The sequence below is a fragment of the Xiphophorus couchianus genome, chromosome 22, assembly GCF_001444195.1.
Source record: "Xiphophorus couchianus chromosome 22, X_couchianus-1.0, whole genome shotgun sequence".
Lineage (NCBI taxonomy): Eukaryota > Metazoa > Chordata > Actinopteri > Cyprinodontiformes > Poeciliidae > Xiphophorus > Xiphophorus couchianus.
Window position 1 is genome coordinate 13,262,194 of NC_040249.1, and position 119,634 is coordinate 13,381,827.

Sequence of the window (119,634 nt, forward strand, 5' to 3'; positions counted from 1 at the left end):
GGGGGAGCTCATAGTAGAGCCGCTGCTTCTCAACATCAAACGGAGTCAGTTGCAGTGGTTCAGCATGTTGCTTGGGCCCCTCCCTTAGGGGGTTTTCCAGGCATGACCCACTTGGAGGAGACCCCAGGGAAGATTCAGAACTCACTGGTGGAAACTCACTGCGATCCCGCAGAATGAGCCAGAGGATGTCACTATAAGGAGAGGGAGTTATTACTGGAGTTCTCTTCTGGACATGGTGCCTCCATCACCTGATCTTGGATAAGCATGGAAGACAATGGATGGATAATCAATATAAACTGAGAAACTTTGATTTTTAATTACAACAAAGTACTGAAGCTATGTTTATTTTCCTGCACAATTCAGTGAAAATGTCTATTAATAAATGGAGCTTTTGTAACACAACTTTTATGAGGTTTTTGGGTCTGTTTTTTTTTTTTGTCACCTTTTTAAGCAGGAATTTACCCATTCACAACCGATTCACAAGTCTTTACTATTTGTTATACTCAGAAGCTATCAAATGATGAGCCGGCCTATGGCATAAGCAAACAGTATTTTATTATCACATTGCTTTGCAGAGCTTGCAATATATCAGTAGATTAGCTAACCATTATGTACACCTTAGTTAAAGAAATTAAATGAAACATGGACTTTCTGCATATGTGCTGTGGCAAAGTAGAAATTCTTTCACCAGACACATTTTTGGGATTTCGATTGTTCTTTTTTTAAAGTTTTTTAACATCTAAGCTCCTACATGCAAACTCAGATATTCCAAGGTTTGTGCTAAATTAGAATTTAAAAAAATAAGCACACACTCCCGTGACTTCTTAGTTAATGCTTCTTGCGGACACACCCGACAGGCTATATGTAAATATTAAAAACCTTTAGTTTAGAAGTGATTTTTTTTCCAGTTTCAGAGTGTAATCACTTTGAAACTTATGACACCTTCTTAGATTAAGAGACATAGTCTTTCCTTCGAGCAAAATTAATTGTTAAAATCAGCCCTTTCCATTGGCCCTGGACTGGCTTTACTTGAGTTAACATTCTAAAACGTAATCGCTGAGACAGATCCATGCTTTATGTTAGCTTACTGCGTGCGCACACAGTCCGGATCGGCGCAGTTAATTAATCAGTTGTTGTTTCCATGCAGTTTCGAGTGAATTTAATAGGCTTTCAACCCATAATTGTTGTATTGGTTTACGTAAACAGCCCGACTTTGGACCCCACGCAGGTCTGACACGCTCACAATTGACTGCCAGAGTAAAGTTAAACATTCTGGCAAATCAAGTTGCGCTGAAAAAAAAAAAAAATCCGTTAAGCTACTCTCTAAAATGTTAAACTCCAGAAACAAATGACTAAGTCAGAGAAATAGTCCTGCCTCCACAATGTCTACTTTTTTTTTTTTACTATAATGCAAACTTTCCTCAAGGAATAGTTGACCAGCAAAAAGTGGAGAAGAATAAAAGTAAGTAAATATTATTTATAAAATCCTTTTCACATAAATAAAATCACAAAGCTCTGTACAACAAAAAATAACGTTAAACTACACAAAGAATAAAAACAAGAATAAGAAGTACAATAAAAACTGCAGGTCTGAGCTGCTTAGGTCTCTAGTAAATCATGGAAAGTTTACATCTGCGCCACGTTCCTTGAATTAGTTATCTGCCATCGCTTACAAGTTTTACAACTGTCAATGCCCACCAACAGCAAACTAACCTCATCATCCATCTGTCCTATCAGAGGGCGCACCAGGAGAGTCACGTGGAAGACTTTTCATGTCTGATTCGCCCGCGGTAAGATGAGAGAGAAACTTCTGGTTCTTCACTGAAGAAAATGCGAGCCTGTGCGTAAAACTCAGCTTACCAGCGGTCGCGCAGCGTCAGCGGAACCACAACGATGACCCTGATCTACAGCAAGTGAACACACGCAAACATTAAAAAAGCAGCGGGGAGAACGGTGGGGGGAAAGTGGTTGCATGGCACCGCAGTCGTGCGTAATGAATCCTGCGCGAGGATCACCCGCCTTGGACACATCGCGTCAGGATAAAGCCGCTGAAGAAACTGGAGCCGAGGAGCTGGACATGGCACCCAGATGGAGCTGTAAAACCAAAGGTTTCGAGCTGCCTTTCAGTGTGGAATCCCTCATATCGGACAGGACCTCTCCGTGCAGCAGCTCCAGCTCCTCTGACCTTAAGTCAGGCTGCGTCCGCACCGAGGAGACCGAGTGTGCGTCACCGAGAGGGATCTGTGGGTCCAAACTGGAGGCGGTGGACCTTAGCGACAAGGAGAGGACCTGGCTCCAGGATCCATACCATGCACACACAAGTAAGTTGGAGATATTATCATTATTGTTACTACTATTAATAATAATTTGTGTTAGTATTATGGTTATAGCCTACCTCAGTTCGGTTAAAAAAAAAAAAGTCTAGAAATGAAACTCTTTAGAGATATTTACGGTCATAAATAGCCTACTTTACGATTTCATCGTAAAGTATGATAAAACTGTATTGATTTGAATGGGTCTCAGAATAGATTTCTTTAAAAACTTTGTTGTATCAAGCAGAAGGTCACTATGTCACGTTTTCTGTCTTCAAGAAAGTTTTGTTTTTCGACGTTTTCTGCTCAATACAAGTAACCATTATATAAAAATAAAAAAAACTAGGGAAAATGAGAAGTAAAATGGTTTGATATTGTGCGCCAAATGTATACTGGACTCATGTTATTTGCATTTTGTGTATTTTTGGTGCAGGACAACTCTTGGCTCAAGTTTTGATAAAAATCAAAACTTTGAGCCAATCATAAATGATTTTATGAAAAATCATAAATGGGGCCCACACTCACATATCGGCTGGCCACTGATAGGCTATAGTTTAAAATCTACAAAATGTGATGGCAGATTTTGCCGTTCGCTCACATTATTATAAAAATCTAAAGGTTGATTAACATTAGTTTTGTTAAGTGACACAGGAAACCAAACCATATCGACATAGAAACCATGATTCATCTTGAACGCAGTTTCTCACTTGATCAATCTGCTTCCAGGAATCCCCAGCCCAACTACGTGCAACCTGCGGAAACACAAGAACAACAGAAAACCCAGGACCCCCTTCACCACATCCCAGCTGCTCTCTCTGGAGAGGAAGTTCCGTCAGAAACAGTACCTGTCCATCGCGGAGAGAGCAGAGTTCTCCAACTCCCTGAACCTCACAGAGACCCAGGTCAAAATCTGGTTTCAGAACCGCCGAGCCAAAGCCAAGAGACTGCAGGAGGCCGAGCTGGAGAAGATAAAGCTGGCCGCAAAGCCGCTGCTGCCGGCGTTCGCCTTCCCCTTCCCGCTGAGCGCAGCGCCTCTGTACGGAGCTCGGCCTGCTTTCCCCTTACCCGGACTACTCAGCAGGCCTTACGGGATGTATTACTTGTCTTAACTAATATCCAGGACGCTGCGTTGGAAAAGCGTCAATCAAATGTTTTTAGAAAGAAAATAACAAATGTCACAAAACATATCCCTCTGTTTTTTTCTCTTTCTTTTTTTTATTTTTACAGTTCTTGTAAGTTCAATGACATTTATATCGTTATAATTGGTGTGAGAAATATTTTTACATATATATATATATATATATATATATATATATATATATATATATTTTACAAGCGTGGTCTACCTTATTTCTTTGGAGACAAATTTGATGGAGTAATAGATTTTAAAGAGGCAGACCAGATGACGTTTATAAAGAGATGAATTATTTTTAGGCCAGCAAACTTGTTTTCCTTAGTGGACTTTTGCGCACATTTTACGCAAAAGATGAAAATTAAATCGCACTCCGCTGTGTTGTAAGCGGTTTAACTTACTAAAGCTTAATTCCATTAGATGCAATTACTTATTTTTTTTATTTTGAAAGGCCAACTTGTTCTGGATTGAGAATATATATATATATAAAGGTATCCAAACTTGCGTGTTTGATGTTGCAAAGCCTTAGAAAATGTTTTTCTAAGGCTGTGACAAAGTACCACGTTTCCTACTTTTTTAAGAACTTTGCTGTCATATTTACCCTCGTTATGATTAACAAATTACATGAAAGTAACCCTAAAACAGAGTGACTAAAACTGACTCCTCAGTGTAGTTGTGCTTTATGGCTCATAAATGATTTAAAGACACCACGACTAATATATTTTAATTTCAAGAATAAGACGAAAAGAAAATTTACAAGTAAGGTCTAAATCATGATTTCCTGTACTGTTCAAAAATATTACTGGACTACAGATTGGAAAAATGTCAGTCTTAAGTATTTCTTTTTAAACCTGTATAAGAAGTGAAGGCCAGAACATCTCTTCCTCCTTTTTCTTAATACAAAGACCCAAAAATTTATGAAAACAAATCTGACACCAAACCTGTTGCAGCCATCAACCAGTTTTTAAAAATAGATTGAACCATTTTAAATTGATATGGACTTTTTTGTGTTTTGAAAGATGATCTACATTTTAAAAACACTGCTGTTAGGCCCAAAATTATTCACACCCTTTGCCAGATTATTTAAAATTATTCTCATTCATCGAAAATGTTTGCTCCTGATTGGAAATGAGACAGGTATCTCTTAAAAGATGATAAAACACAATAAAAGGAGTAACAATTTAACAGATAACCATTATAAAAAATGTCTAATTGAAAATTATTTATAGTCGCTTCAATAATCTGTATGGCATCATAGTGTCAATGATGTCCTTCCTATAGCTGTTGACCAGTTTCTTGGTTGTTTCTATTGATCTTATGAGGATTCATCTTTGGTAAATCCAAGTCTTCTGAGTTTCTCTGTCAGATTCAAACTTCTGGCTCTAAAACATGAATGTTTTGGAGCTTGGCTGTTCCAAAATATAAATATTATAAATATTATTTCCAGGCAGAAGAAATGTGTGCACCAGCGTTATATATATATATATATATATAATTGAGGAACTAATTAACTTAATAAGACACACAAGCATCAAAGCTGAACAGCTGGTATTAGTACATACTATCACAGATGAGTAACTTTTGACAGATTTTACTGAATAATTAAAGTTGCACTTGAGTTGAAAGGGGTTCGACATTAATCTTTTGGGCCCGAGGAAGCACTGCAAGGGGTCTGAACTCAACCTATTAGCTTAAATAAATAACTTTTCTCTTTCTCAATACCAAACGGAAGGGCTGCTTTCTTACTTTTCACTATCTGGGAACAACTTTTGTTTGTTTGTTTTTAAACACACCTTAAACAATCTGCTGCTGCTAAACAGACTACAAGTAAAACCATGCAAAATAAATACAAACACAGACATTTACTCACTTAGAAACTTTCGGATCAGGCGTGTTAATCTTATGTGATGTGTGACAGCTTGTATTTTGGATTTAGATTTTATCCTGACTTAATAACAATTTAGGACAAAATAGCAAAACAAGCTGGAAAAACTGACCGGGATATTGATATCTAAAGGGAGTTTGATCAATTTTCTATAAAGTTTGTTTGTTAGCTTTGACTGTTGTTGTTATGAGTGTTTTACTGGTTTTCACAGCAAAATGTTCCTTAATTAATTGTTGTCATTTCACACAACCACAAGATATTCTGAGGTGAAATTATAACCCATAAAACCCTGTCTGTTTCAGCAATACAAATGAAACCATATATTTTCCTCATGTTTTATTTTTCTAAAAAAAGGGCTGATTTCAGAACTTTCATTTTAGTTTATAAAATATGATTACAAATATTCTGGGTTGTTTTTTTGCATCCATCGATCCCACTGCAGTCATTAATGTACAGTGTATTTTATAAGGCTGAAAACACAATTTGTATTAAAGTCTATTATTAAAAAATGCAAATGTTCTTCTAATTTCCTATCACTTCTGTGAAATCAAATACATCCTTAATATAAAAGTGCTGAGCTTCACTGCATCCTTTTATCACATTTTCCAACAGGAAGCATGTTAATCATCTCGCATCTCATCTGAGAATGCAAAAAGAACTTTAATTGAATGGAATTACTGACAACAAAATGCATCATATTTTAATCCTAAAACACAGAGAACAGAGTGGTCAGATGCTGTGTTTCATTTCCTTCTGCCCCTCTGGCCTCTAAAGCCTCGGACCGAGCCGTGACCAAAACACACAGTTTTAGGCACCCTGTGAAAAACAGAACAAACCCTTTGAATTACAGTCAGTTATTTTTTATAAGACAATCTGCAGAAAATGCTTCACAAAACTTACTTTAATATGACTTAACTACATGCAATCAAATGTTTATCTTTAGCAGACTAAAGGTTCTCTTCGACAAACAAACCTTAACTACATTTTATACAATTTAGTGCTTTAGAAAACACAAACCTGTAGGAGTATTTTGGTTTCAGCTGCTCTGTGTTTGTTTCTGGGGTCTGAGCTGAAGCAGAAAAGTCCTCAAACTGAGCAGCTTCTTCACTGCTTGCATGCGTCTCCATGGACTCCTCCTGCTCAAGCTGGTTGGACTCAACGCTGCACATAACCTCACACACACCCTCCGACCTACAAACATCGTCTGCTGCCTCCATGGTCGTGTTTGTCCTCTGCTCTCTGCTCGCTTCTCTGGTTCTACCAGAAAAACACAATTTCAAAACTAAGGACATTGAATGATTTCAACACAGCTGCAAAAGGAAAAAAATGTGGATCTCATTTTAAATACAGACTGCTGAGTTGAAACAAAATATTTATTTACCCTATATAAGGGGATACCGGAAATTCTTTTGTCACTGATGTAACGTTTCCTGTTTTAAATTAGCTAGGATTTCAAAACTATTTCTATTTGCTAAATGCAAGAGTAAGAAAGAGGATATATATATATGTATATATTTTTAAGATAATTTTATATTACCTAAATGGAGACACACCTCTGGACATATTTAATGGCAACACATCATACAGCTTCCTTTGGATAATGTAATGGAAAAATCTAACAAACTCAGGCAAGATATCAGTGACAGTTTTTTCAGTGCTGCTGTTTTTATGTTCCAATTCTCTGTCTGTGGATGTTTTGGCATCCACAGACGCTTGATGGGTGGGGCTTCAGGACCGCATATCATTTGCATACATTATAGAAACTGACAGTAGTGCTACGGTCATTCTCAGGGTAAAATGTAAGCAATGACTACTTCAAGTTCAGATGGAACCTCTAAAACACAGGAAAGTAACATTGTTATATTTCTTTGGTATTCCACTGGACTGATATAATACATGCAAATGATATACGACTCTGAAGCTCCGCCCCTCAAGCGCCAGCCAGACGCCAAATCAGTGACATATAAGTGAAACTGAAAAGCAGGAGCACTGAAAAACCTGAAATGCCAGTCAGTGTGAAAACTTGTTAGCGTATGAGTTTTCACACGAGTTATTTGTTTCAATTTATTTATTTTAAATACATTAAAATAAATATGCGTTTAAATGAATCTTTGTTCACTATCAATTTATGTTTCACTTCCCATACAAATGAGTTACAAAAAAATTCAGTTAAATTTTTTCAATGTCAATATTTCTCTTTAGGTTCAAGTCAAACTTTTATCGTTTTAGCCCTGTATTCCTACAGTATACAGGGCTGTAGGGTTAGGGTAAGGGGTTAGGAAAGCAGAACTGAACAGGTGTGTGTAAGCAAGTCTTGTAGCATTCCTTACTCGATTACACCAGTTCTATTGGGAGAAATGGGCCAAAGATCCCAGAAATATATTGAAAATCACAGAAAACAATTGAAAGAAGTTTGTGGAAAGATGCAACAAAGTTTTTGACAGTTTAAAGTGTACTTTTACCAAACTCTAAGTATAGTATGAAAACTTCTGAATTTAAAAAAACATAATATGAAACCCTCAAAAAACAATAATCGTACCTGACCTAAAACAGGAACAGTTTAGTTTGATTTGATATTAGACTGTGAGAAAAAAATGGTTACAGTCTTTTACACTGTGTAGAGACCTGGTAAGTGAGCATATGAACATTTTAGCGCCATCTAGTGGACGTGCTATAGGATGTACAGTATTACCCTTTTTCTTTTCTGTTTTTGTCAAATCTGAAGTCCGGTGGATACTTGTGAAGTCTTATCAGGTGGTCCTTCCTTTGCTGACTTGTCCTAAACTTCTGTCCACAGCCTTCCACAAGGCACAGATACTGAAAGGAATCAAAGTCCCAAGAAAAAGTATAATTTAATATTGCTTAAAATAAATCACTTGTTTAATTCTTTGGCCAACAGATTATCCAGGGCTCACCATGTCTTGTTTTTGGGCGAGGATGGTGAAAAGTGAGTCGTGCCACTCCTGAATGTGAATGTCCAGGAGCCGGGCGCTCGGCAGGGAGCGGCGGCAGGAGCAGCACACATGTCGGTGCAGGGAATTGTAGTGGTGCTCGTACTCATCCAGTGTGCTGAAGACGGCTCTACAGCCGGAGATGTGACAGCCAAACTCTGAAACACTGAGGAAGAGATCAGGAGGAAGAGGGGAAATATCACTGACAGTTTGACTAAGAACTACCTGAGCCAACATCAGGGCCGCCTTTTCTTCTCTGTGCTGCTTTTTCTTCCAGATGTAGCATCCCACTCTGAGGGATGCTAAATTCGAGAAAATCTCAGTATGTCTACTGAAGTTGCTCCTTTGTTCCCCTTTTTGAAATCAGGCCAACATGTAAAAGCCTTTGCCTCACTTACTTGCCTACTGCCATTCCCCAGCGAGCTCTGCACCGGTGGCAATTAATTAGTTGATTTTGTATTAGGAGACATTTGTGGCACTTGTTTTAATTTCTTTGGCGCCTTATTTATTATAATATATTTGCCTGTGAAGGGCTGCAAAGCGATGATGACACAACATGTTTCCTTGGAAGTAACCAAAGCTGGCAAAAGAAAAACTATTTCAAGCAGCACTATTTTTCAAAGCAATCATGCTGCTGTCCTGTTTCAATAAGACTGATTATTGATTTCATCTGATCACTATTCACAGTAATCTAGAGTCAACCCAAACTGCTACCAGTTCAGCTGACGGAGTAAAGTTTGTGAAACGCAAGATTTCCATCAGTGTCAGAGGTTTGTCGTCACAGCTGTCCCGTCCAGAGTTTTGTCTGTAACCTACGTGGGCGCTGGCTGCTCCTCTGCCTCTGACATGAACAGGTCCTGCAGATACATGTGTCTGAAAACATCTCCATCCTGTCAACAAAGGTTTATATTACAGATGGTAACTAATGCTGTTTTGTCGTCCGGTGGAGCTCCGTGTGAAGTTGTTACCTCAAACAGCTCATGGTCTCTGTGCAGACGGAGGAGCTGCGGATTAAAAGTGAATGGGTTTCCCTCCTCCTGCTGCTCCGCCGCTTCTCTAAAACCCTCTTCTTCGTCGCCGTTACGAGTTTGACTTCCTCCCATGGCCATAAGCTGGAGCAAGTCTGGTTGCAACATCACGTACAGACGTTTTCATAACTTCTTTGTCGAATCATTGGCAGCCGAACGGTTTCTGCGTTTGTTTTGGTTAGAACTTGGCGCGGGGAGATTACGTCACTCAGGCAGTTTCCGGGTTGACAGGAAAATGATGTTTTAGCTCCACCTGCTGGTCAAACTAACATCGGGACTGGAAACAAAACCGCTTTTCATTCAGTCACATGAATGTTACGTGGAAATGCTGTCTAAATTTCTACAATCTAGAACAGTCAGCTTTTGTTTCTTACCATTTAGAAAGTTATCTGTCTTTTGTAGCACCAGACAAAACGAAAACATGGTAAAATGGAAAACATGGTTTTTGCTGCTTGTCTGAATCCATAATTTAACACAAAGGCACAATTACGAATAGGATACAAACAAAATCTTATTTTGCTTTCTCTATTTACATCTGGTTTGTGGACCTCCTGAAATATCTTGCTTCTTGACCAGTTTATTTATTTATTTATTAGCTTTTTCTTCAAGCCTAATTTTCCTTCATTGCGTCAGTCAGGCGTTTTGATTTTCCACCACAAGATGGCGACAAAATAACAAGGTATTTTAGGAATGTGACTATTAAACAACTGAATGCTATAACCAAGAAACTTTTGTGTTTCAAACTGACCCCGAAAACGAAAAAAATAATGAAATAAAATAAGATAAAAATTCTGAATAATCAAATAATTGAGAGGCCACTTTGACGACCGTATGAATGCTTCGTTTGTTAATGTGACTCTTTTTGTAATGCAACTAAAACATGTTGGTAATTGTGCTTACTTTTTCGCATCAAAATAATAAAAGATACTCGGAAAAAAAAATAAAAATGGCACAGTTCTTTTGGCTGACCTGGGAGGTCAGTTTAAGATGTTAATTTCCAGGATATTACATATCAAATGGGCGGAGAACTGAAGACGTTTCCTCTGAGCTTGGACGCTGACAATGACAGAGTCCGTCCAACAGAGCAACATGACACATTCTGGCTATTTTCTATGGATTTTCATCTCCTCATGTGGTAAGCAAAATTTCTTTCTTTGTTTCTTATATTCTTTCTGTTTTTCTTCTCTCTTTCTTTCTTCCCTTATTTTGTTCTTCCTTCCTTCCTCTTTTCTTCTTTCCTTTCATTCTGTTTTTCGTTATTTCCTTTCTTCCACTATAAATCTGTAAAAACCATCTCTGATACTCATAGGTATAATTGCCGGTAATGTGAAGAATCTGCCTCATGTGATAAAGTACCAAACAGCGACACCTCAGAGGTTGCAGGGCATGCCTCTTCCAAACGATGTTGCTGCTGCACACAAGGTAACAAACTTTACATCCTACCCAACAAGTACCTTTTAAAAAGTTCCCATCTTGAGCTAAACACACTGTTTCTTCACTTTGTGTGATTTTATGAAGAAATACCCAGATGTAGTTCAGTACTCTGTTAGTATTGCTGGGAAAAACCACACTCTGCACCTGGAGAAGAACAAGTAAGAATACTTTAAATCTCTCTAAGTTTATTCTTGTTTATTTATTTGTTCTTCTTCTTCTTAAATCTATTACTATTAATAATTTTTATATTGTCACCTTTTCAGAGGTTTTATTGGGAAAAGTTTTGCTGTGACCTACAATTCTGATCAGGGTACCCAAGTTTCAACTTCCTCCAACCATGAGGTATGTCCATTTCCTGTTTGCTGTTGGCATTTTATTTGGTAAACTTGAATTATAGGACAAAGTACTTATTTTGGCTTGGCTTAATAAGCAGCAGAAAATTATGCAACACTTTACAGAGAGCAAGAGAGAGAGGGAGAGACAGTTTGGCCTGGCACTGAATTCTGTCACAGCTTGTCTCTGCTAAATATAAGAGAAAGCCTTTTTATCAAAGGCAGATCCTTGACTGTTCTTACAATTCTAGGCCACACTGGTCTGTACATCCCAAACCTTCTATCACAATCATCTTTATTATTACAAAGAAATCAGATGACGTATATATTTCTCATCATCAAAGTTCCGCATTGTGAGGAAGGGAATTTTTTTTCAGAAAAGGAACTGACATATTTGTACATTTCCTGTCTTACCTCATTCACATGAAATAACATCACATTTTCTAGCAGAGTTTATTTTTTAGAAAATTTCATAATTCTTCAACATTAATAGGAACTCAATTAATTTTTAGGTCCACTGCTACTACCACGGACATGTTGTAGGAGTGGAGGACTCCTCTGCCAGCATTGGGTTGTGCTCAGGAATGAAGTAAGTAAAATGTTGTTCTTAGATCTTAGCAACACCAGATGTCTGCTTAAGGAGGGGCAGATTTCACTGTACAGCTGTGGCACATTGGTCAGTGTGTCCAATTCAACGTGAAGAATGGACTCTCAAGACATGTCTCCATATGAGATTAATTAATTAGTTTGTTTAAGTATTTATGTTCTCCCCCCTACGCCCATTTTCTTGTTTATTTTATGCAAATGAAAACTAGATATGGGCACACAATAACAAAAAAAAATAGAGATAAAATATAAACTTTTTTATTTTAGTTTTTGTTTAAAAGGTTGAAAAAAACAGCTTCTAATGTTTTTTCTTTTGTCATAAATACTTTAATAAATATGATGAGTGGGATTCCTTCAGTTTCTGCACTTTAACTCTTATAACCAGAATTATTTGCAAACAACTGAGTTGGTCTTTTCTGAATGGAGGAGAAAAAGTAATAGTCTTCTATTAGCTAGCTAATCAGCAGCACACAGCAACAGGGGGGGAGAAGCAAGTCTGCAGCACTCTGTGCTCTGTAAACACAGATAGAGTACTTTTTCTGGGATCTCATTAGGCCCAGGCCTATAGAAAAGTAAAAATCTAAGCAATGGCTGTCACATTGCGTTATTTTAGTCATGACAAGTTAGATTTACAGTACTTCATCCTTCTTGCTCTCATCTACAGAGGGTTCATTGCTCTCCAAGACCAGATTTACCTCATTGAACCCCTGCCTGGTGAGACGACGGGACAGCAGGATGGAGCTCACAGTGACGACGATCTGCATGCCGTTTACAACTACAAACACCTGAGGAGGAAGAGGAGCTCATGTTCCCATGGAAACACAACCACTTTCTATGACCATGGAGCTCGTCCGTCTGGACTATTCCAGCTTGGCAGTCTGGTGAGGACGCCGCACGGACACATTCACAGATTATGTGGATTTACACAGCTAATAATTCATGGTGCAGACAGTTTCAGACATTGTGCATCTTTCAAGCGCATAAAAAAAAATATTACAAGTAACATTCAATAAAAGACATGCAGATAAAATGATCTGAAACCAGAAAATTATCCTACATTTTACGAAGATCACAGAAATCTGACAAAAAAAAAAACAACTTTTGGCCTTTTCTGCATTTGCACCAAGAGTCTGTTGTTTCATTAACTATAAATCTGGGGGAAAAAAAGAAAAAATAAGTAACTTGCGCAATTAAATACAAAAATTATTACAATTATCATTGTTTTGTTCATGTCTTCTATGTTTTATGTCACTTAGAAAAGCAGAGCCCAGACCAAAGACCATAAAGGCAAACCAAGGACTGTGGAACTGGCAGTAGTGGTGGACAATACAGAGGTTTGACTAATTTTATTCTTTGACTCAATATTACAGATTTCTATTAGAGAAAATATGGAAGGAGATAGTTGATGCAAAACGTGTTTGAATTCTTCTTCTAGTACAAGAAGTTTGGTAGCACGAAGGCAGTGGAGGCCAGAGTGCTTGAAGTAACAAACCATGTGGACAAGGTATGTTTGTTTCAGTGTAGCTTCAAACAGAAAGATAACAATTTTTGGTCTTTTACATATATCTACTTTTAGTTTGGGAAAACATGCAGGAAACTGTTCTCATATTTTATTAATTAATAACTAAAATATAACTAGAAGTAAAAGTTCTCTCACTACCATTAACTGCGAGTCTTCACACCCAAGTTGAAAATATTCACACATATCCCCTCAGCAGCGACTTTCTGTTACTTCTGCAACTCGTTGCATTAAGTGTTTGGACACACGTTCACATTTAGTAAAACTCCCGATGATTTGCGGACCACTGCAGATTCTACTCTGTTGTTGCAGTTGTATCACTCCGTGGGTGTTCGGGTGATGTTGGTCGGCCTGCATGTGTGGTCATACAAAGATGAGATCGAGGTCAGCACCAACCCCGAGGTCACTCTTGGTCGATTTCTGGAGTGGCGTCAGCGGCACCTCCTGCCAAGGACCAAACACGACAACGCACAGTTCATCACGTAAGATGCTATGAATTTAAAATTCCAGTAAAAAGAACTGATGTTCGCACTGCTAGACTGTTTACCTAAATGTACTCCCTCCCCTCTTCTTCGATCAGGGGTGTGGACTTTGAGGGCTCCACTGTCGGATTAGCTAACACTAATGCAATGTGCACCTCGAACTCTGGAGCTGTCAATGAGGTAATAAATTATAATGTGCTGAAAAATAATTCATTTTGTGAAAATGTAGAAAATTAAGTGATTAAAGAATTCTATGGTATCAGTGCTACATACCAAAATGTATTTATCTTCACAGGATCATAACACCAATTCAATTGGAGTGGCCTCCACCATAGCACATGAGATGGGTCACAATCTAGGTTTGTCCCATGATACAGAGAACTGTGTCTGCGGCTCTCAGGTATCCAAGAAAGGCTGCATCATGGCTGAAAGTGTTGGGTAAGCTCAAACAAACCTAGCAAAAATAATTCATGTCCCCTTAACTTTTTCAAATGGGATTTTATGTGATAATTCAAGTCAACATAGTTAATTTTTTGAAGTAAATGAAAAGTTAAGCAGGTAAAGCTAGTTTCACTTTACACCCTATATCTTCAATACTTTAGTGTGGAAATAAAGTTTTTCTATTGATTTTTAGATTTAATTTCTCTTTCCATAGCCTTGTGTATCCCAAGCAGTTCAGCAGCTGCAGTCAACAGCAGCTCAGCAGGTTCCTGGAGGAGATCAATCCTGCTTGTCTGCTTAATATTCCTTCCACCGATCGCATCTATGGAGGCCCAGTATGTGGAAATGCCTTCTTAGAGCCTGGAGAGGAGTGTGACTGTGGCACTGTGGAGGTTTGTTCACGCTCAAAAGGTAGACGTTAGCGTTTTGCATGAAAGCACACACAGGAAGCTGATTTGCAATTTTTGTCTTGACAGGAATGCAAGAATCCCTGCTGCAACGCAACAGCCTGCAAGCTGAATGTAGGAGCTCAGTGTGCAGAAGGACAGTGCTGCCACAAATGCCAAGTAAGTACTACTCACTGAGCCTACTACTCGCTAGATGAGGAGTCAGACTGATGCTAATTATGTAACTGTATATCTAGACACAGAATGACTATTCTGTCTGGCAGGTTTTGTGTGAGTGGATGTATTTGACTAGTCAGTGTATCACCATCTGTGTTTCTGTCCGCACTACAGCTGAAGCCGACAGGCAGCATCTGCCGCCCAAAAGCTGGGGACTGTGACCTGGCAGAATACTGCACGGGCCTTTCTGCTGCCTGTCCCACTGATGCGTTCACCCAAAACGGCCAGCAGTGCAACCGTGGAAGAGGATACTGCTACAACGGGCAGTGTCCATCTCGGCAAGATCACTGCAAGAGACTTTGGGGACCAGGTGAAATACTTCTAACTATTAGTTTGTTTTATGAGTTCTTTCATCTCAATATTTTAACACTTCCCTTACTGTCTGCATTTTCATGGATCTGTTTAGATGCTGAAGTTGCCGTAGATGCTTGCTTCTATCAGTATGGAACCTGCAGAAGGACACTGTTCAATCAAAAATGTTCCAGTCGGTATGTAACTAAAAGCCACATTGAAGTAAATGTTTTTATGCAATCTTTTTTTGAGTATTTATTGTGGTTTCAGAGATCAATCTTGTGGGAAGCTTTTCTGTTCTGGAGGATGGGGCTTTCCCATAACATCCAGGAAGTCCCTTTACACAGTAGGAAACGGAATAAATTGCAATGAGGCAACCATGAACCCTGAAGACAACTACCCCTCCGATCTGGGCATGGTACCCACTGGTACCAAGTGTGGCAACAATATGGTGAGATAATAGTTTTTACGGTTAAAATAACCAAAATCCCTGGCATTACAAACCCATGGGACCTAATGTCTTTGTAATGTTTCTATCAGGTATGCTACAATCAAAAATGTGAAGATATCAAAAGCATTAAAGCATATGGAAAAAATGACTGCTCGTCCAAATGTAACAACCATGGGGTGAGTGCCTATGTAAAACTGTCAAGATCATAAACCACAGTGCTACGCCATCTGTCATTTTCCCAGGCTTTCCTTTGTAACTTGGGTGTCAGTGCACAGCGCAGTGGCCACGCTTACAAACAAAGTGAAAGCAAAGCCTGCAGATTCAATCCTGCTCTTTACGGTTTATGTAGCGATTATTTCAGGGAAGGGGAGTGGGCACTGTTTTTTGATTGCAGTAGTTGGGATATTTAACAAAGTGGCACCCTACGTAGGAATTTAAAAGCAATGCATGGTAAAACCTTCTGGCAGCAGTTATATTAGTCGTTGCAATTTGAATTACAATTCTGACCAGCATTGTCTCTCTGTTGCACATGAATGCCAGCCATTTCTCGTAAAAACTTAATATTATGGCGCCTTGGAGTTATTATGAAAGTCTCAGTTTTCTCCACAGAACCAGTCAGTATTTACTTCCTGAGGGTTTAACTGCACTACAGCGATCTAACTGGTGTTCCCGAGACACAACCCTCAAACTCTTTGGATCTGCATATAAATAGACATCTTATAATAAGACTTATGTCGTTTGCATTTCATAAATGAAAAGATTCTCTGCTGGTGAACTTTCCTTTAAATCTAAGATTCAGATCTGCCTGTGTGTCTTTCCACGAAGCTTACCCATGTTTCTTGGATAGTTGATCTTTGTTGTAAAAATATAAAGCTATGCATGTTAAAAATGCCTTTTGGCTCCTGCCTTAATACATCGACGAGGTATTACTCCCTCTAAAGTCCTGTGAGAGCATAGTTATGCAGCTAACAGTGGGATCTCTGATAGGTATGCAACCATGAGAGTAAATGTCACTGCGATCCAGGCTGGGCTCCGCCTTTCTGTGCTGTACAGCAGTCAGAGCTGACTGAAGGTATTGTTATTATGTTTTTCTATCCCATGTGAATTTGCCTCTTTAAATGCTTGACCTTTTTAGGACTCTGATTTATACATGACTGTTTCTTACATGATTTAATATTCATAGACTCTAAAACAGTTTGTCTGTCCTCATGAGCAAAAACAAACGGTGAATTAATTCAATTTCCCCCATTAGTCCACACAAATGACATTACTTTGAATTTTTGTCTCCAGGACAGATGATGTATGTTGTTTCTCATACGCCATCATAACCGGTTGTGTATATGTGTGTGTGTGTGGGTGTGTGTGTGCATGTGTCTAGAGTCAAGCCTGGCTATTGTCATTGTATCAGTGATCGTTGGCTTAATTCTCCTGCTGGTCATTCTTATTGGGAGTCTGACGTGCTTCATCAGAAAAAGGACACCGACAAAAAGGTGAGACAGCAGTTTACCTCTTTAAGTTAGCTTTACTTAACACTTATGTCTTTAATTTGATCTCATTTGTGTTTTTTTATAGGTTTCTTCCTGTGACCTCAGGACAATCCAACCCAGTGTTTCAGTCAAGCACCAGGAGAGGCAGCTCTCGCCTCGGGTCCACTCACATCAGCCAGCCTACATTTGTGGAGTCGTCTGTTTCTCAGCCCTGTAAACCTCTGTTCTCCGCTGCTGTCAAACCACAGACTGGAGCTCTGAAGCCCTGTAGGGCAGCACCAGCGGTAAGCCCAAAGCCTCAACACCCAGCTGCAGTTACACCCCGAGACTGCATGTGTTTTAACTTACATCGTCTATGATACATCACACTGAATATTACCATTAGTGGTTATGGGTACAAATTTAAGGTTGCCAACTGAGGCCAAAGGGAAACATAATAATGGTTTTACTTCTTTTTCTTCTCTAATTTTCTTCAATTTTCAGCCTCCAGAGAAGGAACCAGTTGCATCTCATTTATCAAAGGTTCATCAGGTAATCGAGTTTCTCTTTTTGCTCTTTTGTATTTTGTCAATTATAGTCATGGGCCAGGTTTCTGCACCAAGATACGCCAAATGGCTAAAATTATATGTCATTCCTGCTGCTTAAAGCCCTTTAATTGAGATGGTGAGCATGTTGCAGAAACTAAAATAACAGCATTATGTTTCATTCTTTTTAAAGTAACTCTGATTTTAAGAAGTTGGAAAATTATAAGAAACGTGTGTTAATCTGCACACCACCTAGACAAATAACCCAACTAATTTGCGAGCTCATTTTAGCCCCTTATTCACTTTTAGTGTTAATTTACAGAGAGCAGAATAACAAAACAGGAAGAAAAGTTTCACACTATGTATATTTAATTCATATTTAGTACAAGCCAGGTTGCTTAACTTGCACCAATTAAGAATAAAAGTCATATTCAGCCACGTCACATGAAAATTACCCTAGTTAATCTCTATTCATAGAGAAATATATACGAAAATCAATCTGATAAAATGCAATTATGTTCTGCAACCTAACAAATCAAAATAGTAAACAAATATTGTATATATCGTTATTGCTACTGAAACTATTAGAATGTTAGATTTTTGCTAATATTTAATGCTTTTCTGTTTTAAATAAAATGAACTAGATAATGATAGACACTTGTTTAATTTTTTTATTTAAATACCTTAAAAACTGTAAAGCCATGATTGTGCTGGTGCTTTAACTTTTCTCTCATATCTTGACTTTCTAGTGAGTTTTTTGGTCAATTTTAGTTTTACCAAGTTTGGTGCAAGTTAAAACTGTAAAGCCATGATTGTTGTGATGTATGACAATTTATATTTTCTGCCCCTTTGGTGTTGCAAGAGTTAAATGAATGTTTATTTTATAGGTTGCAAGGACATTTATGCAGCCACCAAATGTTTCAAACTTGCCAATTTATTCTGAGGTGAATCAACACAACAACATTTCGAAGTATTAATTGCCAAATATAAGTGATTGCCCACAAAAATTAGTGTGACAATAGTTTCAGTTTCCTGAGGTTGTCTTTTGTTGTTGTTTTTGACAGAATAAGCCCCTGCCACCTTCTAGACCACTACCCCCGCTTGCATCAAAACCAGTAAGTGATGTTGCAAGTCCTCTTATTTACATTCATGAATTTCATTGTTGTATTTTGTTTTAATAATTAATATTCTGCCGCTAAGAACATGAAGCCAAAACCTCCAATGCCTCCGCTGAAGCCGAAGCCCTCTCCAGTCCAGTCTGCCCTGCCACATTCTCAGCTGGTATGTAATCACAAAGCAGACGGAGTGATTAAGACTTTCCAACCTCTGACATAGCTGCTTTTGCCATCCAGACATCCCTACATGTTATAAAAGGCATTCACGTTTATATAGAGATCTGTGGCTTTTGGCATTGCCCCAGCATAGCAGTGTAATGAATAAGCAGCAGCTCACTGTTGGAGTCGTCCCGGGGCTTAATAACTGGGACTGCTGCTCTGTGAATTAAACGGGAGGACATGTTTGGATAAAGAAGACTGAAGGCCGTTTATCTAAACTGAGTGTATTAACTGTTTATTCATGTTTTTTTTTTTTTTTCCAGCTTGGTAGGAGAGCTCCGTTGATGCCCCCTAGCAGGCCGAGATGACAGTGGGAATAATTCACACTGTTGTAAATACTGACATTCTCTGGCAGAGATGCTGAGATCCTCTTTGGAGACGTTCATCTGTTTTACATGTGGGAAAAAGACCCACAGGGAGATCTGTAATGAAACCAGGAATGTTACAGTCACCCCGTTGATGACCTGTTATCTGCGTCCTGCTCATGCCAGTCTTCAACTGGTGTACCCGGAGCAATGTTTGACAAAACTTATCTTAAGTGCTTAATGGATGACAAATGGCGCTGCTGCTATGATGATGACAGATTTTGTATTATAGGGAAATTATTCACTCTGTTGGGTTTTTCCCAGCTTTTGTAAGTCGCCTGCACTATCAATGTCTTTGTTTACACATACCTTGGATGAGACTAGATTTCCTAAGCATGGTTGCACATATTCTGTTTTCAGAAGCTTGGATAAGATGTTAATCTGCATAGTTAGGTAACAAAAAAATCTAAATACTGTTGCAACTATCTCTGGAGATGGTTGCATGTTTTTTTTTTTTTTAAAGATAAAAAAAAAACATGTATGTACAGGGAAATAAATGATCAGATTCCTCATGTTTCATGTACATGACTGCATTTCTGGTACATGATCTAAACTGAGAGGAAATGTTACAAAGGATGTAAACACTCTCTGGAGTACTAAATTGGTAGTTATTTCTAATTTGGTTCTGGTACTTTTATATTTTATTTAAATAATAATATAAATCACAGAGACACGCTGGCTAAAGAGAACAATAAAACCTGTCAAAACTCCTCTGGAAGATTTTACATCAAGCAGAAGTTTACATCATTTTGTGTTTAATTTTTACATATCTTTTTTCTTCTTTTTTTCTTTTTTATGTTTTATATTTTTAAGGAATGGTTTGATTTGGCCCACTGTTAACCAATTTATTGGTCATTTATGTAATTTTTTTGTACTTTTGATTCTGTTTGTGGACTTTTATGGTTGTTTTATATTTCAAATGGTCACTTTAATGTCTATTTATGTTTTTATTACTGAGTGGTTGTCATGTGGCTACCCAATGAATGCTAAGTGTTTTTTGTGCATTGCTTTAAATTGTTTTTCCCTTTTGTTTTATTTTTACTTGTGTTTTATAATCTTCTTTTGATATTTCATCCTGGTATTTGTGTCTATCATGTGGGTTTTATATTACAGCATCAGTAGCAGAGCTGTTATAGCTCCACAAGCTGCTCTGTAATGCACCATTCAGCACTATGATAGGCTCTTTATCCATTGTGTAGCTTTTCATTATAATTCCAGGTTCTTTTTATTTATTTTTAATCAAAATTAACAGATGTATCTTGCGTCATGATTGTAATTCTTAAATATATCTCGCAAATATCTGCAACCACAGTGATGGAAAGATTGTGCCTTCATTTGTATTCCGTTTAAATAAATCACTCAAACTATTTATTCTTTCGTGTTTTCATTCAGAAGCCTTTTGTTTGGGTTCAAAAGTGGTTACCTAGCAACCTCTAAAACAAACACGATAGCAGACAGCTAACGAGCTAATTGTTTTACGCTCAGAGATGTGTATGGTTCTGGGAATGGATCGTTTACTTAGTGAGAAGGAAGAGCGGGATACGCTTACCTGGATAGATAAAATACCTTTCTCCAGGCCAAAAAAAAACATCAGCAGGGACTTCAGTGATGGAGGTAGATCTTGTCTTGTGTCTGTAACTGCTAGTCGATTGTTTATTCAGTTTGTATGTGTCAGTTTGTGTTTTTATTGACTTGGGTACTCTGTGTATCTACATGCTGGACCCTCCTGCAGTGATGGTTGCGGAGATTGTTAAGCATTATTTCCCAAGGATTGTTGACATTCACAACTATATTACTTCCTGCAATACGCAGCAGAAACTCAGCAACTGGAACCTTCTCAACAAGTAAGACGATCCGCAGCTTTGTATTTTATTACATGTGATTCCTGGGAATTATTTCTGGTATTCTTCTGTCAGGGTCCTGGTGAAGGTATGACTAACATAAAATATGTAAAAAAAAAAAAATATATATATATATATATATAATAATAATAATAATAATCTTGGATCATTATATTGTAAAAATACCCAATAATAGCAAGTTTTAGTTTATTAGTAATGACCTCAAGATTAGTATTAAAAACTGATGTTTCCATGTTTATGGTTCTATTCATGGTGACAAGGTTCACAGAACAATTGGCCCTCAGCACCATAGATTACCCATCATTTATACTTGTTATGTTGAAACATTTATGGTGTGTTTGATGCTGAAAAGCAAAATCTTCCCATACTAACCAAAGCAAACAGTTATAGTGTCCCATTAGTTTTTAGAAAATCCAGCAGCTTCAGGCTTGTCATTGCAGGACAAAAAAGATTTTCCCAAACAACTGGTAATTTAAAACAAAACAAACAAAAAAAAAACCAAGTCAACCACCTTTGTTTTTATTTATTTATTTATTTTTTAAATCCTTTACTTTATTCTCACTGTGCATAGTAGAAATGTGAAGTTGTCTCCTTGTTAAGCCAGTAGCCAGTGGCTAAAACAAATGGGCTTTGTCATGTATATGAAGCCGGAATTTATTGATCATAGATTAAATTGTTCATTGCTCCTCTGATCAAATCCAAAACATTAAGCATGAATATAAAATTTTAAAAATGTTTTATAAGAGCTGATAGAAATGTCTTCAAAAGTGAAAAAACAAGTTTTACCTCCATCTATCCATCCATTTTCTTACACCCTTTTACCTGGTGGGGTCGGGAGATGCTGGTGCCAATCTCCAGATAACGTTCAGGGCAAGAGGCGGGGTTCACCCTGGACAGGTCGCCAGTCTGTCGCAGACAAGTTTTACTTATTTTTACAAATTATAAAAAAGACAGAAAGACTGGTCTTCAGTTACTGGACTGGTTTTCTATGCAATGCAAATGTTAAGCTAAATCTTTTTTCTGGGCTTTTTCATCAAGTCATCAGAAAACACCAACATGCACTCCCTCACCCACATCCTGGTAACTGGAGTTACACACAGCCAAGAACAAATTTATGAGCCACTACTGTAAACATAGCTGTCCATGTGGGCTCATTAGTAAATTGCATGCCGTTTGCTTTCGACTTATTTTTTCTGTAGTAGAAACATATGTTTCTCTGTATGGTCAGGAGGGTGTTTTCCAAGCTGGACTTTTATGTCTCAGAGGACATGGTGGAGAAGATTGTTTCAAGCACTCCTAGTGTGATACTGCCAGTGCTGTTTTTCCTCAAGGAGAAGTTAGAGAAGAAACTGGCACAAGCAACAAGGACACAGGTTTGTATTTGCACAAAAAAACTTTAAGTCACATTTTGTCAAAAACTTTAATGTGGAAGCGAATATAAATTTTTGTGGTCTATTTTTTTTTATCTCCGTCCTACGTAGCATTACTCTCGGAGACAGGAGAATCTGTTTTCAGGTACTATCCTAAATCTTCTATTGCATCATTAATGTGGTTTTCAAGGTAGCAATTCATCACAAGACAGTGATGAAGAAAAATTACAAAACTATCATTAGGTTGATAACAAAAATGTAATTACACAAGCTAAAGTGCTGATTTCAAGCAAAGTGTGATGACTCTGCTGACTTCCTGAATGCCATATATGCAGGATTTAAAACTTTAATGGGGTATGTTGTGGGAAATGTTAGATGACAATGCCCAAAATGTTTCTATTTTTGTCTTTTTGGTCTGAAAAGTGTAATTTTAGACTTTCTAATGTGGTGCTATACTCAGCTTAACTCAAAGTTTATTTATAGAGCTCTTGTAAAAACAATGGAAGTTGACCAAACGGCTGAACAAGTCAATAAATGCAAACTTTACAACTGCAAACAAAGCTATGATCGTTGCGAACAGTGTTTACTCTTTACAAATGATGTGGATAAATGAATTTGAAAATAAGCAAATTATCTTTTAAAAATATATCAAGTAAAGAATAATATTATTTGGAGTCCAAATCAGGCTTAAAATCTTGTTTTACAGGTGTTAAACTAACAAGACATTTTTTAAATATAAATATTCAGAATAATATATATTTTATCTGTTCCTTTTGCTAAAATTGTTAGAATGTTATTTTATAAACTCAAGTGGAAATAAAATATGTAAAAAAGACCATATTATGACCCACTGGGTCATAAAAAGGTAAACTCCCAGTATAAAAACTAAACACACTGTGGATTTCTAGTGTCTTTATTTTACATGACAATTCAAATAAAACCACTCAGCTTAATATTCTGATAAAACAAACAGGTCCCCACTAGTCTGTTGTCACTAGTGATCACATACCACCCTGTGAAATAAAGTAAGAAAAAGTTTTGAAACAAGAAAACATTTACTAGAAAAAAATCTGGGATTAATGAAAAATATGGAAAGAAAAGGGAAACATGATTTAAAAATAATAGATATGAAAACAAAAAATCAAGATTAAGAAAAATATAAATTTTAAGAGGTTTTTATGTTGAGCTGACCAATCAGTACAATCCGTTTTTCAAATGGCCTTTCTGTGTTTCTACAAACTCTTTACCAACTTCCATCACTGCTGTTTCTAGCTCTATCGTGATTTTTAAATCTATTGTCTTGCCAATCCTGAGATCACTGGTCGTCCTGACAACGCCCCTCATATAGCAGCTGCCTCCTTTGAAGACACCAGACCAAAGTCTGATTAGAAAACGCCACAGCACGATGGTGTGAATTGGGGATATGCGTCTCTTCCGTTTCCTACACATCGTTTGCCCCAGTAAGCTCACTCTGTGAAGCTGACCTCAGACCACTGCCCCCTCCCTTTAATACTCTCTCGTTTTCCACTTTCATCTGCAACCATCCTCTATCTGCAAGGGGGGCTCGGGTCTCTTTATCAGCTCCTATCATCCAGATGGTCCTTATCAAGCAGTGAGAGCTCAGCACTGTTGACTGAAAGACAGATTTTCTCTCTCTGTCCTCTTATCTGACATTGTCTGTTTCCTTTTGTATTCCTCATTTATTTGCTAACCTCTTTACTTTCAGTTATTATGCTCACCAGATTTGTTAGATTGAGTCTCTTAAGATTTCTTTGCTTTTGTTGTGTGTTTATTTTGTTAGATGTAGAAATTCAAAGGGCCGAAGCAGGAATTATGGCTCAACTGGCAGAGATGAAGATTACTGAGCCAACACAGTATGGGAAAACACTTTGAATTGAACCTAAAAGTTTTTGTTTTTAAAAAATGAGTTGCTCCACTTATGATGATAATTAGGATAAAGCACCGTTTGACTTGCTCATTTTTATATCACAAAGGAAACCGCAGCAACAGATGTTTTTCCCAGAGATGAGCCTTTTAACTTTGCGGCAAGTCATACTGGAAAAAGAACTTCAGATTGAGGAACTTCAGGATATTCTGAAGGTACACTCATGCAAGTTCACTTCAATTCAAACTGCTGACTGGTGAAACATCTGCAAAAACATCCATCTTCTTTTATAATGCTCTTTGTGAGGGGAAGCTTGCTCATGTTGCTGCACAAGTGGGTGTGTGTGTGTGTGTGTGATGTGTCACACCCTGTGTCAGCAGCAGTCCATGAGTCACCACCGGCTCAGCGGATATAAACCTTTTTTTTTCCTTTGCCACATCTGTTTATAAAGGAAAAAAAACAAGCAGAATGATGACCTACATTTCCAATTTCTCCTTCTGGTTCATGCCTCTTTAGCTAAATTACCTCCACATTGACATTTTTTCTCTCTCTCTGTTTTCTTGTATTTAGATCCTTCAGGTGAAAGTGAGCAAGTTGGAGGAGCTCGTTCAATTGAAGGACAAGCGCATTGAACATCTGACAAGTCTTCCAGAGGTGTACAAAACTAAACTATTGCTACCTGGTTAAAAAGGAACTCCCAGTCACTAAATTTTATTTTTTCTGGAATATATACTAAAGATACTGAAGATGAGGGAGTATCAATACGTTATTAATTTGTTTTAAAATGTAATTAATAAAGAACAACTGCATGACCATCCTTTGTTTTATTCTATATTATTTTAAACACCTTTGGCTCTAAATTTTGATAAACTATATTTTGAAAATATACAAGTTAATAGATATATGCAAAAATCATTTGCCCTAATATAAATTTCTTTATTTTCATTCCTTTTCTTCCCATTACCATTTAAAAAAACATTCAGTATGAGACAACCACAACCTTAGGAAATCCAAAATGAAGTTTCCAAATAATTATGTAATTTCTTAAAGAAAAAAATATCCAAATAATCTGACTAGTTGTCCTAAAATTAAAATACAAAAACGTTTTATGTAATTGGCAATTAGTCATATTATGTTGCTGCAGTCCCATTAATTCTGCATTATTGGGAGCTTTGGACATGAAAGCTCAATTCAAGGTCAGTTAGAATAACTATTTTCTCTGAAAGGTCCAATTTCCAAAAGGTCTTGCCACAGCATCTCCACCAGATTTAAGTCTGAACTTTGACTAGGCAACTTCAAATCCTACATTTTGATTTTGTCTGAATGTTTTTGTGCCATTCAAACTAAGACTTTCTGATCAGCTTTGGACCATTGTGCATACCACTGATTTGCTTAAGCTAAAGGTCACAAACTGATGGCTGGACATTCTCCCTCAAGATTTTCTGATTGAAAGTATCATCTGTTCTTTTTCATGGAAATGTAGATGTCTTTTGAGAAACTGAGTCAGGCCTTCCTGTTCTTCTTGGTCAGCAGTGGTTTTGGCCTTGGGAATCTCCCATAAAAGCCATTTTTTCAGTTTTTATCTTATCGTTAAATTAGCACACAGTTGAAATTCAGGTGTAGCAATTTATAACAGAAATATTGTGCAGTTATTAGAAAAAGGCAAATCAGACTCACAATCTAAGGGATGTGCAACTGAGTCGGATCACTTTTTCAAAACTGTACATTTTTATGCATGTTCAACAATGCAATTAAAAAAATATCTTCATATTACAGGTCTTGCAGTAATCTGTTTCTATGTAATTTCCCCCTGGATGTGTGAGCAAGCGGCTCTTGAACCTTTGACAGGAAAACAAACTATTTGCAGCTGTAGGTTTGTACGAGTCATTTTCTAATTAAACTGACATTTTCAAGAAAACAGTATCTAAGTGTGAAAATGATCCAAAGATAGAACACAATTCTTATTGACGTCCTTTTTACACTTCAGTGATGAACTTTCAGAATGAATCAGTTCAATGACCAAATATGGTCAAGTGTTTCTCACCCTGCAGTCTAAAAACAAACGGTTCTTTCAATTAAAAAAATATGGTTTATCTTTTTTTCTGATGGATTTTATCCAATTAACATTATACTGGAAAGTCCTGTTAGCTTCTGAGCTTCACTGTGGAATATGAAATATCATACCATGATAAACCATTGAACTATTTATGTAAGATAGTTAGTTAAATATATAACTATTAGTTCTGATTTGTGTGTGTTTGAATCAGTGTCATTACAGAAAGCTTATAATAATCAGTCTGATTTGCTAGTATTAATAAACACCACACGAGGGTCCGCTGGAGATTCTCCTACGTTCTGAAATAAAAACAAAAAATAAATAGCAATTTTTTGTATGCTAGCTATACAAAAGTTTAAAATATAAAGAAAATCATGATAGAAGTGCTTTTATTTGCAACAGAAACAGAAGAAATATTCCCACTACTGATAAAATTATATAACATATATACACCATTGAAGTTTTTGATACAGACTCAAGAAAAGAGAATAAACACCCTCAACTTGATACACCTTAGTGTATCAAGGAACACCTTGATACAGGGGTAATATTGTTACCCCTGTAAGGAACACCAGAATCACAAGCTGATAATATCTGGTTGAATAGTATTGCTGGCTTTGTGATTCACAATCGTGCAGGTGGCTGCTTATACAGCCACTCATGTGGCTCGGTAATTGCAATTTTAAAATGATATTTTCATAAAAGTGATCAGTTGTGCTCCTCTAGTTTCCACAATATAATTGTTTCATGACTAGAAATATTTTAAGTCAGCTTTTTCTTAGAAGTGAAGAAAAGTGCAATAGTTTTGTTAGCAGCCAGCTGACAATCGGTGAGCAGAAACGAGTGAGGGAAGGGTAATGTTACGCTTTTCTATGCAAATATTATGAGAATTTAAGCAGTTTTGAAGTTGCAGTACATACAAATATATACCGATAAATACATGATACGTATTAATACATATCATGATAAATACATAAATACATAATATGTATTTATCATCTGCCAAATGTTCTAAAAGAATCCATTAAGTATTTTCACATATTACTAAGGTGTTGCTGCAACTGTACAGAAAGCAAGTAAACACGTCTGAGCAGAGAATTTGATTCAAAACATGCCCCCCCAAAAAACTAACAAACAAACAAAACAAAAAAAACTTGAAAAATACAAATGTACAAATGGATATTCACAGAAGATCTCTGATCTGATGTCACCAGAGACACATGTACTTAGAGTTTTGTATTTTTTTGGGAGGATGGATTTGATCTTGATTAAATAACATTTCAAAACAAAATAATCTTACCAGGTCATATTCTAAATCTGACAAATTTAGATTGTAGCTACAGTTAGTTTGACTGGTTGAGAAAAGGTGAACTAGTAGCTTTAATCAGGTTTTCCAGGTTTCAATACTTGGTTTTTATGAATTGATATCATTTTCCCAAAAGAAGGCATACGCATTTTCACAGTGGTTTAGAGTAAGGAGGGGGCTTAGATAAGAATCAGCCACACACACAAAAGTAAATTATAGAGCAGTCTTGAGTAATGTTTTGATAATTATCACAGAAACAGAAAAGGAGCTCGATCAGTGAGGGATCCTGGGAAAAAGCAACAACACACACAGGAGAAGAATGTGAGAAAAATCAGCAGAACAGAGCAACCATTGAAAGTGCAGTTTACTGCGGATGATTCACACTGGTATCACACTGCTTTCTCAGGGCCGGATTTGGTCTGAGATGAGGGGCCCCACCCTCATGTAACTGGGGATGGGCATGCTGGAAAGTGCCAAGGTTTGTTGTATCTTATAGGATATGACTTGGGTAGAACTGGGACAAAAGGAAGGAAAGAAAAGTGACAGGTCAGACAGGAAGCTGAAACAAGCCCTCACAGCCCTGAGAGAAAAACACAGATATCAAATAAGTAGACCACCCAAATGAATTAGCACAGCCTGCCGGATAAACAAACAAACCTTCAGTGGAGCAATGAACCAAAAAGGAAGTTTATTCATATTTACTCCACTTACAGACTGGATTTCTCTCAGGAAAAAAATAAATATGGGTCAAACAAGAGTTAACCACAATCCCTGAGGAAGCAAGAACTCATGATTTGGTTGTTAAAGGATGCCAGAGACCTCCAGAGGGCCCGAGAGGAAGCCATCACTCATCAAGCTGTTCAAAATACTTATGTCTGTTTTATGAAATATATCTATACATGATGAGTCACAGTAAAGTGTACAGTGTGACAGTTAAATTTCAGTGGATATAAAACATTGTACACCAAGATGCAAGATTTTGATAACATTTCATCTTTTAAGCTTTTATGTGACTTCCATACACGTGACCATATATTTATATGTGGTCACGTGTGTATGTTAGTCGTATGTGACTATTTCTGTCTACAATGTGGGGTTGTGAGGACCACTGCTCCTTGTGGCGACATTTTCTTGGTCCCCATGGGGGGAAATGGTTTTGGACTAGGGTTTATGAGTCTGTGATGGTTAGGTTGAGGGTTAAGGTAAGTGTTAGGCTGTAGAAAATGAATGGAAGTCAATGTATCGTCCCCACAATGTAAACACAACTATGTATGTGTGTGAAGTTAAATCAAAGGATGATTCAATGCAGCATTTAAGGATGCATATGCAACCAGATCATTGCAGCCTTTTTACATTTTTCTCCTGAGACCCAGCAATACATTTTTGTCCTCTGTGGAGGACATAGGTTTTTTTGTTCATAACTCTGAAACCATACATGCCACTGTGTTAAATCCTGTTGGTCCTTAGAGAGGACATCCTGGGCCTCAAAATGTGTTCATATTTGCCACAAGAGAGTCCTGATGTCCTCTCCAAAGGACAAACTGTAATAAATAAATAATAACATGTTTTGAAACTTTTTCAATTGTAGTGATGTTTTTTCACTCCAAAGAGTCATGTAGTGAAAAAAAAAAAAATTCAAAAACTTTTTTTTTTCTGGGTCTCAGGAGGACATCAGTTTTCTATATCTGTTTTTCAGATAACTTGCGCAGGGTGTATGTCACATTCAGAGTAAGGAAAAGTCCTAAAATAGTTATTCTGGTGTCATTTGTTACATTACATAAGCGTCCCATTTTGACAGAGGTGTGTAAGCCGTTTATGTACATTTAAACCTTTTTGCGGTTTATATGTGCATAAACTGCATAAGGTCATAGTTTTTTTCTAGATAATGCAGCAGCAATCAATAACACCTAGGGATATTTTATCTTTGTGTTTTATTGTAGATGAGTCAGAGATTTGTCCCATTTAGTCTTTGTGAAAATTATTTATGGCTAAGCTGTTTTTCTCCCCTGATGCATCTCAAATGTACAGATGCTTAAAAAATAAAACAAACGCCACACTTTAAAGGATAAGTCAGTTTTTATTTACAGCTCCTTAAAACGTGACTGTCAGACACTGTTAATACTCATGTTCTTCGCTTTTTGTCCTCCACTAATTCGTGGGGACACATTGCTCACCAAGCTGTTATTTGACAGCTTTTTAAAGAATTGTGATGTAAGATGCTAATTTATGATCAAACTTTCATCTCTGGTATTTTACAGGTTTAGTTAAAGTAATAGGAATGCACTGTACCTCTGTGAAAGCTTTGAAATGAACTATTTAAAACCAATAACTAGATTCCAAAGAAGCTGATGTAGGAAAATGAAACAGGATCAAAAAGGAGCTAAGAATCTGCAAACATTTAAAATGCTTGAATATCTACTAAAGATCTCAAAATAAAGACTTTTTAGTGTTTTAAACAGGATTTCCTGGCCAATGACACAAATTGAAGTCAACTAATGTTACAGGCTTGGTCACTTATTTTACCATAAAGTCCATCTAGACAACATGCAGAACTGAGAGAAATTGGACAAAAAAATTACAGAATAAATCATGGTTTTGTCCATGTGTGCTTCTGATCTTAAATAGGTTATGAAGTTTCAGTGTTTATTTCTCAATCATATTCAACTTCTGCATCCTTTCATTAATTGCATATTTTTCATACAGCAAACCCGAAGTTGGACTGTTTCTCACCAACTTCCTCTATTTGCTAAATATTTCCTTTTTTAAGCAACATGTTTAAGGCAGCCAGCCTTTGTTCAGCACACTGTAAACTCGCCATCTGCTGGCACTGAGGAGTACTACACCCTGACCACCCACCCATCAACCAACCCACACACACTCACACATCAAACCAGACAGGAGAGGTACCAAAATAGGTTTTATTATTATTATTTTTTTACATAAGAACATTGTCAAAACTGAAAAACATTTTTGCATAAAAATGCAAAACAAGACAATGTTTCAATTTCACAGATTGTACAAAATATTAACAAAAAAATTAAATTTCATAAGTGAATCATACCCCTCCTTTTGCATCAACATTTGAACCCATCACCAAAGCAATGCAGAGCGTAGAGGTCAGGTAAACGAGCATTAGTAGTGTCCACTGCGAGCTGCTTTCAAAGGAACCAAAAGTAGACGCCATGCTACAGATGTGAAGCACTTAGGAACAGTGATGAACAACTAAATATTATTCCAGCGAGAACAAAAATAATAATTCCGATGAATGGAAAGCAAAGTTAAGGTTAAAAACGTTCCGTTTTAAACCCACTGCTTATATTTTGAGCACAACTGTATGTTTAACAGCTTATTACTAATCAGGAGCTGTGTGTTGCCATTAGACCCTGAAAAACCATCAATATTACAATCATCAGCAAATTATCAGAAGTTTCCAGTCAAGTTTTAAGAGCAGAGAAAGTAAACAATGACAAAATTGGAAGATTTACACAATTAATTCAACCTCAACAAAACCTTATCCTCACAATATAGACAGCTACTGTGAGTTGACTGCATACAAAAAGGTGTTAGGTGCAATCAAACATTCACCATCAGTCGTTCAGTTTAGGCTTGAATACAATTTTTTGTTTTACTTTTTCTTTTTTACGTAAAAGCAAAGCGTTGCTCAATAATAAATCAAACAATGATTAGAATAAAATAAAACGTCCTGAGAATTTACATTTAATTATATCTGAACAAGCTGTATAAGGAGAAAATAATGGGTTATATTTATCTGAATTAAAAAAACAACAAAAGAAAATAAAACATGCATAGCCCTGTTAATCAAACCCAAACAAGCATGCCGACATCCTGACAAAACAAAATCCCACACCTCTACTGATTTACTCCCTGTTAAGCATCTTAATTTAGTTTCATAAGACAAAAAATATGAGTTATGTCCCTTTTCCTTCACAGTAAGTGTCACAGAAAGTCAGCAAACCAACAGATTAAAAAAAAAAATCATCCATAAAAATAAAGCAAACAGCCAACAATCTGATTTATCCACTACTCTCCTCCACGAAGCTTCAAGATCTCTGAGTCAAAGGAAGATTAACAGCTGGGATTATTTTTATTGTATCTTTAATGTTGAAACATCTGTATTCAACCAGACTAAGTGTCAAAACTTCACCATGAGCAGCATGGGACATGAGGTGTTAATCAATTGGTTCTCAGGTATGGATTAAGAGAGCACAGCCAACCACTAACTTGTTAAAAGAAAACAAATGGCACAGATGATTTTAATTACTTAGAAACCGTCTCCATCAACTTAATTAGTGTCACCAGTTAAGTTTCAATGTAGCTAAACCAGAGGTTGGAAAACCAGTAACTCATGGCGATCACAAATCACAGCTGCTGCACATATGTAATGAAAATGGCTCCAAAAGCAAAGTTAAACGCTGCACTGATTTAAAAAAAATAAAAAATTAAAATAGGAAAAAATAAGCAGGTGTAAGTACTTTCTGTCACCTTCCCAGACATAAAGACAGCATCGTTCTCTTTCCTAGTAAGACTCACACTGTGTCCCAAACTTTTACTTTTCGCTTTCTGTCTCTTTGCCATGTAGATTTAAGACTGAAGTGTGCTGTTCACCAAACTAGCGGCAAAGCAACACATGTTCAGTGACAAGACCGCTTTGCATCAGGTCGTCCTGCCCTGTGCAGAGGCTCAGCTGTGGACTCACTGGGACTTTTACTTGGCTTTAGGCAGTTCTGGTTCAGCGTTGTGTAAAATAGGCGAGGGCACGGGTTTAGTGGCGCCGTTCGTCCCCTCCACAAACATGTTAGGAATGTCCTGGCCAAAGTAGATCTTACTGTTGGCCGCTATGGCCTGGTACTTCATGAGCTCCAGGTATTTCGGTGTCAATTTCAGCTGCAAAGATTTAGAAGAAAAACAGCTTATTATTAATGCATATCATCTCATGAAAATACTAGCGTGTCTCTTAGCACGACATGGCTGAAAATAAACCCAATACAGGTGTTGGAACAACTTGAGAGGGTGGGAGGAGTTAATAACAGGTTCAGGATCTGACTCAGCTGAGGAGGATAATTTTATGGGTAATCAAAACGTTACATTTCTAGAGGATAAAAAAGGTAGGAGGAGGATGTGAAGGTTTTTTTCTATAAATTGCCATCTGGCCTCATTTATCAAATATAATATTCAGTCTTTAAATATTCTGTCAGTCAGATGGTATAAAATGAATCCTGTCCGCACAGCAGCTTTGTGCTTATTGACAAGTCAAATAAGTCTTTCATTAATTGATTTAATTAAAAATTAAACTTAATTTGATAAAAAGAAATAGAAAATATACATTTTCTTCACACATAATGATATATTTAAAGCATATATTATTTTTTATGATTATGGCTCACGACTAATAAAAATGCAAAATTCAGTCTCAGTAGAAAAGTACTTGAGATCAATAAAAAATTATTATTGTTATTATTTTTTAACAGGAATGTTAAGGCCTAACCCTGACTGTATGCAGGCATGTGACAGGAGAGTTGAGTGGAAGGAAAAAGTAGAAAAAGGTGCATAAGCATCAGAGATAATCAGTTTTAAGATGATTGTGAAGCAAAGCACATCAATTAGATATATCCATGATTGAATCAGTTTTTTTTGAAGTGTCTAAAACAGAGAAACGGTTTTTAAACCATCACAGACGTCACAGAAACTTCTGAGAATCTCATCACGCGATGCTAACCTTCTATTTCAGAAATCTTCTTCTCCGTCTCTTTCTCCATGACTTTCTGCTTGTACTGGATCTCTGCTACTTGAGCAACCTTTTGAGCTTCTGTTGGGTAAAACAGGGAAGAAAACAGTTAACTGTGCACCAAGACATTAGCAGATTCATCTACAGTAAAACAACAGATTTACCAATAATGGCTTTCTTCCTTTCGGTCTCTGCTTCTTTTTCTACCACTTTCTGAGTCTGTGCCGTTATTAACAGGCGGGTCTTTTCAGCCTCCCTGTACATGCACACACATAAAAACGTTTTGGAAAGTGTTTTGCCATCATTCATCTGAGAGGATGAGTTAAAAATAAATAACAGTATTTACTAGAAAATGTGCACTAAAGGATTATAAACTCACATGAGTTCAAAGTTTCTCCTGATAGATTCTGGGATCTTTGGCTTGGTAACACGGACTGCCTTTAACCAACAAGTGAACGTAAAGAGGAAAGAAAAACAATATGCGTTGATAGAAAATTGATTATTTTTATAGTACTGTCAAAGTTCAATGATTAATCATTTACCAACTTTGTGTCATGAAGTAGAGAAATGAAGAAATCACAGTTCAAGTAAAGCGTTTTTTGTTTTAAATACCTGAATTGTTAGTCCAGGTGCCATCGCATTAAGATCTTTCTGTAATGCAGTCTTCAGATTCTCATCTATAATATCTGTGAGACACAAAAAGGCAAATTGTGTCAACATGCAATCAATACCACATGAAGGAGTTAGGAAGAAAAAAAAAACAACTAAAAACTGCATTAAAGCAAAGCCAATTTCTTACCAAACAACTCAATGTAGACCTCCTGCAGAGTGTGCACGCTGCAGAACTGGTTCAGTTCATGGTGAATCTTGTTGAAAATTAAAGTTTTGTCATAATCAGCTGTGTAGTTCCTAACAATATCCACCACTGAAAACACAGATTCGCACCGTTAAAGATGGTCAAATTAATATCAGACCTGGGAACAAAACTGCTTTTCATTCAGTCACATGAATGTTACGTGGAAATGCTGTCTAAATTTCTACAATCTAGAACAGTCAGCTTTTGTTTCTTACCATTTAGAAAGTTATCTGTCTTTTGTAACACCAGACAAAACAAAAACATGGTACAATGGAAAACATGGTTTTTGCTGCTTGTCTGAATCCATAATTTAACACAAATTCACAATTATAAATAGGATACAAACAAAATCTTATTTTGCTTTCTCTATTTACATCTGGTTTGTGGACCTCCTGAAATATCTTGTTTCATGACCAGTTTATTTATTTATTTATTAACTTTTTCTTCAATCATGATTTTCCTTCATTGCGTCAGACAGGCGTTTTGATTTTCCACCACAAGATGGCGACAAAATAACAAGGTATTTCAGGAATGTGACTGTATTAAACAACTGAATGCTATAACCAAGAATCTTTTGTGTTCACACTGGCCCCGAAAACGAAAAAAATAATGAAATAAAATAAGATAAAAATTCTGAATAATCAAATAATTGAGAGGCCACTTTGACGACCGTATGAATGCTTCGTTTGTTAATGTGACTCTTTTTGTAATGCAACTAAAACATGTTGGTAATTGTGCTTACTTTTTCGCATCAAAATAATAGAAGATACTCGGAATAAAAATAAAAATGGCACAGTTCTTTTGGCTGACCTGGGAGGTCAGTTTAAGATGTTAATTTCCAGGATATTACATATCAAATGGGCGGAGAACTGAAGACGTTTCCTCTGAGCTTGGACGCTGACAATGACAGAGTCCGTCCAACAGAGCAACATGACACATTCTGGCTATTTTCTATGGATTTTCATCTCCTCATGTGGTAAGCAAAATTTCTTTCTTTGTTTCTTATATTCTTTCTGTTTTTCTTCTCTCTTTCTTTCTTCCCTTATTTTGTTCTTCCTTCCTTCCTCTTTTCTTCTTTCCTTTCATTCTGTTTTTCGTTATTTCCTTTCTTCCACTATAAATCTGTAAAAACCATCTCTGATACTCATAGGTATAATTGCCGGTAATGTGAAGAATCTGCCTCATGTGATAAAGTACCAAACAGCGACACCTCAGAGGTTGCAGGGCATGCCTCTTCCAAACGATGTTGCTGCTGCACACAAGGTAACAAACTTTACATCCTACCCAACAAGTACCTTTTAAAAAGTTCCCATCTTGAGCTAAACACACTGTTTCTTCACTTTGTGTGATTTTATGAAGAAAAACCCAGATGTAGTTCAGTACTCTGTTAGTATTGCTGGGAAAAACCACACTCTGCACCTGGAGAAGAACAAGTAAGAATACTTTAAATCTCTTTAAGTCTATTCTTGTTTATTTATTTGTTCTTCTTCTTCTTCTTAAATCTATTACTATTAATAATTTTTATATTGTCACCTTTTCAGAGGTTTTATTGGGAAAAGTTTTGCTGTGACCTACAATTCTGATCAGGGTACCCAAGTTTCAACTTCCTCCAACCATGAGGTATGTCCATTTCCTGTTTGCTGTTGGCATTTTATTTGGTAAACTTGAATTATAGGACAAAGTACTTATTTTGGCTTGGCTTAATAAGCAGCAGAAAATTATGCAACACTTTACAGAGAGCAAGAGAGAGAGAGAGAGAGAGAGTTTGGCCTGGCACTGAATGCTGTCACAGCTTGTCTCTGCTAAATGAAAGTGACAGGGGGTCAAATTTCACTGAGCAGCTGTGGCACATTGGTCAGTGTGTCCAATTCAAAGTGAAGAATGGACTCTCAGGACATCCTGCAACATGAAAATACTTAATTTTACATGTCTCCTTATGAGATTAATTAATTAGTTTGTTTGTTTATACATTTATGTTTTCCCCACATTTTCTTATGGTAATTAAAACTAGCTAACTAACTATAAGATGTTAATCTGGATAGTTAGAGAACAAAAGATCAAAATACTGTTGAAACCATCTCTGGAGATAATGAGGGATGTTATAGGATTAAAAAAACATGTATGTACAGGGAAATAAATGATCAGATTCCTCATGTTTCATGTACATGACTGCATTTCTGGTAGATGATCTAACCTGACCTAAACTGAGAGGAAATGTTACAAAGAACTGTTTGTGGGCTTTTATGGTTGTTTTATATTTCAAATGGTCACTTTAATGTCTATTTATGTTTTTATTACTGAGTGGTTGTCGTGTGGCAACCCAATGAATGCTAAGTGTTTTTTGTGCATTACTTTAAACTGTTTTTCCCTTTTGTTTTATTTTTACTTGTGTTTTATGATCTTCTTTTGATATTTCATCCTGGTATTTGTGTCTATCATGTGGGTTTTATATTACAGCATCAGTAGCAGAGCTGTTATAGCTCCACAAGCTGCTCTGTAATGCACCATTCAGCACTATGATAGGCTCTTTATCCATTGTGTAGCTTTTCATTATAATTCCAGGTTCTTTTTATTTATTTTTAATCAAAATTAACAGATGTATCTTGCGTCATGATTGTAATTCTTAAATATATCTCGCAAATATCTGCAACCACAGTGATGGAAAGATTGTGCCTTCATTTGTATTCCGTTTAAATAAATCACTCAAACTATTTATTCTTTCGTGTTTTCATTCAGAAGCCATTTGTTTGGGTTCAAAAGTGGTTACTTAGCAACCTATGAAACAAACACATTACCAGACAGAGATAATTGTTTTACGCTCAGAGATGTGTATGGTTCTGGGAATGGATCGTTTACTTAGTGAGAAGGAAGAGCGGGATACGCTTACCTGGATATATAAAATACCTTTCTCCAGGCCAAAAAAAAACATCAGCAGGGACTTCAGTGATGGAGGTAGATCTTGTCTTGTGTCTGTAACTGCTAGTCGATTGTTTATTCAGTTTGTATGTGTCAGTTTGTGTTTTTATTGACTTGGGTACTCTGTGTATCTACATGCTGGACCCTCCTGCAGTGATGGTTGCGGAGATTGTTGAGCATTATTTCCCAAGGATTGTTGACATTCACAACTATATTACTTCCTGCAATACGCAACAGAAACTCAACAACTGGAACCTTCTCAACAAGTAAGACGATCCGCAGCTTTGTATTTTATTACATCTGATTCCTGGGAATTATTTCTGGTATTCTTCTGTCAGGGTCCTGGTGAAGGTATGACTAACATAAAATATGTAAAAAAAAAAAAATATATATATATATAAATAATAATAATAATAATAATAATAATAATAATAATAATCTTGTATCATTATATTGTAAAAATACCCAATAATAGCGAGTTTAAGTTTATTAGTAATGACCTCAAGATTAGTATTAAAAACTGATGTTTCCATGTTTATGGTTCTATTCATGGTGACAAGGTTCACAGAACAATTGGCCCTCAGCACCATAGATTACCCATCATTTATACTTGTTATGTTGAAACATTTATGGTGTGTTTGATACTGAAAAGCAAAATCTTCCCATACTAACCAAAGCAAACAGTTATAGTGTCCCATTAGTTTTTAGAAAATCCAGCAGCTTCAGGCTTGTCATTGCAGGACAAAAAAGATTTTCCCAAACAACTGGTAATTTAAAAAAAAACAAACAAAAAAAAAACCAAGTCAACCACCTTTGTTTTTATTTATTTATTTATTTTTTAAATCCTTTACTTTATTCTCACTGTGCATAGTAGAAATGTGAAGTTGTCTCCTTGTTAAGCCAGTAGCCAGTGGCTAAAACAAATGGGGCTTTGTCATGTATATGAAGCCGGAATTTATTGATCATAGATTAAATTGTTCATTGCTCCTCTGATCAAATCCAAAACATTAAGCATGAATATAAAATGTTTTATAAGAGCTGATAGAAATGTCTTCAAAAGTGAAAAAACAAGTTTTACCTCCATCTATCCATCCATTTTCTTACACCCTTTTACCTGGTGGGGTCGGGAGATGCTGGTGCCAATCTCCAGATAACGTTCAGGGCAAGAGGCGGGGTTCACCCTGGACAGGTCGCCAGTCTGTCGCAGACAAGTTTTACTTATTTTTACAAATTATAAAAAAGACAGAAAGACTGGTCTTCAGTTACTGGACTGGTTTTCTATGCAATGCAAATGTTAAGCTAAATCTTTTTTCTGGGCTTTTTCATCAGGTCATCAGAAAACACCAACATGCACTCCCTCACCCACATCCTGGTAACTGGAGTTACACACAGCCAAGAACAAATTTATGAGCCACTACTGTAAACATAGCTGTCCATGTGGGCTCATTAGTAAATTGCATGCCGTTTGCTTTCGACTTATTTTTTCTGTAGTAGAAACATATGTTTCTCTGTATGGTCAGGAAGGTGTTTTCCAAGCTGGACTTTTATGTCTCAGAGGACATGGTGGAGAAGATTGTTTCAAGCACTCCTAGTGTGATACTGCCAGTGCTGTTTTTCCTCAAGGAGAAGATAGAGAATAAACTGGCACAAGCAACAAGGACACAGGTTTGTATTTGCACATAAAAACTTTAAGTCACATTTTGTCAAAAACTTTAATGTGGAAGCGAATATAAATTTTTGTGGTCTATTTTTTTTATCTCCGTCCTACGTAGCATTACTCTCGGAGACAGGAGAATCTGTTTTCAGGTACTATCCTAAATCTTCTATTGCATCATTAATGTGGTTTTCAAGGTAGCAATTCATCACAAGACAGTGATGAAGAAAAATTACAAAACTATCATTAGGTTGATGACAAAAATTTAATTACACAAGCTAAAGTGCTGATTTCAAGTAAAGTGTGATGACTCTGCTGACGTCCTGCCATATATGCAGGATTTAAAACTTTAATGGAGTATGTTGTGGGAAATGTTAGATGACAATGCCCAAAATGTTTCTATTTTTGTCTTTTTGGTCTGAAAAGTGTAATTTTAGACTTTCTAATGTGGTGCTATACTCAGCTTAACTCAAAGTTTATTTATAGAGCTCTTGTAAAAACAATGGAAGTTGACCAAACGGCTGAACAAGTCAATAAATGCAAACTTTACAACTGCAAACAAAGCTATGATCGTTGCGAACAGTGTTTACTCTTCACAAATGATGTGGATAAATGAATTTGAAAATAAGCAAATTTACTTTTAAAAATATATCAAGTAAAGAATAATATTATTTGGAGTCCAAATCAGGCTTGAAATCTTGTTTTACAGGTGTTAAACTAACAAGACATTTTTTAAATATAAATATTCAGAATAATATATATTTTATCTGTTCCTTTTGCTAAAATTGTTAGAATGTTATTTTATAAACTCAAGTGGAAATAAAATATGTAAAAAAGACCATATTATGACCCACTGGGTCATAAAAAGGAAAACTCCCAGTATAAAAACTAAACACACTGTGGATTTCTAGTGTCTTTATTTTACATGACAATTCAAATAAAACCACTCAGCTTAATATTCTGATAAAACAAACAGGTCCCCACTAGTCTGTTGTCACTAGTGATCACATACCACCCTGTGAAATAAAGTAAGAAAAAGTTTTGAAACAAGAAAACATTTACTAGAAAAAAATCTGGGATTAATGAAAAATATGGAAAGAAAAGGGAAACATGATTTAAAAATAATAGATATGAAAACAAAAAATCAAGATTAAGAAAAATATAAATTTTAAGAGGTTTTTATGTTGAGCTGACCAATCAGTACAATCTGTTTTTCAAATGGCCTTTCTGTGTTTCTACAAACTCTTTACCAACTTCCATCACTGCTGTTTCTAGCTCTATCGTGATTTTTAAATCTATTGTCTTGCCAATCCTGAGATCACTGGTCGTCCTGACAACGCCCCTCATATAGCAGCTGCCTCCTTTGAAGACACCAGACCAAAGTCTGATTAGAAAACGCCACAGCACGATGGTGTGAATTGGGGATATGCGTCTCTTCCGTTTCCTACACATCGTTTGCCCCAGTAAGCTCACTCTGTGAAGCTGACCTCAGACCACTGCCCCCTACCTTTAATACTCTCTCGTTTTCCACTTTCATCTGCAACCATCCTCTATCTGCAAGGGGAGCTCGGGTCTCTTTATCAGCTCCTATCATCCAGATGGTCCTTATCAAGCAGTGAGAGCTCAGCACTGTTGACTGAAAGACAGATTTTCTCTCTCTGTCCTCTTATCTGACATTGTCTGTTTCCTTTTGTATTCCTCATTTATTTGCTAACCTCTTTACTTTCAGTTATTATGCTCACCAGATTTGTTAGATTGAATCTCTTAAGATTTTTTTTGCTATTGTTGTGTGTTTATTTTGTTAGATGTAGAAATTCAACAGGCCGAAGCAGGAATTATGGCTCAACTGGCAGAGATGAAGATTACTGAGCCAACACAGTATGGGAAAACACTTTGAATTGAACCTAAAAGTTTTTGTTTTTAAAAAATCAGTTGCTCCACTTGTGATGACAATTAGGATAAAGCACCGTTTGACTTGCTCATTTTTATATCACAAAGGAAACCGCAGCAACAGATGTTTTTCCCAGAGATCAGCCGTTTAACTTTGCGGCAAGTCATGCTGGAAAAAGAACTTCTGGTCCAGGAACTTCAGGATAATGTGAAGGTACACTCATGCAAGTTCACTTCAATTCAAACTGCTGACTGGTGAAACATCTGCAAAAACATCCATCTTCTTTTATAATGCTCTTTGTGAGGGGAAGCTTGCTCATGTTGCTGCACAAGTGGGTGTGTGTGTGTGTGTGTGATGTGTCACACCCTGTGTCAGCAGCAGTCCATGAGTCACCACCGGCTCAGCGGATATAAACCTTTTTTTTTCCTTTGCCACATCTGTTTATAAAGGAAAAAAAACAAGCAGAATGATGACCTACATTTCCAATTTCTCCTTCTGGTTCATGCCTCTTTAGCTAAATTACCTCCACATTGACATTTTTTCTCTCTCTCTGTTTTCTTGTATTTAGATCCTTCAGGTGAAAGTGAGCAAGTTGGAGGAGCTCGTTCAATTGAAGGACAAGCGCATTGAACATCTGACAAGTCTTCCAGAGGTGTACAAAACTAAACTATTGCTACCTGGTTAAAAAGGAACTCCCAGTCACTAAATTTTATTTTTTCTGGAATATATACTAAAGATACTGAAGATGAGGGAGTATCAATACGTTATTAATTTGTTTTAAAATGTAATTAATAAAGAACAACTGCATGACCATCCTTTGTTTTATTCTATATTATTTTAAACACCTTTGGCTCTAAATTTTGATAAACTATATTTTGAAAATATACAAGTTAATAGATATATGCAAAAATCATTTGCCCTAATATAAATTTCTTTATTTTCATTCCTTTTCTTCCCATTACCATTTAAAAAAACATTCAGTATGAGACAACCACAACCTTAGGAAATCCAAAATGAAGTTTCCAAATAATTATGTAATTTCTTAAAGAAAAAAATATCCAAATAATCTGACTAGTTGTCCTAAAATTAAAATACAAAAACGTTTTATGTAATTGGCAATTAGTCATATTATGTTGCTGCAGTCCCATTAATTCTGCATTATTGGGAGCTTTGGACATGAAAGCTCAATTCAAGGTCAGTTAGAATAACTATTTTCTCTGAAAGGTCCAATTTCCAAAAGGTCTTGCCACAGCATCTCCACCAGATTTAAGTCTGAACTTTGACTAGGCAACTTCAAATCCTACATTTTGATTTTGTCTGAATGTTTTTGTGCCATTCACACTAAGACTTTCTGATCAGCTTTGGACCATTGTGCATACCACTGATTTGCTTAAGCTAAAGGTCACAAACTGATGGCTGGACATTCTCCCTCAAGATTTTCTGATTGAAAGTATCATCTGTTCTTTTTCATGGAAATGTAGATGTCTTTTGAGAAACTGAGTCAGGCCTTCCTGTTCTTCTTGGTCAGCAGTGGTTTTGGCCTTGGGAATCTCCCATAAAAGCCATTTTTTCAGTTTTTATCTTATCGTTAAATTAGCACACAGTTGGAAATCAGGTGTAGCAATTTATAGCAGAAATATTGTGCAGTTATTAGAAAAAGGCAAATCAGACTCACAATCTAAGGGATGTGCAACTGAGTCGGATCACTTTTTCAAAACTGTACATTTTTATGCATGTTCAACAATGCAATTAAAAAAATATCTTCATATTACAGGTCTTGCAGTAATCTGTTTCTATGTAATTTCCCCTGGATGTGTGAGCAAGCGGCTCTTGAACCTTTGACAGGAAAACAAACTATTTGCAGCTGTAGGTTTGTACGAGTCATTTTCTAATTAAACTGACATTTTCAAGAAAACAGTATCTAAGTGTGAAAATGATCCAAAGATAGAACACAATTCTTATTGACGTCCTTTTTACACTTCAGTGATGAACTTTCAGAATGAATCAGTTCAATGACCAAATATGGTCAAGTGTTTCTCACCCTGCAGTCTAAAAACAAACGGTTCTTTCAATTAAAAAAATATGGTTTATCTTTTTTTCTGATGGATTTTATCCAATTAACATTATACTGGAAAGTCCTGTTAGCTTCTGAGCTTCACTGTGGAATATGAAATATCATACCATGATAAACCATTGAACTATTTATGTAAGATAGTTAGTTAAATACATAACTATTAGTTCTGATTTGTGTGTGTTTGAATCAGTGTCATTACAGAAAGCTTATAATAATCAGTCTGATTTGCTAGTATTAATAAACACCACACGAGGGTCCGCTGGAGATTCTCCTACGTTCTGAAATAAAAACAAAAAATAAATAGCAATTTTTTGTATGCTAGCTATACAAAAGTTTAAAATATAAAGAAAATCATGATAGAAGTGCTTTTATTTGCAACAGAAACAGAAGAAATATTCCCACTACTGATAAAATTATATAACATATATACACCATTGAAGTTTTTGATACAGACTCAAGAAAAGAGAATAAACACCCTCAACTTGATACACCTTAGTGTATCAAGGAACACCTTGATACAGGGGTAATATTGTTACCCCTGTAAGGAACACCAGAATCACAAGCTGATAATATCTGGTTGAATAGTATTGCTGGCTTTGTGATTCACAATCGTGCAGGTGGCTGCTTATACAGCCACTCATGTGGCTCGGTAATTGCAATTTTAAAATGATATTTTCATAAAAGTGATCAGTTGTGCTCCTTTAGTTTCCACAATATAATTGTTTCATGACTAGAAATATTTTGAAACATCTGTATTCAACCAGACTAAGTGTCAAAACTTCACCATGAGCAGCATGGGACATGAGGTGTTAATCAATTGGTTCTCAGGTATGGATTAAGAGAGCACAGCCAACCACTAACTTGTTAAAAGAAAGCAAATGGCACAGATGATTTTAATTACTTAGAAACCGTCTCCATCAACTTAATTAGTGTCACCAGTTAAGTTTCAATGTAGCTAAACCAGAGGTTGGAAAACCAGTAACTCATGGCGATCACAAATCACAGCTGCTGCACATATGTAATGAAAATGGCTCCAAAAGCAAAGTTAAACGCTGCACTGATTTAAAAAAAATAAAAAATTAAAATAGGAAAAAATAAGCAGGTGTAAGTACTTTCTGTCACCTTCCCAGACATAAAGACAGCATCGTTCTCTTTCCTAGTAAGACTCACACTGTGTCCCAAACTTTTACTTTTCGCTTTCTGTCTCTTTGCCATGTAGATTTAAGACTGAAGTGTGCTGTTCACCAAACTAGCGGCAAAGCAACACATGTTCAGTGACAAGACCGCTTTGCATCAGGTCGTCCTGCCCTGTGCAGAGGCTCAGCTGTGGACTCACTGGGACTTTTACTTGGCTTTAGGCAGTTCTGGTTCAGCGTTGTGTAAAATAGGCGAGGGCACGGGTTTAGTGGCGCCGTTCGTCCCCTCCACAAACATGTTAGGAATGTCCTGGCCAAAGTAGATCTTACTGTTGGCCGCTATGGCCTGGTACTTCATGAGCTCCAGGTATTTCGGTGTCAATTTCAGCTGCAAAGATTTAGAAGAAAAACAGCTTATTATTAATGCATATCATCTCATGAAAATACTAGCGTGTCTCTTAGCACGACATGGCTGAAAATAAACCCAATACAGGTGTTGGAACAACTTGAGAGGGTGGGAGGAGTTAATAACAGGTTCAGGATCTGACTCAGCTGAGGAGGATAATTTTATGGGTAATCAAAACGTTACATTTCTAGAGGATAAAAAAGGTAGGAGGAGGATGTGAAGGTTTTTTTCTATAAATTGCCATCTGGCCTCATTTATCAAATATAATATTCAGTCTTTAAATATTCTGTCAGTCAGATGGTATAAAATGAATCCTGTCCGCACAGCAGCTTTGTGCTTATTGACAAGTCAAATAAGTCTTTCGTTAATTTATTTAATTAAAAATTAAACTTAATTTGATAAAAAGAAATAGAAAATATACATTTTCTTCACACATAATGATATATTTAAAGCATATATTATTTTTTATGATTATGGCTCACGACTAATAAAAAAGCAAAATTCAGTCTCAGTAGAAAAGTAATTGAGATCAATAAAAAATTATTATTGTTATTATTTTTTAACAGGAATGTTAAGGCCTAACCCTGACTGTATGCAGGCATGTGACTGGAGAGTTGAGTGGAAGGAAAAAGTAGAAAAAGGTGCATAAGCATCAGAGATAATCAGTTTTAAGATGATTGTGAAGCAAAGCACATCAATTAGATATATCCATGATTGAATCAGTTTTTTTTGAAGTGTCTAAAACAGAGAAACGGTTTTTAAACCATCGCAGACGTCACAGAAACTTCTGAGAATCTCATCACGCGATGCTAACCTTCTATTTCAGAAATCTTCTTCTCCGTCTCTTTCTCCATGACTTTCTGCTTGTACTGGATCTCTGCTACTTGAGCAACCTTTTGAGCTTCTGTTGGGTAAAACAGGGAAGAAAACAGTTGACTGTGCACCAAGACATTAGCAGATTCATCTACAGTAAAACAACAGATTTACCAATAATGGCTTTCTTCCTTTCGGTCTCTGCTTCTTTTTCTACCACTTTCTGAGTCTGTGCCGTTATTAACAGGCGGGTCTTTTCAGCCTCCCTGTACATGCACACACATAAAAAAGTTTTGGAAAGTGTTTTGCCATCATTCATCTGAGAGGATGAGTTAAAAATAAATAACAGTATTTACTAGAAAATGTGCACTAAAGGATTATAAACTCACATGAGTTCAAAGTTTCTCCTGATAGATTCTGGGATCTTTGGCTTGGTAACACGGACTGCCTTTAACCAACAAGTGAACGTAAAGCGGAAAGAAAAACAATATGCGTTGATAGAAAATTGATTATTTTTATAGTATAGTCAAAGTTCAATGATAAATCATTTACCAACTTTGTGTCATGAAGTAGAGAAATGAAGAAATCACAGTTCAAGTAAAGCGTTTTTTGTTTTAAATACCTGAATTGTTAGTCCAGGTGCCATCGCATTAAGATCTTTCTGTAATGCAGTCTTCAGATTCTCATCTATAATATCTGTGAGACACAAAAAGGCAAATTGTGTCAACATGCAATCAATACCACATGAAGGAGTTAGGAAGAAAAAAAAAAAACAACAACTAAAAACTACATTAAAGCAAAGCCAATTTCTTACCAAACAACTCAATGTAGACCTCCTGCAGAGTGTGCACGCTGCAGAACTGGTTCAGTTCATGGTGAATCTTGTTGAAAATTAAAGTTTTGTCATAATCAGCTGTGTAGTTCCTAACAATATCCACCACTGAAAACACAGATTCGCACCGTTAAAGATGGTCAAATTAATATCAGACCTGGGAACAAAACTGCTTTTCATTCAGTCACATGAATGTTACGTGGAAATGCTGTCTAAATTTCTACAATCTAGAACAGTCAGCTTTTGTTTCTTACCATTTAGAAAGTTATCTGTCTTTTGTAACACCAGACAAAACGAAAACATGGTACAATGGAAAACATGGTTTTTGCTGCTTGTCTGAATCCATAATTTAACACAAATTCACAATTATAAATAGGATACAAACAAAATCTTATTTTGCTTTCTCTATTTACATCTGGTTTGTGGACCTCCTGAAATATCTTGTTTCATGACCAGTTTATTTATTTATTTATTAGCTTTTTCTTCAATCATGATTTTCCTTCATTGCGTCAGACAGGCGTTTTGATTTTCCACCACAAGATGGCGACAAAATAACAAGGTATTTCAGGAATGTGACTGTATTAAACAACTGAATGCTATAACCAAGAATCTTTTGTGTTCAAACTGGCCCCGAAAATAAAAAAAATAAAAATAAAATAAAATAAAAATTCTGAATAATCAAATAATTGAGAGGCCACTTTGACGACCGTATGAATGCTTCGTTTGTTAATGTGACTGTTTTTGTAATGCAACTAAAACATGTTGGTAATTGTGCTTACTTTTTCGCATCAAAATAATAGAAGATACTCGGAATAAAAATAAAAATGGCACAGTTCTTTTGGCTGACCTGGGAGGTCAGTTTAAGATGTTAATTTCCAGGATATTACATATCAAATGGGCGGAGAACTGAAGACGTTTCCTCTGAGCTTGGACGCTGACAATGACAGAGTCCGTCCAACAGAGCAACATGACACATTCTGGCTATTTTATATGGATTTTCATCTCCTCATGTGGTAAGCAAAATTTCTTTCTTTGTTTCTTATATTCTTTCTGTTTTTCTTCTCTCTTTCTTTCTTCCCTTATTTTGTTCTTCCTTCCTTCCTCTTTTCTTCTTTCCTTTCATTCTGTTTTTCGTTATTTCCTTTCTTCCACTATAAATCTGTAAAAACCATCTCTGATACTCATAGGTATAATTGCCGGTAATGTGAAGAATCTGCCTCATGTGATAAAGTACCAAACAGCGACACCTCAGAGGTTGCAGGGCATGCCTCTTCCAAACGATGTTGCTGCTGCACACAAGGTAACAAACTTTACATCCTACCCAACAAGTACCTTTTAAAAAGTTCCCATCTTGAGCTAAACACACTGTTTCTTCACTTTGTGTGATTTTATGAAGAAAAACCCAGATGTAGTTCAGTACTCTGTTAGTATTGCTGGGAAAAACCACACTCTGCACCTGGAGAAGAACAAGTAAGAATACTTTAAATCTCTTTAAGTCTATTCTTGTTTATTTATTTGTTCTTCTTCTTCTTCTTAAATCTATTACTATTAATAATTTTTATATTGTCACCTTTTCAGAGGTTTTATTGGGAAAAGTTTTGCTGTGACCTACAATTCTGATCAGGGTACCCAAGTTTCAACTTCCTCCAACCATGAGGTATGTCCATTTCCTGTTTGCTGTTGGCATTTTATTTGGTAAACTTGAATTATAGGACAAAGTACTTATTTTGGCTTGGCTTAATAAGCAGCAGAAAATTACGCAACACTTTACAGAGAGCAAGAGAGAGAGAGAGAGAGAGAGTTTGACCTGGCACTGAATGCTGTCACAGCTTGTCTCTGCTAAATGAAAGTGACAGGGGGTCAAATTTCACTGAGCAGCTGTGGCACATTGGTCAGTGTGTCCAATTCAAAGTGAAGAATGGACTCTCAGGACATCCTGCAACATGAAAATACTTAATTTTACATGTCTCCTTATGAGATTAATTAATTAGTTTGTTTGTTTATACATTTATGTTTTCCCCACATTTTCTTATGGTAATTAAAACTAGCTAACTAACTATAAGATGTTAATCTGGATAGTTAGAGAACAAAAGATCAAAATACTGTTGAAACCATCTCTGGAGATAATGAGGGATGTTATAGGATTAAAAAAACATGTATGTACAGGGAAATAAATGATCAGATTCCTCATGTTTCATGTACATGACTGCATTTCTGGTAGATGATCTAACCTGACCTAAACTGAGAGGAAATGTTACAAAGAACTGTTTGTGGGCTTTTATGGTTGTTTTATATTTCAAATGGTCACTTTAATGTCTATTTATGTTTTTATTACTGAGTGGTTGTCGTGTGGCAACCCAATGAATGCTAAGTGTTTTTTGTGCATTACTTTAAACTGTTTTTCCCTTTTGTTTTATTTTTACTTGTGTTTTATGATCTTCTTTTGATATTTCATCCTGGTATTTGTGTCTATCATGTGGGTTTTATATTACAGCATCAGTAGCAGAGCTGTTATAGCTCCACAAGCTGCTCTGTAATGCACCATTCAGCACTATGATAGGCTCTTTATCCATTGTGTAGCTTTTCATTATAATTTCAGTTTCTATTTATTTTTAATCAAAATAATCAGATATTTCTTGTGTCATGATTGTAATTCTTAAATATATCTCGCAAATATCTGCAACCACAGTGATGGAAAGATTGTGCCTTCATTTGTATTCCGTTTAAATAAATCACTCAAACTATTTATTCTTTCGTGTTTTCATTCAGAAGCCATTTGTTTGGGTTCAAAAGTGGTTACCTAGCAACCTCTAAAACAAACACGATAGCAGACAGAGATAATTGTTTTACGCTCAGAGATGTGTATGGTTCTGGGAATGGATCGTTTACTTAGTGAGAAGGAAGAGCGGGATACGCTTACCTGGATAGATAAAATACCTTTCTCCAGGCCAAAAAAAAACATCAGCAGGGACTTCAGTGATGGAGGTAGATCTTGTCTTGTGTCTGTAACTGCTAGTCGATTGTTTATTCAGTTTGTATGTGTCAGTTTGTGTTTTTATTGACTTGGGTACTCTGTGTATCTACATGCTGGACCCTCCTGCAGTGATGGTTGCGGAGATTGTTAAGCATTACTTCCCAAGGATTGTTGACATTCACAACTATATTACTTCCTGCAATACGCAGCAGAAACTCAGCAACTGGAACCTTCTCAACAAGTAAGACGATCCGCAGCTTTGTATTTTATTACATCTGATTCCTGGGAATTATTTCTGGTATTCTTCTATCAGGGCCCCGATGAAGGTATGACTAAAATAAAATTTGTACTAGTAGTAGTAGTAGTAATAATCTTGTATCATTATATTGTAAAAATACCCAATAATAGCGAGTTTAAGTTTATTAGTAATGACCTCAAGATTAGTATTAAAAATTGATGTTTCCATGTTTATGGTTCTATTCATGGTGACAAGGTTCACAGAACAATTGGCCCTCAGCACCATAGATTACCCATCATTTATACTTGTTATGTTGAAACATTTATGGTGTGTTTGATGCTGAAAAGCAAAATCTTCCCATACTAACCAAAGCAAACAGTTATAGTGTCCCATTAGTTTTTAGAAAATCCAGCAGCTTCAGGCTTGTCATTGCAGGACAAAAAAGATTTTCCCAAACAACTGGTAATTTAAAAAAAAACAAACAAAAAAAAAACCAAGTCAACCACCTTTGTTTTTATTTATTTATTTATTTTTTAAATCCTTTACTTTATTCTCACTGTGCATAGTAGAAATGTGAAGTTGTCTCCTTGTTAAGCCAGTAGCCAGTGGCTAAAACAAATGGGGCTTTGTCATGTATATGAAGCCGGAATTTATTGATCATAGATTAAATTGTTCATTGCTCCTCTGATCAAATCCAAAACATTAAGCATGAATATAAAATGTTTTATAAGAGCTGATAGAAATGTCTTCAAAAGTGAAAAAACAAGTTTTACCTCCATCTATCCATCCATTTTCTTACACCCTTTTACCTGGTGGGGTCGGGAGATGCTGGTGCCAATCTCCAGATAACGTTCAGGGCAAGAGGCGGGGTTCACCCTGGACAGGTCGCCAGTCTGTCACAGACAAGTTTTACTTATTTTTACAAATTATAAAAAAGACAGAAAGACTGGTCTTCAGTTACTGGACTGGTTTTCTATGCAATGCAAATGTTAAGCTAAATCTTTTTTCTGGGCTTTTTCATCAGGTCATCAGAAAACACCAACATGCACTCCCTCACCCACATCCTGGTAACTGGAGTTACACACAGCCAAGAACAAATTTATGAGCCACTACTGTAAACATAGCTGTCCATGTGGGCTCATTAGTAAATTGCATGCCGTTTGCTTTCGACTTATTTTTTCTGTAGTAGAAACATATGTTTCTCTGTATGGTCAGGAAGGTGTTTTCCAAGCTGGACTTTTATGTCTCAGAGGACATGGTGGAGAAGATTGTTTCAAGCACTCCTAGTGTGATACTGCCAGTGCTGTTTTTCCTCAAGGAGAAGATAGAGAATAAACTGGCACAAGCAACAAGGACACAGGTTTGTATTTGCACATAAAAACTTTAAGTCACATTTTGTCAAAAACTTTAATGTGGAAGCGAATATAAATTTTTGTGGTCTATTTTTTTTATCTCCGTCCTACGTAGCATTACTCTCGGAGACAGGAGAATCTGTTTTCAGGTACTATCCTAAATCTTCTATTGCATCATTAATGTGGTTTTCAAGGTAGCAATTCATCACAAGACAGTGATGAAGAAAAATTACAAAACTATCATTAGGTTGATGACAAAAATTTAATTACACAAGCTAAAGTGCTGATTTCAAGTAAAGTGTGATGACTCTGCTGACGTCCTGCCATATATGCAGGATTTAAAACTTTAATGGAGTATGTTGTGGGAAATGTTAGATGACAATGCCCAAAATGTTTCTATTTTTGTCTTTTTGGTCTGAAAAGTGTAATTTTAGACTTTCTAATGTGGTGCTATACTCAGCTTAACTCAAAGTTTATTTATAGAGCTCTTGTAAAAACAATGGAAGTTGACCAAACGGCTGAACAAGTCAATAAATGCAAACTTTACAACTGCAAACAAAGCTATGATCGTTGCAAGCAGTGTTTACTCTTTACAAATGATGTGGATAAATGAATTTGAAAATAAGCAAATTATCTTTTAAAAATATATCAAGTAAAGAATAATATTATTTGGAGTCCAAATCAGGCTTGAAATCTTGTTTTACAGGTGTTAAACTAACAAGACATTTTTTAAATATAAATATTCAGAATAATATATATTTTATCTGTTCCTTTTGCTAAAATTGTTAGAATGTTATTTTATAAACTCAAGTGGAAATAAAATATGTAAAAAAGACCATATTATGACCCACTGGGTCATAAAAAGGAAAACTCCCAGTATAAAAACTAAACACACTGTGGATTTCTAGTGTCTTTATTTTACATGACAATTCAAATAAAACCACTCAGCTTAATATTCTGATAAAACAAACAGGTCCCCACTAGTCTGTTGTCACTAGTGATCACATACCACCCTGTGAAATAAAGTAAGAAAAAGTTTTGAAACAAGAAAACATTTACTAGAAAAAAATCTGGGATTAATGAAAAATATGGAAAGAGAAGGGAACCATGATTTAAAAATAACAGATATGAAAACAAAAAATCAAGATTAAGAAAAATATAAATTTTAAGAGGTTTTTATGTTGAGCTGACCAATCAGTACAATCTGTTTTTCAAATGGCCTTTCTGTGTTTCTACAAACTCTTTACCAACTTCCATCACTGCTGTTTCTAGCTCTATCGTGATTTTTAAATCTATTGTCTTGCCAATCCTGAGATCACTGGTCGTCCTGACAACGCCCCTCATATAGCAGCTGCCTCCTTTGAAGACACCAGACCAAAGTCTGATTAGAAAACGCCACAGCACGATGGTGTGAATTGGGGATATGCGTCTCTTCCGTTTCCTACACATCGTTTGCCCCAGTAAGCTCACTCTGTGAAGCTGACCTCAGACCACTGCCCCCTACCTTTAATACTCTCTCGTTTTCCACTTTCATCTGCAACCATCCTCTATCTGCAAGGGGGGCTCGGGTCTCTTTATCAGCTCCTATCATCCAGATGGTCCTTATCAAGCAGTGAGAGCTCAGCACTGTTGACTGAAAGACAGATTTTCTCTCTCTGTCCTCTTATCTGACATTGTCTGTTTCCTTTTATATTCCTCATTTATTTGCTAACCTCTTTACTTTCAGTTATTATGCTCACCAGATTTGTTAGATTGAATCTCTTAAGATTTTTTTTGCTATTGTTGTGTGTTTATTTTGTTAGATGTAGAAATTCAACAGGCCGAAGCAGGAATTATGGCTCAACTGGCAGAGATGAAGATTACTGAGCCAACACAGTATGGGAAAACACTTTGAATTGAACCTAAAAGTTTTTGTTTTTAAAAAATCAGTTGCTCCACTTGTGATGACAATTAGGATAAAGCACCGTTTGACTTGCTCATTTTTATATCACAAAGGAAACCGCAGCAACAGATGTTTTTCCCAGAGATCAGCCGTTTAACTTTGCGGCAAGTCATGCTGGAAAAAGAACTTCTGGTCCAGGAACTTCAGGATAATGTGAAGGTACACTCATGCAAGTTCACTTCAATTCAAACTGCTGACTGGTGAAACATCTGCAAAAACATCCATCTTCTTTTATAATGCTCTTTGTGAGGGGAAGCTTGCTCATGTTGCTGCACAAGTGGGTGTGTGTGTGTGTGTGTGATGTGTCACACCCTGTGTCAGCAGCAGTCCATGAGTCACCACCGGCTCAGCGGATATAAACCTTTTTTTTTCCTTTGCCACATCTGTTTATAAAGGAAAAAAAACAAGCAGAATGATGACCTACATTTCCAATTTCTCCTTCTGGTTCATGCCTCTTTAGCTAAATTACCTCCACATTGACATTTTTTCTCTCTCTCTGTTTTCTTGTATTTAGATCCTTCAGGTGAAAGTGAGCAAGTTGGAGGAGCTCGTTCAATTGAAGGACAAGCGCATTGAACATCTGACAAGTCTTCCAGAGGTGTACAAAACTAAACTATTGCTACCTGGTTAAAAAGGAACTCCCAGTCACTAAATTTTATTTTTTCTGGAATATATACTAAAGATACTGAAGATGAGGGAGTATCAATACGTTATTAATTTGTTTTAAAATGTAATTAATAAAGAACAACTGCATGACCATCCTTTGTTTTATTCTATATTATTTTAAACACCTTTGGCTCTAAATTTTGATAAACTATATTTTGAAAATATACAAGTTAATAGATATATGCAAAAATCATTTGCCCTAATATAAATTTCTTTATTTTCATTCCTTTTCTTCCCATTACCATTTAAAAAAACATTCAGTATGAGACAACCACAACCTTAGGAAATCCAAAATGAAGTTTCCAAATAATTATGTAATTTCTTAAAGAAAAAAATATCCAAATAATCTGACTAGTTGTCCTAAAATTAAAATACAAAAACGTTTTATGTAATTGGCAATTAGTCATATTATGTTGCTGCAGTCCCATTAATTCTGCATTATTGGGAGCTTTGGACATGAAAGCTCAATTCAAGGTCAGTTAGAATAACTATTTTCTCTGAAAGGTCCAATTTCCAAAAGGTCTTGCCACAGCATCTCCACCAGATTTAAGTCTGAACTTTGACTAGGCAACTTCAAATCCTACATTTTGATTTTGTCTGAATGTTTTTGTGCCATTCACACTAAGACTTTCTGATCAGCTTTGGACCATTGTGCATACCACTGATTTGCTTAAGCTAAAGGTCACAAACTGATGGCTGGACATTCTCCCTCAAGATTTTCTGATTGAAAGTATCATCTGTTCTTTTTCATGGAAATGTAGATGTCTTTTGAGAAACTGAGTCAGGCCTTCCTGTTCTTCTTGGCCAGCAGTGGTTTTGGCCTTGGGAATCTCCCATAAAAGCCATTTTTTCCAGTTTTTATCTTATCGTTAAATTATGCACACTGAGCTTGAGTCAGGCAAATAAGGCCTTCAGTGCTTTAGATGTAATTATGTGTTGTTTCGTGAGCTCCTGATCAGTCTTCAGAAAGTTCACTACTCTCTATGTTTTCTCCATTTGTTTATGGCGGTCCTTATTATGAAGACTCAAAGCAATCTTTTCCAGATTGATAGATGTGAATGATGTTGTGTCTCATTTGATCTTGAATATCTTTATGACACAGTTGGAAATCAGGTGTAGCAATTTATAACAGAAATATTGTGCAGTTATTAGAAAAAGGCAAATCAGACTCACAATCTAAGGGATGTGCAACTGAGTCGGATCACTTTTTCAAAACTGTACATTTTTATGCATGTTCAACAATGCAATTAAAAAAATATCTTCATATTACAGGTCTTGCAGTAATCTGTTTCTATGTAATTTCCCCCTGGATGTGTGAGCAAGCGGCTCTTGAACCTTTGACAGGAAAACAAACTATTTGCAGCTGTAGGTTTGTACGAGTCATTTTCTAATTAAACTGACATTTTCAAGAAAACAGTATCTAAGTGTGAAAATGATCCAAAGATAGAACACAATTCTTATTGACGTCCTTTTTACACTTCAGTGATGAACTTTCAGAATGAATCAGTTCAATGACCAAATATGGTCAAGTGTTTCTCACCCTGCAGTCTAAAAACAAACGGTTCTTTCAATTAAAAAAATATGGTTTATCTTTTTTTCTGATGGATTTTATCCAATTAACATTATACTGGAAAGTCCTGTTAGCTTCTGAGCTTCACTGTGGAATATGAAATATCATACCATGATAAACCATTGAACTATTTATGTAAGATAGTTAGTTAAATATATAACTATTAGTTCTGATTTGTGTGTGTTTGAATCAGTGTCATTACAGAAAGCTTATAATAATCAGTCTGATTTGCTAGTATTAATAAACACCACACGAGGGTCCGCTGGAGATTCTCCTACGTTCTGAAATAAAAACAAAAAATAAATAGCAATTTTTTGTATGCTAGCTATACAAAAGTTTAAAATATAAAGAAAATCATGATAGAAGTGCTTTTATTTGCAACAGAAACAGAAGAAATATTCCCACTACTGATAAAATTATATAACATATATACACCATTGAAGTTTTTGATACAGACTCAAGAAAAGAGAATAAACACCCTCAACTTGATACACCTTAGTGTATCAAGGAACACCTTGATACAGGGGTAATATTGTTACCCCTGTAAGGAACACCAGAATCACAAGCTGATAATATCTGGTTGAATAGTATTGCTGGCTTTGTGATTCACAATCGTGCAGGTGGCTGCTTATACAGCCACTCATGTGGCTCGGTAATTGCAATTTTAAAATGATATTTTCATAAAAGTGATCAGTTGTGCTCCTTTAGTTTCCACAATATAATTGTTTCATGACTAGAAATATTTTGAAACATCTGCATTCAACCAGACTAAGTGTCAAAACTTCACCATGAGCAGCATGGGACATGAGGTGTTAATCAATTGGTTCTCAGGTATGGATTAAGAGAGCACAGCCAACCACTAACTTGTTAAAAGAAAGCAAATGGCACAGATGATTTTAATTACTTAGAAACCGTCTCCATCAACTTAATTAGTGTCACCAGTTAAGTTTCAATGTAGCTAAACCAGAGGTTGGAAAACCAGTAACTCATGGCGATCACAAATCACAGCTGCTGCACATATGTAATGAAAATGGCTCCAAAAGCAAAGTTAAACGCTGCACTGATTTAAAAAAAATAAAAAATTAAAATAGGAAAAAATAAGCAGGTGTAAGTACTTTCTGTCACCTTCCCAGACATAAAGACAGCATCGTTCTCTTTCCTAGTAAGACTCACACTGTGTCCCAAACTTTTACTTTTCGCTTTCTGTCTCTTTGCCATGTAGATTTAAGACTGAAGTGTGCTGTTCACCAAACTAGCGGCAAAGCAACACATGTTCAGTGACAAGACCGCTTTGCATCAGGTCGTCCTGCCCTGTGCAGAGGCTCAGCTGTGGACTCACTGGGACTTTTACTTGGCTTTAGGCAGTTCTGGTTCAGCGTTGTGTAAAATAGGCAAGGGCACGGGTTTAGTGGCGCCGTTCGTCCCCTCCACAAACATGTTAGGAATGTCCTGGCCAAAGTAGATCTTACTGTTGGCCGCTATGGCCTGGTACTTCATGAGCTCCAGGTATTTCGGTGTCAATTTCAGCTGCAAAGATTTAGAAGAAAAACAGCTTATTATTAATGCATATCATCTCATGAAAATACTAGCGTGTCTCTTAGCACGACATGGCTGAAAATAAACCCAATACAGGTGTTGGAACAACTTGAGAGGGTGGGAGGAGTTAATAACAGGTTCAGGATCTGACTCAGCTGAGGAGGATAATTTTATGGGTAATCAAAACGTTACATTTCTAGAGGATAAAAAAGGTAGGAGGAGGATGTGAAGGTTTTTTTCAATAAATTGCCATCTGGCCTCATTTATCAAATATAATATTCAGTCTTTAAATATTCTGTCAGTCAGATGGTATAAAATGAATCCTGTCCGCACAGCAGCTTTGTGCTTATTGACAAGTCAAATAAGTCTTTCGTTAATTTATTTAATTAAAAATTAAACTTAATTTGATAAAAAGAAATAGAAAATATACATTTTCTTCACACATAATGATATATTTAAAGCATATATTATTTTTTATGATTATGGCTCACGACTAATAAAAAAGCAAAATTCAGTCTCAGTAGAAAAGTAATTGAGATCAATAAAAAATTATTATTGTTATTATTTTTTAACAGGAATGTTAAGGCCTAACCCTGACTGTATGCAGGCATGTGACTGGAGAGTTGAGTGGAAGGAAAAAGTAGAAAAAGGTGCATAAGCATCAGAGATAATCAGTTTTAAGATGATTGTGAAGCAAAGCACATCAATTAGATATATCCATGATTGAATCAGTTTTTTTTGAAGTGTCTAAAACAGAGAAACGGTTTTTAAACCATCGCAGACGTCACAGAAACTTCTGAGAATCTCATCACGCGATGCTAACCTTCTATTTCAGAAATCTTCTTCTCCGTCTCTTTCTCCATGACTTTCTGCTTGTACTGGATCTCTGCTACTTGAGCAACCTTTTGAGCCTCTGTTGGGTAAAACAGGGAAGAAAACAGTTAACTGTGCACCAAGACATTAGCAGATTCATCTACAGTAAAACAACAGATTTACCAATAATGGCTTTCTTCCTTTCGGTCTCTGCTTCTTTTTCTACCACTTTCTGAGTCTGTGCCGTTATTAACAGGCGGGTCTTTTCAGCCTCCCTGTACATGCACACACATAAAAAAGTTTTGGAAAGTGTTTTGCCATCATTCATCTGAGAGGATGAGTTAAAAATAAATAACAGTATTTACTAGAAAATGTGCACTAAAGGATTATAAACTCACATGAGTTCAAAGTTTCTCCTGATAGATTCTGGGATCTTTGGCTTGGTAACACGGACTGCCTTTAACCAACAAGTGAACGTAAAGCGGAAAGAAAAACAATATGCGTTGATAGAAAATTGATTATTTTTATAGTATAGTCAAAGTTCAATGATAAATCATTTACCAACTTTGTGTCATGAAGTAGAGAAATGAAGAAATCACAGTTCAAGTAAAGCGTTTTTTGTTTTAAATACCTGAATTGTTAGTCCAGGTGCCATCGCATTAAGATCTTTCTGTAATGCAGTCTTCAGATTCTCATCTATAATATCTGTGAGACACAAAAAGGCAAATTGTGTCAACATGCAATCAATACCACATGAAGGAGTTAGGAAGAAAAAAAAAACAACTAAAAACTGCATTAAAGCAAAGCCAATTTCTTACCAAACAACTCAATGTAGACCTCCTGCAGAGTGTGCACGCTGCAGAACTGGTTCAGTTCATGGTGAATCTTGTTGAAAATTAAAGTTTTGTCATAATCAGCTGTGTAGTTCCTAACAATATCCACCACTGAAAACACAGATTCGCACCGTTAAAGATGGTCAAATTAATATCAGACCTGGGAACAAAACTGCTTTTCATTCAGTCACATGAATGTTACGTGGAAATGCTGTCTAAATTTCTACAATCTAGAACAGTCAGCTTTTGTTTCTTACCATTTAGAAAGTTATCTGTCTTTTGTAACACCAGACAAAACGAAAACATGGTACAATGGAAAACATGGTTTTTGCTGCTTGTCTGAATCCATAATTTAACACAAATTCACAATTATAAATAGGATACAAACAAAATCTTATTTTGCTTTCTCTATTTACATCTGGTTTGTGGACCTCCTGAAATATCTTGTTTCATGACCAGTTTATTTATTTATTTATTAGCTTTTTCTTCAATCATGATTTTCCTTCATTGCGTCAGACAGGCGTTTTGATTTTCCACCACAAGATGGCGACAAAATAACAAGGTATTTCAGGAATGTGACTGTATTAAACAACTGAATGCTATAACCAAGAATCTTTTGTGTTCACACTGGCCCCGAAAACGAAAAAAATAATGAAATAAAATAAGATAAAAATTCTGAATAATCAAATAATTGAGAGGCCACTTTGACGACCGTATGAATGCTTCGTTTGTTAATGTGACTCTTTTTGTAATGCAACTAAAACATGTTGGTAATTGTGCTTACTTTTTCGCATCAAAATAATAGAAGATACTCGGAATAAAAATAAAAATGGCACAGTTCTTTTGGCTGACCTGGGAGGTCAGTTTAAGATGTTAATTTCCAGGATATTACATATCAAATGGGCGGAGAACTGAAGACGTTTCCTCTGAGCTTGGACGCTGACAATGACAGAGTCCGTCCAACAGAGCAACATGACACATTCTGGCTATTTTCTATGGATTTTCATCTCCTCATGTGGTAAGCAAAATTTCTTTCTTTGTTTCTTATATTCTTTCTGTTTTTCTTCTCTCTTTCTTTCTTCCCTTATTTTGTTCTTCCTTCCTTCCTCTTTTCTTCTTTCCTTTCATTCTGTTTTTCGTTATTTCCTTTCTTCCACTATAAATCTGTAAAAACCATCTCTGATACTCATAGGTATAATTGCCGGTAATGTGAAGAATCTGCCTCATGTGATAAAGTACCAAACAGCGACACCTCAGAGGTTGCAGGGCATGCCTCTTCCAAACGATGTTGCTGCTGCACACAAGGTAACAAACTTTACATCCTACCCAACAAGTACCTTTTAAAAAGTTCCCATCTTGAGCTAAACACACTGTTTCTTCACTTTGTGTGATTTTATGAAGAAAAACCCAGATGTAGTTCAGTACTCTGTTAGTATTGCTGGGAAAAACCACACTCTGCACCTGGAGAAGAACAAGTAAGAATACTTTAAATCTCTTTAAGTCTATTCTTGTTTATTTATTTGTTCTTCTTCTTCTTCTTAAATCTATTACTATTAATAATTTTTATATTGTCACCTTTTCAGAGGTTTTATTGGGAAAAGTTTTGCTGTGACCTACAATTCTGATCAGGGTACCCAAGTTTCAACTTCCTCCAACCATGAGGTATGTCCATTTCCTGTTTGCTGTTGGCATTTTATTTGGTAAACTTGAATTATAGGACAAAGTACTTATTTTGGCTTGGCTTAATAAGCAGCAGAAAATTATGCAACACTTTACAGAGAGCAAGAGAGAGAGAGAGAGAGAGAGTTTGGCCTGGCACTGAATGCTGTCACAGCTTGTCTCTGCTAAATGAAAGTGACAGGGGGTCAAATTTCACTGAGCAGCTGTGGCACATTGGTCAGTGTGTCCAATTCAAAGTGAAGAATGGACTCTCAGGACATCCTGCAACATGAAAATACTTAATTTTACATGTCTCCTTATGAGATTAATTAATTAGTTTGTTTGTTTATACATTTATGTTTTCCCCACATTTTCTTATGGTAATTAAAACTAGCTAACTAACTATAAGATGTTAATCTGGATAGTTAGAGAACAAAAGATCAAAATACTGTTGAAACCATCTCTGGAGATAATGAGGGATGTTATAGGATTAAAAAAACATGTATGTACAGGGAAATAAATGATCAGATTCCTCATGTTTCATGTACATGACTGCATTTCTGGTAGATGATCTAACCTGACCTAAACTGAGAGGAAATGTTACAAAGAACTGTTTGTGGGCTTTTATGGTTGTTTTATATTTCAAATGGTCACTTTAATGTCTATTTATGTTTTTATTACTGAGTGGTTGTCGTGTGGCAACCCAATGAATGCTAAGTGTTTTTTGTGCATTACTTTAAACTGTTTTTCCCTTTTGTTTTATTTTTACTTGTGTTTTATGATCTTCTTTTGATATTTCATCCTGGTATTTGTGTCTATCATGTGGGTTTTATATTACAGCATCAGTAGCAGAGCTGTTATAGCTCCACAAGCTGCTCTGTAATGCACCATTCAGCACTATGATAGGCTCTTTATCCATTGTGTAGCTTTTCATTATAATTCCAGGTTCTTTTTATTTATTTTTAATCAAAATTAACAGATGTATCTTGCGTCATGATTGTAATTCTTAAATATATCTCGCAAATATCTGCAACCACAGTGATGGAAAGATTGTGCCTTCATTTGTATTCCGTTTAAATAAATCACTCAAACTATTTATTCTTTCGTGTTTTCATTCAGAAGCCTTTTGTTTGGGTTCAAAAGTGGTTACCTAGCAACCTCTAAAACAAACACGATAGCAGACAGCTAACGAGCTAATTGTTTTACGCTCAGAGATGTGTATGGTTCTGGGAATGGATCGTTTACTTAGTGAGAAGGAAGAGCGGGATACGCTTACCTGGATAGATAAAATACCTTTCTCCAGGCCAAAAAAAAACATCAGCAGGGACTTCAGTGATGGAGGTAGATCTTGTCTTGTGTCTGTAACTGCTAGTCGATTGTTTATTCAGTTTGTATGTGTCAGTTTGTGTTTTTATTGACTTGGGTACTCTGTGTATCTACATGCTGGACCCTCCTGCAGTGATGGTTGCGGAGATTGTTGAGCATTATTTCCCAAAGATTGTTGAGATTCACAACTATATTACTTCCTGCAAGACGCAGCAGAAACGCAACAACTGGAACCTTCTCAAAAAGTAAGACGATCCGCAGCTTTGTATTTTATTACATCTGATTCCTGGGAATTATTTCTGGTATTCTTCTGTCAGGGTCCTGGTGAAGGTATGACTAACATAAAATATGTAAAAAAAAAAATATATATATATATATATAAATAATAATAATAATAATAATAATAATCTTGGATCATTATATTGTAAAAATTCCCAATAATAGCAAATTTAAGTTTATTAGTAATGACCTCAAGATTAGTATTAAAAACTGATGTTTCCATGTTTATGGTTCTATTCATGGTGACAAGGTTCACAGAACAATTGGCCCTCAGCACCATAGATTACCCATCATTTATACTTGTTATGTTGAAACATATATGGTGTGTTTGATACTGAAAAGCAAAATCTTCCCATACTAACCAAAGCACACAGTTATAGTGTCCCATTAGTTTTTAGAAAATCCAGCAGCATCAGGCTTGTCATTGCAGGACAAAAAAGATTTTTCCAAACAACTGGTAATTTTAAAAAAAAAAAACAGCCTGGGGACCAGTGGCTAAAACAAATAGGGCTTTGTCTTTTATATGAAGCCGGAATTTATTGTCATGTTCCATGTTTTTCTGTGTGTTTATTTTGAGTTTCCTGTGTCTCTGAGTCTCGGTGTTGTCCTGTCTTCCCCTTGATTGCTCCCAGGTGTTTCTCGTTCCCCAATTACCTCCTGTGTATTTAGTCTCACCTGTGTCTCTGTGTGTTGTCGGGTCCTTGTCTATGTGTCCTGTCCATGCATGTAGCCTGTTGCTACCAGTGCTGAGCACTAGCATTCCGCTCAACTGTGCTGCCAGGTTTTGTAGACTTTGGATATTGTTTGAGCCTATTTTCACCATTAAATCACCATAATCATCTCATCCTGGGTCTACTGCGTCCACCCTTCACCACACCAGTTCATGACATTTATTGATCATAGATTAATTTGTTCATTGCTCCACTTTAGGCATGAATATAAAATTTTAAATATGTTTCATAAGAACTGATAGAAATGTCTTCAAAATTGAAAAAGCGCCAGTCTGTCGCAGACAAGTTTCACCTATTTTTACAAATTGTAAAAAAGACAGAAAGACTGGTCTTCAGGTAGTGGACTGGTTTTCTATGCAATGCAAATATTAAGTTACATTTTTTTTCTAGGCCTTTTCATCAAGTCATCAGAAAACACCAACATGCACTCCCTCACCCACATCCTGGTAACTGGAGTTACACACAGCCAAGAACAAATTTATGAGCCACTACTGTAAACATAGCTGTCCATGTGGGCTCATTAGTAAATTGCATGCCGTTTGCTTTCGACTTACTTTTTCTGTAGTAGAAACATATGTTTCTCTGTATGGTCAGGAAGGTGTTTTCCAAGCTGGACTTTTATGTCTCAGAGGACATGGTGGAGAAGATTGTTTCAAGCACTCCTAGTGTGATACTGCCAGTGCTGTTTTTCCTCAAGGAGAAGATAGAGAAGAAACTGACATTTTCAGGTACTATCTTAAATCTTCTATTGCATCATTAATGTGGTTTTCAAGGTAGCAATTCATCACAAGACAGTGATGAAGAAAAATTACAAAACTATCATAAGGTTGATGACAAAAATGTAATTACACAAGCTAAAGTGCTGATTTCAAGTAAAGTGTGATGACTCTGCTGACTTCCTGAATGCCATATATGTAGGATTTAAAACTTTAATTGGGTATGTTGTGGGAAATGTTAGATGACAATGCCCAAAATGTTTCTATTTTTGTCTTTTTGGTCTGAAAAGTGTAATTTTAGACTTTCTAATGTGGTGCTATACTCAGCTTAACTCAAAGTTTATTTATAGAGCTCTTGTAAAAACAATGGAAGTTGACCAAACGGCTGAACAAGTCAATAAATGCAAACTTTACAACTGCAAACAAAGCTATGATCGTTGCAAGCAGTGTTTACTCTTTACAAATGATGTGGATAAATGAATTTGAAAATAAGCAAATTTACTTTTAAAAATATATCAAGTAAAGAATAATATTATTTGGAGTCCAAATCAGGCTTAAAATCTTGTTTTACAGGTGTTAAACTAACAAGACATTTTTTAAATATAAATATTCAGAATAATATATATTTTATCTGTTCCTTTTGCTAAAATTGTTAGAATGTTATTTTATAAACTCAAGTGGAAATAAAATATGTAAAAAAGACCATATTATGACCCACTGGGTCATAAAAAGGAAAACTCCCAGTATAAAAACTAAACACACTGTGGATTTCTAGTGTCTTTATTTTACATGACAATTCAAATAAAACCACTCAGCTTAATATTCTGATAAAACAAACAGGTCCCCACTAGTCTGTTGTCACTAGTGATCACATACCACCCTGTGAAATAAAGTAAGAAAAAGTTTTGAAACAAGAAAACATTTACTAGAAAAAAAATCTGGGATTAATGAAAAATATGGAAAGAGAAGGGAACCATGATTTAAAAATAACAGATATGAAAACAAAAAATCAAGATTAAGAAAAATATAAATTTTAAGAGGTTTTTATGTTGAGCTGACCAATCAGTACAATCTGTTTTTCAAATGGCCTTTCTGTGTTTCTACAAACTCTTTACCAACTTCCATCACTGCTGTTTCTAGCTCTATCGTGATTTTTAAACTATTGTCTTGCCAATCCTGAGATCACTGGTCGTCCTGACAACGCCCCTCATATAGCAGCTGCCTCCTTTGAAGACACCAGACCAAAGTCTGATTAGAAAACGCCACAGCACGATGGTGTGAATTGGGGATATGCGTCTCTTCCGTTTCCTACACATCGTTTGCCCCAGTAAGCTCACTCTGTGAAGCTGACCTCAGACCACTGCCCCCTACCTTTAATACTCTCTCGTTTTCCACTTTCATCTGCAACCATCCTCTATCTGCAAGGGGGGCTCGGGTCTCTTTATCAGCTCCTATCATCCAGATGGTCCTTATCAAGCAGTGAGAGCTCAGCACTGTTGACTGAAAGACAGATTTTCTCTCTCTGTCCTCTTATCTGACATTGTCTGTTTCCTTTTGTATTCCTCATTTATTTGCTAACCTCTTTACTTTCAGTTATTATGCTCACCAGATTTGTCAGATTGAATCTCTTTAAGATTTCTTTGCTTTTGTTGTGTGCTTATTTTTTGTTAGATGTAGAAATTCAAAAGGCCGAAGCAGAAATTGTGGCTCAACTGGAAAAGATGAAGATTACAGAGCCAACAGTGTATGGGAAAACTGTTACTTTGAATTGAACCTAAAAGTTTTTGTTTTTAAAAAAATCAGTTGCTCTATTTGTGATGATGATTAGAATAAACCAACATTTGACTTGTTCATTTTTGTATCACAAAGGGTACCGCATCAAGTGATATATTTCACAGAGATGAGCCTTTCAGCAACCCGGCAAGTCATACTGGAAAAAGAACTTCAGATTGAGGAACTTCAGGATATTCTGAAGGTACACTCATGCAAGCTCATTTCAATTCAAACTTCTGACTGGTGAAATATCTGCAAAAACATCCATCTTCCTTTATAATGCTCTGTGTGAGGGGAAGCTTGCTCATGTTGCTGCACAAGTGTGTGTGTGTGTGATGTGTCACACCCTGTGTCAGCAGCAGTCTGAGTCGCCACTGGCTCAGCGGATATAAACCTTTTTGTTGATCTTTTTCCACATCTGTTTAAAATGAACATAGAAAGCAGAATGGTGACCTACATTTCCAATTTCGCCTTCTAGTTCATTTTTCCTTAGGTAACCTACCTCCAGACTGACATTTTTTCTCTCTCTCTGTTTTCATGTACTTAGAACCTCTGGGTGAAAATGAGCAAGTTGGAGGAGCTCATTCAATTGAAGGACAAGCGCATTGAACATCTGACAAGTCTTTCAGAGATGTATTAAACTAAATTAATGCTTGCCAGTCCGTGAGTCACCTCCGGCTATTTTTTTTTTCTTTTGCCACATCGGTATTTGTTTTAAGATGTAATTATTAAAGAACAACTACCGTACATGTCCGTCCTTCCTTTTATTCTATGTTCTAAACATATTTGGATATAAAACATTGTACACCAAGATGCAAGTTTTTGATAACATTTCATCTTTTAAGCTTTTATGTGACTTCCATACACGTGACCATATATTTATATGTGGTCACGTGTGTATGTTAGTCGTATGTGACTATTTCTGTCTACAATGTGGGGTTGTGAGGACCACTGGTCCTTGTGGCGACATTTTCTTGGTCCCCATGAGGGGAAATGGTTTTGGACTAGGGTTTATGAGTCTGTGATGGTTAGGTTGAGGGTTAAGGTAAGTGTTAGGCTGTAGAAAATGAATGGAAGTCAATGTATCGTCCCCACAATGAAAACACAACTATGTGTGTGTGAAGTTAAATCAAAGGATGATTCAATGCAGCATTTAAGGATGCATATGCAACCAGATCACTGCAGGCTTTTTACATTTTTCTCTAAATCAGTTTTCTATATCTGTTTTTCAGATAAGTTGTGCAAAAGTCCTAAAATAATTATTCTGGTGTCATTTGTTACATTACATAAACATCCCATTTTATACTTCGCAATTGTCTGCAACCACGGTGATGGAAAGATTGTGCCTTCATTTGTATTCCATTTAAATAAATCACCCAAACTATTTATTTTTTCCTGTTTTCATTCAGAAGCAATTTGTTTTGGTTCAGAAGTGGTTACCTAGCAACCTATGAAACAAACACATTACCAGACAGAGATAATTGTTTTACGCTCAGAGATGTGTATGGTTCTGGGAATGGATCGTTTACTTAGTGAGAAGGAAGAGCGGGATACGCTTACCTGGATAGATAAAATACCTTTCTCCAGGTCCATAAAAAACATCAGCAGGGACTTCAGTGATGGAGGTAGATCTTGTCTTGTGTCTGTAACTGCTAGTCGATTGTTTATTCAGTTTGTATGTGTCAGTTTGTGTTTTTATTGACTTGGGTACTCTGTGTATCTACATGCTGGACCCTCCTGCAGTTAAGGTTGCGGAGATTGTTGAGCATTATTTCCCAAGGATTGTTGACATTCACAACTATATTACTTCCTGCAATACGCAACAGAAACGCAACAACTGGAACCTTCTCAACAAGTAAGACGATCGGCAGCTTTGTATTTTATTACATCTGATTCATGGGAATTATTTCTGGTATTCTTCTGTCAGGGTCCTGGTGAAGGTATGACTAACATAAAATATGTAAAAAATAAATAAATAAATAAATAAAAATAATCTTGTATCATTATATTGTAAAAATACCCAATAATAGCAAATTTAAGTTTATTAGTAATGACCTCAAGATTAGTATTAAAAACTGATGTTTCCATGTTTATGGTTCTATTCATGGTGACAAGGTTCACAGAACAATTGGCCCTCAGCACCATAGATTACCCATCATTTATACTTGTTATGTTGAAACATTTATGGTGTGTTTGATGCTGAAAAGCAAAATCTTCCCATACTAACCAAAGCACACAGTTATAGTGTCCCATTAGTTTTTAGAAAATCCAGCAGCTTCAGGCTTGTCATTGCAGGACAAAAAAGATTTTTCCAAACAACTGGTAATTTAAAAAAAAACAAAAAAGCAAAACAATACAAAACAAAAAAAAAGTCAACCATGTTTTTTTTTGTTTGTTTGTTTTTGGTTTTGTTTTAAATCCTTTCCATTTTTCTCACTGTCCATAGTAGAAATGTAGAAATAGTAGAAATTAAGTTTGCCTTAACAAACTTAACGTTTGTTAAGGCATTTGTTTTAGCCAGTAGCCAGTGGCTAAAACAAATGGGCTTTGTTATGTAAATGAAGCCGGAATTTATTGATCATAGATTAAATTGTTCATTGCCACTCTGATCAAATCCAAAACATTACTCATGAATATAAAATTTTAAAAATGTTTTATAAGAGCTGATAGAAATGTCTTCAAAATTGAAAAAGCGCCAGTCTGTCGCAGACAAGTTTTAAAAAACAAGTTTTACCTCCATCTATCCATCTATTTTCTTACACCCTTTTACCTGGTGGGGTCGGGAGATGCTGGTGCCAATCTCCAGATAACGTTCAGGGCAAGAGGCGGGGTTCACCCTGGACAGGTCGCCAGTCTGTCGCAGACAAGTTTAACCCATTTTTACAAATTGTAAAAAAGACAGAAAGACTGGTCTTCAGTTACTGGACTGGTTTTCTATGCAATGCAAATGTTAAGCTAAATCTTTTTTCTGGGCCTTTTCATCAGGTCATCAGAAAACACCAACATGCACTCCCTCACCCACATCCTGGTAACTGGAGTTACACACAGCCAAGAACAAATTTATGAGCCACTACTGTAAACATAGCTGTCCATGTGGGCTCATTAGTAAATTGCATGCTGTTTGCTTTCGACTTATTTTTTCTGTAGTAGAAACATATGTTTCTCTGTATGGTCAGGAGGGTGTTTTACAAGCTGGACTTTTATGTCTCAGAGGACATGGTGGAGAAGATTGTTTCAAGCACTCCTTGTGTGATACTGCCAGTGCTGTTTTTCCTCAAGCAGAAGTTAGGGAAACTGGCGTTTTCAGGTACTATCTTAAATCTTCTATTGCATCATTAATGTGGTTTTCAAGGTAGCAATTCATCACAAGACAGTGATGAAGAAAAATTACAAAACTATCATTAGGTTGATAACAAAAATGTAATTACACAAGCTAAAGTGCTGATTTCAAGTAAAGTGTGATGACTCTGCTGACTTCCTGAATGCCATATATGCAGGATTTAAAACTTTAATGGAGTATGTTGTGGGAAATGTTAGATGACAATGCCCAAAATGTTTCTATTTTTGTCTTTTTGGTCTGAAAAGCGTAATTTTAGACTTTCTAATGTGGTGCTATACTCAGCTTGACTCAAAGTTTATTTATAGAGCTCTTGTAAAAACAATGGAAGTTGACCAAACGGCTGAACAAGTCAATAAATGCAAACTTTACAACTGCAAACAAAGCTATGATCGTTGCGAACAGTGTTTACTCTTCACAAATGATGTGGATAAATGAATTTGAAAATAAGCAAATTATCTTTTAAAAATATATCAAGTAGAGAATAATATTATTTGGAGTCCAAATCAGGCTTAAAATCTTGTTTTACAGGTGTTAAACTAACAAGACATTTTTTAAATATAAATATTCAGAATAATATATATTTTATCTGTTCCTTTTGCTAAAATTGTTAGAATGTTATTTTATAAACTCAAGTGGAAATAAAATATGTAAAAAAGACCATATTATGACCCACTGGGTCATAAACAGGAAAACTCCCAGTATAAAAACTAAACACACTGTGGATTTCTAGTGTCTTTATTTTACATGACAATTCAAATAAAACCACTCAGCTTAATATTCTGATAAAACAAACAGGTCCCCACTAGTCTGTTGTCACTAGTGATCACATACCACCCTGTGAAATAAAGTAAGAAAAAGTTTTGAAACAAGAAAACATTTACTAGAAAAAAATCTGGGATTAATGAAAAATATGGAAAGAGAAGGGAACCATGATTTAAAAATAACAGATATGAAAACAAAAAATCAAGATTAAGAAAAATATAAATTTTAAGAGGTTTTTAAAGCAGCTGCCTCCTTTGAAGACACCAGACCAAAGTCTGATTAGAAAACGCCACAGCACGATGGTGTGAATTGGGGATATGCGTCTCTTCCGTTTCCTACACATCGTTTGCCCCAGTAAGCTCACTCTGTGAAGCTGACCTCAGACCACTGCCCCCTACCTTTAATACTCTCTCGTTTTCCACTTTCATCTGCAACCATCCTCTATCTGCAAGGGGAGCTCGGGTCTCTTTATCAGCTCCTATCATCCAGATGGTCCTTATCAAGCAGTGAGAGCTCAGCACTGTTGACTGAAAGACAGATTTTCTCTCTCTGTCCTCTTATCTGACATTGTCTGTTTCCTTTTGTATTCCTCATTTATTTGCTAACCTCTTTACTTTCAGTTATTATGCTCACCAGATTTGTTAGATTGAATCTCTTAAGATTTCTTTGCTTTTGTTGTGTGTTTATTTTGTTAGATGTAGAAATTCAAAGGGCCGAACCAGGAATTATGGCTCAACTGGCAGAGATGAGGAGTACAGAGCCAACAAAGTATGGGAAAACACTTTGAATTGAACCTAAATGTTTTTGTTTTTTTAAAAATCAGCTGCTCTACTTGTGATGACGATTAGAATAAACCAACATTTGATTTGTTCACTTTTAAATCACAAAGGAAACCGCATAAAGGGAAATTTACCCCAGAGACGAGCCTTTTAGAAAGCCGGAAAGTCATGGTGGAAAAAGAACTTCAGGTCCTGGAACTTCAGGATATTCTGAGGGTACAATCATGCAAGCTCACTTCTATTCAAACTGCTGACTGGTGAAACATCTGCAAAAACATCCATCCTCCTTTATAATGCTGTGTGTGAGGGGAAGCTTGCTCATGTTGTTGTGCAAGTGCGTGGGTGTGTGTGTGTGTGTGTGTGTGTGTGATGTGTCACACCCTGTATCAGCAGCAGTCCATGAGTCGCCATCGGCTCAGTGGATATACTTTTTTTTTTTTCTTTTTCCACATTGGTTTAAAAAGGACAAAAAAAAAAAACAGAATGGTGACCTACATTTCCAATTTCTCCTTCTGGTTCATGTCTCCTTAGGTAAACTACCTCCAGACTGACATTGTCTCTCTGTTTTCTGTTTCGTTTTGTACTTAGGACGTTCAGGTAAAAGTGAGGAAGTTAGAGAAGGTGATTCAATTGAAGGACAAGCGCATTGAACATCTGACAAGTCTTCTACCAAAGTAAAATACAGCTAACCTGTCTGTGAGTCACTACGGGCTCAGCAGACAAAAACCTTGGTGTTTTTATTTTTGTCTTTTGCCACATCGGTATTTGTTTTAAGATGTAATTATTAAAGAATAACTGCATGATCATTCTTCCTTTTATTCTATATCATTTCAAACACATTTGGCTCTAAATTATGATAAATTATTTTTTTTTAATATATAAGTTATTAGATACAGTATATGCAAAACTTATTTGCAATATTATAAATGTTTTATTTTAGCTCCTTTCTTCCCATTACCATTTAAAAAAACCATTCAGTATGAGACAACCACAACCTTAGGAAATCCAAAATGAAGTTTCCAAATAATGATTTAGTTTCTTAAGGGAAAAAAAATATCCAAATAATCTGACTGGTTGACCCAAAATTAAAATACTAAAGATTTTTATGTAACTGGCAATTAGTCATATTATGTTGCTGCAGTCCCATTAATTTTGCATTATTGAGAGCTTTGGACATAAAAGAAGAGTCAAAGCAATCTTTTCCAGATTGATAGATGTGAATGATGTGTCTCATTTGATCTTGAATATCTTTAGGACACAGTTGAAATTCAGGTGTAGCAATTTATAACAGAAATATTGTGCAGTTATTAGAAAAAGGCAAATCAGACTCACAATCTAAGGGATGTGCAACTGAGTCGGATCACTTTTTCAAAACTGTACATTTTTATGCATGTTCAACAATGCAATTAAAAAAATATCTTCATATTACAGGTCTTGCAGTAATCTGTTTCTATGTAATTTCCCCTGGATGTGTGAGCAAGCGGCTCTTGAACCTTTGACAGGAAAACAAACTATTTGCAGCTGTAGGTTTGTACGAGTCATTTTCTAATTAAACTGACATTTTCAAGAAAACAGTATCTAAGTGTGAAAATGATCCAAAGATAGAACACAATTCTTATTGACGTCCTTTTTACACTTCAGTGATGAACTTTCAGAATAAATCAGTTCATTGATCAGAGATGACCAAATATAGTCAAGTGTTTCTCACCCTGCAGTCTAAAAACAAACGGTTCTTTCAATTGAAAAATATGGTTTATCTTTTTTTCTGATGGATTTTATCCAATTAACATTATACTGGAAAGTCAGGTTAGCTTCTGAGCTTCACTGTGGAATATGAAATTGTGACCAGCAGGGTGGGGATTTTTTTAAAAGTCATGTACAAGATGCACCAGAACACAGACTGAGTAGTACACAATAGTTTAACAATTTCCTTAAAACATTTCTCTTTTAAAAACATGGCTTCAGGCCAACTACTCGGTCCATAGAAAGAAAAGGTGACATGTGAGGTAAGGACAACTCAATTATTCCAAAGAAAAACGAAAACATGCAATGCAAAAGAAAACAAATTAGTAAATCAAACAAACAAAAAATAGTAATTTCAATAATACACAACAAAGACAAAATGTTAAAGAAAACACTTCAAGCAATGGAACAAATAGTTGTTGTCCAATTTCAGAGTCCTTTCAACAGGGCCAGAGGAGTCATGCCCAAACAACCACCGGCAAGACAAGACAGATTCCTAGATTCTCAACTAGATTAAAAAGAAGCTGATGTAGGAAAATGAAATGGGATCAAAAAGGAGCTAAGAATCTGCAAACATTTAAAATGCTTGAAGAACTACTGAAGATCTAAAAATAAAGACTTTTTAGTGTTTTAAACAGGATTTACTGGCCAATGACACAAATTGAAGTCAACTAATGTTACAGGCTTGGTCACTTATTTTACCATAAAGTCCATCTAGACAACATGCAGAACTGAGAGAAATTGGACATATTCAACTTCAGCATCCTTTCAAAACCTGCATATCTTTCATACACAGTAACCCCAAAGTTTGACTATTTCTCACCAACTTCCTCTATTTGCTAAATATTTCCTTTTTTAAGCAACATGTATAAGGCTGGCTGTCTTTGTTCAGCACACTGTAAACTCACCATCTGCTGGCACTGAGGAGTACTACACCCTGACCACCCACCCATCACCCAACCCACACACACTCACACATCAAACCAGACAGGAGAGGTACCAAAATAGGTTTTATTATTATTATTATTTATTTTTTTTTTTTTTACATAACAATGTCAAAACTGGAAAACATGTTTGCATAAAAACCTTTTAAAACAAGAAGACAATGTTTCAATTTCACAGATTGTACAAAATATTAACAAAAAAAAATAAATTTCATAAGTGAATCATACCCCTCCTTTTGCATCAACATTTGAACCCGTCACCAAAGCAATGCAGAGCGTAGAGGTCAGGTAAACGAGCATTAGTAGTGTCCACTGCGAGCTGCGTTTTCAGTCAACTAGAATCCAGGTGGTGCCATTTTTTAGTTTATAGGACTAACTAAATGTTTCAGTCTGTGAGTGTATCTCTGGGAGTGACCCCATTTAATAATTAAGGCTTGAATTCTGTATAGCAAAAGATGATTAAAGTTAAAGAAGCCTAAAGTGAAAGAAAAGAATAACAAACCCAAAAACCCATTAAATTCTAGCACCAACTTGCAATTTCAGCCGTTATCTTGAAATGAAGCTGCTCGTTCCTGGGACTAGATTAAAATTAAATTACAATCAAACTGAACAAACACAGTTGTGTTGAAAATAATAGCAGTGCAACATCACTAACTAGATCAATCACTGTTCTGGGTGAAAGCTAATAATTTGCTGGCAGGTGTAGTGGAGTAATAGAAAACCAACAGAGACAACAGCCATGAGTGTTCATGTTACTGAGTCATTAATTATTAATTAAGAGAGCAGCCCTTGTTTAAGGGCAGAAGTTGCGGGCTTTCAGTTTGCAGGTATGAAATATTGGTCAATGAGTACAACAGAAATATTTTCATAGTAATTTGATTAAAAAGTTGACTTGGAAAAAAGGAAACAGTGTGTTAAATGGTGGCTGCTTTGCTAAAATGATCTTAAATGCTTTATAATTGAACCCAAAACCAGAAAGATGTGGATAAAGAGACAAAACAGTTAACCACCAAACACTTTCCTAAGCTGAGGAAGCTGGAATACGTGACCACAGGAACCAAAAGTAGACTCCATGCTACAGATGTGAAGCACTTAGGAACAATGATGAACAACTAAATATTATTCCAGCGAGTCAAAGAGACCGCAAGAATTTTCTTCAATTTTTGCATTAAATGTTTGAGTTTGAAGATTCTAATATTCCCTTAGCCTCGCTTTCTGTAGAGTTATAGCAAGTTCGATTATTTTTGTTCTCAATAGTAATTGAGAACAAAAATAATAATTCCGATGAATGGAAAGCAAAGTTAAGGTTAAAAACGTTCCGTTTTAAACCCACTGCTTATATTTTGAGCACAACTGTATGTTTAACAGCTTATTACTAATCAGGAGCTGTGTGTTGCCATTAGACCCTGAAAAACCATCAATATTACAATCATCAGCAAATTATCAGAAGTTTCCAGTCAAGTTTTAAGAGCAGAGAAAGTAAACAATGACAAAATTGGAAGATTTACACAATTAATTCAACCTCAACAAAACCTTATCCTCACAATATAGACAGCTACTGTGAGTTGACTGCATACAAAAAGGTGTTAGGTGCAATCAAACATTCACCATCAGTCGTTCAGTTTAGGCTTGAATACAATTTTTTGTTTTACTTTTTCTTTTTTACGTAAAAGCAAAGCGTTGCTCAATAATAAATCAAACAATGATTAGAATAAAATAAAACGTCCTGAGAATTTACATTTAATTATATCTGAACAAGCTGTATAAGGAGAAAATAATGGGTTATATTTATCTGAATTAAAAAAACAACAAAAGAAAATAAAACATGCATAGCCCTGTTAATCAAAACCAAACAAGCATGCCGACATCCTGACAAAACAAAATCCCACACCTCTACTGATTTACTCCCTGTTAAGCATCTTAATTTAGTTTCATAAGACAAAAAATATGAGTTATGTCCCTTTTCCTTCACAGTAAGTGTCACAGAAAGTCAGCAAACCAACAGATTAAAAAAAAAATCATCCATAAAAATAAAGCAAACAGCCAACAATCTGATTTATCCACTACTCTCCTCCACGAAGCTTCAAGATCTCTGAGTCAAAGGAAGATTAACAGCTGGGATTATTTTTATTGTATCTTTAATGTTGAAACATCTGTATTCAACCAGACTAAGTGTCAAAACTTCACCATGAGCAGCATGGGACATGAGGTGTTAATCAATTGGTTCTCAGGTATGGATTAAGAGAGCACAGCCAACCACTAACTTGTTAAAAGAAAACAAATGGCACAGATGATTTTAATTACTTAGAAACCGTCTCCATCAACTTAATTAGTGTCACCAGTTAAGTTTCAATGTAGCTAAACCAGAGGTTGGAAAACCAGTAACTCATGGCGATCACAAATCACAGCTGCTGCACATATGTAATGAAAATGGCTCCAAAAGCAAAGTTAAACGCTGCACTGATTTAAAAAAAATAAAAAATTAAAATAGGAAAAAATAAGCAGGTGTAAGTACTTTCTGTCACCTTCCCAGACATAAAGACAGCATCGTTCTCTTTCCTAGTAAGACTCACACTGTGTCCCAAACTTTTACTTTTCGCTTTCTGTCTCTTTGCCATGTAGATTTAAGACTGAAGTGTGCTGTTCACCAAACTAGCGGCAAAGCAACACATGTTCAGTGACAAGACCGCTTTGCATCAGGTCGTCCTGCCCTGTGCAGAGGCTCAGCTGTGGACTCACTGGGACTTTTACTTGGCTTTAGGCAGTTCTGGTTCAGCGTTGTGTAAAATAGGCGAGGGCACGGGTTTAGTGGCGCCGTTCGTCCCCTCCACAAACATGTTAGGAATGTCCTGGCCAAAGTAGATCTTACTGTTGGCCGCTATGGCCTGGTACTTCATGAGCTCCAGGTATTTCGGTGTCAATTTCAGCTGCAAAGATTTAGAAGAAAAACAGCTTATTATTAATGCATATCATCTCATGAAAATACTAGCGTTGTCTCTTAGCACGACATGGCTGAAAATAAACCCAATACAGGTGTTGGAACAACTTGAGAGGGTGGGAGGAGTTAATAACAGGTTCAGGATCTGACTCAGCTGAGGAGGATAATTTTATGGGTAATCAAAACGTTACATTTCTAGAGGATAAAAAAGGTAGGAGGAGGATGTGAAGGTTTTTTTCTATAAATTGCCATCTGGCCTCATTTATCAAATATAATATTCAGTCTTTAAATATTCTGTCAGTCAGATGGTATAAACTGAATCCTGTCCGCACAGCAGCTTTGTGCTTATTGACAAGTCAAATAAGTCTTTCATTAATTGATTTAATTAAAAATTAAACTTAATTTGATAAAAAGAAATAGAAAACATAAATTTTCTTCACACATAATGATATATTTAAAGCATATATTATTTTTTATGATTATGGCTCATGACTAATAAAAATGCAAAATTCAGTCTCAGGAGAATAATACTTGAGATCAATAAAAAAATTATTTTTTTTTAACAGGAATGTTAAGGCCTAACCCTGACTGTTTGCAGGCATGTGACTGGAGAGTTGAGTGGAAGGAAAAAGTAGAAAAAGGTGGAGAAGCATCAGGGATAAACAGTCTTAAGATGATTGTGAAGCAAAGCCCATCAATTGGAATATATGCATGATTAAATCAGTTTTTGTAAAGTTTATTTACACAAAAATTAACTGAATTGAGTCAAAGAGTTTTAGGGAGGCTCCCAAGTTGTGGGCGGGAGCTGGAGACGTTACCTCAAGTGTTATCACACAGACATGAGGAAATGAACTAACGCCATCACACTTCTGCATTCCTGAACCCAAGACAACGTCACAAGCATCTAAACTGAAATTCAAGTAAATTTTGTACTTTATTTAGAAATCAAGGTCCCAGAATTTAGATGAGGAGCGAAGAGGAACAGAATCCAAGTTACATGAAGCCCGATGTGAAGTTTTCAGTCAGTGAAGAAAAACAAATCTGTTTTATTAGTTTTATGTTTAATTCTGAGAAACTGAATTTTGGGATTTCATTAGTTGCAACCCATACTCATCAAAACAAGAAATAACCGTAAAAAATATTTCACTGAATCTATATTATCCATAGTTTTCCTTTTTTTTAGTTTTATTAGACACAAAAATGAGCTATTCAATGATATTGTACTCCATTGGGATCCCACTGTTCATCTTCTTACCCTGTTTGCTTCTGCAGATTTGGCAGCAGTGTAGTATTCTGCATCAGCCTTCGCCTTCTCCCTTGCCAGGAAAGCAGCGTCTAAAACAGAGAAACGGTTTTTAAACCATCACAGACGTCACAGAAACTTCTGAGAATCTCATCACGCGATGCTAACCTTCTATTTCAGAAATCTTCTTCTCCGTCTCTTTCTCCATGACTTTCTGCTTGTACTGGATCTCTGCTACTTGAGCAACCTTTTGAGCTTCTGTTGGGTAAAACAGGGAAGAAAACAGTTAACTGTGCACCAAGACATTAGCAGATTCATCTACAGTAAAACAACAGATTTACCAATAATGGCTTTCTTCCTTTCGGTCTCTGCTTCTTTTTCTACCACTTTCTGAGTCTGTGCCGTTATTAACAGGCGGGTCTTTTCAGCCTCCCTGTACATGCACACACACAAAAACGTTTTGGAAAGTGTTTTGCCATCATTCATCTGAGAGGATGAGTTAAAAATAAATAACAGTATTTACTAGAAAATGTGCACTAAAGGATTATAAACTCACATGAGTTCAAAGTTTCTCCTGATAGATTCTGGGATCTTTGGCTTGGTAACACGGACTGCCTTTAACCAACAAGTGAACGTAAAGCGGAAAGAAAAACAATATGCGTTGATAGAAAATTGATTATTTTTATAGTATAGTCAAAGTTCAATGATTAATCATTTACCAACTTTGTGTCATGAAGTAGAGAAATGAAGAAATCACAGTTCAAGTAAAGCGTTTTTTGTTTTAAATACCTGAATTGTTAGTCCAGGTGCCATCGCATTAAGATCTTTCTGTAATGCAGTCTTCAGATTCTCATCTATAATATCTGTGAGACACAAAAAGGCAAATTGTGTCAACATGCAATCAATACCACATGAAGGAGTTAGGAAGAAAAAAAAAAAACAACAACTAAAAACTGCATTAAAGCAAAGCCAATTTCTTACCAAACAACTCAATGTAGACCTCCTGCAGAGTGTGCACGCTGCAGAACTGGTTCAGTTCATGGTGAATCTTGTTGAAAATTAGAGTTTTGTCATAATCAGCTGTGTAGTTCCTAACAATATCCACCACTGAAAACACAGATTCGCACCGTTAAAGCAAAAACTATGCGGACTAAGGATAGTCAAGTGAATGTCCATGTTAAAAACTTTTCTTAACATGTTTTACCTGCTGTAGGGACCAACATGTTAACCACTTCTATCCTGTCAAAATAAATCATAACGCCGCCACTGTGTAGAGAAAGAGAACATAAAAATATATATATACATTTTTAATAAAATAATTTTCTGGATGTGGGTTTGTTTCCAAAAAGATATTGCATCATTAAGTGTGGGCGTACCTTGTTCCACAAGGCACATTCTTGATCTCATCGGTCTGAAGCGTAGTCTGAAACAGAGACCCAATAATACACATTTTTATAATATCTTATTTAAAGCCCAAATTATTGTAAAGTAACACTAGTGTTGAAACATGTTAACAAAAACAACAATATAATGTTGTCAAATATGTAAACTGCATGATTAATGTTCTTGGAATTATAATTTGTCAGAAATTAAATTTTTTATCTTGTGGCTCTGTGATGACAATGTAAATCATAATCATCACTGAAGGACGCAAGACCTTTTCAACCCCTCTACTAAAAATAAAAAAGCAGAAATTACCTGCACTGATCTGTATGTGGTGATGAAAGGCAGCATAATGTGATATCCTGGGCCATTGGGAGAGGTCAGCAATGCGCCACCTCTGAAACAAATATAAACAAATGCTTTGGTCAGAATTGACCACATACGTGGACATGACTTGCAATCATCAGGAAATCTCTTAATTACAGTAAAGATCAACAGGGAACAGACACAGATATTGGTGAATGGCACCAATCACTAGCAGAAGATGTTAACACTAATTAATCAGTTCTGAAATAACAGTTAAATCCTGATCAACAGTTGTGTACGAACTGTTCTCCCTCCCCCACACACACACACAGTGACATCGCATATTCTCGAAAAACAAATGATTGTAAATGACTGAAAAAGTAGTATTTTTATAGTTACACACAATTGCTGATTTAACAATCTAACTTAACAGCAAATCAAAGCTTTTTCCCTTTTAAATATGACAACTTATTTATTCTGACTGATCTTGTAGAAAGAAAAATGCAAAGTCTTGTGATATTATATACTTTAACATTTTAAGGTGTCAAATAAAGCCATATTATTTACACACAACAATACCTGTAGTAAACAGCAAGGTGTCCTTCCTCTATCTTGTGAATAGAGGAGTGCAAAAGGATGGCCATCATCCCTGCCATTGCTGAAAATACTGCCCCTACATGCGGCATCGTCATCCTCACTTGCTGTCACCTTCAGGAAAAGAAAGAAGCATAAACAGTTAACCGTTTGTGTATCACTTAACAATCAAACCATAAATAACAGATGCGTTCAGATACACAGAAACTGTCTGCAGACAAGCTTCCAGCCACTTGCCATTTCTTGGTCAACTATTGCTGAAAGTAATACCAAAAGTCTGATTTTGATGCAGCTTATGACCTGTAAGTAACACGTTGTCCTGTCCAACCTGTTCAATACACAAGGCAACAAAAAGCTGCAGAAGAAATATTTGAGCCATGAGACATTGATGATAAAGAGAAAGATAAAAACATGGATGTTATTTGTAGATGAAGCCCACAGTTTTAACTTAAACAGACGTAAAAACGGGTCTACAATATCGTTCATTTGCAATTTGGAAATCCCCACTGCACAATTGTTCACCCAGCAAGTATAATGTACCCTATCGTTAAATCAGGTGAGTTCAAGTAAGGCTAGGCTAACGCTAACAAGAAATGATTAGCTTGCAGAATGAGTATAATACTGAAATTGTTAAATATAATTTGAAATAACAGGATAGCACATTTTTACTACAGCCATGCATTAGTCAGAGTAGTCTCCACAGCAGACAGGAGACGCTGACTGAGCATTAGTTTGATCAGGCTAGCCTGGTAGGCAGACTTAGCTAGCTAGCTCTCATTATCTCTTCGGAAGTCAGCAACTGTCAGCATATTGAGCTTAACGGTAACTTTAGCAGAAAGCTAACAAACTACCTCACCTTCTACATTGCTGAAGCATAAACATAATCATGTAAGCGATAAAGTAAACGACTGGCTATTGACATAAATTTACCACAATATCGAACCGTCTCCACCTCTGGTTTTATCTTTCAGCGACCCATCCCCCTCACACCGCCTCCTCCTCCCGCAGCTTTCTGTCAGCGCTACTGGGCTGGGCTGGAACTTCCGAATCCTTTCTGAGATCCGGATCTTTGGGCGCAGCTCACCTTAAAGAACCGGGTCTTTCGGCTCCTGAGCGGTTCTTTCTTCTGTACGACACTTGATGCTTAAAGTGAAAGCGTAAGTAGGCAGGTTGAAGTTTGTTTTTCTAAGATGAGAATATTTTTGCGATTGGGTAAGTCTAAACGTTAATAGTTAACCTTTTAACTCCTGAAAGAGTGTTATTGTTTTCATCCTCGGAAATGTTCTCCTTTTTGTTTTTCAGTGGAGATCAGAGATCACTGATGATGCATTGAAGATATATAGTTATCAGAACCAGCCAATTTTCTTTCGCTTGGCTTTGAATGCTAATCAGCAAGTCAAACAGTAAAAATCTTCCTTCCCCCCTGCCTTTTCATTAATTGCATCAAAACTAAGAACTGCCACCATTTGGGCTATAAACAAATCATTCAATAGCACATATTGTTCAATGCACTTTTTTCAGTTTAATAAAAATCAGGAATCGTTAGTGACAATTTAAAGAATTAATGAGGATAATCTTTTCCTGCCTTTAATTTCTGCCTGATTCAAAACTACTAATTGAATAAACTAACATGTAGCACTTTTTTAAAATTATTTTTATGCATAATAATCAGCTGGCTACCCTATTTACTTTTTGTACATGGTTCATTCTTTAAATTACTCTACTCATTTGCACATTTCTTTTAATCAGACTATGTTGTTTTTAATAATTGCAGTATAATTGGGGCCTGCCGTGCAAAGCAATGGCAGGAACCTATTACTCTACACCCAACAAGGGTCTCTTTAATCTTTATTTTTCTTCCGTAACCGTTAATGCGGCTCATACCGCTGCGTGCACACCTACAAATTAGGTATCAAAACGTGCCGAAAATTCACGCCATTGGAGCTATTACTTTTGGTGGGATTTGGGGTTAACGTGGCGACATAATTCGCAAAAAACTACGAAAAAACCCCATTATAAGTCAATGGGAAAAATCCTAAAAATACCCTATTTTTGAGGATTTTCTGTGTCGTCACGAATTCACGTAGAAATGCCATTCAAATTTCATTTTGTAGATATGTCCGTGATTTCTTCGAAAGTGAAGACGGCTCGTCCATACCAATTACGGTTTGTCCACAATTTGTCTCTAAGCGACCCAAAGTTTCTCATTTTTCCTAAAATTAGAGTGTGAGAAATGAAGAGAATTTTTGACCCCAAAATAATTTTGAAATCGCCATCACGCCCACAAATATCGCACGATTGGTATCAAAATCGGTCCTGACATTGATATGCATGCCTGCTCCGGTAAAATGTTTTCGAAATTTATCTAGACCGTACGGTTTTCTGTCACGGTGCTTCAGAGCAAAGTCATGCGACAGGATTTTCTGAGGCTCTCTGAGGCTGTCTCCCATGTATTTGACTAAAATTTCAGATCTGGGCTTACAGTACGCCATGGTTGTTGCTTTTCTTCCTGCTTACACGTATCAGGACGCAGAATAGTGACGTTTGTCGAGTATCAATGACATTCAGGTTGGATGAATCCCACCAGGACGTTAGATCACCTTTGAATCGGATACGCATCCGATCGGTCTGTGTCTTTCTAAGCAGTCATTCCTCCTGTTGCTTCTTATCATTAATGGGTGTTTATGTGTTCAGTTTTAAATTTTTCTTATATATTGTGAATTTCTTTCAATAATCAATTGACATTACAACGACTTAATAGCCTTATAATTATAATGGATGAATAAATGTTTGTTTTTAGTTTCACCAAGGGATTGTGCCTCTTCCTGAAAACCAACAAAGGCAGCAGAAAGTTTTCTGTGCATGGAGATTCAAATTAAAGTGGGCTTCATGCATAACACTCAGGGTGGCCATGGTGACAGGACGTCAGGCTCTTCAGGAGTTGAACCCCTCTGAGATCAAAAATCACAGGAAGGCTGAAGCGAACCGCTTTGGCTGTTTTTGTTTGAGCCACGATGTGACTGTTTGGAAGTTTACGCTTTCTTTAAAACTCTTTGACACTTGATGATAGACTTGATGTACTTTGATATTTAAATATTGATGTGAAAGCAGGTGAATGCTCGTGTTCTTGTTGGAGCTCTTTAACAAATTCTATTAAATCTAGCCATGAATGCTTATATGATTGCTTTTTCTCTAATAGATTGATTACAATAGCCTGTCATCAGCAATAGTTGATTCTGACTATCTGTAGTTTTATTGTCTTATTTGCCCAGTTTTCTCTGTCTTACTTTTCAGATACAAGATTGTTTTATTTCGGAGCTTACTCATTTTCTTTTCTTTCCTTTGCCATCCTCTTACGGTGTCTCTCAGTTTCAACCTCCACACTTGACTTATTCTTGTTTTTCTAACAGACTCTTAATCGGCAATTACTACAGCAACAAAAAAGGTTATGCACAGGAGTTGACAGAATTGTGTTGTCATGGGATGTGCTAAAGGCAAAACGCAGCATCCACTGAGTTTAATGATCCTGAGTGCCTCTGTTTAAAATCTGTCTCTAAATCACACATGTACATGACACAGTTGGTTAAAGAGCTGCGAGTGTGATTTTGCCTACATGGATGCACACAAGCAGGCCGTCGATGATGGATGACCTCAAGTTTTGGATAAACCATATTTGTATCAGTCTGCTTTCCTAAAACGGCAACGTTTCGTAGTCAAATTACTGAGTTTATTTATACAGAGCTGGTTTACAACAAGACATATCAAAACAAACATTTCTATTTCATATAGAAACAATTTTTTCAAATCAATCTAGCTGTAAAGACAGGTTATATACATTCCAATTCAATCCCAGTTGTATTACAATTAAGTTAGTTTGTAATGCCAGCTGGCTCAAATTTAATTGGTCAAGCAACAATTAAGTATGTCATAAGAAAAAAAAAAGATGGCATCACACTGTCAATTGTACATCATTCATTCTAAGGCACGTGCAAAGTATGTAACAGGATGTATTGCAAATGAGAAATAGCCTACATATAGATTTGACGGAAGTTGATGTTTCAGAAAACTTTTAACTTCACATTTGAATCTACCTTTAATGGGGCGTCAGATAAACCAACATGAGTAAAAGATAGGAAAAAGCAGGCAGCTCTTGGCTCATATGGCTCACAAAAAACATTGTACGTTAACATTATTGCTCTCTTAGTGAATGATGCAAATTTTATTAATTTACTTATTCATGTATTTATCTACTTATTATGTAGAAGACAGGAAGCAGAGTCACGATAAAACTTAAAGCAACAACTGTGAAACACTATGGGAAAAAAACTGTCAAACAGAAGAAGTTTTTGCCTGAATAGTCTGCATCTGTGTGTTTTATTTAGAAAACGTTTCAGCATAGGTAATACAACTTGGTATAAGTTGGTATGGGTATAGAACTTGCTGCTGGTCCTCTCTGAAGTCTCAGCCCTCTTTGTTTGCTGGGATCAGAAGCTTTTTTCTGCTGTAGCTTCCTAATTCCTCAAAAAGCATGTGGTGATACATATATATGTTTTGCCTTCTTTGATTTTTGTTTCCATTCAATTTAAATAAAATGTCTCAAGATAATTGGGGCCTGCCCATAGCAATGCATAAGGAGAGCAGTGACTGACTTGCGAAGGGACAAGGGAGCACTGGGACCACCAGGGGGCGATGAGGGAGGACTGGGAGACACGACATAAAAATGAATGACAGGAGTTTGAACCTCCCGTAGTTCTAAGAGAGCATTTGTTTGGATCCTGGCAGAGCTTTTTACCGTGTGCGGTTCTGGTGGGTCGTCGGTTTATGAGCTTCTTTGATGTTTGCCGAACTGGTCCATAAATTTATGCAAAACTGTAAGCTTGAATACAATAACTTAAACTTACTACCTGTCTCTTGGTGTTTTATTCACACTCGGCTCCTCAGCCGAACCTTTCTGACTGCCTATTACCATATTTGTAGTCAGGCGCCTAGCCTTAGTTAGCAATACATGTGACTTTATCCACAACAACATAGAAGCACAATTTATGCTGTTATGGGAAGATTCTTACTTGGCCTCACTAGAAGCTCAACAATTCAGAGTTTCTGATAAATCCTTTATTGTCACTAGCTAAATATCATATTCACTGTTCCAGGTAGGGGAAGCCATGCCTTGCTGCATTTTACCATGAAGTTAAGTTTTATATCCCGACCATCAAAGACAAAAAATAGATATTAAAACAATTGAAATCTGTATTGCTTTGAATGTACAGTTGGGAACCGAAGCCCCTTAGCTTTTTCTTTTTCTTGAACATGTTTATCTGTATTTGTTTTTTCTTGAGGCAGAACAAATGTTTCTCTCTGTCGTTATACAGTGTTAATAAAGTTTTTTTTTTTTAAAAAAACATCCCCCTTTCCCCCCCACACCCAACAGACTTCTTGTGGCTATGATGTTGAACTGTGATGTCACACATCCTGTTTGTGACATCACTGGTGACTGTCTTTGTATTCCCAGATTCCACAGAGAAATTCATTTGCAGTTTAAGGTTCGAACGAGAAAGAAACAATGGCGGAGAAAGATTTCACGTTACAAAAGTTAGAGATTCTCCAGAAGAACCAGATGAAGCTGAACAGTGAAAATGAGCAGCTTCAGAAAACAGTGGAGAGTCTGAAGAGGAAACTAGAGAGACTGAACAGGACCGATGACTCAACAAATTGGCATGTAGAGAATTGCAAACTCATAAGTTCGAATGGGTATTATAAAAAACAAATGATTAAAGTTAATTTGGAATTGGAGGAAGCGAGAACAACAATTGAAAGAATGCAAAATGATTATTGCAACATGCAACAATTAACAATTAAACTAGAACGGAAGCGGGCCATGGCAAAAAATGACGCGGAAAAATCTTTAAAAGAAAAGTCAGAAAAACTGCTGTGCCTTACTAGGGAGAACGAGGAATTGAATAAGCAGATCGTGACTTTAAAAATCAAGATAGACAGAATGGAATCCAGGGTGGAAAAAACCAAGATTGAGCCACAAATTGATCAAACACAGGAGGAAGAAACACCAAAACCAAATATATTCCGGAGAGTTGGGCGCATTTTTGTTGACATGTATAATTCGGGAACGCTGAGGTACTGGGTGCCACCCTGGATTTTTTAATAACTGAAAAAAATTTCAGGTAACTGGACGTAAGTATTGGGGGGTCACTGTGTTGTGAAAACTGGTATGAGGAGGTGGGATCATTCCAGACTAATGCAGACAACAGATCATGAAGGCCTGAGCAAGTGAATCTTGCATTTTGATTTTTTGATGATTATAGGACAAGATATTTTGAATTTACTTATGATGATCATACACCATATATAAAACTGTAATTGAAGTAATAATCAAATAATGTGTTAGATACAGAGGCAAGGGAAAAAGGCAAGTCCGAACATGTCTGGACTTGCCCCAGAGCTGTGTCCCAATTAAGGATCTGAAACTAAGATGGTCACGAGGAAAGTAAGGGAGGGAAGCAGGGTATATGTGGGAATGGCTGGGACTTTCCGATGAGGTAGTTGCATGCTCGAGAGGTCACGTACGCCTTATAGAGGCATGGGTTGAAAGGGTATATAAGGCCAAGGGGACCAAGAAGAGAGGTCTGGCACCCTGGAGCCATGGGGAAGTTGAGACTTCGCACCGCCAGAAGGGACAAGACCCCTTGACCCTCAGCCCTGGTTCCTGATTTGGCTGCCTTACTCTGCCTCAACCCTAGGATCTCAAAGTTGCAGCAACAGACTTGGAGAAAAGACAAAGGTGACTGAGTGATGAAGATTTGAAGTGTTCGAAGGACAACAGCCAGGTCTGCTTTGCTTCTATTTCAAAGAGGATTTTGACTAGTCTGTAACAAGCGCACGTTGTACTTAGAGGGGGCGCTACCGTTAATAGGAGTGGTTATTGAGGTTGTGCAGGTGTGAGGGCTACTCAGCTGATTGCTTCTTAACTGGAAAAGGCCATAACTCTTGGACTGTAGGTAGTTAAAGGCTAGTTGAGTCTCCTTCGACACCAGCTTAGATAGATCATCTCTACTAGACTTGCTTCAGGGTAATACTCGAAGGCTTAGAGATTTTTTGGACCCGTTGGACGGAGAGCTGGTCAGTAGTCACTCCTTGGATGTTGTGAGGTTGAGGGCGGGGCTGACTATTGCATAACGACAGCTGGTACCATAACGCTGTGGAGTTAGCGACAGCAGAGAGGAGAACTTGGGGGGTAGCTGGTACCAGGATGTTTGAGGATAGCGCCAGCAGAGAGGGGAGCTTGGGGGGTTGCTGGTACCAGGATGTTTGGGGATAGCGCCAGCAGAGAGGGGAGCTTGGGGGGTTGCTGGTACCAGGATGTTTGAGGATAGCGCCAGCAGAGAGGGGAGCTTGGGGGGTTGCTGGTACCAGGATGTTTGGGGATAGCGACAGCAGAGAGGGGAGCTTGGGGGTTGCTGGTACCAGGATGTTTGAGGATAGCGACAGCAGAGAGGGGAGCTTGGGGGGTTGCTGGTACCAGGATGTTTGGGGATAGCGACAGCAGAGAGGGGAGCTTGGGGGGTTGCTGGTACCAGGATGTTTGGGGATAGCGCCAGCAGAGAGGGGAGCTTGGGGGGTTGCTGGTACCAGGATGTTTGGGGATAGCGACAGCAGAGAGGGGAGCTTGGGGGGTTGCTGGTACCAGGATGTTTGGGGATAGCGACAGCAGAGAGGGGAACTATCATTGTTTCCTCAAGAAATGCTTTACAAATGTCACAGTTAAGACTTTTAAGACATGCATATTAAATGTGCAGCTATTCACATGAAGTATTTAAAATAAGTTATGCTTTATGATATTTTCTTTGCAGAAAAGACAATAGAACAATAGTTAATTGAGAACTTTCTAAGCTCTTCTGGATGCAGATCAGAGCATGTTTACTTAGGGAATATTAGAGCAGTTTACCATATATTTATTTCTCTGTTTTCTTAATTAACTAAGTGGGAGGAGACATTAGAGAAGGAAAAGTGGAAAAGACAGAATTATTAAAGTAGAAGTTTAAAGTATACCGTTGTCTTTCTCATTCACCCAGATTCCTTAGATCAGGGGTCACCAACCTTTTAGAGACTGGGAGCTACTTCACGGGTCCAGAGTAACACGAAGGGCTACTTGTCTGATACAGACATAAATTGTCTTGGCTATATATATATATATATATATATATATATATATATATATATATATATATATATATATATATGATTACATGCTGCCTCAGTGTGAGTCTGTGGGGGTCAAAGGGCACCCAAAGCCTAAATCTTATTGGTCAGTTTGCTTTTTCTGTGAGCTAAAAATGATGAGTGGAGTTTGAACCTCCCGTAGTTATAAGATTTCGCCAATCCTCCTCTTTCCGTGGATCTCACTGCTTCACTTCAATGTCTTTATTATTTAGCATCGTTTGTGTAAAAAAAAAGAAAAAAGAAATAAAAGGGTGCGCTGCTTTAGTGGTTTAGTTTTGTGCCGATGTTTGCGCGTTGGAGAGGTGGTTGTGCTCCTGCAGGTCAGGTGCAGTGATAGTTTTGTACCTTCCAATCTGTCAGACATTTTTTTTCGACATCTGCTTGTGTCAGCCCGCAGGTGACCCGTCAGCTGTTCAGTTCACAAAATCACAAAAAAGCTAATAAACCGACAACCCGCCAGAACCGCGCACTGTAAAAAGCTCAGGCAGAACCTGAGGTTCAAATGATGAGTGGTTCAAACTCCAGTCATCATTTTTAACTCACAGAAAAAGAAAACTGACCTATAAGATTTAGGCTTTGGCGTTCCCCACCTCACCAACTTAAAACTCTGAACTAAGAACGTCTGACCACAATATAGCAATTAACCATAGCTGTCCTTACTGATAACTATTGTGCATAGTCCCTAACATTAATATGATCAGGCAGCATGTAATCATATTTACTTAAATGAATTTTTGTTGTAAAGAAAATTTATGTCTGTATCAAACAAGTAGCCCTTCGTGTTACTCTGAACCTGTGAAGTAGCTCCCAGTCTCAAAAAGGTTGGTGACCCCTGGTCTAAAAATAGCCAGACTTACCATGATTTTATGTAAAAAGAAATCAACTGTTAAGTAGCCTACTATTTAAAAAAAAAAAAAAATGGTTTCCACTAGTATTTTAACCATTTTCTTTCTTTCCAACAAGAATCCAAACAAGTGTTTGTAGTTGGAAGTTCTCTTTTCCATGACATCATCTTCATTCCAAATTTCTAAAATCTTCAACATTTCAAGGTTAGAAAATTTGTATCCCTAACCTTCTTGAAAACAAGAAGGTTAAAACAAGAATGTCTTGCATGGCAGGCACCTATTGTTCCACACCTAATAAAACGTCTCTTTATTGGGGCCTAATATTAGCCTGCATTATCTTGTTATTTCAGGTTAAGGCACTGGCTTGCGCAGATAGTGCCTATCTATTAGCATTAGCATTTGACCTAATGCTAATGGATAGGACTACAAATACGCCATATCTCTAGTTCTAACTAACACTGAATTAAAACAGAGGGCTGAGCTGCCATTTAGAACTACTGGCTGTTTTGCCAGTAAATAACTCATTTAACCTAAACAACAATTCTATATGAAGCTTACTGAAAATTTCAAGATAAAAGCCTCAATATCCCTCTGAGGATAGTCACAGATTGACTTCCATGCATTTCTGAAAAATTTCTGAGCTCAGCACACACCATCTTTCTCTCATCGCTGTTATTACTGTGAGTGAGGTAGAGAATATGAATCGTGGTGCTATCGGAGACAACAAATAGCCCTCTCAGATGATTCAAACGGTTTTCAAGTACGTATCACGGTTCCCGAACGGGAAGGAGTTGTTAGGACTGCTTTTTTCAGTCAAACTGGCTGGCTCAAAGAAATGGAATTCTGTCAGCTGTGAGTGTCTGACAGACAGGCTTCATTACCATAGCAACAGAACAAAGAACAGGACAGAGCAGAGCAGCTGATTAGGACTACAAAAACGCATCACTGTAGTTCTAACTTTGGCAGAACATGCAGGTTAGAACTACGACATGACAGAACTGTCAGTTACTACAGAGGAGGACTGAGCTGGCCTTTAGAACTACTTGTGTTTTGGGCATTTTATAGCTGATTTTACCCAACCATTGTTACACATGGGATTAGTGTGGCCATTTTAAATTAATCTTAATAAAAATGTCAAAATAAAAGCCTTGACAGTTTTTACATCAGGTAATTGCTCTTTCGGGCATTATATAACTGATTTCACCCAATCGCTGTTACTCATGGGATTAGTTTGGACATTTAAAATGAAGCTTACTGAACATTTCAAAATAAAAGCCTGAATATTCCTCTCAGATCTTTCAGACAAACAAACTACTTCAAACTACTGGAATTCTGTCTCTTCCTGTCTGCTTCATCACGCGACAGCTGAGCTGCTCTTTGAACTACAATGACTCAAGGTTAGGACTACAACATGGCGGAACTGTCAGTTACTACAGAGGAGGACTGAGCTGGCCTTTAGAACTACTTGTGTTTTGGGCATTTTATAATTGATTTTACCCAACCATTGTTACACATGGGATTAGTGTGGCCATTTAAAATGAAGCTTATTAAACATTTCAAAATAAAAGCATTGACAATTTTTACATCAGGTAATTGCTCTTTTGGGCATTATAGAAACGATTTAACCCAATCACTGTTACTCATGGGATTAGTTTGGACATTTAAAATGAAGTATACTTAAAATTTCAAAATAAAAGCCTTAATACTCCCCCCTGGTTAGTGCACGGCCGTAGGCGGTGCAATAATTTTAGCCTGTATTATCTTTCTCTCTTAGGTTAGTGCGCTGCCTTTCATAGCAAGGCAGTACATTAACATTAGCACAAACATTAGCACTTCACTGCCCTCCACTAGTGCACCGCCATAGGTGATGCAATAATATTACCTTGCATTATCTTTTTCTCTCAGGTCAGGTCACTGTCTTGCGCAGTAGCTAATCTTAGCATTGATGCTAATTTTTAGCATCCGAACACTGGGTCCAAACCGACAGGCACACTTTGGCAGGCCCCGGTTAAATTTCTTCAGGAATTTTCTAGTTTTTCTTATATTGTACATTTGTCCACACTGTATAGTCTCTTACTCTTAATTTTATATGGTTTGTCTTTGTGAATATGAATGCTCCCGTTTACCTTAGTCTGCTGCTTGTACACCTGAATTTCCCCACTGTGGGATGATAAAGAATATTTCCATTCTATTGTAGTCTATACATTTTTGCTGCACCTCACATTCGTTCCGCAATCTCAACCCTTTACAGCTCAGGAAGGCATTTCAGATGATTTCTCATGAGATGTTTATGTCTCTTATATTATACTTATTCTTTTAACCTAGCATTTTGAATTTTTTTCATCTCCTTTTAGTATGTGAATAACTTTCTGAAAATATTGCCAGCAGCCTTTAATTGGTTTGCATATATAGTTAAAAAGAGAGATAAGCAATAAAGAAAACAGAGGTGAATTATTGCATGTTTTCAACATTTATAAAACTCTCTTCACATTTCACCGTGCACAGTTTTATCGAAAACAGTGTCTAACTAAAATTAATTTTGGAAAAAATAAATACGTTCTAGCTGAAAACATTTGTTAACATTCTGTAATATCTGAACCTAAAACATGCATAGCTTACTTTGTCAGGATGTTTTATATATTATTGTCTTATAGGATTCATGGTTATTACACAACTCAAAACAGAAAGATGTCAGATAGTTTAACCCCAGGAAAGACACTTTTCAAAGCATACATTCTTTGAAAGCTTTTAGAGCTACTGAGAATCAACTTTGTTTGCTCCAAACTCAACCCAGCTCCAGTCCTGATCCTGTGGAGAAAGAAAAAACAATTAAAACAGCACTTACCAACAACCTTTCACTTATGTTAACACTGGTTTGCAGAGTCAGACATCTGCATTTTCATTACTTAAAAAAAACTAACTTCGAATTTAAGTTTTACTGAAATATACATATAAAAGGTTGATCATTTTTACTGCATTAAATTAGAAAGGTGTCTTCTTGCAGTGAGAAGTAAAAGTGTTCAAAAAGAAAAAGAAAAGAAATCTGTTCAATCCCCTACAGCCATTTTAAAAAAATCTAGGCTCAGACATCCTTTTTTTGAGTGAAAAATGAACTCAGACAGAAATTAGGAGTTGTGTGCCTAACTTACTTAATCGACCCACTTCCCTACCTGCACTACTTCTACACATCAGTTAGCATAATGATTAGCTACTTCGTACTGACCATAACACTTTGGTTCAATTCTTGGGTGGCATCTTGCATCAGGGATGTAAGATGATTCAGATAACGCTGATTTTCATCCAGAAGTTGTTGAACCGTTTCACTGAAAAACACAAGAGACTAAATATGCAGGACACTCTCTTTTTTTAACAATATAATAATTATAAGACCAGACCCCCTGCTGTGTGGTTATATTGATAATTGTGAAAGAAGGAAAGCAAAAACAAGCAAACAAAAAAACACACAACAGGACATTAAAGATTTAGTTTTTTCACAGGATGCAACACTCCACACTTATTAAACTAATAATTTACTATGGTATCATATTATTACTAATACATTTTAAAAATCAAACAATTAAATACATTTATTCAAAAAGGAAAACTGTGCAAAGACTTTAGCTACTAGAGCAGCACTTATTCTCTTCCTGTAACATTTCACAAGGTTGAATAGCATGAATAGAGGGAGGGACCTCTGGCTATTTGTCTTTGTACAGTATAGAAATAAAAATATTCTTTATTGTCCCTCACTGTGGAAATTCAGAAGCACCAATAGCAAAGTGAAAGACGAAGGGAAGCATGTAAATTCACACAAATGTAAAAAAAATAAGAAAAGAAATAATATTAATAGCAGCACAATAACATGAGCATTTAATAGATCTTACCCGTCACTTGGCTGTTTTTGTTTAAGTGACGACAGCTGAGAGTTGCTCTGAGCCTGCAGACAAAACCACGCACTTCGTAAGGTACAAAGCTACATGACGACTAGATTTCATGTTGCAGAGCTTTAGCAATATTTATTGAGCTCTTATGACATACTTACACAAGCAATCTTGAGAAGGAACCAGAACTCTTTCTGTCTCTTTGTTTGCATTTGCATCACTTCAGTTTCTGCAGCTTTGATGTTCACAACGGCCTTTTCTAGTTTAGGGAACAAATCCACGATGCGCTGCTTACACATCAGGATCGCACTGCAAAAACAAACAGCCCCAAAAAGACAGAAACGCAATAAAATGTCAATTCAGCTGCACTGAGATTTACTAATCTGTTTGTGTACCTAAATAAAACACTTGAGTAAATTACCTTAGATGAGTGTAGAGGTCTTTTAAAGCTCTGTCCTGATTCTGAACCGTTTGGAGTATTGTCCGCACCATGTCTGAGCTATCACTGTAGCCATGTGGAGGGTCGTTACCTGCAGGAAACATGTTAGTTATTTTAGTAATTCAGTTCAAAAAGTCAGATACATTATAAAAAGGAATTACACACAGTTGATTTTTTATTTATTTTGTTTCAGAGTGTAAATTTAAAGTGTAAATTCGATGGTAATCACTTAAAGATAATTAAAAACCAAAATTACATAAAACCAATGGGGAAAAGATTAAAAGCTCTTATGTCATTGCCATGTTATTGCTAACACAATCACAGGGAAAATCACTATCCATCAGCAAGTAATGGACACCATCCACAAGAAAGTTTACACATTAATAGAAAGTTGAGTGGAACGAAAAACTGCGGCAAAAGAAATTTGGGATAACACCTCTGTGTATCACAGTCCAACTGCCTAGAATAGATATTTCATATACCGTACATGGACACACTTTAAGTAAGTTAACAGTTTTGTATTAAAAGTTCTCTTTTCATTGGTCTTAACGTAATTTTGGTTTTTAATAATCCATAAAACATAATGTTGAAACTAAACTGAAATAACTGCTATGTAGAATTCTGTCTAATAAATATATCATGATAAAGCATTTTTCTATTAAATTCTATTCCATTATTTTCAATTCCAGGTAGCTGAAATTTGACGTTTTGAATCTGTAACTTTTGTACTAACTTTTGCATTTAGTTTTCAGTTGCTTGTAGAGTTCGACAGCCTTTTCTTCACTGGAAAAGAGACAAACAGTAAACAAATGAGCACAGCGTGCTCATTTGTTTGTGTCAGGGTTGACATTTGTCAAACATTTTTATAGCTTTTTAAAGTTTTTATTAGGCATAAACACTGGATTAAACAATTAAAGTCAATTGACAGAGAAGAAACTATTTCATAAATATATGGACACTTGTAAAAAATAACTAAAAAAAAAGAGCTACTGACAACTTCTCCATCACATCTCCTTGTCTCCTGGCAAACGGACTCCGCTGCAGCTCCACGATTTCAGAGTGTAGCGCTAATATCTCTTCATCAAGACCCGACACGTTTGCAACCTACAGCACAGAATATCCCTTAGCACTGATTTTTTTTTCTTCAGAGCATTGTGTTGTGTTATGCCACCATAATGTTTACAGATTCCATACCTGTGTAAACCCATCAGCTTTCTGTTCATTTTCTTGCCATGCCCGCTGCATCTTCTCCGAGGCTTCACATAAACACATAGAAGCAGGAAGTTCACTTGAGTTTTCAGAAAAACAACTATGCGTATCACAGGAAGAAATGAATCACTACTGACAGATGCCGCTGTTGCTCTGTTTGGTGTATTGCTCGAGATCCTGCTGGATGCTGGTCTTAAAGATGGCTAACTTAGCGTGGAGCTGCTGTGAGTAGGAGAAGAGGCGGTGCTTGTACTGCGTCAAGGTTGAGTTGTAACGCAGCAGACTTAACCTGCAGACATATAAATAATACAGTAAGCAAGTTTGAATGAGTTAGTGTGTTTAGGGCGTTTTGAGGCACTTACATTGCAGCTCTCTGCCCCTGGTACAGCTGCAGGTAGTCCTCCTTAAGACCACATATGTAGCTGAGGGCTTCCCCCCACACCTTTCTAAGAGGAGACAGGGGCAGCTGTGTCTTTGTTTCCCTGACTGAGCATAAAACAGGAGGCATAAAAAATAAATGACACCTAATTATTATGAACGTGGCATTTAAAGAATGTATTATAAATGAATAAAAGGAACCAGAGCAGTATTCATAGATCCGATTCAAACATGGTACTACCATCCTGGGTAATTCAATTGAATCCATCAAGAACTAAAACAAAGTGTGAAAGCACTCCAAACATTTTATCTGACCAACTGACATTAAATCAGATAAAATGCTTCCCACTTTCAAGTCAGAAGGGATTTCCAAGAAATATTTGCATTTTCTAAATCACACATTGCTCATCTTATTCTCTGAATTTTGTCATTGAAAAAACTCTACAAAATCACAGCATGACTTGTTGGAGAAGAATTAGGAGGGACAGGTGGTGAGCTGCTTGCCAACAAAAGTATATAAGGTCCGGGAATTGTTTGTGTTTTTATTGGCCATATCAGAGAAATAAAACTACCTTACTCTTTTTAACTCTAGATTATAGTAGACATAAAAAACATCATAATAAAAATGTCACAACGCCATGAGAAGTACAAATATTGGTCAAAGGTAACTGCCTACAACTGAAGAAAGAAGTAAATCAAAAGGAAAAGAGAAAAATGATACAAGATATACAATTCTTTGAACTACAATGATTTCAGTTTCTTTAAGAGCGCAATAATCCAAAGTTATATGTCATCAAGGTTTTCATTCCCATTAAATTTCTTGTATTTTAACCAAATTATATATCTCAGTGAACAATAAACTTGTGTAGAGCAGCTGGCAGCAGTCTGATGTTTTACTGGTGTGGAAAAACTGAAATGCAAATGCAATTTTGTTGTTGCTGCTCCACTGTATGGCGTGACTGTGTGTTTATTTGCAAGTAAAGCAGGAAACATGGACCTGACAATTCAGGTCAGATTATAATAATGTGTGACTAGGGAGGCTTGACTACCGTCATCTAAATCAGTCAGAACATGCATTCATGTGATGTCTGAACAGTATAAAAGGTCAAAATCTTGCAGATTTTACACAATGAAATATAAACTATTTCTAAAATTAACTGTCAAAATTTTCCAGAAGTAAAAAAAAATCCTGTTGAGTAAAATGTCTTACCGATAAAGTTAACACTGTCTGGCAGGGGTCTGGCAGTCAGGGGTCCTGAGTACTTGGTAAGGCTCTTATCAAACAGGAACACTATGGAGGCGTCCCAGCCGCGCTAAAAGTGCCAAGAAATAATATTTTTTTTAAAAGAAAAAACAAAATAAAGACCCTGACATTAGGTGCAAGTCTATTCTTAGTTTTTGAAAAAGTAATAGAATTTAAAAGTACATTGCCCACATAACGTGGAGGTAATTTATTTATAAAAAAATCACACTTGCCAGATAGTCAGAAGGAAAACAAATTGTAGTCTATAGTTTCCATCAGGGTTGTAATGGCACACAAAAAAACTAAACGAACAACAACAACAACAAAATCAGTTTGGTATTTATCTATCTATTTACAAGATAGATAATCAAACTATCTTGGTTTGATTCAACCAAGATAGACAAATAAAAAGTGGATACGATAGAATTAACAGGGAAGGGAGAAATAGAAGGAGGGGCAAATGGATGGAATTTTGTAATTAGACTGTGCGGACATTTGAGAATAAAATCTCCTTGGAGTTGTTTGGATATTAAGACAATCTAGTGTACAAGATATAGTTGAATGCTCCATGAAAGGGCAGCTGTTGGGAACTTTCCTATGGTCAGAGAGACTGGTCATGATTGAATCTGATATGCTGTGTAGCATTTTGGACTGGTTCAATGCTGGAGTCAGCTGGATTTGGACTCTAGCTGACACCAGGAATGCTAACATTCAGGTTGACATTCCTCCAGGTGAGTCATTCAGTTAAGTGCAGAACAAGCTACACAACTTATTACTGTTAAAAGATATTTTCAAGAATTCGAATGAGAAGCCTCAATGTTCTCAAACAATAGTAGTTTAGGAACAGTCCTGTCTGGTATTATTTGATGTCACTGTGGTGGAAAATTACTACAAGTTAACATCTGCTGATCATGTTATATGAAATGCTTGTGAACTCTCACCAAAATAACTATTTGGGTTATATGTACTAGGTTGGAAGTTGTTTTCTACAGCTGCATCAGAACCAGACTGTCTCTCCCCTTGTTTTGAATTTCTTATCCTTGGTATAAAACTCAAGTGTTGTCTCTGCCTGGCAGAGCTTTTCATCCAGACCTAGTATTTTTCACAACATCATTTTTTAAAGTTAGTAGCAAACAATCTGCATATGTTCAGGTATAAAACAACACTGCGTTTATTTGGTACATGTGGGTACGTTATACCACGATTTCCATGCTTACTTCATATCCACTGCTTTGTTTGTTGTTGCAAACTAATCACACATTTTGTTCATTTTCAGAAACACAAAGTTCCACAAAAACAAAGATAAATTCACTGCTTAAAATCAAAGACGAAGAACAGGACAATTTTAACAACAAACATGTGCCTAAAGAGAGTGGACACTGTTTGCCACGGCAGCATAAGCAACTATATGTCTGACTTATTTGTGTCACATACCAAACCGTCTGGCAGACACTGCATGGGCGCCCACCGTGGGTCAAGGGAGTTTCCTGTCTCCAGCAGCAGCTCCTGACTCTCAGGAGAGATGTGTGCCTGAGTCTGAGCCTCCAGACGACGCTGCAGGCAGAGAAAACTCTCCTCAACACCCAAAACCATCGAGTGCAGCTGGGCTGACGTCATGTCCAAGACGTGCATAACCTGAAACAACACAGGCAGAATGTTAATAGTTAGAGATTTGCTTGGCTGTAGTTTGGATAAAAGCTTTCAGGCAAAAATACTATTAATGTTTTCAACCTTCATGTTGAGAATTTTGTCCAGTAAGGTGAAACATCGTGGCTTGTTTGTTTTTGGATCCAGACCTCCGCCACGGAAAGCAGGATCCCAGAGTAGGAGCATCTGAAGGAGACACTCAATTGGCTCCAGTAGCGGCCTGGTAACACAGGCAAAACATACACACACTCATATTTGGGACACTAGTTTCTCACAATGAGGTAATCTACACTGGTAGATCAGAAAAAATTGTATTTCTGTCTTTACTTGCTGAGGTTGTTGGGATATGACAGATGTGCTGAGAACCGAATTTCTCCATTCATGTCCTCTACCGCCATAATGTCTTTAAGACCTTTGTTCTTGACTTTGTTTATCCTACAAAACAAAGAAAATATGCAAATCAAAAAAAGATCCTAAATCCCTCAAAATGTTCAAAAGGAACCTTTCTAAGACTCATATGCCGTGCAAGCTCCCGTATCTTCAATCACTTTATCCTCTTTCTGAAAGCTTCAATTTGTTACAAGCTCTAAAAGTCGGCTCAGCTCCCAGACGGCTTGGTCACCATTACTAAACTTTTAGCAAGCCTATTTGACAAGCTCATGTACGCATCAAAAATAAAGCTCAACATGTATTTTCTTTAAATGACTGCAGAACATTCCAGCAAGTGGATCAAGGAACTGGAAGAAACCAACTCTGGGCTCGGGGCCAAATGTGGACAAGCGGCCACATCCGCTACTTCAATTCTTTTGGTTATCTTCTGGCAGGGTGTGCCACAATCCTGAGACGGAAGACTGCAGTCCTGTCTGGCCATATTTTATGGTTTTCATGCATCATGTCTCACCTCTTACTAGAAATGATTTATTTATCTGTTCAGAGTAAGAGAAGTACATTTAATATTATTTGGGTTTCTTAGTTAATCAACTCTTGAGTACTGCGATGTTCCTGCTGAATTATTTCATTCATGTCAAGAAAGACGTTTGGAAATTTTCTACCCTCTTATTTGCATGTTATTTGATGCCACAAACCGTTTGGTTCTCCAATAAAAACATCATTGTGAAACGTGCATTTGGTTGGAGACAGTGTCACTGGTTGACACTGGAGACAGCATGAGGAAACACCTGGACCATAAACAGGTTGTACAGGTAGTTTAACTTTGTTACAGATGACAAGTGTCACTGCCTGAAGTTTTGTCGTGTTTCTCAGCAGAGTCTAAACAGCTTGGAGAATATTCCACTCAACTTTCCAATCATTTATGAACAGCCAGCTTTGACAGCGATGACGTTTGGTTGGTTACACAGGATAATTCGGCGGACATCATTACATTTTTATCAAAATTGATGAGTTGCTGGAAATGAACAATTCTACCTAACCTGGAATATTCTGAAGATCCTGAGTAAATAACGATTATGTATTATTGACTTACCACTGTACTGGCTGCATGTTGTGCAGGAAGGGTCTAAAACCGCAAATGCATTCAAAAATAACCGTCCCAAAGCTCCAGTAATCCACCGTCACAGTATATGGCTTACTCTCAAACAACTCTGGAGCCTGCCACACAAACACAAAAGGTTAAGCTTAAAATTTTGGACTATTATCTGAGTAGACATCAGTCACTAATGCAACACTTACTTACCAGGTACTGAAGAGTCCCTACAAAGGATGTACAAAGACTTCCTTGATCCAGATCTTTTGCATATCCCAGGTCTATGATTTTATGGACAAGCTGCAGAGCAGAAACCCACATTTACAAAGTTAAACACTGAACAAAGGAGTAACATTACACTACAATAGCAAAATGCATGTAAGACAATAGAAATTGCAGACCTTTCCACCAATCTCTTGCAGAACGATGTTCTCTGGTTTTAGGTCTCTGTGAATAATCTTATTTTCATGGAGATACTGGATACCAGAGCCTGTTTTCACAAAATAAAGTCAGTTTACATATATTATCAATATGTAATTAAAGTGAGCTTTTAATCAAACTGAAGGCAGATGACAACTTTACCAATGTCACTGAGAAGTGACAGGACTTCACTCTCCTTCAGTCCACAACAGTTTTCTGGTTTATTCAGCACCTAAATAAAATCATTTGATCTGTTAAGCTCCAAAGTTTAAAAACACTTATTTAAGTTCTTTATAAAACAATCCTTTGGTACCTTGCGTAGATCTCCTTTGGCACAGTACTCCATGGCAAGCAGAGGTAGGTCATTGAGAGCGATGGAGGTCACATCTTCTGGAACTTCTCTGGCCTGAACAATATTCACATGGTTCAGCCTGTAAAACAAAAATTGCAACAAAAATGTTGTTTGTTTGTTTGTTTTAAGTTTGAGATGTGGGGTGTAAATTATTAACAGACTATATGATCAACGCAATCATACAATAAAACCCTTACTTCCTCATGATTTGAATCTCCCTGCTCCAGCGTTCTTTATTCTTCACATTTAGGTCCAGGCGGCAAAGTTTCACAGCAATCTTCTCTCCCGTCTCCTGCTCCCAGAATAGATGAGGAGTAAAATTTGAGAAGGATCAGCCCGGACTTTCTTCTCTTCGGGACAACAGATGGATTGTTTAAAACTTACATTGTGTTGGTACAGGTAGACATGCCCAAAGCCTCCCGTCCCAAGTCTTTCTTTATTTGTCCAATTGATGCAAGTCGGACTCTTTTTCAGGGCAGGACGCTCCATGGTGTGCAAATAATTCAACTCTAAACATTAAAAACCAGATAAGGTATTGCAAGTCCTGACAGTGTGGGACTATAGTGTGAAGCTGATTCTGTGTTTAAGTAAGTTAAATCATCCATAACTCTATACACTCCCAAATGTTCATGGAGATCAGGTGATCAGATTTGTTGTAGCTGCGCCTAAACATTGTAACAACCTGCCTCTTCACATTATGATGTCTAAAACTAACGTATATATTTTTTTATTTCTTGGTATTCAAGCCTAACTGAGTTATTTATATTCTCAGTCTGCAATGTGTTTACATGTATTCTCCTTTTTATTATTTTTAATTCTATAAAATGGCAATATGTTGAAGTCAACCACTGTTGTTTTTATAAACTTCTTCTTACTTTGGCTATTTTATGGTGTAATTCCTATAGAAGCTGGCTGTCAATAAATGGCTGTGTCCAAGCATATGGATGGAAAGTTGAATGGAGGGAAAAAGTGCACAAGCAATAGGGATATTAGCAGCTGTACGAGCATTGAGAAGCAAAACCCATTCAGATGTTTATGGATGCTGATTTCATTTTCCAGCAGAACTTGGCAAAGCTGGCGTAAGTGCCAATACCTGCTTTAATGATCATGGTATCTCTATGCTCTATAGGGAAGCAAATTTGCACTATCAAAATCCTATAGAAAATGTATGCAATACTGTGATGAAGAACGTCAGACCCAACAATGCAGATATGGTGGAAGCTGCCTTTAAAAATAACCTGTTCAGGTGTGTCTTCTTCATGCCACACCCCATTGATGAAGTGTTTTATGCAAAAGGAACAGCAACCACATATGGTATTTACTGTATGTGGACATATGTTGCAAAAGGCCAGCATTTCAGTTTAAAAAATGTTGGGGTTTTTTTTGTGGAAAATATTCAAATTTTCTGAGAAACAGCTGTAAGCCATAATAATTTAAACCGACAGTCTGTGTGTAAATAAACTAAGAAATGTGAGTTTCCTTATCCTGTCAAACTATTGAAATAAATTCACTTTTCAATGACATTTAATTTGTTGTGATTTATTGAGTTATGAAACAAATTTATGGCTTCACTCGTATAATCTTAAAGAGGTTGTCTGACAGTATATATTACTTGTCAAAAAAAAAAAACATTTGCACAAGGACTGCTACTCCATATTTCACATGTAAATAACAACATTATAAAGATTTTACGTCCACAAAAGGATGCCACCTCAGACTTAGTGTTACTGGGGCTAAAAAGCTATTTTGGTCAGCTGTTATTGTAGCACTCAATATCAGTATCGCTAAAGTTTAAAAACCTTAAAACGCCTTCATCATATTAAACAATAGACATTTTAAAGGTAACCATGGCGCTACACACCTTTTAAACTCACCTTTCCTTTGAGTGCAGAGTCGCCAGTCGCCAAAAAACAGTTTGTTGTTTCTGTCAGAACATCGTCTCTTCAGTTAGCCAACCATGTTGTTCACGGGTTCTGTTCATTTTAGTGTCTGTGTAAGAAGACGGTGCCCCGGCCAAATGATGACTTCACCAGATTACCATGATTTTAAAAGGTTTACCTATATAGTTTGTTGTTGTTTTTGGGGAGAATTTACAGAGTGAGACTCCAGCGTCAGCGATAAAGTGAAAGTAAGGAGTGGAGCTCTGCGCATGCGTGTTTCGTGTTTCTGAAAAACGTGACATTTTCGGTGGTGCTCCATTTGACACGCGTGTTTTTGTTTTAACTGTTGAGATTTCTTATTCTCTTTTGTCTCACATTCAATTAAGAACCGCATAACAAAGAGTACGTAAACTCCATAAGCAGTTCCATAAAGAGTTTATGGAATAATTTATGTTCCACAAAAGTTCAAAAGTAGTAACAGAAAGTTACTACTTTTGAACAAACTTTTTGTTACTACAAAAGTTAGGAAATTCCCTAGCAATTACAAAGACGAAGAAGTCTGGCACCGCCACTAGGTGACGCCAAATTACACGTTTTGGGTCATTACAAACCCCAATGCTCTACTTTTTATTCACTTAAAGGTAAAAAGTGGCCATCCGAGAAATTAATCAGGTAACAGTGCAAAAGTATTTGGTAAAATGGCAATTACTTGAGTACTGACTATTAACATCTACTTAGATATTAAAATTTTATTTTAATATTTCATATAAAAATTGTGATCAGAAAGACAGAACTGTAAAATTATGTAAAGATTTAGGAATTTTAAAGACATAAAAAAAATACAAATCACATGATTTCGGAATAAATTTAGGTAAAAATACAATTTTATTTTATTAACTTATCAAACAAATACTTATTAGAATAGATTAAAGTACTTTCAGTGACAATATATAGTCTTTAATGTGTGTCCACTTGACTTTAAAATGGGTTAATAGAGAATGGCATTGCAACATAGAAGCTTGTGTAAAGAAATAGTTTCACTTTAACATAAACTGTAGGTGAACTTGTTTGTCTGGTGCATTTTTGGCTATTTATTCAGTAAAGTAGCCAGACATTTAACTCAAACTACAAGTGTTGATACTTTATAACATTATTACTCAATCAAAAGTCTAAATCATGGTGCAGTGGTGGCAAGGGGATAGTGCGACCCACGTTTGGAGGCCTTGAGTCCTCGACATAGCCGTCGTGGGCTCTATTCCCAGACCCGGTGATATTTGCCGCATGTCTTCCCCCCTGTCCTTCCCCTTTCCTGTCAGCCTTCTTTTATCTAAAGGGACAAAAGACCCCCTGGAGGGGTTAAAAAAATTATGGTGCAGTAAAACTACTCAATTTTTCTTTTTCCTAAAAAGTTACTCAAGTAAATGTAACAGTAAATTTAGCTATAGTCTGCTGGTGGTTCATTAACTTCTGGTGGTAGTCATGAGAAATCTTGGTCTAAGTGATTTAATAAATACCTACAGTAGAAAAGATTAATGTTGTTAGGATAATATTTAAAAAGTTGCCTGTGAAAATGGATAAAGGTTTTACCCAAAATAATAAAATCATTCCAAGTTTTTGACATATTGCCATGAAATGATGATGAATGTCCCAGCTTGATCTGACTTAACTTGAGTGAGAAAAAGAGGTGCTTATTTTCGGTATATGTAAAAATCCAGTTTCAACTGGACAGGCAACTAAAACATCAACTAACAGAGTATAAGGTGGATTTTAAAAATATATGATTCTGATCTAATGGTAAATTTAAAAACAGTTTTGTCAGACATTAAAAATAAGCCCCAGCTATGTCACTGATAGGAAAATTCTCAAGAAAACAAACCCCAATAGAAAATAAAAAGTGGCTTTGGTGGGTAGCGCAATAACCAATCCAGAAACTGAAGACAAAACGGAAGCTGTTCATTTACTGACAATAACATATATACAATCACCTTTACTTCATTAGAAATTTGTCAAAAGGCAACTGCGGGTGAGAAAGATTAAGAAGTGTTAAGGATGAATCAGACATAAGTGCTTTTAGCCACATGCATTCATGGCTGCAAGTACTCAGGTAAATGTTTTATTGAACAGTGTGGATTTTAGTCTAATTCGAAGCAGCCAGAGCATCAAGAAGGAAAAAAGGTTCAGTTTGTGAGTGTTTGTAGCATCAGCCTGGCAGCACCTCAAACAAATCGTTATTTGTTTGAGGTGCTGCCAGGCGGGTCTTCACAGATAAATAAGTGCCGTATTTTCTGCACTTTAAGGCGCACCTAAAAACCTTCAATTTTCTCAAAAGCCAAGAGTGTGCCTTATAATCCGGTGCGCCTTATATATGGTCCAATATTGAGCCACAACAGGTCTCGCAACTACGGAAAGCAGCCGCCGACTTCATTTTCCCCCGTAGAAGAAGAAGCGCGCGGTGCACGCTGGGTTTTGTGTAAAGACCCCAAAATGGCTCCTATTAAGAGACACACTTACGACGCAGAGTTTAAGCTCAAGGCGATCAGTCACGCAGTAGAACACGGGAATAGAGCAGCAGAGAGAGAATTTAACATGAACAAATCAATGGTGCGGAAGTGGGTATATATTGTGATTGCACTAATGTTTGCTTTACCGTAACAGTATCAGACTGTTTTTTACGTGTTTATTGAATCGAGGAAACGTTCCCCTCCACTATATGTTATACCTTGCTGTTGTTAAAAGATAAACTGTGTCACGAAAATAACACGTCACTTACTTTACCTCGGGGAAAATAATAAAACAGCTGTTTATTCATTTTGGGAATGAACGGAGTTTTCAGAACGCTGGTTTGTAATTATTAATAAAGTTTGACTGACCTATCTGACTATTTTGTTGACATTCCCTTTAGCGCAGTTCCATCTAATGGATGCATAATGTAACCCCAGCCTCTACTGTAGCGTCTATTCTATGCGCCTTATAATGCGGTGTGCCTTGTATATGAAAAAAGTTTTTAAAATAGGCCATTCATTGAAGGTGCGCCTTATAATGTGGTGCGCCTTATAGTGCGGAAAATACGGTACTTTATACATGTGTTATTATTAAATGGCAAAAAGAACATTAAAAATAGAAGAAAATGTATGAAACTAACTTGATACTAACTTGGTCATTAAAACCAAGAAAAAAATAAACTACAGTAACGAACACACCTGAATATGTATGGACTTTGGATTAAATGAAATGAAACTTTACTTTCCAAAAGTCCATAATGCTGTGTTAATGCTGTGAAATTAACATAAAAAGGAGCAGAAGTTAATGGTAATTGTACTTTCACTGCTAAACTTAAAAAACGTAATTTTTGCTGTGTTAGCCAGACTTCAAGTTTATGTGCAATAGATGTGTTAAATTTACAGCTGATTCAGTTTTTCAGAGGAACTTCAAATTTCACAATGATAAACTTAACAATAAGCTCATCGCACTTTTCAAGAATATGCCGTCACTCACAAAATGTGATGACTTGCCTCGAATTCTGTTCTACCAGCTGGTGCAACAAAGTCCAGCTGCTTTCTTTGTCATGATGAAAACAAATGTTATGCAAATCATCTGTGATGTTGATGCAATTAATATTTACTTTAAAAAAGTGATCTGAGGTTTTGGGCTCCATTTCAATTTTGAATATGATGATATTGTGCAATTGTTTCCAAACTTAGCCAATTAACCTCAGGTTTAATTATTTTATGGCCACAAATATTACAAATAATAAGTCAGTGCAGTTTATTTATGTGTAATATCTTTAACTAAAAAAAATACTACAAAATAATTCATATTTAATATGCTACATCATATATTGAAACTAAAAGAAGAGCATGGAGGTTGTGTGTGTGATGGCGATGGCAATATAGCAGATTAATTTATTTCTGGCTTAGAAGTGGACAAAAAGAAACTTCTACTTCCGGCTTCCAGGAGATGTTTTGTTCAAGCATTGCTTAAGGAAGTTCAGCACATAATAGTTTTATTTTTTTATTATTTGTTTTTTTTTTAGAAAAGATACATTTGCAGCATTCAACAGTAAAAAGGTGAAATACGGGTGCTGTTGCATATGTGGGAACCAGAAATTGACATAAAGACACAGGCTTTTTTAATCACCATCTGGCATTAAATCAGACTAACCTTTTATTGTGTTAAATCACTTAGTAAAACCAAAATTATTTATATTTGCTAAATGCAAGAACAACAGTAGATTTTGTTGTTTTATTTTATATTGCTTTCTTTATATTTGTTTACATACATTTCTGCAGAATTTGGTGAAATTTCTTTTCACACTACTAGTGGAGCCACCACATTGTTTTTTTTTCTGCAGATGAGGGCGGTGAGAGAGATTGCTGTCGATAGATGTTTCACTATGACACATTCAACATACCATAAATAACCAACAGTGTTCACAACTGGAAAATGTGGTTGCTGTTGTTGTGGTCAAAATTGATCTTGAGTGGGTGCTGAACCATTTCTCATAAAGTTTTTTCCAGCAAGACAAAAAAGAGAAACTGATCAACTAAAACGTCAAAGACACTGATCAACTTATAGACGTCTAAAAATGCATCTTTGTAATGCTGCATAATATATAAGAAAATCTGAGAGTCGCAATGTAACATTTGCATATGTCTGGTTATTTGCTTTGCAAATGTTGCTAACTTGCTGGATCTCTGCCTCCTAGTTCTCCTCGCTGACTAGAGCGATGCAACATAAGCAAAAAGTGTTTTTCATAGCTTTTTATGAAGATTTTTTGGTGAGCCTCAATTAGACAAGAGGATGTGTTTGACGAACTGGCCTTGCTGCCTGTAGAGTCCAGTTGTTTACAGGATGTGAAATGAGGTCACGCGTTGTTCACCTTTTCCCATTGTCTTGTCTTTTATGTTGTTAACTATTGCTGTTAGTTATATTCACAATAGAGTGTTCACTAGGGATTATTTTTCTGTTTAGATAAAATATAATCAAAATCTGATTTGATAAAATATTTTATCACATAAAAAAAATAATCTGGTGGGAGCTATGGCAACCCACTTGCGCTCTGTGTGACCTATAGGTCAAACACTGAGTATCCTTGCACAAACCACTGACAGTAGTTTGCTGGTCTTTTTGTCCATTCCTCCTGACAGGAATGGTGTAATTCTAGGTTTGCAGGATGCCTTTAAAGCCATTTTTAATGTTTTGGTGGCACTAGTTACCTTTTTCCAATAGTAGTTGGACAGGAGGTAGGGCAGAGAGAGAAGGGGAAGACATGCAGTAAATGATAGAACTGGGAATTGAACCTGGGACCACTGCATTGAGAACTCCAGCCTCCCCAGGTGGTGTGCCAGCTCTACCAGTGATCCACAAAGCACCCAATTTTCTAACTATTTCATTTTTCTGAAAAGGAGAAGCAGCTAGATCTCTCTTGTCAGCAAATAGAGAAGCTGAATCATGTGAGTTTATTTATAATGTGACTCAGAATGAAATTACTTGTTAAAAGTAGTTCACTGACCTGTTCTACGCAACAGTTTCTAAAGCGATGGATGTAATCATGAGCACCTTTTAAAAGGTGTGAAAATGATGTTTGCAGATGACAGGTGATAACTGTTTATAAACAGGAATATTTTTTCTCTCTCTTTTTTTGAGTAAGAAGGGCTAACTAAAGAAGTTGTATTCACACTTTTACCCAGATAACTTGCAGTTCGCTGTACGTATCCTAATTCTGTAAAAATCATTTCCTCAGAGGCATTAGTGACATTTTTCCTTTCTCCTTGTCTATCAAAGCATGTGTATGCTTCCTGCAAAAATCTGGATGGGCTAGGTTGAATTACAAAGGAAGAACACAATAGAAAATCTCAAAAACTTGAATTAGTTTTAAGTTTACTGGGAATTTCTCATGTCTTAAACCTGACTTAAATAGGACTTAAATAGATTTATAGTTGCAACTTTTACACATTTACAATTTACATAAGCCTAAATTCAGAAATTTTCTTTCATACAGGCAGGCTGAAGCAGTAGTGTTAACTTTTTCTTATCAAAAACAGGACAACACTTGACTCCTCTCACAGCTGCAATAAATATTGAAATGTTGAAAATCTGGGGGAAGATATCAGTGACTCAGACAGTCTAGAGCTTTAAATTCAAGTGTAACATGTCTGCAGGTGTGTGGAGTTTTCTTTTCCAAAAATGATTTATCAAACAAGCTTGGTTGCAGCTGTGTTGACCTAAAATATTCCGTGTTTTCCTGGATGAGGCAACTTTACCATTTAGTTCCTTATTTCACAAAACACCAACAGGGAAAGATTTTACTGTCTGAAATAATTAACAAAGGGTATATTACTCGTAACTCATTTGTTTTTTTGTTTGTTTGTTTTTATTTAACCTTTATTTTACAAGGATAAAAATTCATTGATATTAAAAGCTTATTTTTTCATGGCAATAATGTTAACAACATCCTTGCACAAAGATATTATCACAATCAAAGTGGAGGAAACATGAGTAACACAGGCAGCAGTCATTAATTAAGTCAGACATGAGGGAGATTTCTACTCAAAAATTCCCCTACAAAATGTAAGACAATGTCCATTGTTCTAGAGGAAGTTGTATTACATTGCATTGGAAAGAATTGGCAAACTAAGATGTAGGTCTACCAGAGGACCAATACGGGTAGCACGCATGTAACACTCCAGGACCAGGATGTCTGAAGCTACGTTGATTTGTTTCTGAGCCATTTCATCAAAAAGCATTCTAACATTTTTATCCGTGCTGAATTGTTGAATGTGAGGTTAGTTCTAAAACAGAAACAGAAAGCAGGAGACCCTTATGAGGGGCCGTTTAGGACAAAATTTACGTTTTGTCTCTCACACACTACCAAAAGGTCTCGCATACTCCAAAAAAATAGCCACGCACACTCCAAAAAATTACGTTTTGTCTCTCACACACTACCAAAAACTCTCGCATACTCCAAAAAAATAGCCACGCACACTCAAAAATTACTCACGCACATTCAAAAAATACTCAAATTGCGTATACACACACTACTAAAATGTCACACACACATTCACAAACGTTAACTTTCTCGCTCACATACACTACTACCAGCTCGCGCACATACACTACTACCAGCTCGCTCACATACACTACTACCAGCTCGCGCACATACACTACTACCAGCTCGCTCACATACACTACTACCAGCTCGCGCACATACACTACTACCAGCTCGCTCACATACACTACTACCAGCTCGCGCACATACACTGCTAACAGCTCGCACACATACACTACTACCAGCTCGCGCACATACACTGCTAACAGCTCGCACACACACAGACGTTTATCTCTCACATACACAAGACTAAAGTTGAACACACACACAGTACTAAGACTCGTTTTATGTATGTGTGAGAGCGAGACTCTTTATGAATGTGTGAGAGCGAGACTCTTTTTGAATGTGTGAGAGCGAGACTCTTTTTGAATGTGTGAGAGTTGTCACGGAAGAGGCGGGGCATAATTTTTGGATCAAACTGCGCATGCGTAGATCCTAAACTATAAGTTTCGATTGTTGACTCACTGTATGTTCTATTACTTAGTATATTTGTGCTTTTAAATATATATAGAACGTTTAACTTTCTTGTAGATTAAATGTGCTATAGAAATAAATGAATCTGATTGATTGATTAAAAATAGCAAAATTGCTATTTATTTACTCTAATTGTTTAAAATGGCAGCTGCCTGACCAATTCTCTCTCGTTTCGAATTAGAGTTAGCCATGTTCGGTATAGCAAACTCTTTCTTCTTCGGCACTAGTTGGCGCCGGTTAATAATTCCTGTAATACTGGCACCCAGTGGACAGATTGTACTACAGCAATTTTGCTATTTTTAATCAATCAATCAGATTCATTTATTTCTATAGCACATTTAATCTACAAGAAAGTTAAACGTTCTATATATATTTAAAAGCACAAATATACTAAGTAATAGAACATACAGTGAGTCAACAATCGAAACTTATAGTTTAGGATCTACGCATGCGCAGTTTGATCCAAAAATTATGCCCCGCCTCTTCCGTGACAACTCACACATTCAAAAAGAGTCTCGCTCTCACACATACATAAAACGAGTCTTAGTACTGTGTGTGTGTTCAACTTTAGTCTTGTGTATGTGAGAGATAAACGTCTGTGTGTGCGCGAGCTGGTAGTAGTGTATGTGCGCGAGCTGGTAGTAGTGTATGTGCGCGAGCTGGTAGTAGTGTATGTGAGCGAGCTGGTAGTAGTGTATGTGCGCGAGCTGTTAGCAGTGTATGTGCGCGAGCTGGTAGTAGTGTATGTGCGCGAGCTGGTAGTAGTGTATGTGAGCGAGCTGGTAGTAGTGTATGTGCGCGAGCTGGTAGTAGTGTATGTGCGCGAGCTGGTAGTAGTGTATGTGAGCGAGCTGGTAGTAGTGTATGTGAGCGAGCTGGTAGTAGTGTATGTGCGCGAGCTGGTAGTAGTGTATGTGCGCGAGCTGGTAGTAGTGTATGTGAGCGAGCTGGTAGTAGTGTATGTGCGCGAGCTGGTAGTAGTGTATGTGAGCGAGCTGGTAGCAGTGTATGTGCGCGAGAAAGTTAACGTTTGTGAATGTGTGACATTTTAGTAGTGTGTGTATACGCAATTTGAGTATTTTTTGAATGTGCGTGAGTAATTTTTGAGTGTGCGTGGCTATTTTTTTTGAGTATGCGAGAGTTTTTGGTAGTGTGTGAGAGACAAAACGTAATTTTTTGGAGTATGCGAGAGTTTTTGGTAGTGTGTGAGAGACAAAACGTAATTTTTTGGAGTGTGCGTGGCTATTTTTTTGGAGTATGCGAGACCTTTTGGTAGTGTGTGAGAGACAAAACGTAATTTTTTGGAGTGTGCGTGGCTATTTTTTTGGAGTATGCGAGACCTTTTGGTAGTGTGTGAGAGACAAAACGTAAATTTTGTCCTAAACGGCCCCTCATAGACCCTCACACGCATACCCAAAGTTAGCTTAGAGTTATCACGTAGACAAAGTTAATGAGCTGTGCTGAGGAAGCTGGAGAGCCTGAAAAGAAAACATTTATGCACAGGAAATGCATGCTAATTGCAGCACAGAAATACTGCGGACCTTTTTGCTCCAATGTAAAGCACTACAGCCAACACTGTGTTGCCAATTTCAAAGAATCATTGATTATTGATGTGGTTTTATTTGTAAGAACATTTAAATAAACGTTATAAATCTGTACCCCTCCTACACAGGAATTTTACATTTATTTTAGACTTTGGGCAGATATTAGCTGACTGTAAAACAAATAACATCCGTTCACAAGTTTAAATCTAGTTCAAAAATAAACATGCATGCTCAAACAAGTTCACTCTCCTATTTATATTTGAATATATACGTAGCTATTATGACTTGTAGAGAAATCTCCTACTTTTTGTAGCCATCAACAAGCTTCTTGCATAATTCTGGCAGGATATTTGTTTATTGTCTGAAATGGTACAGTTAATGTGTTTTGGTTGGTTATCTGCCATGGATTCCACACATTTTCAATAAGAGTAAAGTTTACGGCCACTCTGAAATGTACTGCTGCCCTGTTTTGCAGTTCATAACCAGTCGGCCTTTGGAATACCCAGTGGATTTACTTTTTTATTGTTCCATCTACTTTGTGCACTACACCAGTACCACGAACAGCAACACAGACCGTCATTATGATGCCTAATAATTGGTGTAGATTTCTATTTTGAAACCCTGAATTTGGCAGCCCAAAAATTCATCTTATTCCTGATGCCAAACATCAAATTTAAACTCTGATTATTTATTCTGAAATAAATCTGAATCCAGAGGAGTTCTTCCATAATGATGAATGAGTACAATTGAGCACTTTGTAAGATGCCTAAAAATGCTTAAATGTCACTTTTTGTCACATATTTCCATCAATAATCCTGCATGTCACTCTGTCAGATGCTTTCTTTGACCACATTGCCTATTTTGGAAATGTCTTTTGAAGTGCTGCTCTTTAAGAGGAAGGGGGTGTTTCAGTGTGTGTCACAGGACATGACAAATAATCTGATTTGCTCAGTGTCTGGATGTATGTAATGTTTTCATTAAGTCTCTTTAGCACCTCCTCCTTGTAAAATCTTTAAATTGGAAGGAGCAGAGGAAGGATCAGCACTGAAACAACACCACAAAAACAAGTGTGTGTTTAGTTTAGCCACAACTCTCTGTCAAGTCAGCAAAAGCAGAAAGAAGTCGAACAGAGGCGTCAAAAAGGTGAGCAGAAAACCACCAGCATGCTTTAAGATTTCCGTGAAATATTGCAAGATTTTCCAGCAAGTAAATCTTTCACTGCGTAAAAATATATATGTTTTTTATCATGTCAATGTTTATCTGGTAGATCAAGGAGAAAAATGTTTGATATGAGCATAGTCCTGAACTAATTCGATGTAAAGCGTGCCAGATGTCATAATCTACTAACCTAAATTGATATGAATTCATTGTACTGATAGAAACTGTTTACAGGACAGAACAGATGCCGTAACCATCCTCTGAGAGATGTTTGCACTATTTTTACTAAATAGGTTTGAAACAAATGTGTGTGCTACAGATAACTTTCAATACTTACAAAATTTAACTTTCTTATAATACTTTATTGTCTAGTGCAGAATGAGATAGCGGCTCAGAGGTCTGAGTCTTTTGAAAGTTTGAAACCAAGAAGTAAGAAAAATCATGTTGAGAATCTGTTTTAGAGTTATTCAAAATACCACTTGTGTCATCAGGTGTTTTATAATAATCTCCATATTAGGAGCATGGAAAGTTTACTTTAGACTAATTCAGCCTGTTACAATATTTCAGTTCTTTTTTTTTCCCTCTTCACAGACAAAAATATCCCCAATAAGCAGAAGTAAAACCAGAATTTATGATGAACCTGTTAGTCATCTTGTCTATCCTTGCAGCGCTCAATGTCAACATGGTGAGCAGCAAGTGAAAAAAAAACTTTAACTTTATAGGAAAACACAAACATTTTTTAAATCTCTTGTTCCACATCTCTCCTTTTAGGCGTTATCTCGACGCTGTTTTACAAAAAGAGAGGGTAAGTTACAAATGATTATTTTTTCCCGTCTCTGTCTGAATACCATTTCACTCTTTGCTCCTTATTTTCAACCCTGTTTGCAAAGGCTAGAATATCCAGATTTTTGTTTTTGTGGAGTGGTGGAATGGCTAAGGAAAATGATCTTATTGACAATAAAATATTAGACATTTATGTATGCATATTTCCTGAATTAAGCCCCAATGAATGGCAGGAGGGGGGAGTATAGCAGCAGGGAATGGGATTCAGCATAATGCTCCTTGTAATTTCACTACATGTATTAAATTCTTTCTTTTGTGTTTTACTTTTAGCATCAGCAGAGTGTCGGTTTGGGAAAGGGACACGCTACAGGGGAACAGTCTCTGTATCATCAAATGGTCACAGGTGTCTCAAATGGAGCAAGACTCAACACTCTTGGAGTGATTCAAATGGAGTTGGCAACCATAATTACTGCAGGTACTCCATGTTTATATGTAATGCTTCCACACATTTGAAAGAAACGACAGACTTTTAATATATTTGCCCTTCATTTCTAGGAATCCCAACAACAGCAGGAGGCCATGGTGCTATGTTAAAACAAGAAGTCAGGTCAAGAGGGAGTACTGTGATATTCCCAAATGTAAGATTTGTAACTCCTCTAAGACACATTTCTCTGTATTTGATTTAAATTTCCTAATCGTCCTTGTTTTGTTTTGTTTTGCCCTAACACAGGTTCTACGGTAACTGCAAGACCAACAACAACACCTCCCAGAGCTGTAGATACAGGTTTGTTTCTAAAATCCTCTGATATCTCAGTGGCATCAGGTGAATTCATGCATCAGGTATTCACACACTTTCATCCCTCCAGAGAGAACGTGTGGCGAGCGTTCTGAGCGGAGGACGAATAAGATCGTGGGAGGTTCTTTCGTACCCATCGAGACACAACCATGGATCGCTGCTATCTTTCAAAATAGGTTCCTCTGCGGTGGTTCTCTCATCGCGCCCGGCTGGGTTGTCACAGCTGCACACTGCTTCTTTGATGGGTGAGAAAATGCAACCCCTACCACTTCCTATGCTAATTATCACAGGAGAACAACGTTCACATGAGATGTTTCGTGAGTGTTTGAACCACTTTATATGTGTGTCCATTTAGAAGCCAAACCCGTCTCCAGCGTCTGAGGGTATATCTGGGAAAGTCTGACACCAACAACACAGATCCTGATAGGGAGCAACTTTTCTCTGTGGAGAAACTCATCATCCACCAGAAATACAACCCATCCACCTATGATAATGACATCGGTGTGTATGAGCATGTTTTGATTACAATAGTATTCATACCTTTTGAACCTTATTATATATTATAACTAAAACTTCAGTGTATTTCATTGGGAGTTTATGTGACAGGCCAACACAATATCCTCTTCATTCTGTAGTGGAAGGAAGGCTCTGTGGCTTTCAGTTTTTTTTAGAGACAGTTTGGTGGTATGCATTTGTAGTCAGCCTGCCTGATTCGACACTTTTTCTTTTAGTGCATTTACAACTGCATGTGGTTTGGCTCACAGAATGACAGTTTTGCACATTCATCTTTAAAAATGTGCTGAAACTCAGTTAGATGTGTTAGTTTTTCACCTCACCGAGCATTGTACATAGGTACAGTATATGTGAAAAAGTTTGTGTTTGCTCTCATTTGATGAGAACACCACACGTTTGCTGTGTCTCTTGCATGGCTTGTGGGGTTAGCCTAAGAAAGTTATAAAAAAAATATCCTTGCAGTTCATGTGGAGAGCAATATCTCAGGAAATATAAGTTATCTTTATATTCTCAGATTATTCAGCGTGTGTGTTGTAAGATGTTCAAAGTTTGAGATATGATTCTTACTGTACTGAGATCAAATTACACGCAAAGAGATTCTAGACACTAATTATGTTATTTCTGCACAGAATTTGATTCGGGTGAATTGTGCCATTTGTTTCTCATTTTTATTTGTAAAAACTATTCTTCTTCTTCCACTTGACAATTATTCACAAGTACAATCCCAATCCCAATAATTTACCTGAATGTTTGTACTTTAATAGGTGGCAACATGTGAAAAATAAATTGAGTAAAAAATCCATAAAGATGTTGCAAGACACTGCAGATGTGAAAGCTCTCTATGTGCAGAACTTAAATGTAAATTTACAATTACAGCTCTACTGAAGATCTCAAACACAAAAGGACAAGGTGCATTGAAGACAGCTTCTGTTCGGACAGTTTGCCTTCCTCCGCTCAACACTTACCTACCTGTTGGATTCACATGCAGCATTGCAGGATTTGGGAAGGAAGCCTACAGTAAGTACAGTAATATGAATATCCTGAGAGTCATTAGAGAATCGTCCATTTCAGTGTCGCTTACACCTCATGCTGTGTCGTCTGCAGGTTCGTTGTCTTACTCCAATCAGCTGAAACAGGCTAATGTGAGGCTGCTCTCCTCCACCAACTGCAAAGTGGAAGAGCACTATAAAGCTTTACTCACTGACAACATGATTTGCGCTGCGAGCCCTGATTGGAGCATCGACGCCTGCAAAGTAAGCATATAATGAAGTGTATAAATATCTGCGGATATCTAGAAAAATCATATATATAATTCTTTCCATACTGTAACGTTTCTTTCTGATGTTCACCAAAAACATAAATAATGTTATTTATAACATAGAAATATTCCTTAAATGACAATTTTTTATTTATTAATGATAAATTATCATTGATTCGCCGACCCTCTTTTCACAGGGAGACTCTGGGGGGCCGCTGGTGTGTGAAGCGTCTGGACGCATGTTTCTCTTTGGGGTTGTGAGCTGGGGCGAAGGATGTGCTAGTGAGAACAAGCCAGGTGTTTACACAAAGGTGACCCACTACAACAACTGGATCGCAGACAATACCGGGCTTTCTGAATACACAAAAGGATTGATGTATCCTCAAAAATGAAACTCCAGCGCATGTTAAGTAGTCATCTGGTCAATGAATGTTTATAAAAGGAAAATCTGGCATCCATTTTAAGATGGTACGTGTATATAAGCATATGCTGATGCAGCAGGTTTGGCTGCACAACGACGGTGTCAGCCTAAAAGGAACATTGACAGAAAGTTAAAATTTACTTGAGCTTAGTCAAGATCGCTTCTTGGTTGTTTTACTTGGCTGGGAGAGTAGGACAATGTTTGCTGTAAGGTTTTCTGCAGTCAAACTGCATTTTCAAAATTAATTTGTGTTATGACATTTTCACCCATTGACACATTATAACTATGAAGGCCTAATATATAACCCAGTGGTTACAGGGTTATATACCACCACTGACTGAGCTAAAACCAGCTAAAGCTGAATACATTGACAAATAAATAATTATTTATATCGCCCTTATTTCAAAGGCAGCTTACAAGCTTTGATGTGTATTTTAAATTATCTTTGCATAATTGTTTATTTTTTATAGTTTTGAAGAATTTGTTTTTGTAAATATACAGTGATGCATTTTTATATATGTAAGAACTTATGCATAAAAATAATATGTATTTTTTTCAACATTTTACTTATTTAACTTTAAAAAAACATTGGCTGATTCTGAAGGCTGGTCCTGCTTGTTTCTTATTCTTTTGAGTTATATAAAATATGAAATAAACATTTTGAACCATATTGTGTCATTTTATTTCAGGTCTCTAAATCTTTCTTTCTTTTTATATTTTTTCTTTAATAATAATAATAATAAGAATAATAATACTTATTATTATTATTATTATTATTATTATCATTATTATAACTATAATAATAATAGTTATTATCATAATAACTATTAATTAATATTATTAGTTTATATTATAACTATTATAATAAGAATGATAATATTATTATTGTTATTATACTGTCATAATATTAGTTATTATCATTATTAATAACAACTATTGTAGTGATAATAATAATATTAATAATAATAATAGTTATTATTACTATAATAACTATTATAATATTATCATATAATATTAGAATTCTATTATAATATTATATTATTATAATATAATAATATTACTATTATTATTATTATAATATTAGTATTAATAATAATAATAATAATAATAATAATAATAATAATAATAATAATAGTTATTATTATTATTATATTATTATTAAATAATAATAATAAATAAATAATAATATTATAATTTATTATTATTATTATTAACCTTTTAAAACTCTGTGAAAACAGTACATTTAAAGAGGTTTAATGTACACATTTCTTTTTTGTACTTAATATCTACTTTATCATCTGAAGGATTTTGCTCAGAATGCACAATACATTGCTCTATCAGAATATTTGTACGTTAATGTAAATGGTTGGAATATAGGGTTTTAATATGAACATCGAACCGTTTGAAAACACAAATCCGAAACAAAGCGAGAGGATCAGTTATTTAGATGTCTGACTGGTTGCTTTTCGCCTTGCACAAACACCAGAGGGCGCTGTTGTGCTAAGATGAAATGCTGAGACTTCATAATAGATGGCCAAAATATTGAAACTGAATGAGTTCAAAGTGCAAAAGCTTCAAACTGCAAATGGCAGAAACAGTATGTTTCAAATAGTTATAAAAAACTGTGATTTAAGAAAAATAAAAGTACATTCATTTCTCTGGGACAAGCTGGAGATTCATAGTAAAGTCTTCAACAATTGTTAGTTAGTTACCTAATTGTTAATTAATTACCTATTACTTAACACAAGATTATCTGGTCATTACCTGCTCTTATAGTGAGTCAAAGCCAGACATTTTCCTTCTGTGTTTTCCATGTCACTAAGATCTCAGGGTGAACCACTCCTCTCAGAGATATATCTGACCCAAAAGGAGAACAAAGCAGATAGGTGCTAAAATGTATTAGGTGTTATGGAGAAGAGAACGAATAAGTGCACATGTTTTAGACAGGCCCTAATAAACATCCATTTAGAAAGATAATCGATAACTTTTGAAGAATTAAAATTAGATAGGAGAACAGTTTTTATTTTCTGCAGGGCTTCAAGATTCCTGGAGAAGCTCAAGAATCAGGACTTCAATTTACATTTTATGTTTTTACTAATATTTTCTTACTGAATGTGGGAGGGAAAGAATATCTGAATATGTAGTAATCAAGCATATTTGTCTTATATGTTTCTTTCTAAATAAATTTATATCCTATTCATAACTGTGGTACTGACTAAACAACTGACACACAATTGCTATCTGCAATACTTTCAGTATGCTGTGAAATTAACGCTTATCTTGCCCATCGCTGATAAACACAGTTTATCAGATGTAGTTTGCTTTCTTTTTTTTAAATCTCACTTGCTGCCACTCTCCATTTTACTTTGCACAGGACGGGCACAGCAGCTTCTACCCGAGAGAAACAGACTGCTTGAGTCTATTTGAGGAATTATAATCACTTGCCTGCACCAAAAGAGTCCCGAATGGACTTTAAACATGAATGAAGTTGCTGTCCTGCAGTCATTAAACCCTTGTTGCTGCTTGTCTTTTCAGATCTCTGTTCACCCTCTGGGAGGCACAGCCACACTAGCTCTGTTGTGATTACATTTACAATCCCTTGTGTAACTAGGAGCTGCATTTAATATATATATATATATATAAATAATATATTTTTAATATATATTAATATATTAAATATTTTATAATTAATAATATATTAATTAGTGTGTCCCAAATTTTCTTCAGCTAAAAACACATTTTTGTTGATGTCTTTTTTGTAATGAGTAAAATCAGATTAATTTTTAGTGTTAATGTGCAAATAAATAACTGTATTTTGTACAAATTTAAAAAAAGAGACATTAATATGTAAATGCTTCATGTTAACATTTACGGTGGTCTGCTAATTTTTTTACAACTATATATAATACATAATCAATCTTATTTTATCTATTCTAATTTGACTATACCAAATCAATTAGTCAATCAATCAATCAAGTAACAAAGGATTCTTTAACGAGATTATAAAGATGTAAATGTCAGGATCTGTTCCTTTTCTGTGTTTATTTTGAGTTTCTCTGTCTCTGTGTTGTCCTGTCTCCCCTTGATTGTTCCCAGGTGTTTCTTGTCTCCTTGATTACCCTCTGAGTATTTAACCCCACCTGTGTTCTGTGTTCCTCCTCCTAGTGTTTGTCCAGTACCTGTTGTCACTATCTGCGAGCTTCTGCATCCGCTCCTTTGTGCTGCCTGGACTTTGTATGTTTTTGGATTTCTGGACTTTTTTCATTATTAAACCATCTTATTCATCTTACCCTGGGTCTGCTGCCTCTGCCTCACCACCCAAATCGTGACAGTAAAGCTAAATGACAGACTCCAAATTTAAAACAGTGATAAATTAATCAGTTGTAGGGGATGGGGAACTGTGCAAGCACATCTAGATTAATAGAGAAAACTTTAATATATATATTTTTTGATTTCCAAAGTTGAAATAAAAATGCTATAAGCTTGGATTAGATGAGAGACAGGAAAGAGACTTCCTTATCTTATTTTCAAAAACATCCAGGCTTTCAACAAGGCTGTTTCACAGCTGAGAGCCATAAAAGGGGAAAAATGCTTCCCTGCGTGTTTTAGTTCTCACTCTAAGTACAGGCAGAAGACCCTGAAGGGCCTGATGGTTTCTGGGAAGGGGCGTGGGAGTTAAAACTAAGAGTTAAAATAACAACAAAAACACCTAAAAATCTATTCTAAAATTTGCAGGTAGCCAATGTAGAGTCTTAAAAAAGTAGAGACTTTGTTTTTAGTGAATATTTTGATATTTAAGAAATTAGAACACTATTGTCAAGTTTGTTTTCTTCAGTAACTCAATTAACTGAATAAAAGCCATAACATAGATCAATTACATACAGACTGATGCCTTCAAGCCCTAATTTCTGTTAGCTATGATGATTTTGTACTTATAGCTAATGAAAACACAATATTTGAGATGAGAATATTACATCAGGCCAATAAAGACATTAATAAAACAGAAAGGTGGGTTTTACATCTGTTTATAACGAGTGTATGTTTAGAAAAAAAAGGAAAACATAAGTAAGGTTATCCCAACGATATTCATTGTGCAGCATTGTGCAGACAAAGCAGATCAGCTCAGTAGAGCAGGTCTAACGTCACATTTTGTCACACTGCCTATGACTCACACCTCTCCGTCTGAGACCCCATACCTGCGACTCTGTAAAAGGAACACTTCACGGGAAAGCTACATCACTTCTGCAGCAATGAAAACAAATCATTAGTGGGCTTCCAAGCATCCCAGCACATTTTGCTGTAAGCAATCACATTCCAGCTGGTTGCTGCTGAAAGCATACTTGAAAACCTTCATAAGAGACCCAAAGCAATGCTTTCTATCAAACTATGTTTAGACAAGCGCACATATACAGATTGCTAACAGTAGGACTTCTGGGACCAATCACAGCCTGCCTTACTCCTCCTCATCAGTTACTCGCTAGTTTATATTACCGTACTGCTTCTTTTACTCGGGCTAAATCCATGTATGGGTTTGAGATGCAGCGAGCGCAACACTTTACTCCTGTTTAAGGGCAATTCCTCCGGAGAGGAGATGAGATGGCAGATAAAAGACTGCAGGAGTACCAAATGTCCAGTCTGTCCTGTTTGGATAGCAGCTTCTCACCAGGACACACTGCATACATAAACACAGCAAGGGTCACTTGGCCCCAGGCCCTTTGGTCAGTATGGGGTGTCGAGGGTATAAATACAGCTCGTTTTGCTGTTGGGGTCTCCAGTTTCCCCAACACAGGATCAGATTTCAGAAACAGAGAGAACCCCACCAACAACCATACACACTCACACTCAGAAAGACCAAGCCAGTGTGCCAAAAGTAAGATATGAGGCATTATAACATGGGGTTTCACAGTTCCATGTTGGACTTGTCAGGTGGTTGTTGAAATACTTGAGTATCCAGCTTTATCTTTGTTTTTAACGCAATAGGTTAGTGAAACGCTGGGGCCATGTGGTGATCTTTGAGACTCCTTTCAGCTCCAGGCTGCAGCAAGCTGAATCCTTGGTCTTTATTTAGACCTGGACATTGAGGCCTGGAGACATGAACTCCTGACCTACCTTTTAGTGAACAGGGCTCAA

At 36.5% G+C, this 119,634-nt stretch overlaps 13 protein-coding genes across 22 annotated transcripts; 7 read left to right on the forward strand and 6 right to left on the reverse strand.

Moving 5' to 3' along the window:
- The first annotated feature begins 1,850 nt into the window (after positions 1-1,850).
- On the forward strand, positions 1,851-5,479 carry msx3 (muscle segment homeobox 3). Its single transcript, XM_028007614.1, has 2 exons — positions 1,851-2,321; positions 3,039-5,479. Exons 1-2 carry the CDS (start codon positions 1,973-1,975, stop codon positions 3,419-3,421), a joined length of 732 nt encoding a protein of 243 aa, XP_027863415.1. The 5' UTR covers positions 1,851-1,972; the 3' UTR covers positions 3,422-5,479.
- A 470-nt stretch (positions 5,480-5,949) lies between these two features.
- Positions 5,950-9,521, reverse strand: znf511 (zinc finger protein 511). The gene is made up of 6 exons (XM_028007613.1): positions 9,249-9,521; positions 9,097-9,170; positions 8,245-8,446; positions 8,022-8,146; positions 6,347-6,586; positions 5,950-6,145 (listed from the first exon to the last, which is right to left on the reverse strand). Exons 1-6 carry the CDS (start codon positions 9,414-9,416, stop codon positions 6,073-6,075), a joined length of 882 nt encoding a protein of 293 aa, XP_027863414.1. The 5' UTR covers positions 9,417-9,521; the 3' UTR covers positions 5,950-6,072.
- Positions 9,522-9,829: 308 nt separating this feature from the next.
- Positions 9,830-20,566, forward strand: adam8a (ADAM metallopeptidase domain 8a). Of its 2 annotated transcripts, XM_028007209.1 has the most exons (25): positions 9,833-10,443; positions 10,618-10,730; positions 10,827-10,900; positions 11,006-11,084; positions 11,587-11,663; positions 12,345-12,561; positions 12,937-13,014; positions 13,116-13,184; positions 13,512-13,681; positions 13,780-13,861; positions 13,977-14,119; positions 14,337-14,514; positions 14,599-14,688; positions 14,860-15,055; positions 15,152-15,233; positions 15,307-15,487; positions 15,577-15,663; positions 16,475-16,559; positions 16,866-16,977; positions 17,060-17,258; positions 17,458-17,505; positions 18,386-18,442; positions 18,563-18,613; positions 18,699-18,779; positions 19,096-20,566. In XM_028007209.1, the coding sequence occupies exons 1-25, from the start codon at positions 10,371-10,373 to the stop codon at positions 19,138-19,140; spliced, it is 2,667 nt and encodes an 888-aa protein (XP_027863010.1). In that variant the 5' UTR covers positions 9,833-10,370; the 3' UTR covers positions 19,141-20,566. The 2 variants fall into 2 exon arrangements, with proteins under 2 accessions (XP_027863011.1, XP_027863010.1); XM_028007210.1 differs by lacking the exon at positions 10,827-10,900 and having other exon boundaries at positions 9,830-10,443.
- Positions 20,564-26,087, forward strand: LOC114138131 (sperm flagellar protein 1-like). Its single transcript, XM_028007219.1, has 7 exons — positions 20,564-20,811; positions 20,930-21,041; positions 22,288-22,432; positions 22,541-22,574; positions 24,231-24,303; positions 24,424-24,529; positions 24,885-26,087. Exons 1-7 carry the CDS (start codon positions 20,685-20,687, stop codon positions 24,999-25,001), a joined length of 714 nt encoding a protein of 237 aa, XP_027863020.1. The 5' UTR covers positions 20,564-20,684; the 3' UTR covers positions 25,002-26,087.
- A 5,224-nt stretch (positions 26,088-31,311) lies between these two features.
- LOC114138134 (erlin-1-like) lies at positions 31,312-34,351 on the reverse strand (the record flags this gene model as incomplete). Its single annotated transcript, XM_028007223.1, has 6 exons — positions 31,312-32,581; positions 33,414-33,503; positions 33,587-33,678; positions 33,802-33,860; positions 34,035-34,108; positions 34,222-34,351. Coding segments are annotated over 6 exons (507 nt in total), but the record flags the coding sequence as incomplete, so codon positions are not given.
- A 742-nt stretch (positions 34,352-35,093) lies between these two features.
- Positions 35,094-41,552, forward strand: LOC114138128 (sperm flagellar protein 1-like). 3 transcript variants are annotated; one of them, XM_028007214.1, is made up of 11 exons: positions 35,094-35,254; positions 35,429-35,541; positions 35,638-35,711; positions 35,820-35,898; positions 36,071-37,230; positions 37,349-37,460; positions 38,715-38,859; positions 38,967-39,000; positions 40,654-40,726; positions 40,847-40,952; positions 41,308-41,552. In XM_028007214.1, the coding sequence occupies exons 5-11, from the start codon at positions 37,056-37,058 to the stop codon at positions 41,422-41,424; spliced, it is 762 nt and encodes a 253-aa protein (XP_027863015.1). In that variant the 5' UTR covers positions 35,094-35,254; positions 35,429-35,541; positions 35,638-35,711; positions 35,820-35,898; positions 36,071-37,055; the 3' UTR covers positions 41,425-41,552. The 3 variants fall into 3 exon arrangements, with proteins under 3 accessions (XP_027863015.1, XP_027863014.1, XP_027863016.1); XM_028007213.1 differs by having other exon boundaries at positions 35,820-37,230; XM_028007215.1 differs by lacking the exon at positions 35,638-35,711 and having other exon boundaries at positions 35,820-37,230.
- A 1,999-nt stretch (positions 41,553-43,551) lies between these two features.
- LOC114138135 (erlin-1-like) lies at positions 43,552-46,112 on the reverse strand (the record flags this gene model as incomplete). The annotated part of the gene is made up of 6 exons (XM_028007224.1): positions 43,552-44,337; positions 45,170-45,259; positions 45,343-45,434; positions 45,558-45,616; positions 45,791-45,864; positions 45,983-46,112. Coding segments are annotated over 6 exons (507 nt in total), but the record flags the coding sequence as incomplete, so codon positions are not given.
- Positions 46,113-46,859: 747 nt separating this feature from the next.
- On the forward strand, positions 46,860-54,441 carry LOC114138130 (sperm flagellar protein 1-like). 3 transcript variants are annotated; one of them, XM_028007218.1, is made up of 9 exons: positions 46,860-47,013; positions 47,188-47,300; positions 47,579-47,657; positions 49,104-49,215; positions 50,428-50,572; positions 50,680-50,713; positions 52,367-52,439; positions 52,560-52,665; positions 53,021-54,441. In XM_028007218.1, exons 4-9 carry the CDS (start codon positions 49,106-49,108, stop codon positions 53,135-53,137), a joined length of 585 nt encoding a protein of 194 aa, XP_027863019.1. In that variant the 5' UTR covers positions 46,860-47,013; positions 47,188-47,300; positions 47,579-47,657; positions 49,104-49,105; the 3' UTR covers positions 53,138-54,441. The 3 variants fall into 3 exon arrangements, with proteins under 3 accessions (XP_027863019.1, XP_027863018.1, XP_027863017.1); XM_028007217.1 differs by lacking the exons at positions 46,860-47,013; positions 47,188-47,300 and adding an exon at positions 47,397-47,470; XM_028007216.1 differs by lacking the exons at positions 46,860-47,013; positions 47,188-47,300; positions 47,579-47,657 and adding an exon at positions 48,810-48,985.
- Positions 54,442-55,483: 1,042 nt separating this feature from the next.
- On the reverse strand, positions 55,484-58,039 carry LOC114137837 (erlin-1-like; the record flags this gene model as incomplete). The annotated part of the gene is made up of 6 exons (XM_028006668.1): positions 55,484-56,269; positions 57,102-57,191; positions 57,275-57,366; positions 57,490-57,548; positions 57,723-57,796; positions 57,910-58,039. Coding segments are annotated over 6 exons (507 nt in total), but the record flags the coding sequence as incomplete, so codon positions are not given.
- Positions 58,040-58,772: 733 nt separating this feature from the next.
- On the forward strand, positions 58,773-70,097 carry LOC114138132 (sperm flagellar protein 1-like). 3 transcript variants are annotated; one of them, XM_028007221.1, is made up of 11 exons: positions 58,773-58,942; positions 59,117-59,229; positions 59,326-59,399; positions 59,508-60,924; positions 61,043-61,154; positions 62,514-62,647; positions 64,307-64,379; positions 64,505-64,610; positions 64,956-66,033; positions 66,152-66,263; positions 69,878-70,092. In XM_028007221.1, exons 4-9 carry the CDS (start codon positions 60,798-60,800, stop codon positions 65,046-65,048), a joined length of 645 nt encoding a protein of 214 aa, XP_027863022.1. In that variant the 5' UTR covers positions 58,773-58,942; positions 59,117-59,229; positions 59,326-59,399; positions 59,508-60,797; the 3' UTR covers positions 65,049-66,033; positions 66,152-66,263; positions 69,878-70,092. The 3 variants fall into 3 exon arrangements, with proteins under 3 accessions (XP_027863022.1, XP_027863023.1, XP_027863021.1); XM_028007222.1 differs by lacking the exon at positions 59,326-59,399; XM_028007220.1 differs by lacking the exons at positions 58,773-58,942; positions 59,117-59,229; positions 59,326-59,399; ... (3 more) ...; positions 64,307-64,379; positions 64,505-64,610 and adding exons at positions 67,585-67,715; positions 69,206-69,278; positions 69,400-69,505 and having other exon boundaries at positions 65,045-66,033; positions 69,878-70,097.
- A 2,203-nt stretch (positions 70,098-72,300) lies between these two features.
- On the reverse strand, positions 72,301-79,531 carry LOC114138127 (erlin-1). Of its 2 annotated transcripts, XM_028007211.1 has the most exons (12): positions 79,371-79,531; positions 78,426-78,554; positions 77,856-77,937; positions 77,534-77,580; positions 77,362-77,423; positions 77,139-77,264; positions 76,947-77,020; positions 76,714-76,772; positions 76,499-76,590; positions 76,326-76,415; positions 76,170-76,249; positions 72,301-74,903 (listed from the first exon to the last, which is right to left on the reverse strand). In XM_028007211.1, the coding sequence occupies exons 2-12, from the start codon at positions 78,536-78,538 to the stop codon at positions 74,724-74,726; spliced, it is 1,005 nt and encodes a 334-aa protein (XP_027863012.1). In that variant the 5' UTR covers positions 78,539-78,554; positions 79,371-79,531; the 3' UTR covers positions 72,301-74,723. The 2 variants fall into 2 exon arrangements, with proteins under 2 accessions (XP_027863012.1, XP_027863013.1); XM_028007212.1 differs by lacking the exon at positions 76,170-76,249.
- A 10,362-nt stretch (positions 79,532-89,893) lies between these two features.
- On the reverse strand, positions 89,894-100,710 carry LOC114138537 (inhibitor of nuclear factor kappa-B kinase subunit alpha-like). Of its 2 annotated transcripts, none has more exons than XM_028007873.1 (22): positions 100,444-100,710; positions 98,954-99,076; positions 98,767-98,861; positions 98,531-98,648; positions 98,380-98,449; positions 98,199-98,287; positions 98,008-98,097; positions 97,798-97,922; positions 96,642-96,749; positions 96,399-96,534; positions 96,102-96,302; positions 94,635-94,737; positions 93,409-93,532; positions 93,184-93,335; positions 93,032-93,093; positions 92,832-92,941; positions 92,571-92,620; positions 91,820-91,928; positions 91,560-91,707; positions 91,402-91,454; positions 90,741-90,840; positions 89,894-90,325 (listed from the first exon to the last, which is right to left on the reverse strand). In XM_028007873.1, the coding sequence occupies exons 2-22, from the start codon at positions 99,056-99,058 to the stop codon at positions 90,272-90,274; spliced, it is 2,202 nt and encodes a 733-aa protein (XP_027863674.1). In that variant the 5' UTR covers positions 99,059-99,076; positions 100,444-100,710; the 3' UTR covers positions 89,894-90,271. The 2 variants fall into 2 exon arrangements, with proteins under 2 accessions (XP_027863674.1, XP_027863675.1); XM_028007874.1 differs by having other exon boundaries at positions 100,431-100,710.
- A 9,857-nt stretch (positions 100,711-110,567) lies between these two features.
- plaua (plasminogen activator, urokinase a) lies at positions 110,568-114,873 on the forward strand. The gene is made up of 11 exons (XM_028005994.1): positions 110,568-110,718; positions 111,325-111,418; positions 111,505-111,538; positions 111,847-111,991; positions 112,072-112,154; positions 112,247-112,300; positions 112,383-112,557; positions 112,668-112,813; positions 113,702-113,842; positions 113,930-114,078; positions 114,281-114,873. Exons 2-11 carry the CDS (start codon positions 111,365-111,367, stop codon positions 114,473-114,475), a joined length of 1,176 nt encoding a protein of 391 aa, XP_027861795.1. The 5' UTR covers positions 110,568-110,718; positions 111,325-111,364; the 3' UTR covers positions 114,476-114,873.
- Positions 114,874-119,634: the final 4,761 nt, after the last annotated feature.

Excerpts from the sequence above, each read along its gene's own strand:
- LOC114138132 (XM_028007220.1), top strand. The coding sequence starts at position 65,859 with ATGAAACAAACACATTACCAGACAGAGATAATTGTTTTACGCTCAGAG. Across the intron at positions 66,034-66,151 it reads CAGGGACTTCAGTGATGGAG|TTAAGGTTGCGGAGATTGTT; the intron begins GTAGATCTTGTC and ends ACCCTCCTGCAG. Across the intron at positions 67,716-69,205 it reads AGGGAAACTGGCGTTTTCAG|ATGTAGAAATTCAAAGGGCC; the intron begins GTACTATCTTAA and ends TTATTTTGTTAG.
- znf511 (XM_028007613.1), bottom strand. The coding sequence starts at position 9,416 with ATGTTGCAACCAGACTTGCTCCAGCTTATGGCCATGGGAGGAAGTCAA. Across the intron at positions 8,447-9,096 it reads GAGGAGCAGCCAGCGCCCAC|TGTTTCAGAGTTTGGCTGTC; the intron begins GTAGGTTACAGA and ends TCTCTTCCTCAG. Across the intron at positions 6,146-6,346 it reads AAACCAAAATACTCCTACAG|GGTGCCTAAAACTGTGTGTT; the intron begins GTTTGTGTTTTC and ends TGTTTTTCACAG.
- LOC114138130 (XM_028007216.1), top strand. The coding sequence starts at position 48,859 with ATGTGTATGGTTCTGGGAATGGATCGTTTACTTAGTGAGAAGGAAGAG. Across the intron at positions 50,714-52,366 it reads ACAGGAGAATCTGTTTTCAG|ATGTAGAAATTCAACAGGCC; the intron begins GTACTATCCTAA and ends TTATTTTGTTAG. Across the intron at positions 52,440-52,559 it reads AAGATTACTGAGCCAACACA|GAAACCGCAGCAACAGATGT; the intron begins GTATGGGAAAAC and ends TATATCACAAAG.
- LOC114138537 (XM_028007873.1), bottom strand. The coding sequence starts at position 99,058 with ATGGAGCGTCCTGCCCTGAAAAAGAGTCCGACTTGCATCAATTGGACA. Across the intron at positions 98,862-98,953 it reads TCTACCTGTACCAACACAAT|GAGACGGGAGAGAAGATTGC; the intron begins GTAAGTTTTAAA and ends TTCTGGGAGCAG. Across the intron at positions 91,708-91,819 it reads GACCTCTACACTCATCTAAG|TGCGATCCTGATGTGTAAGC; the intron begins GTAATTTACTCA and ends TTGTTTTTGCAG.
- LOC114138127 (XM_028007211.1), bottom strand. The coding sequence starts at position 78,538 with ATGACGATGCCGCATGTAGGGGCAGTATTTTCAGCAATGGCAGGGATG. Across the intron at positions 77,938-78,425 it reads CACCTTGCTGTTTACTACAG|AGGTGGCGCATTGCTGACCT; the intron begins GTATTGTTGTGT and ends TATTTGTTTCAG. Across the intron at positions 76,250-76,325 it reads GAAGATTTCTGAAATAGAAG|ACGCTGCTTTCCTGGCAAGG; the intron begins GTTAGCATCGCG and ends TCTCTGTTTTAG.
- plaua (XM_028005994.1), top strand. The coding sequence starts at position 111,365 with ATGATGAACCTGTTAGTCATCTTGTCTATCCTTGCAGCGCTCAATGTC. Across the intron at positions 111,539-111,846 it reads CTGTTTTACAAAAAGAGAGG|CATCAGCAGAGTGTCGGTTT; the intron begins GTAAGTTACAAA and ends TTTTACTTTTAG. Across the intron at positions 111,992-112,071 it reads GGCAACCATAATTACTGCAG|GAATCCCAACAACAGCAGGA; the intron begins GTACTCCATGTT and ends CTTCATTTCTAG.
- adam8a (XM_028007209.1), top strand. The coding sequence starts at position 10,371 with ATGACAGAGTCCGTCCAACAGAGCAACATGACACATTCTGGCTATTTT. Across the intron at positions 11,085-11,586 it reads CAACTTCCTCCAACCATGAG|GTCCACTGCTACTACCACGG; the intron begins GTATGTCCATTT and ends ATTAATTTTTAG. Across the intron at positions 13,862-13,976 it reads ACTCTGGAGCTGTCAATGAG|GATCATAACACCAATTCAAT; the intron begins GTAATAAATTAT and ends TTATCTTCACAG.
- LOC114138128 (XM_028007213.1), top strand. The coding sequence starts at position 37,056 with ATGAAACAAACACATTACCAGACAGAGATAATTGTTTTACGCTCAGAG. Across the intron at positions 38,860-38,966 it reads CACAAGCAACAAGGACACAG|CATTACTCTCGGAGACAGGA; the intron begins GTTTGTATTTGC and ends CGTCCTACGTAG. Across the intron at positions 39,001-40,653 it reads ACAGGAGAATCTGTTTTCAG|ATGTAGAAATTCAACAGGCC; the intron begins GTACTATCCTAA and ends TTATTTTGTTAG.
- msx3 (XM_028007614.1), top strand. The coding sequence starts at position 1,973 with ATGGCACCGCAGTCGTGCGTAATGAATCCTGCGCGAGGATCACCCGCC. Across the intron at positions 2,322-3,038 it reads TCCATACCATGCACACACAA|GAATCCCCAGCCCAACTACG; the intron begins GTAAGTTGGAGA and ends ATCTGCTTCCAG.
- LOC114138131 (XM_028007219.1), top strand. The coding sequence starts at position 20,685 with ATGTGTATGGTTCTGGGAATGGATCGTTTACTTAGTGAGAAGGAAGAG. Across the intron at positions 22,433-22,540 it reads CACAAGCAACAAGGACACAG|CATTACTCTCGGAGACAGGA; the intron begins GTTTGTATTTGC and ends CGTCCTACGTAG. Across the intron at positions 22,575-24,230 it reads ACAGGAGAATCTGTTTTCAG|ATGTAGAAATTCAAAGGGCC; the intron begins GTACTATCCTAA and ends TTATTTTGTTAG.